The 144,179-nt window shown below is 42.0% G+C and overlaps 2 protein-coding genes and 2 long non-coding RNA genes across 9 annotated transcripts in view; 1 reads left to right on the forward strand and 3 right to left on the reverse strand.

Moving 5' to 3' along the window:
* Positions 1-14,611: 14,611 nt before the first annotated feature.
* LOC121703910 lies at positions 14,612-15,066 on the reverse strand. The gene is made up of 2 exons (XR_006030179.1): positions 15,004-15,066; positions 14,612-14,893 (listed from the first exon to the last, which is right to left on the reverse strand). It is a non-coding gene; the product is annotated as an uncharacterized LOC121703910 (long non-coding RNA).
* Positions 15,067-32,797: 17,731 nt separating this feature from the next.
* On the forward strand, positions 32,798-38,509 carry LOC121703903. 3 transcript variants are annotated; one of them, XR_006030171.1, is made up of 4 exons: positions 32,798-32,836; positions 33,358-33,510; positions 35,049-35,065; positions 38,418-38,509. It is a non-coding gene; the product is annotated as an uncharacterized LOC121703903 (long non-coding RNA). The 3 variants fall into 3 exon arrangements; XR_006030170.1 differs by lacking the exon at positions 32,798-32,836 and adding an exon at positions 32,866-32,978; XR_006030169.1 differs by lacking the exon at positions 32,798-32,836 and having other exon boundaries at positions 33,306-33,510.
* Positions 38,510-41,575: 3,066 nt separating this feature from the next.
* Positions 41,576-85,241, reverse strand: LOC121703889 (butyrophilin-like protein 10). Of its 3 annotated transcripts, none has more exons than XM_042084369.1 (9): positions 85,084-85,241; positions 66,488-66,571; positions 65,184-65,522; positions 52,985-53,257; positions 51,393-51,458; positions 47,107-47,190; positions 45,559-45,594; positions 44,963-45,140; positions 41,576-41,804 (listed from the first exon to the last, which is right to left on the reverse strand). In XM_042084369.1, the coding sequence occupies exons 2-9, from the start codon at positions 66,540-66,542 to the stop codon at positions 41,798-41,800; spliced, it is 1,038 nt and encodes a 345-aa protein (XP_041940303.1). In that variant the 5' UTR covers positions 66,543-66,571; positions 85,084-85,241; the 3' UTR covers positions 41,576-41,797. The 3 variants fall into 3 exon arrangements, with proteins under 3 accessions (XP_041940303.1, XP_041940301.1, XP_041940302.1); XM_042084367.1 differs by having other exon boundaries at positions 41,577-41,804; positions 85,088-85,240; XM_042084368.1 differs by lacking the exon at positions 51,393-51,458 and having other exon boundaries at positions 41,579-41,804; positions 85,088-85,239.
* Positions 85,242-115,240: 29,999 nt separating this feature from the next.
* LOC121703695 (serine/threonine-protein kinase Nek5) overlaps positions 115,241-144,179 on the reverse strand; it is a 50,965-nt gene continuing 22,026 nt past the window's right edge. Inside the window, exons 14-23 of one of the 2 annotated variants that reach the window (XM_042084280.1) lie at positions 136,253-136,339; positions 136,058-136,141; positions 133,426-133,509; positions 130,500-130,556; positions 128,552-128,698; positions 126,302-126,512; positions 125,976-126,110; positions 125,513-125,660; positions 117,454-117,477; positions 115,241-115,445 (exon numbers count right to left, since the gene is read on the reverse strand). In XM_042084280.1, coding sequence (XP_041940214.1) covers positions 115,265-115,445; positions 117,454-117,477; positions 125,513-125,660; positions 125,976-126,110; positions 126,302-126,512; positions 128,552-128,698; positions 130,500-130,556; positions 133,426-133,509; positions 136,058-136,141; positions 136,253-136,339 — 1,158 coding nt within the window. In that variant the 3' untranslated portion in view covers positions 115,241-115,264. The remainder of the gene's footprint in view (positions 115,446-117,453; positions 117,478-125,512; positions 125,661-125,975; positions 126,111-126,301; positions 126,513-128,551; positions 128,699-130,499; positions 130,557-133,425; positions 133,510-136,057; positions 136,142-136,252; positions 136,340-144,179) is intronic. The other variant, XM_042084281.1, reaches the window with a different exon arrangement.

The following is a 144,179-nucleotide window of genomic DNA, read 5'->3' on the forward strand; positions in this document are numbered from 1 at the left end:
CAACAGTATAGGCACTAAAAAGAACTTATCGATTCACACACAACAGGCTGTTTTAGACCTGATGCTACTGTCGAAATCATCATCAGTACTGTAAACAAAGCACAATGTTCAGGGCCACACAATTTGTTTATTGTACAGTATACAGCCTACAATGCACTGTATTACAGTATCTAATATAAGTCGAATTGATGATCTCGATATAATATATCGAGATCATCAAAGACCCTCTTTAATGGGATGCCGTCCAGCGGATTCCTGTGCCCCAGGACTTGTGTGCTCAGCTTGACAGACCTTCCATGGAGGATGCTGTTGCTGAACATGTCACGGTTCAGTCGAAAAGGGGTCTGAATCCAACGTACTGCCCTGAAGTATCCGGAAGCTCCCTCCATATGCGTAGCACCACACACAAGGGGATCATGACACGGACGCTTCTTCTAAGGAAACTCCTGCTCCTACTCACAAAAGACCTGTAGGCCAAGTCACTTCATTGCCTGCAACGAGAAAAAGCACATTTTTTGTACTATTTATTTTTTTATATTATACAGTATCACTGGGCGATTGTTGGAAAAAAAAAATAAGGTTTATCATTTTGTGATGTTGATCAAACTGTTTTTGTTAATTTAACACAACACTTGTATCAGATTGTCCTCACCTTTCCATCCCTCTGATTCTCAAACGGCCATGGTCAGCTCTGTAAATATTAATTGCATTTTGCAAAGAATATAGAGGCATAACGGATCGAGGCCATGATGGTCATTCAGGTCAGCTTCTCAGGAACCTGGGTCATTCTTTTATTATACTGTAAAAACAAACATAATTTCCCTGCTGTTATTTCGTAATTTTTAATGAGCAGGTAGCACAAAGTAGCAAATGTCTCCAGTATTAGTTACCAGAGTTGTAAGAACACATATTAGGCTACTACATGGAAAGAAGGTAATAATCTCAATCAGATGTCAGCAGGATAGTTACAAGATTACATTAGACCTACTGACTGTACCTACTGTATTTTAAACAGTGATATTTATATGATTTTTGATTATTGTACTCTACTCCATGGAACTATGTAAATTGCCCCTTGGGGATAAATAACGTGTTTTTGAATTGACACAAACGAGAGTAGGCCTAGTAATATTTTCGTTGACCTCGTTTCACTTTAGCCATAGGCTACAAACTGCACAGAGCTCCTGCCCAGCTAACTGGACGTCCCGTTGTAAGATCATACATTACTACATGGAAAGAAGGTAAAAATCTCGATAATCAGATGACTTAATCAGCAGGATAGTAGTAACAAGAGTACATTAGACCTACTGACACAAACGTAATATTTTCATTGACGCGAGCAGTAGGCTACTCGTTTCACTTCAGGCATATGAACTGCACAGAGATCCTGCCCAGCTAACTGGACGTCCTGTTGTAAGATCGCATATTACCACTACAACAATGTATGTAACTCCTAATCAGTGTTGGGGAAGTTACTTTTAAAAAGTAGTGTTAGCTCGTTACTTCTCAAAAAAGTAACCCGTTACTTTACTTAGTTACCCTCTATGGAAAGTAACTTATTACGTTACTCGTTACTTTTGTTGCTCGACTTTGGGCAGAACCCAATATCTGTTCCTAAATGTGTAGGCCTACATAAAGTTCTACTATGGAGGACATAACAGGTATTTATTTTGTGCTCTTTATTATAAAAAATGCCACAAACAGAGCACATGACAAGAAACATTGGGCTTATAGGCTTCAACACCACCACTAAAGCCCTATGAAACAATATCAAATAATATAACCTCGCTACATCTTGGCATATAGGTGAACACAAAATATATGAGGGCTTATTTTTATAGCCTTATACTCTTTTATTAAACAGGCGCTCCTCCGAAATTTGGTGCAAAGCTTGTGCAAATCGTATCAATAGGCTGGCAGTTGAGTTAACGGCAGTAGACAAAATTACTGACTAAAATGAGTACTTTCCTTGCAAGTAGCACTTCTCTCACACTACAGCATAGCCTGGACTGGCTACAAACTTTTCAGCTAGCTTCTAACTGGACATCATGACAAAAATTGCACAAGGGTACAAGTTGTAAAACATTTGTTTGTGTGCAAATTAATAACTTATGTTGCGTACAACACTAAAAACGAACCTAATACAATGTTTAGCTTAGTCTACGACACTAACGTGCGAGTATTACAGCTAGCTAACTGGGCTACGTGTGGCAAACTCAAGTAAATGACAAAACTTACCACTCTGAAGTAGTCATTTCCAATCTATGGGCGACTGGTTGCTCCTCTATTTCAGATTCTTCCTCTGATTCAGGCTCAAATATGCTGTTCAACACCTACTGTATGTCTCCGTATGTCACCTTGGCTGTTTCAGTGAGTGGTGTCAGTTCATCTAAATATTCATGAGCATACCATAAAAGGGAGAAAACCTCTCATTCATTCTAGGGCCTATTTCCAAGGCTTGCCTTAGGGCGCATAGAACAGCACACGGGCCATTTTCAGCCCAACCAATGTTACATACTCTATTCAGAAACCTTAAGGAACAGCATGAAATACTCTATATAATCATTCTATGACCCCTTTAACGTTATGGTTAAACGCCTGAAAAATATTAAGCTGCTGCTGTTTTCTTTTCATAACTGAATGATTTAGGCTATTATCCTATAATTGAATGGAACGTTGTGTTTTTAAGCGTCAGAATTGACCCATGCTAAGCCACGCCACACAGGCCAAGGCATGACAATGCGTTTTCATATTTTATAGTCTATGGTTTCCATGCACACCATATTCCGGTTTAATTCGGAATAATGCCAATATTCAGATTGCACATGAGTAAATAAGTATAGGCTAGTTGTCACAAGGTTTTTTTTTATTGTTGTAGGCTAATATTGAATGATTTTATAAATAAAGCTGTGAAAAATTTGTACGCACAGTGCTTACAGGATTACGCCTGCCGGCGCCACTGAGTGGGGTTGATGGTCTGACCCAAACATTGGGGTATTGTAACAAAACTGTTTTTTCTACATAATTTCTACATAATTGTTGGGTAGGCTATCTTTGAGTTATTCTAAATATATTATTTTCCTCCTTTAACCAATCTCTATTCATTCAAAATAATAACAATAAATGTTTGCAAATTATGAATGTAGCAATATAATGTTTTAAAATCAATCCAATAGGCAACAACAGCCATGCAATGACATAAAACAGTTCGACATAATTATTTATTTGGCAGTTTATTTTTTGAACAGATAGCCTAGACTAGTCTAAAAAGCATGTGATACTTCCATGAAGGCAGGCAGATTTCACGGTCCGTTTGGGAGATCAGCCCTGTCAATCAAAGAAAAAAAAGAGTGCATTAATCACCGTTACTTACAGAACTTTACATCGAGACTTTGATGTTGACAAACATTAAAAATCGACCAAGAGACAAAATATTAGCGCAACACACTCGGAAACCATGACCACCTATGGAGTTTTAAACATATTGTGTAGTGCTAACTGGTAAGTAAGAAGCTACCGATAACGTTAGCTAAATGACTGACCACCAAGAAACAAAAAACACCCAGTAACGTTAAGTTGCATGGCTATAATATGAAGCTACCCTGAATGAATTAATATACGATGTGAAGACACTAGCATTACTTCGACTGTGTTAGCTAATATTAGCTGACAAAAACGTTAGCTGCACCCATAGGATGCACCACCACGAAGCATATTTAATTAACATGGTCTGCTAACCTGCTGTTGGTAGATAGCTATATATGCTAATTATAGTTAGTTGTAAAAGTTTGTTTTGTTTCTGTTCAGCAGTTCATACGCAGTGAACACAGAACTATGTTTTTATGAGTCTGTCTTTGTGTATATTTAACATCAACATTAGTAGTAATTGTAAGTTAATGTTAGCTAACGTTAGTTAGCATGAATGACACAATTGGTAACCTGCTTGAGGCTGAACGAAATTGGCAGGCAGAATATCAATTCATATCACGTAAGATATGTCTCTGGGTGGACTTGTTAAAAAAAGGTTAAAAGCAGATACATACCTTCCGAAATCGCCTGATTTCCATTGCCTGTTGATAGCTGCTGGACTGGATGGTTGGAAGAATAAAGATTTTTTTTTGAAATCTCAAATAACTATGCAGCTGTGTTAAAGTCACCCAGGTGCTGGGTAGTGTACTCCACGTCAGGTGGGGGAGAGGAGGGGCACTATCAACCCAACAAGCTGGGTTACAGAAAATAACCCAACATGAGTAAAAAAACAACCCCACAAAATCACCTAACTGCCTCAACCCAGTGTTTGGGTTGAGAAAATAACCCAGTATTTTTTAGAGTGTAGTGTTAATGTTCAATGTAATCATTATTGTTTAATATTTTTCTTTGAAATAGTACAGATATAAAAGAAAAATGAACCTGTAGCTCTTGGTAGCTGTTAATTTCCACCCTGTGGCACAATAAATCAGACAGTTGGTCCTTCATGCCACAGGGTGGCACTGATGAATTGCACTAACAGGAGGAGTGGAGGATAGATAGAGAGAGGAGACTGATGAATTGCACTAACAGCAGATTTCCTGACCAACATGCTAGTGAGGTCGGCTGTCAGGCCACCCTTCGCCCAGGCAGCCTGGACCGCCTTGCATACCTGTCTTGTGTCCATTTTCCCCCTGTCCAGGACAGAACAAGCTCCGCATCCTGAACGTCGAGCTGTGGCCGCACGTGTGTCATAAATGACTGGAGGTTTCAGAATAGTGCCTCAGAAACTACTAATCTTCGCAGGTCCTAGGTAGGACCAGGTTTTGTGTCTCCTCACAGACAGTATTCGCACAACCTTCCATTTGACGAGCGGCCAACATCTCTCCTGTTGTGAGGTTAGCCACATTTCCCTGAGCGGCTTGCACTGCACAGAATATTGGTGATCATTAGGTGGTCCCTCATACACACATACTGCCCTTGACTGACTGGTTGTGTGGTAGGGCTGTCTGTATATAGACCCTTTCAACAATAAAAACAAAAACAATGCTTGAATGTTCTATTTGGTTCCCAATCTACTTCCTCTGCATTAAGATAACATATGGAATGTTAAAACGTATGCCTTGTGGGGCCAACTATGATGCTGATAATGGAACTCTTGAAAGGGTCTATAATTGAATAGCCTCTAGCGTTATGAGACTCAACTGCCAGCAGGGCTGTCTGTGTATAATGGAACAGCCTCTGGCGTTATGAGACTATAGCCTTTATTGAACAGCCTCTGTAACGCCAGAGGCTGTTCAATAGAGGCTATAGTCTCATAAGACAACCTATATCGAAGTCCCCTTCTCCAGTTTCCTCCTATTGGACTCCTTACGGAAAGAGGCCATCCACCGCCCCACTGCAGCAATCATCTCCTGCACCTGCACATTACACATCCACCGCCCCACTGCAGCAATCATCTCCTGCACCTGCACATTACACATACACCGCCCCACTGCAGCAATCATCTCCTGCACCTGCACATTACACATACACCGCCCCACTGCAGCAATCGTCTCCTGCACCTGCACCTTCTCCTCTTGGCCTCTAGGTGCAGCTGGTCCTGGAGCCAGTGTTTTACACTTCCCACATTACACATTACACACACACACACACACACACACAGGTGCAGCTGGTACTGGACTCAGTGTTGTACACTTCCCAGGTAGGATTGTATCGTGCCAGGGAGGAATTTCCTTGTTTTGCAATATTTCTCGAAAAATTCGGTCCTAAAAATATGTTTTTCGAGTAATTTTTGAGGGACTTTGTTTGCAGGATCAATTACCCTCACCATCTGTTCCACCTGTCTCCTGTGCTGCCGAGCACTTTTAATGTTTTTAAGGCCACCGTCAGCCGACATGAGCCACCTGTGTCCTGTGCTGCCGAGCACTTTTAATGTTTTTAAGGCCACCATGAGCCACCTTGGAACTCTGATTGTGTGTCACTAGAACTAGATACTTCTGCGGCCTGAATCAGAGGATTTATAATCTTTCGAATTTGGATTCAATTTGTGGACCTTTTTCAAGTGTTGTGACAGCTGTTTAACTGTCGCCTCAACATTCTTGCACTGGACACTTTCTAGGGGTGATGGCAGTCCCTACAAACTTTAGTTTCCTGCCTACCAGAGGCTTTTCTGAGGCTGACTGCCTTTGCCTTCTCAGCTCCCCATTAATGTGCTTGCCTCATGTGCCTGGGCAGGTGCACCACATTTGCCCCACATCCAGGCATGGGGCACTTGCTTTCTTGCCCTTGTGGTGCCTTTTTCTTCTGAGGTGGAGCAGAGGGGAGCTCCTTATTTGGATGCCGTGGGCATATCCAGCTTTTGCCCCACACCCAGAAATGGCCTTTGATGTGGCAGCTTGAGGTGGGACGTCCTCATCGGAGGATGTAAGATCAGAATTCTCCGATGGAGAGTAGAGCTCTTCGCTGCCATCCAGGCTTTCATCTTCATAGGCCGAGTATTTTCTCCAATCAGACATTTGGAGAATTAATAGGGTGGATTTGGGTTAGATTTCATTAAACTTTCCAACTTTATATACAAAGTAGTCAACGGTGAAACAGTTGTCATGGATAGCCTATGTGAGGAATATCTACATACTTCGAGCTTACAGTATTTACATATATTCATTGAAAATCAATACACAAATATTGCATTTACAGAATTTGCATTTGCTGAGTTTTTTTTAGGTAATGGCTGTAGTTCATGTGTGGTACAACTAGATTGAGGGGAAGTTGAATTTCAATAACAGGGGATTTTTAGTCTTTTTAATTGACTTATTGATGACAGCAATTTGGACATAATTGATTGATAACTAGGATAACTTTCGAGATCAAGTAGTTTATTGTCATGTAAGAAATTAATAAAGAAGAAACCAATAGTAGTAATTAAAAATGTATAGTGTGTGTGTGTGTGTTTTATTTGTATTACAGTACAGAATTGCAATGGTTGTTGGGAAAGGCCTACAGTGCATACAGAAAGTTATTCACAGTGCTTTTTCCACATTTTGTTGTTTCAGAATCATCTTAAAAATGGACTAATGTATTTATTTATTTTTTCTCATCAATCTACACACAATCAAGTTGTAGAAGCATCTCAAAGACCACTGATAGAAGTAGGATGCTCAATGGGAAGTGTAGTGTTAATTTCGTCAGACGAGACGAGAGGAAATATGTTCGTCAACGACCTTTTTTTTTCATGACCAAGACGAGACGATGACGAGACGGCAGTAATGTCCTGAAACACTGACTAAGATCTTAAGATGCATTATTGTTGACGAAAAAAGACGAGACTAAAATGTTTTGCATGAAATAAAAACTAAGATAAAATCTCCCTTCATGTTCGTCTACAAAATGAGAAGACAGAATTAGTAAGATCAAAATATTCCAAATGAGTTCATACGGAACAGCTTTCCTGTAGGCTAGTCTACGTGCTGCTGCTGCAACCCTGTGGCTGCAACACGAAACTACATGGAACAAGAACACAGGAGATTTCTGCCAGAGTTAGCAAGCTAACTACCTAAGCTTTATGCCACAATGCTACATACCCAGAAGTTGAAGCTTCTCTCATACAAATTAGCATCCCCCAGAATGTCCATACGAAAATGTTCAGCATGTAATGTCAACTATTCATCTAGTTAGACTGATGATGCAAAGTTTGCTAGCAAGTTAGCTACGGCTAAGATGGAGAGTCTGTTTGGGGAATGTGTTGTGTTTGGGCGCATATCGCCATCTAGCGAGGCGGAGTAAAAAATTAATAGTTTGGCCTACGACAGTGTTTCTCAAACTTTTTCAGTTTCAGGACCACTAACCCTAGCTAAAAAAAAAATAAAAAAAAGATTAGACCTACTTCAACAGTAGCCTATAATTAGTCTACACAATAGGCCTACTCACTGAACCACCTTGCTTATTGTCTTTGCACTTTGCTTATTGTGTCAGAGGATTCATACTGTATGATTTAAACTGGCATATCTTACATAGACAGTGTTGCAGAACTGTTTGGATTTACATACAAGTTATATTGCAAACAACTCATCTATATTATATTTTACCACGTCTGGACCACCAGTGATCCCGGACCACACTTTGAGAAACACTGGTCTACGAATATGACAGTGGTCCAGTCAAATCTTTTACTGTCTATGGTCAAATCCCAGCCGAGCTATAACTGTAGCTCGACTTATCTGTGCATGTAAACATACTGACTGACAAAAAATCAGAATGAGTAATTATAACAGAGTAGCCCTGTGGACACACAATATTGTTAGAAAATTGAGATGTGTGAAACACTATTTGACTCAAATGGTAATCAGAAATATTTTGTTATAAAAAAAAGACTAAAATGTGTTGACTAAAACTGACTAAGACTAAGATACCTTTAGTTTTCTTTTGACTAAAACTAGACTAAAATGACGAGACTAAAACTTGACTAACAAAAATGATATTTGAATGACTAAATATGACAAAGACTAAAAAGGACATTTCGTCACAAGACTAAGACTAAATTAACACTAGAAGTGTCATAACAAAAAGTGTGACTACTTATGTAAATGTGATATTTTGATTTTTTTTTTTACATTGACAAAACACTCCAAACACTAGCTTTCTTGTGGGGTGTTGGAGTATTGTGTGTAGATTGATGAGAAAAAATAAATAATTGAATCTATTTTAAGATGAGTGAAACAAGTACTAAAATGTGGAAAAACTGAAGCGCTGTGAATGCTGTCTGTATGTATAGGCTACTGCTGTCCAATGTAAAGCCTCTGTTTAATCATGTGACGGTTCAAATTTTAAGACAAGCTGAGCTGAGCTGTTTATCACTCACATGAGTGGCCTGAAGAAGCATTTTTTATTGGAGTTTTGTCATCCATCATCAAAATGTAAGATGAAAGAAAATAATACTTACTAGGCTGAACTTTCACAGTGAAGCGGAACGTCACACCATCAAGAATGTGGGCTACATGACCTTTGCACCGGAAAATGGGTGCGCACAATGTAGGCCTAGCCTAGCCTAGGTAGCGCACAATGTAGGCCTAGCCTAGCCGGCAGCCAAAGTGGAAAATGTGTGTGCACAATGTAAGCCTAGCCTAGCCGGCAGCCCAAGTGGAAAATGGGTGCGCACTATGTCGGCCTAGCCTAGGTAGCCGGCAGGCCAAGTGGTGGCTGTGAGCGCTCAGCTACAGTTGGCAGTTTTATGTTGGAAACCGATTATAATGCCGTTAGTCGGCTGGCCGATCATGGATATTAAAATGGATATGGACTACATGGATATTACACTGACTTTCTCTTCTAATGGTGAGTGACTCCACATGTTCTTAAAGTAGCCTAGTGACGTTATCAAAGCAATGGTTTTAGTTTAAAATCAAACAAACGTGTAGCCTCATGTTACGCAATGCGTAAAGCACCGTGTAAAAAGAAAAAGAAGTTTGAAATAGTGTAAGCCTGTTTTCATTATTTGTAATTACTGACTACATAGCCTAATTCTGTTGTACAGGTTTCCTTAATGGTTTGAGTCATTTGGAAAGATCGTAGCCTAACTGATTTTTTAAGATTGAAAGATCCATAGAATTTAAGGATTTTTATCGGTCACATAGCTAATATAGACCTACTAAAATAGGTGTTGGTGAAATAGCATTTTGCTGTTCAAGTTGTCAGTACATAGGCATCTTTTTTTTAGGATAAACACAGAAAGAAAGTAGCCTTTTAAATTCCAAGTCGATCCCTTGTCTAGTTTAAAACGGAGAGGCGAACAGCAGTGCCTCTTAAATAGGCAATATACATAATTGTCACGATTAAAGGAGAATTCCGGTGTGATATTGACCTAAAGTGTATCGAAACATGATACCGAGTGTGAACGTATGTCTCATAGCCCATCTCGGCTTGTCCCCTGCACTCCAAAATCTGGCGCTAGTTAGCCGATGCTACCAACATCTTTTTCAATAGTGGTGCTTCGGCATCGGGCTAGCCATGCAAATAAATCACTGTTTTACACCCATTTACGAGGCTCAATGTATCTCCACACTTCATTGGTAGACTTCCGAGGGCCCTGACATTTAAAACGAGACATTGAGAACTTTGAAAAAGCACTGGTAGTTTACTTACAAGACGATTTATACAGACAGTATCTTCACGAAGTTTAGCGTTTGCAGCCATCTTGAATTTAGTCACGATAAGTCGAGCAACGAGTAAGAATGAACAGCTATGATAAGGGATCAGATTCCAAAAATAATTCAGTGGAAATGCATGGATTCCAGTTTCTTCCAGTAGCAGCAACTGGAATCCAGATTTTGGAGTGCAGGGGACAAGCCGAGATGGGCTATGAGACATACGTTCACACTCGGTATCATGTTTCGATACACTTTAGGTCAATATCACACCGGAATTCTCCTTTAATATTACTACGCTAGGTCGAAGTACTCCCAAGTGCTATTGCGCCACACATTGTAATTCTCCTGTTTATTCGCTTGGAAAATCGCCACGTTTCATGTTGTGTGACCTTACAAATTTTTATCAACTACTCGTGCAACTGTATTTAGGGAAAACTTGGATGTTTTTGATTACTGCTATCTTCCTCCCTCTATGGCTACGTCTGAGCCCGCTAGCATAGCAACATGCTAACACATTTACGCCGCGCACCTGAGCGTTTGAGTGCACGTACCGACACTGGAGAGGTATGACTCAACTCGTGAAAGTTAAGGTAAGAACATATATTACTACTGACATTGGGAGGCGTGTTCCTTTAAAGGTTATGAAAGCAGAAATACACCTACCTTCTTTCCCAACAAAGAAAAATAATCTTCTGTCACTTTTTATAACTTCACCTGGAGTCATTCATTGGCCAAGAATGATGCTGAATATGACGAGCTGATTGGCTGCTACACACTCCAGGAGATAACAGCTGATTGGCTGCTACACACTCCAGGAGATAACAGCTGATAGGCTACACATTCCAGGAGATAAACTGATAGCTAGCCAACAGGGGGTCTTGTAACCCAGCGTTTCTCAAACTGAACATTTGAACATTTATTGACGAAGCTGGCCTATCTTAGCGATATATTTGATATATCTTAGCGATACATTTGAGTTAAATGTCCAGTTACAAGTAGAGATGCACCGATATGGAATTTTAGGGCCGATAACGATAACCGATATTTATTGGTTTGTTTTGACCGATACGATAACCGATAATATTACTTTTGAAAAAAAATTGTGAAAAGTGATTTGGGGAAAGCATTTAATAAGCATAATTTTATTGCAGTAATTTTACCTACCACCAAATGATGGACAGAACTCATAATAGTCCTCAATAGTGCGGCAGTCAACAACATAACAGTAGCCTAGCCCTACAGTATGTGTGGCTCCTTTAAGTGAACCTGACGTCAGTGAATTGCGAGTGAGTGGCTAGAGAGTATGAATCGTTTTAATTTAGGACTAAACACTCATAAACGGCTCAGCTGGGAATAAGCTACAGTATAGTGACCAAATCAGAGTTTGTGTGGGAAACTTAGGTTTAGTTTCAACTGCGGGTAACTGAATAAAGCTGCAACTCCTCAGACTGTATCTTATGTCCGTCTACTCTGTTGCGCACAACCTGCTGCAGCAGAAATGAAAGGGGTTAGCCCCGAAGGTTTTAATAACTTATTATGATGACCTGTCTGGAACTGAAGCAGGAATGGTTCGCATATTTCTAGGTAGTAATACAAAACCCAAGCTAACGTAATGCAAATATAATACTAAAACACAACTTAGAACTAGGCCTACTTATGTACTCATCCCACTAACGAGTTTGCTTATTTGTTTCCCCGATCAGCGCGGTAAAGTGTAAACACACCAGCACAAGACGGCTCTAGATAGGGCTGAGCTCCGCTCTGGTAAGGTTAAATGGCGGATCATTCACGAGACGATTTTGAGATGCACAGATTCCCAAATGAACGCATATCCACAGATTTTGTTAGAGTGGTGAAATACATTCACACCGCTGACATTATATTGAGGAAAAAGTATAGCCAACCAAGCTCAAGTAGCTCAAGTGTAGCCAGACGGACCTTACATAGGCCTAAATTAGGACTTAGGCGCAAATTATCGGCCAGAATTCTGTTATCGGACCGATAATAATATTTTCATTTTTTCACTTATCGGCCAATAATATATCGGCCGCCGATATATCGTGCATCCCTAGTTACAAGGCAAAGACAAGCACCTACCTCACCTAGCAAATAAGATTACTGCATTCACCAAAAAAACTTGAGGTATGGGACAGGCGCCTCGATCGCGACAGTATTATGGCTTTGAGATTTCTGAGCGAAATCGCTGAAACGTCTGATTCGGGAGCCACTCTTGTGATCCCATGTGTTAAACAGTGGGCCTACATTACATCCCTGCAAAGTTTATTTCAAAAATATTTCCCAACCGGCAGTGTTCAGTATGACTGGATTATGGATCCATTTAATGCAGCATGTGGGTATTTCATTGAATATATTGTACAATGCTGTAAAATGGCCTATGCTTCCTTATATGTTGCTGGAAAACAGAAATATGTGTGTTATTATGTATTTATTTATTATTATATCTGCAGCACCAGCTGATTTTAACTCTATTGAAGAGGATATATTTAGAACTTCATTATTTCAATAAATTTGACCATTTTAAGCTTGACCTACCACTTTCTTAGAGCGATGAGGGACAGGTGGGGCTCGAGAATGCCCCCTTGATCAAAGTGGGGAATGAAAGAAAACGTTTGAGAACCACTGCTCTAAGGAATAACTCAGAAAGTCACGCGGACAACTGTCTCACTCTCAGGATACTAACTTACAGTCGTCTCACTCTCAGGAGTGACTCAGAAAGTCACGCAGACAACTGTCTCACTCTCAAGACACTAACTTATAGCTGTCTCACTCCTAGGGTACTAAGCTACACAATAACATAATGGGAAGTTGTCTAGCTCATTGGTTCCCAAAGACCAGGTTGCGACCCACAGGTGGGTCGTAGGAGATTTTATTTGGGTCGCAAGCATAGCATAGTGACAATTTATGTTGTGTAATACCCCTAGCTTATACCTTATATAGCTTAGGAAAGCTTTCTATTAGGATCTAGTTTGTTAACTACCACAGTCACGAGTTGGGTCGCGATAGTCTGTCATTTTTAAAAAGTGGGTCCCCAGAAAAAAAGTTTGAGAAACACTGTTGTAACCAAAGATGATTCGCAACAGTTAGGAGAGAAGTTATGAATGCATAGGTAGCCAACAGGGGGTCTTGTAACCAAAGATTATTTGCAACAGTTAGGAGATATGTAGCCTAAACCATATATCTTTAAAATGCTTGTTGTCTGTAGATAATTTCAGACTCAGAGATGTGTCTGGTATTATTGGAAGGGTGACACTCTCAGGATTTCTACTCTTAGGATTATGTCTGTGTAATTCTGTGACTTACTGACCCAGAGCTGCATAGGTTAGAATTATGGGGTTGTTTAGATTAGATTCAACTTGTCATTGTGCAGAGTAAGTACAAAGACAACAAAATGCAGTTTGCGTATAACCAGAAGTACAAAAAAAGCAGAAAAGTGGAATGTGATATTATACAAAGTATAGACAGGTGGTGCATAGACAGGACAAGAAATATTGTACCTTGTAGACAGTAGAATACAGTTGATTTACAGAAGGTGGTTTAAAGTAAATTAAATATAAATGTGTAGTGTATTAGCAGTTACCTTATAAGAGCAGAATATGGCTATATAATATGAACAATACAGGCTTTCCCGCAGAAAATTTGTTATGACAAGTTAAATTCAAAGAGATGGCGGACCACAAGTAGCACGCCACCGGCGACATAGCGGTCCGCTATCTGCCAATCAGATTTTATAGCAAGGTCTTGTTCCTGGGAGGAGACTAGTAGGCCTAGGCTACTGAAAATATGTTTCAATGTTCAGCACACTTCTGAGAGGTCCACCGCATCAGGACGCGTGCGCCCTCCGACCGGGACGTGGAGGGGGTGGTGAGAGGAAGGGCACGCGAGAGACGCAGATAGCCGCCGACGGAACAACGGTACCCGGCAGGTAGGTAGATAGACTATTCAGGACTACCAGGGGAAAGAAAAAGTTGTTTAAAAAGACGTTTCATTTAACAGCGTTGGCTAAAAAGTATATATATATATATATATATAAAGCTACTGTCCTCTCTCTCTCTCTAGGTTACTCTGAATGTGTGTGTGTGTAATTTCCTTAAATGATTTGAAAGGTTATGTTAAAACCATAGAACATGAGTCATGCACTTGAGTAGTATTTATAAAATTATTATAACAATTATTTATCAAAATAACAGTTGATATGTGCAATTTTAATTTAATATGTGTTTAAAAAGTGCTAAACAACATAACTGAAACAACAACGGTGAATTAATGTGTGCAAGTTTAACAAACACTAGGCTATACAAACTATACAACACTCAAGTGCAAAACAACAATTACTGTGCACTCTTTTACAAGTGCGGACCATTTATGCTTATTTTCATGCAGGCTGTCAGAATGTTGCCCTGCAGCCTGTTCTGCAAGTCTAGGGCTCTACACTAACATTTTTTTCCAGGTGTCACAGACAGAAGACGACCCAAGAGCGCAAGTTCAAATTCAGAGTCTTTTTATTGAAGGGTTCAGGGGGGAAGAGGAGTGAGAGAATCGTGAGGTCTTGGAGGTTCCGGTTCCAGGGGTGCTAGGAGTGCCAGGGGTTCTCAGGGCTCTGGGGTTTTTCAGGGTCCTGTGGGTTACCTGGGCTCCGGGGGTCACCAAGTTTACCGGGGGGTTCCAGTCCAAGGTGCTGAGTGTGTGTGTCCCCCAGTGATCGAGCGGCGTCTCGGGCTGAGGGTGGTGACGCGTCTGGGCTCGCTCGTCTGGTGGTCGGAGGCCTGGGGGAACACACACACACACACACAACAGCAAGATGAACAGCAGGCAGTAGTACAGACCAGGGCTAGGCACTAAACGTGGTGAGAGACAGAAGGCAGATTCGAGTTACCGGGGGGGCTGAAGATCGGAGAGTAATCGAGAAGATCCGGAAGGCAGGTCGGGATAACCGGGGCAGTAGAACAGGGAGGCAGTCAAGAAAGGATCCGAATCACAGGTAGGAGTCAGAGAGTAGGCAGGCAGGCAGGTTACTGGTCCAGGTTTGAAGACGATCTGACAGGGTTTGGCTGAAAAACAGGGCTTTATATACTGGGAGAGGTTAGTGGAGAAATGCAGTGCAGCTGGCAGAGTAATTAGAGCAGAGTGGGGCAAGGTGAGGATGGTGAGTGGGAAATGCAGCGCAGCTGGCCAGGTAATAAGAGCAGAGCAGGGCGGAGCCAGGTGGAGCTCGTTAGGCAGAGTAGAGAGAGCGTGAGCAGAGTGGCAGAGAATTGAATTCAATTAAGGTTGTTACCAGGGAGAGAGAATGCTCATTACACCAGGAGCACTTGTGCGCCCAAGTTAAAAAATTTAGGAGCACAGACAAAAATTTGGGCGCACAGTCAGTTCTGTACTTAACTTACACATAATCTAACATTACACTCCAGCTAGCAGTTAAACATGCCAGTGCACCAATTGCGAATATTAAGAATGACTGACAACATTTAGGCTACAGGAAACAGGATTTTAAAGATCAGTGCCTATTCTCAGTCTGTTCTATTTTCCTACATTTTGTTAATGTAAAATAATATAATACATTGCCATATTTGCATTTAGCCTGTATATCAAGTATCCTGCCAAATGTAGGCTAATTTATTTATTTGTGAATCCATCTGTAGCTAATCCAAATATGCCCATGGTGACCTACAGAGGGTCCCCGTTAAAAATTGACACTTCATTCACGATAATGGTGATTCACGCAGCTGGGTGACATGTAAGTACAACTGCAGCCGCTTGGGGGCAGCATAGTCCGCTGTGGCGTTCAACGGTCGAACTGGACGGCGCATTCGACAGCAAGGGCTGTGATTGGCCGAGTTTTCAGTGCGTTTCTCTGTTTTTAGCAGCCCCTGCAACATGCTAATCCACTGTAGCCTAAGCTTTGTACATAATGTTAAACATAGTTTTGGATTCAGTGGCAAGATTTCTTGATTGTATAGTGCCTGTCTCTCAGTAATGTTTTAAAATGAGAGCTTCGTCAGCTGGCAGTAGGCTACTTTGTCGGTAGTCATGAGAAGTTCGCTTGCTAACAGAACATAAAAATGCTGCCCAGAAACCTTGTGAATAGTTCTGACACTAACGAGGTTGAAATATAGCCTTTGCCTACAGCATCTCCTTAACAGTAAAGTTAACAAAATGACAGCATTCATATGACAAAGGAAAACGAATCCGGTCACTCAAGACTGCCGCAGCCGTGGGGCAGAAGACGCTTGGTGGCCGTCCACAACGTTATAAACTTAACCTAAATAGTCGGCTGCTGTAAGCTACAATCGGATTTTATTGTATACCCCTGTTGTCTCAATGATGATAACATCTCATTTCCGACTATATTTCAAAGTGTGCCGTTCATTTGCATTATTAACATAACATCGTATTTTGTCATTTTTGGCGAAGACATGCATTCCGTTAGGGATATTGAACATATTTAACATTCTCTAACCATCGTGATTTCGAATTGGTGCAGTTGTCAGCACAAAAACCCATTTTATTCTTTTGCTCTTTTGCATTGCTCTATGCTGTTCTATGGTGCTTTCTGCCTCTTGGTTGCGCACGCATGTTTTCGTGGCGTTTCATAGAAATCCATATATAATGAGCGCATAAAACGACTTGTTGACGTTTTGGGACATTAATCTACATGTAGGCTACGTTAAGCTTTAAGGATTGTATGTCCTTAATTTATTTATATAGGCCTATTTAGGCTACTTGCGCAAACCCTGGATACTTTTATTGCCACACAACAATATTGGTGGTATTTGTTACATTCGCTTCAAAAGGCACCGCTTCAGAAAGCTGCACTGCTTGTGAAAGAAGGGGGTGGGGGAGGGGAGCTTGCAGCCAAGTGTCGGAAAAATGCATAGCCTACAACACAGAACTCTCGCATTAGTCACTGACAGTAGACACGCTTCCAGCCTAATGACTTTCACAAATTTTGAATGATTTACAGCAGGGGTCTCAAACACCCGGCCCGCGTCCTGCCCAATTCCGGCCCGCGACGTATGACAAAATAATAATGTAATCCGGCCCTTGAGGCTATTAATTGCGACAAACAACGATACTGCTTAAAATAGACGATAGATCCAGGTACGGTGACAAATCTCATTTGTAGGCCTACTCTACTCTTCAAACCCAAAATCGCTGCGCAAAGTTTTCAGGAAATACTTGTATTACACGCGAGAAACACAAAGACGTGCATATGTAATGACGCGGAAGCGATGCAGGCCATAGTGTTGCAGAAATTGAAGCAGAAATTAAGCAGAAATAGGCCTACACCAAATGTTGAAAAACGTTCACGTGTGATGAAGTCTTAGGTAAGCTATGTTATTCACCTATTCTAATTCTGAAGAAGAATATCCTTTTGGAGATTATGATCGATCGTCTATGACAGTGATAGTCGCGGTGCGTCTCTGAATGGAGGTGCGTGTATACAACGGTGTCCACTAAGCATACCATGCTTGTTTCGACCCTCTGCCCAACATAGCTTGGAGGTTGCAGTGGTAATCGTGATAATAGTGTCCGTAATGGATGTGGTACAGACAGCAGGGCTAGTAGAAATAGGGCTCTAAAGAACTACAAAGTCACCCGCAATATGATGCGAACTTCTGGGTACTGCAGAAAATATTTCTTAACTTCAAAAACTCAGTGTCTAAAACTCGGTGTCATTCAGACTCAACCCTCTTGACGTTTGGTGATTAATTGACAGCTGTTTTGGGACACGTTAAACTTTCTTTATAATGAGCGCATAAAACGACTTGTTGTTTGGGACATTAAGCTACGTTAAGCTTTTTCACGTTAAGGATTGTATGTCCTTAATTTATTTATATATTTAGGCTACTTGCGCAAACCCTGGATACTTTTATTGCCACACAACAATATTGGTGGTATTTGTTACATTAGCTTCAAAAGGCACCGCTTCAGAAAGCTGCACTGCTTGTGAAAGAAGGGGGTGGGGGAGGGGAGCTTGCAGCCAAGTGTCGGAAAAATGCATAGCCTACAACACAGAACCCGCTTCTCGCATTAGTCACTGACAGTAGACACGCTTCCAGCCTAATGACTTTCACACATTTTGAATGTCTTTCTATAGGCTAAGCATATAATGGAGATAGAGTAGAAAACTGGATTTAACTAAACAAATGTAACTAAGTAAACTGATTGTTTACTCTACAGTAGGCTATGTTCCCCCTCTCAGGCTGTACAGTAGGCCTATTGAAAGTAGGCTAATGAGCTCAATAGACACGTTAGCGCTTCCATTAGGAAACTTTCGTTGCAGACTTTCACAACTGATTGTTTAGCCTACAGTAGCCTACTGTAGGCCTACTCTACAGTAGCCTAGGCTATAGGTTATGTTCCCCCTCTCAGGCTGTACAGTAGGCCTATTGAAAGTAGACTAATGAGCTTAGACACATTAGCGCTTCCAGCCTAATGACTTTCACACATGAATGATTTACAGTAGACACATTAGCGCTCCACGCAGTGGCGTAACTAGGCCTAGTAGGTGCAGCAAGTGCAGTCGCACCAGGGCCTATGACCTCCGTCGCTACCCCCGCAATGCAATTGCTGGAAAATTCTATACCGGTACTTTCTGACCAGGCCAAGGCTACAGCGCAGACACTCGCAAATAAATGGGGGTTCAGAGTACATTTGAAAATGTGAAGAGTGAAGCGTCACTTTGACGAACTATCAAACGAAGATATCATTATCGAAGATAAACGCTTAACCGATGCAGAGAGATACTTAAAAGTGCAGGTATTTAATGCAACTCTGGACATCATAATCAGTCAGCTCTCCCAAAGATGTGCAAGCATGCGGGAAACTTGTTATGTGTTTGAGTCTTTACGTCCTATGATCCTTCAACTCGCTGGTGATGATGCACTGCTTGAAAAGGCAGTACGTTTGTCAGACCATTATAGCATGGACATTGCACCGACATTCCCAACACAACTCCTCTCATTTAGGTCTTGCTTTAAAGCAGAGATTTCACAGAAGTCATCTATTTTTCAACTTGCCAAAAGGCTGGTGGTAGATTATGACAGTGTAACATCCACATTCGGGGAAGTGTGTACTGCTCTCATGTTGTTTCTACATTGCCTATGACTGTGGCAACAGCTGAGCGATCTTTTTCCAAATGTTCAACAATTGCTGGTGTACAGGCTATAATCAATTAGCTAAATCATTTGTCCAGCTGTTTAAACATTTTTTCGTGTTACATTCAAACGCAAAAGGTGCTTTGATATATTTTGTTTAAACGTCGGCAAACAGGCATGCTGCGGTTGCAATGAATGAGGATAATTGGTTTTATCTGCGGTGTTATTTTTTGCATTTTGAATATGACTCGCTCCAGCACGTCTACTTTTTTGCACGGTGCTTTCTTAAAGGAGCTGCACCATCTTACAACAATTGCATCTACATTTTCATATTAGAATGTTTTGTCAAGTGTAAGCTTAAACTACCGTGATCAAATTAAGTTTCCGTGCCCCTGCTGAAAGTCTCTTATGCTCTTATCGTTACACTATCAAATCTATAAGTAACCGTGACAAATAGGGTATAAGATATATAAACTCACGCTATTGTATTATCATATATGTTTGGTAATGGCTCAGCTTTCTCTGATTGTTCTACTGACTTGGAAACTGCATCATGGAAGCAGTAAGTCAAGTCGCATCAAAAATAGTAGTGGCAGAACTCCAAAGTGACACCTTGTGGTTGTTTGTGTCAACTGCCGTTTGTGCCATTTCTGCTGAGAAAATGGGGATCGTGATTCCTGAAGGAACCCGTCCAAACTTAACGGGGACCTACTGTATCTGACTACATACTGCCTAATATTACTACTAAAACAGTCCATTTTCTCTGCCACAAAATCCAACATAGGCTATCAAGGATATATTTTTTTATCCTTTTATTTTTTATTTGAAATATCTGCATTGATGTGGGCAAGGCAAGGCCTACTTTCGTTTTGCACTTCAGCTTGTATTCGGTGTAAACAAACAAGCATGCGTGGAAGCCTGGAGTTGTCAGTAGCGTTCTACCTTTGAATAAAATGGGAGTATTACGGGAGGCTACTTTTGTGCCTGTTCGCTACAGCTATATTGCATATTGCAGCCAATACGTCAACTGGGCTAAAAGGCATGTTAGGTTACCTTTCCTTCTCTCACTGCATTCTCAGAATCTCATCCTGTTCCTCCTATATCCGATGAATTCGGTGGATAGAAGAACTAATTTCTTCAATCTTTGCATCTTGGCTGGCTAGTCTAACTTTCCACTTTTTCTGTGCGCTCTTGGATTTGATAGAAGCGACTACTAGCGAGTCACAACGCGAAACTGCTAACGCTGATGGGAGGTGTAGTTTTTATGCTGCATTCGCGACATGATTCTATGGTTTGCACCAGTAATGTTTCTTGATGTTGCGGTGTATTTTGTAGACAAACATTGACATGGTTAGAAGTCATTCGCACCACTGCGCCTAAATATTTTTTTGCACTCGCACGCCATCATTTTTACTCGCATGTGCGAGTTAAATGTGCGCACTGTAGAGCCCTGAAGTCTGTCTTGATCTATACATGGAGAGTGAATGAAGTTGAGAGTATTTTATACTTTTGATTTACAATTTGGATTAGAATGTTTGGCGAACGATGATAGATAGCGCGATGGCATTCAACCAGCAGATGCTGCTGTTCGGACGCATCACACGATTCAGAGGCATATCCTACTCGTAAATCCTCAAATTATGGCCGGGATGATAATTGCCAGTAGCCTGGCTATCAGTCCACAAGCACTAAAAGACATTGTTTCGATTTAACTCAATGAAATTAAAGAGCTCATCTTAATATTTTATATTGTTGGTTGGTTTAATACTGTTGCCAATGAAAAGTCGTTGTCCTAATGGGTCTCATGGGCCTAATGGGCTGGAGCCACTACATTTAAACACAATTGTTGCCGCGAGGCACTCCAGCCTACAAATTTAATAAAATAAAAAAGTAGGCTAAATCATGCATAATTAAAAAAAAAAACTCAAATGAACTCAATTTAGGCTACAGGCCTACTTGGCTATACGCAGTAAAGTTGCTGCGAGGCATTCCATAACTCAATTTAGGCTATAGGCCTACTTGGCTATACGCAGCAAAGAACTCAATTTAGGCTACAGGCCTACTTGGCTATACGCAGTAAAGTTTCCTTTACAGCACAGCGCACGTTCAGTGACTGAATTAAAGTGACTGCCTGTCTCGCAAACACAGCGGGTGGAATTCCCGACACTCTTTCAACTATGAAACTTAATAGTGATCCATCAAATACCCCCCAGACTTCAGGGTCTGTCAGTCCCAACATTTAGCAATGTAATCAAACAGTAAATTAAATCCCAAACCAAACCGAAAATCGTGTGCTTTTGATAGCCTACCGCTGGTATGCCGCTCCAAACGAAATGCCTCACAATAAAACATAGAAATAAAGACCTGCCTCGATTAAGGCTTTGTGCAGCCTAAGTAAATAATAGAACCCGGTCATAATTTGAGGATTTATGGCATTTAAAAATGGTAAAAACTTCCAATTCATGGCACGTTTTTATTTTGTATGTGTTCTGAAGAGGGTCACAGTTTGAAATAAAAGGGAGAAAACAGTAGCCTAGCCTAGAGTAACACGGCGGACATCACTCATATAGGCCTACATATATACTGTGTACTGTGTATATATATATATATATATATATATATATATATATATATATTTATTACGACATAGGCTAGTTAAGGCGGCAGGCGTGCTTTGTTAAGGCGGCAGGCGTGCTTTGTTAAGGTGGCCGCCTTAACTGCAAAGTGCTGCGGGAAACCCTGTACAGTCTCAAGCACATCCCTACTGAAGTGAAGCGTAATGGTGTTACAACATTAAACGTCCCATTAAAGGTGCTCTAAGCCAGTGTTTCCCAAACTTTTTTTCTGGGGAACCACTTTTTAAAAATGACAGACCAGGGAGTCACGTGGGGCAGCCGAGGAAGATGGCAGCATAGTTTCGTTGGTCCCTAAACCCACTAACTTAATTACAATATCCGTACAAATTTACTCCTTACTCTAAGCAAAGTTGTTACCACACTTGAACATTATATATATAGCGCTTCCAATATTGCAAAGAAAGCTTCAGATGTCGTTATCTACATCGAAATATTTCCAAGGAAAATCCTCGGGCCGCATGGCTACAAGACAGACCTCGCCGACACCTGAACACTCCAAAATGGACAACGTGTTATCCGAAATGGGTAAAATTGCCACCACACTTCAAACGGTCGCCACAGATGTATCATTGATTAAAGAAACAGTCATGGATTTAAAGAACTCTGTGAGCTCACTTCAGGTGAGATTGGACGAAGCAGAGAACCGTACAGTGGGCAGTGCTTCGACTTGGCCAGCTTCACTCGCGGTCCGCGCGTGGGATCACGCGACTTTAATTTGTATTTTTCCAGTGAGACGCTGCAACAACCCAAACAACCGGTAGATGGCTCAAGTGAGCAGGGTGTCTCGTAAAAAGAAATGGAGCCTGGAAAACCCTACACAGACTTCACTACAGACTTTAGCAGACTGGTTTAGAAATAATGTAATAGCCAGAAATATGCCTGCCCTGCCCTAATAAAGAAATATTTGGTTAACTGCGAGTGAATCCCGTTTGCAGCCGTAGAGACGCAGGACAAATTAAACATTCTGGTTTTCTCCGAGTGCAACGATGATAGACAGACATCATTTGGACAAAATATAGAGTATTAACCTCCATTGCTCAGCCAAATGCCTTCCTGTTACATCCCGTTATCACGGAGTTACAGGCGATAAACGATTTTTGATGGTCACAAGTTTAGGCTACTTCATTAGGGACTGTTCGTTATTTATTTAAGGGGCTACCTGAGGAGTTTTGGGAGCATTAGTCCAAAAAGACGTGACCCTCCCTCGCCAGCAATACATTTTTCTATGACCCTCCAAAGTGATTATGAAAAAATCACTGTCAACTTTTTCCGGGTTTATCGCCTACTGTATTTTAACGTTTTCACATATTTGGCCATAAGCCGTTTATCATAGGCTATCACGAAACCAAACTACAAATGCGAACACTTTAACAGGGGGAATTAATTGGGCATGAATCATGCTGAACGATATTTCGCTACCTTAGAATAATAAGGTTCTATCTGCGTTTTGAGTAGGTACAACCGGGACGATTGAAACGGGGACGAATGAAACATTCTGGTTTTCTCCGAGTGCAACGATGATAGACAGTCATCATTTGGACAAAACATGGAGCATATTAACCTCCGTTGCTCAGCCAAATGCCTTCCTGTTACGTCCTGGTATCACGGAGTTACAAGCGATAAACGATTTTTGATGGTCACAAGTTTACTTCATTAGCGGTTTATTTTTTTGGATTATTAAAGAGTGTTTTTCATTTAAAGGTTTGACTTCGTGTTTATTCAGTAGAGCATTTAGTGCTCTCCCCAATCCCAGACGTTCACATTGCATGTTTGTTTGTAATGGATGCAACCGCGAGATAGGCTATGCGTTTGACAATGAGTTGTTAACAGAACCAAGACATATAGCCCAGCAGCAATCTAGGGACTGATCGTTATTTATTGAAGGGGCCACCGGAGGAATTTTGAGTGCTTCAGTTGGAAGTTGCATGACCCTCTCTTGCCTGTTAGAAATTGTTCAATGATCATCCGACAGAATTGTTAAAAAAGACATGACCCTCCCCTGCCAATTGTCTTCCTCCCGCGCCACAGCCACACACTTTGTGATAACATTCTTAAATCAATCTTTCCCGTGAGCTTGCATGCTACCAGTCCTTCCTTTTCAAATGTGTTGCGCCTGTTTGCACAGTTTCACAAATAATTATATGTGATTAATAGTATGACAAATAATCCCTGTGCACGGGACCGAAACAATACATGCCAACTTTTTCCGTGTTCATCACGTATTTTAACTTTCCCCGCTGTCTTGCCGTTTTGATGTTTTCCCGTAGAATATCCCATATTTTAATACTCTCATAACAGCCCTGCCATCGGGCCTGTCTCTGTGTTGCCCTGTTGCTACCCCTTGCCCTTCCAACGAAACAGATGTCTTCAAATCATCGTTTTCCTTGCTTGAAGGCGAACTTAGAGTGATGTTAACCTATTTAAGTTTAACGGCGCGATTGTCGTGAGAGCACGATTCATTGGCGCTTGCATGTTCGGCCTTATGTCTACGTGCGCACCTGAGGCTACTCAGCTGCAAGATAAATAATTTCCCCTGTTTGTATGTTCACTGCAAGTTGGCCTACCATAACTTACCAACTCTGCACTGTAGACTGGCTATTTATATTTTTCTGTGAAATAAGCAAATGTATTTGTTCAACTTTATGAAGCAGAATTACGCATAGGGTACTTGGAACATAATACATTTGACAAAGGACAGATGAATGTTGTTAGTGACAAAATATTATCTTTCAGTGTTTTACGATGTCTTTGTCATGGGGAAGTGTTTTCCCCCATGCATTTATTCTAGGTTACTGTCAGTGACTGCCGTGAGAGAAGCGGGTTCTGTGTTTCGTTCATGTCAGTGACTGACGCGAGAGAAGCGGGGTCTGTGTTGTGTTGTGTTGCGTTGCGTTAATTTATTTTCATTGGGCATGCCGTGCCGTGCCGTCCACAGCTCTTCAGTTCTGACAAAGCCAAAATTACTCCTTTTGAAACAATGAGTGCAGGAAGCGCGTTTGTATGGTTATATTGCTTGACACCCGACACTAATATTCAAAATGTTGAAAACTATTTCGGCATAGCCTATAAAGCAGTTTAATTAAATGGAATGTTAGTTGTAAACAAACGAGCTACTTGGTGAGGCTTGGCCTCACAGATGCGCTCGTGCCTTAGATGGCAGGAAAAATCTTCACGATAGGCCTATTAACTAACCACCCGATTCACGTTGGCTGGGGGGAAGGGGGGCCATCAGACAATTGTGCCCAGTTAATCCGGCCCATCCCCCAAAAAATCACACCTTCCCACCTCTGACAGCTTAAAAGAAGTCAAGAGGACTCCTTACTCACAGACCTATTCACAAACCTGCGGTTTTGAAATCCTATGCAGCTACAGGAGCTTCCAATCGCGAGGAAGCAATTTTGCATTGTAGGCATAACTAACATGCAATAACGCCGCCAACAACAACCAAAACTAGGCTAGTCATTGTCAACATGTAAATTAAATGTAACATTATTGTGAATCAAATTAAAATGTTCTCTTTTGCAAACGTAGGCATAGTAACAGAATAATTTAATAATGTTACAAGATACTACATCAATCCGTATGTTTCATTGGGCTACTAGGCTATTTGTTTTGCCTTGATTCATTTAGGCTAGGCCTTTTTATTCAGGGGCCATATTCACAAAGAATTTTAAGGCTAAAAGTAGCTCCTAACTGGCGAATTTAGGAGCAACTCCTAAAAATAATGGGCGTGTCACTCCTAACTTTAGGACTCCTAATTTTTTCACAAAAAGTAATTCACGAAGCATTTTAGACCTAAAAGTAGCACCTAAGTCTGGGACAGCTGAAGTCGAGAGGACTCCTAACTCACTAAGACCTATTCATAAACAGCTTTTTTGTGGCATTTTACGTTGCGATGTTTTGAAATAGCCTATGCGCAACAGGAGCTTCCAATTGCGAGGGAACAATGTTGCATTCATAAAAGGGATGCAATAACGCCACCAACAACAACCAAAACTACTCATTGTTAACATGTAAATGAAATGTAACGTTTCATTGTGAATCAAATTAAAATGTTCTCCTCTTTGCAAACGTAGCCTAGGGATATGGTGACAGATTAATTTAATAATGTTGCAAAGGTAGGCTACTGCATCAATCCATAGGCCTATGTTTCATTAGGCTACTAAGCTATTTGTTTTGCCTTACTCTTTATTCATTTAGGCTAGGCCTTTTTATTCAGTTATTAATCATCTTCCGTCCTTCGCACTACTTGTGTAGCGCACGCATTCTCAGACCTGTCACCTGTCAGTCATCATCGGAAGAGAGGTGTTTGGAATTCCCGCGTTACAATCGTCAGCCAATCAAGGTGGTCACTTCAGTCAAGCTCGTGCATGAGTAATGACGTCATCCATAGCCACGAAGACTCACTCCTAGTTTAGGAGTTGTCTGAAAGGCTTTGTGAATTACTTTTAAGAGAAAACTCCAATCTAAAATCTTTAAGTGCGATTTAGGAGTAGCCTACTCCTAGTAGTAAGATAAAAGCCTTTGTGAATAGCCTCTTCCGTCCTTGTGTAGCGCACACATTCTGAGACCTGTCACTCATCATCGTAAGGGAGGTGTTTGGAATCATGCCCGCGTTACAATCATCAACCAATCAGCCAATCAAGGTGGTCACGCTTGCCCATTTACCCAAATTAATGGTCGAATATTACTGATGATCATTGTTATTTAAGAACATGCAGTGTGCGTAGGGTACCAAAAACATCTTGCTCGTAAAAAAGCATCATAACGCACATTCTGGCGGGTCTGTTATTTACTGTAGGCTGCGCAAACCACATGCCTTTATTTTGGACAAGCCTGCATTCATTCATTCATTCAACCTTTATTTATTCTCGGAGGGTCATTGAGGGAAGCCCTCATTTTCAATGAAGCCGAAATTACAGAAGCGAAGCAAAGCGCTCCACAAACAAGACAACATTCGAGGCCTTCTGTTGAAGAATTTTATATAAAGCCTGCGCTGACAGTAATCCTCCTGCCCCTGATAGGCCTACCACAGCTGTGGATAGTGTGGAATGTTCAAGTAATAACACAATCCAATGTGTGTCTCAATTGTCCCCCGCTGACCACCTCACACATTTCTCTAGATTTTGCAACGAACTTACATGACACAATGCCATAAAATATGCCAGTTTTAGGACACAGAATAATGTTTGTAATGATACCAGGTAGGCCAGGTATTGTCGAAGGTGCATGGTGAAGTGAAATTCTTACTTTGGAAAACAAACATTTGCCGATATCATCGCCGATCATCAGAATATTGCAATAGATTCTGTGTTCTGGACTGCAGGTAACTTGTTAAGCCAGTGGTTATCAAACTTTTATTTCATTCCCCACTTTGATCAAGGGGCATGACTGATGATAGTGGAGATAACGTGTTATCCCGAGGCTTTTGCAAGTCAGCATCTTCGACGGTAGTCTATTAAAAATATAAGTTTTCGATGTCCCAAACGGAGAGCTATACTTTATTGTTTTTAACGATCTCTATGCTACTCACAAAAATGTAGGCATGGGGACATGATGAAGTAGGTTATCCAACTGTCGTGTGTTAAATTATTGTGATTACGAGCCAGTGGTTTTCAAACATTATGCGTGACTCGGACATCTAACTAAATGCAACAGGCTCATATCGTCCTCGCATTCGCAAAATGAGGACCAGTGTTTTGTCAAATTGCAAATAGCTATTCGTTTTAACTATTTTTTTTATGATAGTAGCCTATACAAAAAGCACTTCATACTATCTTAATCTTGGAATATGGGGAGGGAAGTGGCGCGTCTGCAGTCAGCCAAATATGAATGTAATTCTGCGGCATAAAGCAGATGTAATTGTTTATTGTACAGAAAAATAAAAATGACATGTCAAGCAGTCAATTGACTACATTGCAGTCAAGAAGTAGGGCAAATTAATTTACGAAACCAAAACGTGGGTCATAGTTGTCTAAGCCTCTATTGCGTAGCCTGTTAAAAACGTCGCCAGATAGTATTAAATCGGCAACAACATTGTTTTCTGCAGAAGCCTACCCAAGGCTACAGATTAATTCTGAACAGTTATTTCTCTACTGGCTCAATTATCACACCACTGTTTTGATTTGCGTAGTTGCGTTAACCCCAACACTGACAATAATGTAGACAGCAAATTTCGATTTCGATTTTCGTGTAGTCAAGCCTTAAGCCATACCCAAGTAGCCTAAATCGAGGTAATGTTTAATTATGCATGATTTATTTTGTTATTGAATTCGTAGGCTGGGATTACTCTCGGCAACAATTATGTAAGGGACAGCAGGCAGAGTGATGTACAGTGGCAGAGTGACGCACAGTGGCTGAAAGTGGTACTAAAGCTTCACGCAGCTTCACGCCGCGTAATGCGCGAATGAAGTGGTCATTTGAAAGCGATGCCCACTGTATATCAACGGTTGAGGATACTACATCAAGGCTAACTGAAGACAGCCAGAGAGCAGATGAAGAGAAAGGGTCTATCGAATGGAGGGAGTGCAGAGTGTCTTTCTTTCCCCGACATGTCGAGGGACCTGGCCAAGAAGCGAAGAGAATTCACTGCGTCAAGGAAGATGCTGCGTAAACTCGACGTGAGGTTTACACTTGCGTTTCCAGCATCCCTCCGTTTCACATGGAACGGGAAGGAGCAAAGTTTCACTTCCAGCAAGGAGGCTGAGAAGTTCATTCGAGAGCGCTGTGGTGGGTCAACTGAATAATGATGTGAGCACTCATTTTACGTTAGCTTAGATGGGGAGCTGGTGATGTGGGTGTTGGTGGGTGGGAGTACTAGCTAATTGTGCTGCTGTTCAGGCTACCGGCACGCCACTTTAACCAGGTTATGGATGGTGTTCTGGACAAGAGTAAATATCAGGGAACATCCAAAGGACAGGGCTGCCCTTCATATGCTAGTGGAGGATTTAGGTCTAAATGACAGATGGAGATTAGTGGAGGATTTAGGTCTAAATGACATTAGTGGAGATGAGTTAATCCAGAGGAAAGGAAATACACTTCCCAATTCATTTTTCTTACTGTCACAAGATATTATTAATAAGGTCATAAACTGTAAAATCGGACCAATTGCAGATTGTCAGCTCATGCTACGGTTGAACTGGGGTATCATTCTAAACCCAGATATAGGTAGAAAAGGAAAATGGAGATTAAATACTTCATTATTACAGGACGAAACATTTAGCACAATGCTGGCCGAGGATCTTATCTCCTTTTTTTGACTTAAACATAAGAAGCACAGAGAGATTATCCTCAGTTTGGGACGCGTCTAAGGCCTACAGTGGGTCCCCGTTAAGTTTGGACGGGTTCCTTCAGGAATCACGCACCCCATTTTCTCAGCAGAAATGGCACAAACTGCAGTTGACACAAACAACCACAAGGTGTCACTTGGGTGCCACTCCTATTTTTGATACGACTGACTTACTGCTTCCATGACGCAGCGGGGGCACGGGAACTTAAATTGATCACGGTAGTTTAAGCTTACACTTGACAAAACATTCTAATATGAAAATGTAGATGAAATTGTTGTAAAATGGTGCAGCTCCTTTAAGAAAGCACCGTGTGCAGGGATGGAGAGAGAGAAAGCGAGAGGGGATAGGCCTACAGTAGGCTATGTGTGTTAGAACTTAGCGTGTGGACAAAGTACGTGCTGTTGAGACTGGAGCGAGTCATATTCAAAATAATGCAAAAAAAAGCAATTATCCTCATTCATTGCAACCAAAGCATACCTGCTTGCCGACGTTCAAACGAAAAATATATCAAAGCACCTTTTGCGTTTGAATGTAGCACGAAAAATTTTTTAAACAGCTGGACAAATGATTTAGCTAATTGATTATATAACCTGTACACCAGCAATTGTTGAACATTTACCTGTACAAGTACATTGACAGTAGCCCAGCCTAACAGCATGTTGTAGGCCTACTGTAGAAATTTCACTTAAATTGCAACCGCAACATGCCTGCTTGCCAACGTTCAAACGACGAAAAAGATAATAAAACAACAAGAGGGTTGAGTCTGAATGACACTGAGTTTTTAGACACTGAGTTTTTGTAGTTAAATATTAGTTAAATATTAAAAAATGGTCAATCTCCTTCACTGACGCCTAATGAAAAGGCTTAACGTCCCAAAACAACGATCAATGATCATCAAATTTCTCTCTCACATTGCTCCTCATAACCATCTATAAAAGTGTTTTTTCTTTTCTTTTTGAGCACATCCGAATCCCAGGACATAACACACTGGACCTTATAATAGGCTCGAGATATAATTCCAAAGGGGGCAGATAGGGGCCACTGCACTTAAAACTTAAAAAGATGAAGCTTTCCGAACTTTGAAATTGCGATCAGTGACTGGCATCGGGTGAACGAAGCTTTTCGAAGTTGAACAGGCTATTAAAAACTATTTGCGCACCTCCATGTCACAGGAGAGACTGGGCTCTCCCTTCTATGAAAAAGACGTTAGGCTACCTGCAAACTGGCCTATGATTTCATTGCTGAGTTTGCGGCAAAGCAAGAAAATGTTTTTTTTCCTGAGTCAGGATATGGCGAGTCAGTGTCATTTATTTGTCCAATGTTAGCCTATAGATACAGACCAGTACATCTTATCAATAGTTTGAATGTCGTGTGTGTTTCTGCTCATTGACAAATACCGTTCAGCACAATGATTCATGCCCAATTAATTCCCCCTGTTAAAGTGTTCGCCTTTGTTACACTATTTGGTTTCGTGATGTAGCCTATGATAAACACCATATGGCCAAATATGTGACTCAGCTAATGTTATAGGCTATACAATTGAATTTCCCCTCTTAAAGGCAAGCTGGTGTAGCTTATTAGACTAGGCTACTATTAAAATACACCGACGATAGCCTTGGCTATGTGTAAAGTAATAAATAATGTAATCTGCATCGCTTTATTTAACAAACTGCAAGCAACAAGAGCATTGAGTTCGCTGTAAGGCCAAACCCAAGAGCAAAGCCTATCTGTTAAGGCAGTCGATAGGTTATATAACGAGCTGTGTGCCTAGAAAGACGATAGATGACGGCTCTGGTCATCCCATACCCTCCCCCCACTTCCTGTAGCCTACCATTATGAAGGCCTGTAGCCTAAAACGACTCGTTGCCGTTTTGTGACATTAAGCTTTTTCACGTTAAGCCCCCCTCCCCCATCCCCTTCTTTCACAAGCAGTGGGGGAGCGCGGGGCACAAAGTAACACTTTTTGGTAGACAAAGGAGGGTTCTCCGCGCTTCTGTCGTTTGGCCACAATCCGGTGCAACCAGGCCAGGACAGATATTTTAGAGAGGAGAGACGCCGGTGCAGCTCAGATGTCTTCTTAATTTTCTTTATTCTTCAGTAAAAGGTGCAGAACATTATTAAACTTTGACTAACATTTCGATGTGTCGATGTTTTTGACTAACGAACATCGAAACGTTAGTCAAAGTTTAATAATGTTCTGCACCTTTTACTAAAGAATAAAGAAAATTAAGAAGACATCTGAGCTGCACCGGCGTCTCTCCTTCTCTCTAACAGTTTTTGGCTTTGGCTAAATATTTCTAAAATCATTTGAGTTTCACTAGTCACATGTTTTAACAAGCAACACTTGTTATTGACTAACAGACGTGTGTCGAAAATTGACTTTATTTTTCATACAGAGAAATAACATATGCAGAGTCTAACCAAGGTCAATCTTGCCAAAAAAGCCCTCAAACCTGAAAACACATGAGGCAAAAGTGCAAAACATCACAAAACTAACTAAACTAACACGCGCATATTTTTGTATTGCAATCATTGTAGCCTACAGTTGTAACAGCGGGTAACAGTCGTTTTACTCCCCGGATGCGCTCATTATAAAGAACGTTTAACGTGTCCCAAAAACAGCTATCAATTAATCACCAAACGTCTTATAAACAAGTATTGCCAGGAGCAACACCTTGCAAAAAATGATAACAATAGGCCTAGGCCTTTATATGGCTCTGCTCCTGCCTAGATTCGAACTCAGAACTACCTGAAAGTTGCAGACCTGTTCTGGAAATACGTGCATTAACCCACTCGACCGTCAGACAACGCTATCTGCTTCGAGTAGGCCTATTGGGTAGGACTGTAGCCTACACTGGTTGCTGTGGCACAGTCTTGAGTGATCGAATTCGTTTTTCTTTGTCATATGAATGCTGTCATTTTGTTAACATTACTGTTAAGGAGATGCTGTAGGCAAAGTCTATAGTTCAACCTCGTTAGTGTAGTAAAAGAAAAATCAGAACTATTCACAAGGTTTCTGGGCAGCATATTTATGTTCTGTTAGCAAGTGAACTTCTCATGACTACCGACAAAGTAGCCTACTGCCAGCTGACGAAGCTCTCATTTTAAAACATTACTGAGAGACAGACTGTACAATCAAGAAATCTTGCCACTGAATCCAAAACTATGTTTAACATTATGTACAAGGCTTAGGCTACAGTGGACTAGCATGTTGCAGGGGCTGCTAAAAACACAGAGAAACGCACTGAAAACTCGGCCAATCACAGCCCTTGCTGTCGAATGCGCCGTCTGGTTCGACCGTGGAACTCCACAGCGGACTATGCTGCCCCCAAGCGGCTGCAGTTGTACTTACATTTCACCATTCACCATGATCGTGAATGAAGTGTCAATTTTTAACTGGGACCCACTGTATATCCGAGGAAAACTAATTGCACGTGCATCTAAAATGAAAAAGGAACGAAGAGAAATTCTCAGTGACCTAGAAATGAAAATATGTACTCTGGAGAAGAACCTAGCCAGGCAGTATTCAGACGAGCTATACCAGGAGATTTGTAAATACAAATACCAGTTACATGGCATCGTGATACCTTTTTAGTATCGATACACCGTGCAACACTAACACACACACACACACACACACACAGTGTTATATTGCTCACTCTGCCCCCTGCACAAGCAATACGGTGAGACACACACTCACACACACAGTGTTATATTGCTCACTCTGCCCCCTGCACAAGCAATACGGTGAGACACACACACACACACACACACACACACACACAGTGTTATATTGCTCACTCTGCCCCCTGCACAAGCAATACGGTGAGACACACACACACGCACACATACACACACACATATACACATGCAACACACACACACATGCGCACACACATACACACACACACACACATACTGTATATACTGTACACATGCTCACAAACACAGTTGGACAAACACACACAGAGTCAGTCAGCTATACAAACACACACACACACACATATATACATGTACCACTTGTTTTGTGTCTGTTTCTCATTTCTCTAGTTCTCTCATCTCTTCTCTCTCTCACTCCATCTCTCTCTCCCTCCCTCTCTCTCTCTCCTCTATCTATCCCTCCCTCTCTCTCTCCCTCTCACTCCATCTCTCTCTCTATCCCTCTCCCTCTCTCTTCTTCCCTCTCTCTCTCTCTCTCCCCTAGATGGTAAGCTTTATGATGCGTATGTTAGTTACCCAAGTGGGAACAGCGTTTCCATGGCAATGACCTTTGCTCTTAGGGTTCTCCCCGAGGTTCTGGAGCGTAACTATGGTTACAAACTCTTCATCAGAGGCAGAGATGACCTCCCAGGTGAAGGTGCGTTCATGCGCTCTCACACACACACGCACAGAGTAAACATACACACACAATCACACACACAGAGTAAACACACACAGAGTAAACACACATATATGCAGGCACGCACGCACGCACACACACAGACACACACATATGCACGCACGCACGCACACACACACACACACATACATATGCATGCATGCACGCACACACACACACATACAGAGTAAACACAAGCACACACACAAACATGCACACACACATACACACACAGAGTAAACACACACACACATATGCACGCACACACACACACAGAGAGTAAACACACACACATATGCACGCACACACACAGAGTAAACACACACACACACACAGAGTAAACACACACACACACACACACAGAGTAAACACACACACACAGACACACACATATGCACGCATGCACACACACACACACTTATTTAGACATACTCATTTACGAATGACATACTAAATAAAACATAAATTGTCAAAACAGGTTTTGACTTTCTTTTGGTTTGATACTCCCTTCTGGGATTTGATATAGCACCCACATCTAATGATTTGATATACACCCACATCTAAAGACTTGATATAGCACCCACATCTAAAGATTTGATATACACCCACATCTAAAGATAGTCCCATATTTTGAAGTCAGATTACACAGACTATGATTTAGCAACAGCTAGGAACCTTGTATGGTTGCTATACATCACTGCAACTAGGTTTCTTTATATGATTTTCCCATCATGCACCAGCTATCAGCAGGAACTGCATAATCGACCCTTTGTATCTTACCCATAGGGCCTCGCCTACTAATTTCAAAGTCAAATTGCATACTGCAGCATTGTTACATGTGTGACCTCCCCAACCAGCAGTGCTATGTAGCTATAACCACATCAGATTAGACCAGCAGTGCTGTGTAGCTATAATCACATCAGATTAGACCAGCAGTTCTGTGTAGCTATGATCACATCAGATTAGATCAGCAGTGCTATGTATAGTAGGTTATAACCACATCAGATTAGACCAGCAGTATAGACCAGCAGTGCTATGTATCTATAACCAGACCAGATTAGACCAGCAGTGCTATGTAGCTCTAATCACATCAGATTAGACCAGCAGTGCTATGTAGCTCTAATCACATCAGATTAGACCAGCAGTTCTGTGTAGCTCTGATCACATCAGATTAGACCAGCAGTGCTGTGTAGCTATAATCACATCAGATTAGACCAGCAGTGCTGTGTAGCTCTGATCACATCAGATTAGACCAGCAGTGCTGTGTAGCTCTGATCACATCAGATTAGACCAGCAGTGCTGTGTAGCTCTGATCACATCAGATTAGACCAGCAGTGCTGTGTAGCTCTGATCACATCAGATTAGACCAGCAGTGCTGTGTACAGTAGGCTATGCTGGTGCTGTAGTGTAGTTTAGTGTAGTGCAGGGTTCCTCTCTGCCTGTAGATGGCGCTGTAGTGCAGTGCAGGGTTCCCCTCTGCCTGTAGATGCACTCACATTCATGTCATGTCATTTCAGATAGACCAGCATTTGAGGTTTGTGGTTTTTCCTTTTGATCCTTGATTCTATCGTCTATCCATCCTGCTGATTGGCTGGTGCACCTGAACAGATGGAGTTGCTGATTGGCTGGTTACATAAACTAACAGATGGAACTAATCTCACAGAATCCAGCATTGACCCCTTAGATGCTGAACATGACTAATCATCTAATGATGCTGAACATGACTAATCTACGGTGTTCATTTTAGGACATCCTCAGACTCAGGTGTCAGACTCAGAAAAACATCGGTCATCTTCAGACAAAACTGCATCAGCGTCAGAAAAACCTCTGTCATCTTCAGACAAAACTGCCTCAGCGTCAGAAAAACCAGACTCAGGTGTCAGACTCAGAAAAACATCTGTCATTTTCAGACAAAACTGCCTCAGCTTCAGAAAAACTTCTGTCATCTTCAGACAAAACTGCCTCAGCGTAAGAAAAACCTCTGTCATCCTCAGATAAAACTGCTTCAAACCAAACTGCCTCAGAGTCAGGTCTCAGAAAATCAGGTCTCAGAAAAGTATTAAGTATTAAATAAAGACAAATGTGCTATGCCATGATGTAATACCAAATAATACCATTATAAAACGTTAGCAGTTGTCATTGTCATTGCACAACAATAATAGACAGACATAAAGATAGACAGGTACTTGAAATGTAATCCCCAGGGGACAATAACTGCAGCGTTGTTGAATTCATTTGATATGAGATGTTAACTTATTTAGAGAAATGTGCCTTGTTGTTGGTACCTGCTATTTCATGTATTATCATAATGGTATTATATGGTATTACATCATGACATAGCACATTTGTCTTTATGGGGGTTTGGGAATAATGATGTGATGATAATGATGCAGGTTTCTTACTGGTAGGTAGTGTACAACTGGGAAACGGTTAGCAAAAGTAAGAAATAATGGTCCAGGTGTCGTTCTGGACTTTCGTGGTGGAAAAATGTTTAACCCACTTTTCCCTAGCTCATTGAATGTACCGTAATCCTACGAAAAACAAATTATTTTGCTGTATGTAGTACGTAGCTTACTCCGGTATGTGCCTTACAGCAGCTGCTAATGTTACTAGCGAAGTGAGGTTAGCTAAGTTACATCCATGGATTTCCTACAATGTGTATACCATTGGATCACTTTCTACCTTTACTTATAATTTCTACATCTAACCAAGCACCAAATATAACATGCCAGTGACCAGGCTTGGAATTTCACCATTCTGGGGGCAAGGCCACTTGGCCTTCAGTTGGGCATATTTGGTGGGGGGCACAAAGGCCACATGGGCACCAAGGCCAAAGTTAACTATACAGTAGTAGGCTATAAAAATTATCAAAGTTGTATTTAGCCTATTCACTGCAGTAGACCTGCATCATTGTATGAAACATTACAAAAACATGAAACATGACATATTACATATAACTGTAAATCATCTGATCATCTAATAAAAACAGATATCTAGGCTATATATAACATTTATTTTATATTTGGCCTGCTATGAAATCATGTATTGAACAATTTAAATTTAAGCACAGCTCATCTTTAAGAAACTCAAGCCTAGATGCATGCTTAGCATTTTGTGATCAGGCTACTTTCATAAACTCTTAGTCAGCCGTCCTCTGATTTACCAATATCTAGGCGATATTTGTAACATTTATTTTGTATTTGGCCCGTTATGAAATCATGTGGAACAATTTAAACACATTGTAAAACTTAAAGCCCAAATTTGGAGACATCAATGCATGTCGAAATTTACTGCAAATTCAAAACTGGAACGGCTAACTGTACAGGGGACTGCTTTACACCTTTATGTTCGGTAAGGTCTGCTGTTTATTCTGATATGTGGTTTGTCATGTGTTAAAAGAAGGGTTCGTAAAGTATTCCACCGAGATGAATGGGTAGGGAGATCATGGACGCAAAACCTTCAGTAGAATGTATGATTAAATTGAATTATATTATTTACTTTTCTCGCGAACCGTTCAACACAGCAATTATCGGCTAACATCGTTTAAAAGCTGAGAAAAAGCTCTTTCATGTGACATCACTTGTGATGTCTGTGTGATGAATAGGCTACTTCGCGAGTAGTTCAACTGAGAAGAATGGGTGAATTTGGACGCACTTTCTTGCGATGTCACTTTCTCCACTGTGTAAAAGACTAAATTAATTTGCGCTGTGAATGCTAAGATTATTTTGACAGGCCGCAGGCTAAATAAAAATCGCTATTAGTAGGACACAAAGCAGAATATTGAAAGAAGGGGGCACCAAGGCCACCGTGGCCTGTAAACCTATGATTTTCAAAGGGGGCTACCACGGCCGTCGTCGCCGCCGTGAAATTCCTACCCTGCCAGTGACAGAATAACTTATTAAGCATAATATTAAACTCACCGTTCTGTATCCGTCGTCTTCTTCTGTCCCCACAATAACTTTTCATTTGAGACTTTTTCATCTGACTCTGTTTTTTCTGAGACCTGATTTTCTGAGACCTGACTCCACTTTTTCTGACAGCGTTTTTTCTGAGACCTGACTCCACTTTTTCTGAGGCAGTTTGGTTTGAAGCAGTTTTATCTGAGGATGACAGAGGTTTTTCTTACGCTGAGGCAGTTTTGTCTGAAGATGACAGAAGTTTTTCTGAAGCTGAGGCAGTTTTGTCTGAAAATGACCGATGTTTTTCTGAGTCTGACACCTGAGTCTGAGGATGTCCTAAAATGAACACCGTATTAATCATCTAATGATGCAACAGCTAGTGTGCATGTGTTGGGTATTATAGAGGAACAGCTAGTGTGCATGTGTTGGGTATTAGAGAGGAACAGCTAGTGTGCATGTGTTGGTATATTAGAGGAACAGCTAGTGTGCATGTGTTGAGTATGTTAGGAACAGCTAGTGTGCATGTGTTGGGTATGTTAGGAACAGCTAGTGTGCATGTGTTGGGTATTATAAAAGAACAGCTAGTGTGCGTGTGTTTGGTATGTAAGGAACAGCTAGTGTGCGTGTGTTGGGTATGTAAGGAACAGCTAGTGTGCATGTGTTGGGTATTATAGAGGAACAGCTAGTGTGCATGTGTTGGGTATGTTAGAGGAACAGCTAGTGTGCATGTGTTGGGTATGTTAGGAACAGCTAGTGTGCATGTGTTGGGTATTATAGAGGAACAGCTAGTGTGCATGTGTTGGGCATGTTAGAGTTAGCATCTGTCTGTGTCTCTGCAGCTATGAAGCTTGAAGCATGCAGCCCCTGAATTGAAACACAGTCTTCAGCTAGTCTGCATGGCAGAGCTACAGTCTGTTGGCCCACAGCGGGCCTTGAAGTGTGGAAGTGTTTTAACTAACTTCCTGTTTTTCCCATGATCCTTTGCAGTTGTGTTTGACGTCGTCGATAAGGCTCTGGCGAAGAGTCGCCGACTCCTCATTGTGCTGGATGGAACAAAGATGGACACACACAAGCAGACACACACACCTGCACACATGGACACACACACACACCTGCACACATGGAAACACACACGCAGACACACACACACACCTGCACACATGGAAACACACACGCAGACACACACACCTGCACACATGGACACACACACGCAGACACACACACCTGCACACATGGACACACACACACACCTGCACACATGGAAACACACACGCAGACACACACACACACACCTGCACAGGCGGAAACAATCCCACTTGCCCTTACAGACGCTCAAACACAAGCTCACACACTGACAGATACACATTCAGACACACACAGGGAATTACACACAGACTCTCTCACACACACAGACTCGTACACACACAAAGACACAGACATACACCCAGAGCAGGTGTGTGTTGAGCTGCACCCAGAGCAGGTGTGTTTTGAGCGCACGTTGGGTCAGTATGAGGCTCTGGTGAGCTCTGGGCTGAAGGTGGTCATCATCCAGACGGGAGGGGGGGGGGTCCAGCTTGCCCCCCCCACTGAAGCTCCTCACACGCTCCACACGCCCACTCCGCTGGCACACACACACACACACACACGCTCGCCACCTCAGCAACGCTTCTGGAAGGAACTGAGATACCGCATGCCAGCACCTTGAAGAACAGTTTCTGAAAACACACACACACCACTGCTGTCTGACACACACACACACACACACACACACACACACACACCACTGCCGTCTGACTGACACACACACACACAGTTGACTTGACTTGACTATTACAGTGCATAAAAAAAATGTCGTCTTCTTTGTATTAAAAAGGACACTTAAGCAATTTCTTTTTCTTTTTTCAAAACAAATACTTTTTGAGATATTAAGGCGAGACCCGTTTTGACAAACCGATTGCATATTCACTTGCAACTGTATTAAACTAGGCTATTCAGAGAATTTCGCTAGTTTTGACAAGATATTTTTGAAAATATCCGTAAAAGTTTGGCCATATGAGAGAGAGGGGCTGCTGCTGCAGGTTTTGCGGCTTCCTTTGCATGATGTCAGCCCCCCACAAAGGAAGTAGGTCAACAAAATGCGTTAATCATTTTTAAAGCATTATGTATTTTAAAATTAATCGTGATGATTAACGTGTTCATTTTGACAGCCCTAGTTAGAATGTTAAATAAACACCTAAATGTAAATCTGACTTTTTTGTTGCAGTAGTATGAAAGAATACATGTTTAGGTAGTAAATTAGCCCAAAATCTCGAAATAGGCCAGCGAATGAAAAAACTGTTACCACTCCAAAAATTATTTTTGACGAAGCTAATAGAACTCTATGTAAAAGACAATTTGCGAATGACAGAGCGGAAATTTCACCGTGAACATTACTTCCTAATAGCTAATTGGATCATAAACTTAAGTCAGATGGACAGTTGTGCGCTGTGTGCGAGGCTGCTGTAAACTGTAAGTGAAAACAAGTGCTGTGCTGTCCTGGTTCAGATTGACCCCCAGTGCTGTGCTGTCTCATTCCTGGGGCCTTATAAAAATCATTTTTTATTCATTTGATCTTAGATATTTTCTGAAATGATTGTGAGATTCAGAGAAAACGAACGTATACGCACAAAAAACATACGTACACCACCCTTCCAGATGTGCCCATTATAAATCACAAATGCATGTGCACAGCCGGGTGGTTTTAGGTCTTCACCTTGTAAACACCCTTTGTAAAAACCTCCTTGTGACAATATCATTAGCATATGCTTTACTGAAATCAATTGGCGTAACTAAGCTGTATTTTAAAATATATATTTACAATATTATATTTTAAAATACAGCTTAGTAGGCCTAACCTATTAGCCTGGGTTTCCCCATGCTGCCTTACGTGTGCGATTTTATTCACGCTGCTAGGCAACCTGGATTCCATGGACTTTGTTTTCACTTCAACGAAGGAACCAATCACAGAATGGAGGGGGGGCGATCAAGACGATGACGACACACCGAAGCGGTTATGAGCTATGAACAGACGCATTTGATAGACATTCGTAGCTCCCAATAAACGGCTCTGGGAATTCATAAACCATGTTTCAAATACGAAAAAATGAATGTGTAGTTCCCAGACCCCAGACCTGGTTAGTTGGCCAGGCTACTAACCTATGCTATGTGGTGTACAATTTAGCATTCACAGCGCAAAAAAATAAAGTGCGTCCAAATTCACCCATTCTTCTCAGCTGAACTACTTGGGAAGTAGCCTACTCATCACACAGACATCATATGTATCACATCACATGAAAGAGTTTTTTCTCAGCTTTTAAATGATGTTAGCCGCTAGTTGCTGTTGTAAACAGTTCACAAAAAAGCAACTTTAATTTAATCATATTATTCTACATTCTGCGCCCTCTTCCCTCAACACAAGACAAGCCATATATCAGAATAAACAGCAGACTGAACACAAAAGCATTCCCCTTATGCATGTATATTGATAACCCAATGTAACTGCCATGTTAAGTTGGTGCATCTTCATTATGTAGTGAGCTACTTTTGCAGTGTTTGTGTAACTTACAGTAGCTTGCTACATTTAACTGGGTGGTAGCTTCTCCGTAGTGAAGCTTCATTTATGGCAGAGTAACTGGTAGCTTAGCTCATTACATTTTCCAAGTAGCTTGCCTAACACTGGCTTCCAAACTTCCAAAACTAGTACATCGTGCTTGCAGTGGGTGTGGGTGTGTGTGTGGGGGGTTAATAAGATGATGCCGGTGAACGTATGCAGCCTCGGCCCCGTCTGATGCACCACTTGATTCAAGACAAAACAACAGTTTTAGAGAAATGTATTTTATAAGGAAAATATGAAATCCAATTAAAAAACAACAGCATTTTTTGGTTTAGTGTCTTATTCCTGATCGACACAATAAATAGAACAATTGAACAGGTGTAAAACGATGTCTTCCCTGCTAAAAAAAACCCCGCTAGAAACCAGCTAGTGGTCTTTGCTGGTGTGGCTGGTTGGGACACCAGCTGGATATGCTGGCGTGAACATCTGAGGAAGCTGGTCGTGCAGCAGTGAGGGGTTAGGTGCCTTGCTTGAGGGCACTTCAGCCGTGCCTACTGGTCGGGGTTCGAATCAAATGTATTTTCTTAAATATATATACACAATATATACATATACACATTCTTTAAAAATATATACATCTACATATACACATTCTTTAAAAATATATACATATACATATTCTTTTAAAACAAGAACTTGGGGGAATCCACAGGGGATTCTTTGATGGCTGAATCTATGAAGTCTTCATAGGCCGTTGGTTCCATTGTTTGTCTGTTCATGATCTGAAGAAATAAACGAGCAGAACAGTTACATTTTTGCTACTGACAGAAATTAGAGGAAAATGTGAAATATGCAACAGGTGGAGTTCAGAAATGACCAAAATACCAATAAAATGTTTTATGTCAAAGAATAAAATGAAAAAGAATTTCATTAATATCAAACAAAATGGCAACACTACAATTCTCACATCTGTGACATCACCTCAGAAACCTCAATAAGATCACCTTTTTGATTCTTGAAATGTATTTTGTATTATTCTTCAAATTACAGGCTACTACACTAGGAACTGTATGCAGTTACCCAATCAAAATTAGCATTCTGTTTGTTGCTACATTTTAACACAAGGTGAATCATTTTACCTCGAGCAGTACCATACTTCCTGCATCACTGACACAAGCTGAGGGTTCAGATCATGATTTTTTACTGCATTAAAATAAAATATAAGTATATAAGTATAAGTATGTATACTCTTTTGATCCCGTGAGGGAAATTTGGTCTCTGCATTTATCCCAATCCGTGAATTAGTGAAACACACTCAGCACACAGTGAACACACAGTGAGATGAAGCACACACTAATCCCGGCGCAGTGAGCTGCCTGCAACAACAGCGGCGCTCGGGGAGCAGTGAAGGGTTAGGTGCCTTGCTCAAGGGCACTTCAGCCGTGCCTACTGGTCGGGGTTCGAGCCGGCAACCCTCCGGTCACAAGTCCGAAGCGCTAACCAGTAGGCCACGGCTGCCCCCAAAGGCTGATGTGGTTGATGGGACTTGTTTGAAGAAGCATCCAGAATTTGAGAGCTCTCTTTTGCACGTTGATGGCCGACATGCATTGATTGGTGTTTTCTTTTGATTTTTAAGATGAGTCGGCATAATTTTACATGCAGGGTCTCTAAGTCTGACGTCACAGGTGTTTACTAGCACAATTAGCCAGTTTTCGCCACTTGTAAACCTTTAGATCAGATTCAACTTCTGTCATTGTTATTAACATGATGCTTGGATTGCTGCTGTCAAGTCAGATGGTTGGATACCAACAAGCAACTCAACAATTTGCAGCACCCATTTGTAATAGGGTTGTCATTACCTACACAGTAAAGCTTATTTTTATACAGTCCTCATATTGTAATCAAATAAAACTCGCCGATGCGGTCATAATCAAGCCAAGGTAAGGGTACTAAATCACCGCTCTAGGGCGGTGCTGCCTGGATTTCTGACACCTGAGGGGTATTTCACAAAGGCAGAATTAAGACATCCAAGATAAGTGATAAAGCGAGGTTTGACATAGCGTTGTCTGGTCATCCTAGCTCAACTCGTTTGACTAATGCCAATCCAGGATGAGTAGGAGCGACTAGGTCAAGCCAGGTGTAAGTAATTCAGGATGTGTACGCGTTCTCGTTTCTGCTCCAAAGTGCCCACGGTTGGAATAAAAAAGACGCGGAAAATAGCGTCATTCACACAAAGTGAACAACGGCTTTTGACATAGACTAACAATTAAGTAAAGTTGTCCTTTTTGGAATGGGGAATCATGGCTATTTCTGTAAAACAGCAGGAGTAGGCGTGGTAGACCAACTGAATGCAAATTTACGTATGCACCCACGTGTGAGTGCTTCCTTGTCTCGGAACGCAATGTCAATAAGAAAGCGCTTGCCACTGCAAATATGCACATATATGATATACCAATATTAATATTGTAGTTGAAAATACCTTCAAAAACTTGCCCCTCCACTCCCAATCAACTACAGTAGGCCCTAGGCTATTCATCAAACGTCTATCAATAAAATAAGCAAACAATGAGTACCTATAACCTATGTTAATAATTATAAGGCTATCACAATTAAAATAATAACCATATGGTAGTAGGCAGACAATCTGTTTTGTTTTGCGAGCAAATACATTTAGCAAATAGTTTATAAATGGAATAAAGCTCCTTAAAAAATAGCATGGAGGTCTGATGTGAATGACAGCTAGCAGAACCAATAAGACGACATAATTACCATTAGAATCAACTTGCTAATTAACCAGCTTGGCTGTTAGCCTGGTCGGGACCAGGCTAGGTGCAGAGAATAAATCCCCATGGTAACTTATGTGCCATCTCTTTTGTGAAACCAAGTCAAGGCTAAATTCATCCAGGATAACCTAAAAATCCCAGCTTAATCCCTTATCTAGGTTTTGTGAAATACCCCTCTGGGCTTATTTTGGAATATCATAATATTTGTCTTTTTTAGATCTACTTTCAGGATTCAGTATTGCTCTAGGTGCTGCTGTAGCCCCTATGCAGTGGGAGACATCAGCACCAGGGGCCTCATGTACAAAATTGTTGCGCAACAACTTTATTTACAACACAGTATTAGATTAGGTGACCGGAATTGGCTGATCTTCACGTATATAAGTATACGTATATTGATCCTGTGAGGGAAATTTGGACTCTGCATTTATCCCAATCCGTGAATTAGTGAAACACACTCAGCACACAGTGAACACAGTGAGGTGAAGCACACACTAATCCCGACGCAGTGAGCTGCCTGCATCAACAGTGGCGCTCGGGGAGCAGTGAGGGGTTAGGTGCCTTGCTCAAGGGCACTTCAGCCGTGCTTATTGGTCGGGGTTCGAACCGGCAACCCTCCGGTTAGAAGTCCGAAGTGCTTAAACTTATACTTAGAACTTATACATGTATACTTTATATACACACCAATTCTGCATGGAAATATATTTGTATTAATGTATTTTGGCAAGTATATTTTAAACTACTACAACACAATTCCCTGATATCCCATGCCCCAAATATGATAAAATTCCCTGACTTTCCATATCTGGAATAGACTTAATCAAAATTATATGATATTCCTGAAATGCCATGACCCGTGGGAATCCTGTACAAATCTAGGCATGCACCCATCAACAAACCATAGTAAAAATTATTTTGAACTTGACACATATAAGGTATTGATGAAACTTAGAGAATATTTAAAATCATGCCCCCAGAGTGTAGCACTGTAGCTGCCTGGCTGCTATACAGTAGCTGTTGGCTGCAGCAGCTCAAGCTAGGTGGCACAAAGAGTTTTAATGTTTTATTTCGTACAACAGTACTTGGTGGCACAAAGAGTTTTAATGTTTTATTTCGTACAACAGTACTTGGTGGTTTAACAAAAAAGAAAACCCACTTACTGCCCACTTCTGCTCAGTCTCAGTCTCACAGAGATTTCTCCCTCCTGCAGATCACTCACTGTGCCGCTCCTCTCGATCACATGACCATTCTTATACAGGTAGACGCGGGCTTCTTCATTGTTCCACTTGATCTTCATGTTATCAGCGCTCGTTTCAGGAGAGGGCTGAGAGAGTAGCTCTGTGAAAGTGATTTTATATTTAGAGAGTATTTACCTTGCTGGAACTTAGATTTACCCACATATCCTGCATCATTCATAATGTGATTTCTGATGGACTCTGCATTGTTGTAGGTGATAAATGCCTTGTTAAGGCAATATTAACAGGTACAGTTAACTGCTGAAAACGTTTGGTTGAAAATGACCAATACCAGAGTCAGCAGGGTGAACCAGATAGATAGATACTGTATTGATCCCCAAGGGGAAATTGAAGGTCAACCAACGTCCCCTTGAGCACTCTTACAATCATCATTATAAACTGAATAACACGCCATCACCCTCACTGACTGGGAATTTAAACAGTTTCTGTGGGTTCTCTTAGCTTCATCCCTTTCTGAAGATTCAGCCTAAAGTCAGTCAGCTACTCCATCTCCAGCTTACCTTGGGACATGCCAGATATCACACGGCTTTGACATCCTGTAAGAAAAGAGAATAAAGGGTTAACCCAAATGTAGAGATTATTTATAGATTGATGATGATATACACTCCACACTGTGCTGCCTTGTTTAGCTAATAATCATTTAGAGATTGATGATGATATACACTCCACACTGTGCTGCCTTGTTTAGCTAATAATCATTTATAGATTGATGATGATATACACTCCACACTGTGCTGCCTTGTTTAGCTAATAATCATTTAGAGATTGATGATGATATACACTCCACACTGTTCTGCCTTGTTTAGCTAATAATCATTTCACTTCTATGATGCCTGTGGAACTTGCAGCATATTGATCAATATTTTGAGGACATTCAGTTGCGCTGCGACATTAGCAGATAAATCTCATCAAAGTTCCTTTATTAGCTCTCTCAAGGGAGAAATAAGTATCCCGTGAGGGAAATTAGGTCTCTGCATTTATCCCAATCTGTGAATTAGTGAAACACACTCAGCACACAGTGAACACACAGTGAGGTGAAGCACACACTAATCCCGGCGCAGTGAGCTGCCTGCTACAGCGGCGCTCGGGGAGCAGTGAGGGGTTAGGTGCCTTGCTCAAGGGCACTTCAGCCGTGCCTACTGGTCGGGGTTCAAACCGGCAACCCTCCGGTTACAAGTCCGAAGTCCTGACCAGTGGGCCACGGTGTGCACTCACACACTTCTTACATGCACAATAAATAGCCCACCCAGTCCCAGTCCCAGTCAATAGTAGCTTTACATGCACAGTTCATCTATAATACTGAAAAAAATGTAGGCATGTCAGAATTAGTTATGTCGCTTACATAATGTAGCCTATAGTGATTTTTTGTCCCGCATCTATCTATCTATCTATCTATCTATCTATCTATCTATCTATCTATCTGGAGCGTTATTAACCGGTTCGGGAACTTTATTGTTATGTTCTAACCGGTTTAGGAACGTCAATTTTAGGGTTGAACCGATAACCAGAAACGTTAATATAATGTTTCTGTTCAGAACGAACCAATTGGGAAATAAGTCTGGTTCAAAGCCCTGTTCATTTTAAATGAATGGCAAATATTATGGATGAGTGTAGGAAACCGAAAGAAAATGGCGCAAATACAAACTTCAGATCCACTATGAAATCCATAAAGAGATGCTCCACATGTCTAATTCTAAAACATGCAAAGCAAGACAGTCTTTCTTCTCAAATATCATCAGTAGAAGTACAAATCACTTTTGTGTGCTATTTTCAACTGTGGAGAAGTTAACAAACCTCAGGCATGTTTTGTCTTAAAGTTTGAAACATATTTTTGAATTGCTCATCTTACCAACCCCTTATCTGTCACTGACCCATACGGCTGTTCAATTGCAATAACAGCAGAATTCACCACCCCTCTTATTACGATTAAAATTCTAATCGGATCAGCAGTTTTATTCCGTTCAAGGTGTTTATATGTGTCATTTTTATTCCAATTCTAATGGGATTAAAAGTGGCCATGTTCCCACCTTGTGATTCTCACTACTTACCAATTATAATTAGTAGAATGAGTATTAACAGCCCAAATGGAGCCATTATCCAATAATAGTGCCTCGTATGATCAAACTGGGGTCCTGAAAAAACAAAAAAAAACAAACACAAAATATGGCTTTTACCATTTGTTTCATTTTAAAAAGGTCAACCTGGGACTACGTACATTTACATTTACTTATTTGGCAGACACGTTTATCCAAAGCAACTTACAGCAATATTGGCCCGAATATAAGACAACCCTGAATATAAGACGACCCACCTTTTCAGCACAATTTTTTGTGAGGAAATTGGAGGAAATGGATAAAATAGCCTAAACAGAAACAGCTTTTTGTAGACCAAATGTTGTTTGATAAAGTTTTTTTTTTTTAATGCTGGTGATGAAACAATGAATTCCAGGGCTGCCAACTTTTCAAAAAACCTTGGAGTGAGATTTGGTGGGGCCAACCAAAATTTTGCTGCGGAAATTTTTGTTTGGCTCATTCAGCATTATACCGTACAGTAAAAAAAAAACGTACATCAGTGGTTCTCAGGTGTAGGGAGCAGGCATGGACAGATTATGAACTTTCGGGCCCCTGGGCCCACATGTATTAAGGGCTCCCCACTAATTGTCGCACATGTGGAAGGGGGGTTTGGGGGTCCTCCCCCAGAATTTTCTTCATTTGTTTGATGTGATTTCCTGTATTCTGGTGCATTTTGGTAGCTTAGAAATCTAGACACACCCTAGCGGCAGCAAATTACATTTGCTTCCAGGGCTAGTCTAGCAACTCTCCATTGGCTTGTGAGCTCGAAAAATTAAACTTCTATCAGGCCAATCAAATCGTCTATAGAGTCGTTAGGGGGGCATAACATAATGATTGATGGCAGAGTTGCAACGGTTTGGCTTAAATTCCCTGCTACTTGAAAACAAAGAAGATGGATATTGCTGTTGGCCAACAGTGTGACACGAGTTATGCTTGTTTTGAGATGGCAAAAGTTTGAACTAGCCAACTAGCTCTGCTGGTGGGAAAACGCATGGGACTCAGCGCTGTCCTATTGCGTGCAGAGGGAATTTGAAAGACAACCGATTATCCCACCCCTCGGACTGAGCACTGCGAACGGTGAGTGCTCAGACCCTACATTTTAATGTGGGTCTGGCTCGTCAGGCTAGCATTTTGGGGATGGCCAATACTAAATTCAATCAGATTCATAGCCTACATCCTGATGTGTTGATATTGAGGCAATGATTCCATGCAAAGGCTTGGGCTTCAGGGCACCCTGACACCTTGGGCCCCTGGGTCTGGGCCCAGAATGCCCGTGCAGTAATCCATCCCTGGGACCAGGGTCCCAGAGTTAAATGAACATTGGTATCAAAAGGATCTAGCCTACTACTAGGACCATGGGCGTCGGAGGCATTGTGAAAGTGGGTGGGACATTTCAGAGGGGGGGTATGGGGGTCCTCCCCCAGAAAACATTTTTTGGACTAGATGCAATTTCCTGAATTCTGGTACATTTTAACAGGTTATTTAGATACTTCTATATAACAAAATAAAGCCAGCGAAATTAATAAAAAGTAAATCATGCATAATTTAAAAATAACTCAATAGGCTACTTGGCTACGCAATAAGGTTTCCATTACAGCACCGCAGACGTTCAATGAACGCATGAAAGCGGATGGTTTGTTTGAAATCCCGACACTCTTTCAACTACATGGAACGTAATAGTGATCATCAAATACCTCCCCAGATTTCAGTGCCCATCAGTCCGAACATTTAACAATATAATCAAACAGTCCAAAAGTAAATTAAATATCAAACTAAACCGAAAATGTCATGCTTTTGAAGGCCTACCAGTATGCCGCTCCAAGAAACGCATGTCTCAAAATAAAACTTGCATAAGAAATAAAGGGCTGTCTCGAATACAATCCTGCCCCTAAAGGCCTGTACTTTGTCTTAAGACCCCGGCCATAATTTGAGGATTTACAGTATCTAAGTAGACAAACTGGCTTCAGATATCCAACAGAGTGAATAGAGATTGTGCAGTCTTAGCTGTGGTTAGTGACGTGATGCTGTTAATGGGGAGTTTTACATAGCCTAGCGTAAACCTATAGGTTATTATTTGGCGTACCTATAAGGCTTTTTACCTTATCAAAAGTGAGGGGATGACTGATCTCTTCAACACTGCGGGGGATTTGGCGCTTGTCACTGTGTGTGTGACAGAAGCGGAATGGGAGAATGCGTGTAACAAAAAAAAAAAAAAAGTTTATGAGTGATTTACGCGCAAATGGGAGAATCCAATGAAAATGACAATGAAGCACTAAACAGATGCTGAAAACAGCACTGGTATTTCGCACGGCAAAAGTGTGTGTGTGTGTGTGTGTGTTAAAACGTGGGTGGGTGTTTTGTAAGAATTTAAGAAATGTTTGTATATTTTAACTTTTAAATGCATCAATCAGGTGCACTTTCAAAATAAATTCAGAGGTCAAAAACTTGCTTATTTTTATGGAAATATTTGTGCTGTAGCCTAAGCTATTTTGCACTTCAGAATTATAACCATGCACACACAGGTGGAATAGTTATGGTGATATTGCAATAAGTTCACAACCACAAAAACATATGCTACATTTCACAGTTCAGAAATGTTCAAAAATGTGTGTACATTTCAGCACTCAATGAAATTATGCAGAAGTGGTCACCTGTGTTATTCAGCTGGTTTATTTAAGATAATATATTGGTCATTGTAATGGCCATAGCCTATAGCCTACATGCTATTCCTTTTTCAGGATGTACCCATATCTGCATGATGTGAATGTTTGCATATGGCTTATGTCAGGCTTTATATCAATATTTGTGTCTCGTTATTTGATTTTCTTCATATTTTTGCATTAATGTCACTAGGAAGCATGCCAATATAAATATATTCATTTATCTGTAATGGGATTGGCTGGAACCTGACAATATAAGAACCATGATGGTGGGATAATCTATGGCTGAGCAATTTACAAAAATGTATGTAGGCCTACTGACAAATAGTTTACATTAGAATACATTATAATTTCGCCCCAATGAGGCTATGTAGAAATGTGTTGCAATTTCAAAACCGGATTACTCAGGAACCACTTATTGCACAGAGGCATGCTTTATATCCTCGTATTCGGTACGGTTTGCTGTTTATTGTGATATTGGGTTTGCCACGTGTTGTGTGAAGGGTTAGTGAAATATTAAACCGAGAGTAATCCAAATATGATTAGCCTAAATTGCACGTCGGTTCAATGTTAATTTTCTCGCGAACCATTTATCACAGCAACTTGGCGCTAATATCATTGGAAAGCTTAGATTCTGCACGTTCACCTGATGTGTGATATCATATGTATAGGTTTAGTTTAGTTGAACCTCATCTGCCAGGTATTTGACCTACCAGGTTGACACTTCAGCGTGAAAAATACTCAATAATACTCAAAGCATACCTGAAGCCGGGGAAATGCGGGGGGAATGCGCCTGGGACGGCTTCTGAAGTTGCATCGCAAATGAGAGAAAATTTAGAAAATTCCACAGACAGGGGGTGCTCTTGAACCCTCTCACCGTCTCTGAAAGCATAACCGTGGCTCAACAGGTAGATCTATAGATAGGCTAAACTCATTTTTCAGGCATCTGACCGACCGGGTTGACACTTCAGCGTGAGAAATCGGGGGTGTGGCGTGTGAGTGTGTGAAACTAATCAAATGCGTGTGTCTCACGGCCAATGCGTGAGAGTTGGCACCTATGGAATTCATTTATAGGCCGTTTAACACCATTTAAATTAAATCATGAGATCAATTTCATTCATGCATTGGTCAAATTTAAATGAAATAAACACATAACTACATTAATGAATGACTTGGTATTTTTATAATGCCATAAAGGTGCAATTGGTAGTATTTCTACCAATTATGAATGAAAAGAACCATAGCCTCAATAACTTTCAATAACTGCATCAACAAAAGGCCTAGACGTCTAACTGTACAGTCTTGAAACAAACGGTTTCAACAACACTGACAGATGTTGGTATCGCAAAAAAACCTTTGATCAGCATTGCCCATCAGACCCAGGGGGTGTGAATGAGTTTTACTTAAATTGATCACATAGCCAACCGCTGAAAAGCCAATTAGCTTCTCCAAGTCTGATGGGCACGACTTCTCCGACGCAATTACAGTCCACTAAACCAATGCCCTGTGAGGTAGGATTCAAACCAGGAATGTGCTTTGCCTGAAATTGCCCATGTTTGAGAGTATGGATAGTAGGATGTAGTGAACTAAAATGGAACTTACTATCAGGCCAAAGGCAGCGGCCACTGCTGCAATCGGCATAACAGCCCCATCTTGAGGTACCTTCAACTACGAAAAAGAAAAAAAAAATGATTTAGGCTATGTCCACTCTATAGTGTTTTTGTTTGAATCCTAACTTCTGTTACGATTCACCTGTCCACATTAGACCATTGTATCCGAGCTCCTGAAACAGAATGATTGTTCATTTTAAGCCGGAGCCAAGCGGTTTCGTATTAGTCTTGACGATTGAATCACGGAACCATCCGAAACAGATGACCCACAAGTCTGTGTTCGTTGATTTGTTGTGCTTATACCACGTGACAATGGCCATATGTTTCATAAGTAAACCTTCCTCTCCATGACTACAGTCACAGTCAGTGAATGGTAAGGAAACTTGCAACTTACTTCAAAGACATACTGTAACTGTATGTGACAAATAAATCCCTCTTGATCATTAGAAGCACTGTTCTAAAATGTCCACCAGTGTTTGTTCACTTAGCAGACAAAGCCTGCTAAAATGCTAATGGCAATTCCTATAGGTTAAGAGCTGTCTATTGCACCCAGGCAGTAACTTGGCAGACATTGCCCATTTTCTCCCAGTTTGCAGATTTTGTTTATATATATCCCGTGTTGTGATTTTCAAGAGAATTCTGAACTTTAATTTTGAAGATTTTATTATTTATCTTTAGCTGGAAAAGTTAACTGTGTTGATGAATGAATGTGTTGCCTCGATTTTTATACTTATTTTAAAGTCTTCCAGTTTTCCTTCAAAGGCTCTCTTCCAAGGAACAGATAAGTTTCAAGTTTTTTATGGGGAGGTAAAACTTCAAAGCTATGTAAACATTTAATTGAAAAACCAAGACAGAGGGCCTTCCAAAATGTAATTATTTGTTATTGGGCTGCAAATTGTTTGCTAGTTTCAATCTCCTGAAACAGACTGGTGCTGTGCAGAGGCGTCACTTGCTGCACTGATTCAACCCCCCCCCCCCCCCCCCCCCATCATGTATCTCCAGCCCAGTAGTAAGTGCAACGCTTAGGATTTGGATACAATTTAGGCAAACGTTCCATTTCTCTGATCTTTCCAGTCAGTCCTGTTTGTACTAATCAACGTTTTCCGGCTGCTAAAAGAGATGACACTTTCAAACAGTGGGACATTACTACATGTTAACATTTTTTCATAAATAACGTCTTTCCCTGTTTCATCTTCAGGTTCATCATTTTATTCAAACACACGCATGGCTTTCTGATATTATGTTTCTAAAAGATTCTTTTTAATTTGTTTTTCTTGTTTGCCCCCCCCTCCCCTTTTTGTTTTGTTTCTTTGTTTCCTTTCCTTAGCACAAGGGTTTGAATAGTGGAATGGTGACACAAGACACCAATAGAATGGTGTCTTGTTATAAATCGACAATGTAATGCTGCATTGTATATTGTACATTCTTTAAAACAATACAAATATATATATTTTTTTTTTTTAAACTTGAATTTAGTTTATTGAATTAAATTTTAACTATACATCTACTGCAATGCTTAATATTATTCTAATGTTGTAAGTCACTTAAAAGAATTTGCTGAGTACCAGCATAACAGATACTCACGTGGGACTTCCACCCGCGTTTCTCTGGTCTGTCCTGGGCTTGTCACTCTGCAGAGGAAGTTGCTGCCGTCACTCTGCTCCACAGTGACTGAGCTCTTCACTCTGAGCCCCTCAGGGAACCTTTGGATACATGGGGGATCAACTGGGAGAGTCCGGCCCTCACTGTCCACCCACTCCACCTGGGGCTCAGAAGACCAGCCTGAGGATTCACACTGCAGACGCGCACTGCCGTTCCCCAGACCCTCAGCAGAGATGACCGGAGTGGAGCCCACAGCTGGAGAAGAAACCATCAAATGAGTTGCAGTGAGTATAGAGAAGGCAAGACGATCAGAAACCATCAAATGAGTTGCAGTGAGTATAGAGGCCAAAATGAGTAGAAGGGACAGAGTGATTGATATGACTTTAAGACTCTTGTTGGGTTACGTCACTGATCAACATTTTTTAACCATTCTCTTTCATTTTATAGAAATTTAGTTTAGTTGCAAAAGTGCTAAATTTGTATGTAACCTAGAAATCTAGACGCACCCTAGCGGCAGCAAATGTAATTGGCTAGTCTAGCAACACTCCTTGTTGGCTTGCGAGCTGGAAAAATGAAACTTCGATTGGCCCAATCACATTGTGTATAGAGACGTTAGGCGGGCTTAACATAATGATTGATGGCAGAGTTGCAACTGTTTGGCTTGAATTCCCTGCTACTTGAAAACAAGGAAGATGGATGTTGCTGTTGGCGAACAGCGTGACACGAGTTAAGCTTTATTTTAAGTTTGAACTAGCCAACTAGCTCCGCTGGTGGTAAAACGCATGGGACTCATGAGTTGTAGCGCTGTCCTATTTTGGACCTCAGATGGCTCTGCATTAAAACCAGACCTGTTTCTGCAAAGAAAATCATTGTATGGGAAAACTTGATAAAAAAAAAAAGTGGAGATGATATTAACGCCTCAGTAAAATCGATCAAGCTCAGTGGAGATCATATCTTTGCTCTTCTGGAGGCAACAGTTCTAGAAACAAATTTGGTTTTGGGCATTTTCAGGGTTTTGTGTGATTTTACAAAGGGGGGAAACAATTTTGATCTTAACAATAAAAGTACTTTCAATGACCTATGTACATTTATGTCTATTTTCAAAAACTTTCTAGAAATTATTTTTTATTTTTTCATTTATTCATTTATTATTTTTTCAAATTCACAAATTGTCAAGGATTTCAAAGACCTGTAGGAACCTAAAGAAACCATATTTACATGTGATCTGGCCCCAAGCTCATTTAAGATGGACCAAGCCAAAGTGGAAAACTGTCCCATTGGACCAATCAAAATTGTATTTCTGTTAGGAAATCATGGACTCATGGGCCGTACAATGTTGCCACTGGTCATAAAAATACTCTCTCTCACACTGGTGACCAAGCTGGTACCCCACACCCTGATGCATACTCTCTTCAGAAGAAATGAAGTCCTTAGGGCATTGCATGCCATTGACCCTAGGAGCACCACTTGAGCGGACAAGTTAGACCCTTTTCTCCTGAAGTTATCTGTTCCTCTCATAACAGAGCAACTAACCCATATTTTTAACCTTGCTATCACTTCTGGCACGATCCCTCAAGTCTGGAAAATGGCCTATGTAACCCCTTTACACAAAAGTGGTGACAAGGATAATTTAAATAATTAAATCGCCCAATTTACAAATTACCCTGGTTAGCAAAATAACTGGAATCCTTAGTAAACAGCCAACTGAAATCATTTCTTAGAAGACATTCACTATTAAATCCCTGCCAATCTGGCAAAGCAAAACACAACACAATCTCAACTGCTACCTTGGTCACAAATAATATAATATCTGCCCTTGACAGTAGTACAGTTTGTAGATTTGTCAAAAGTATTCAATACCGTCGGTCATACTTTACTTAGCATCTGGTTTCAAAACTATTTCTCAGATTTCAATGTGTTAAATCAGTGATGTAAAGTCTGACTTTCTATAAGAAAGGGTGTCTCTCAAGGCTCTGTTTTAGGTCCGGTCCTTTTTACCATTTACATTAATGAAATAGCTTCCTCTCTGAAAAGTTGTCATGTCCATCTCTATGCCGATGATACCATAATATACTGTATTGCTGACTCTATCTGTAAGGGTCCGGTGCCACGTGCTCCTTTGTTTGTTCCCCATGTGCTTTGTGTTTACCTGCCTGTCACCTGTCTTTGTCTCCGCCCCATCTCCTTATTTGGTCTGTGCTTCCTGTCTTGTTAGTTTTCCCTCCATTTCTGTTCCCACACCTGTTCCCCGTTATTGTCTTGTTGGTCTCGTCCAGTCCTCTGTCTTTCTGCTAATTAGTCGGTTAGTTTAATATTGGTTTCCACCGGTCTCTTGTTTTTACCTTGATCATTGTCCACCTGTGCCCTGTTACCCATGTGTATGTAAACCCTCTGTCTCCTCTCCGTCTTTGTCGGTTATTAGTCTTATTGTTTCGTGGTTTGCTGTAGTGTGCCTTCGTATTAAAGATTCCTGTTTTCACTAAGTGTGCCTCGATCTCAACTTTCCCTGCGCCTCGTCCAGTTCTCCATACTGCAAACGTAACACCATCAAACTTGCCATGAAAAATCTGCAACAATCCTTTACTGCTCTACAGGAAGCCCTGACTGATTTTAAATTAGTTTTAAATGACAAAAATTGTTTTATGTTGTTCTCCAGAGCCAGAAGAACTGACCCAAATGACTTGCGTCTTTTTACTCTTAATGGTCATGATATTGAACAGGTCTCTGAATATAAGTATCTGGGAAGTTGTCTTTCCATATTAACTATCTCACTAAACAGCTGAGGCAAAAGATTGGTCTTCTGTACAGAAACAAATCAAGCCTCTCCATGTCTTGCAGAAAAAGGATTGTTGAAGCCGTTTTTATGCCCGTGCTGGATTATGGGGATGTAATCTATAGGAACGCTGCCCCATCCTCCCTTAAAGCTCTAGACACAGTCTATCACTCTGCTATCAGGTTTGTGGCGGGGGCCAAATTTAATACACACCACTGTATCTTTTATGACAGTATTGGTTGGGCATCTGTGGCCTACTGGTTAGCGCTTCGGACTTGTAACCGGAGAGTTGCCAGTTCGAACCCCCACTAGTAGGCACGGCTGAAGTGCCCTTGAGCAAGGCACCTAACCCCTCACTGCTCCCCGAGTGCCGCTGTTGTAGCAGGCAGCTCACTGCGCCAAATTTCCCTTACGGGATCAAAAGAGTATACTTATATCTATACTTAACAGAAAGACGGTCCAGACACTGGATACTGTTCATTTACAAATCCCTTATTGGGGAACTTTTACATATCTTCTCTGTTAAACTGGCACTCAGGTCCTCATCTGACTCGGTCCAATAACTATCTTCAGCTTAAAGTCCCCAGTGTTCGTTCTGAGTTGGGAAAGTCAGCTTTTTGTTTTGATGCCCCCACCACTTGGAACTCAATTCAACACACATTTAACCTAAATCATTTAGCTTCTTATGGTCAATTCAAATAATTAGTAACAAGCCTCCCTGTCCCAGTCTGTAGCTGTTTTACCTGATTGTCTGTATTTTATTTGATCTATTCTTATTTTATTTGATCTATTTTAAGGCTGTGATCTCAGTGGTTGCTGTTATTATATTATTGTTTCATGTTGTATCTCGGCTACACTGAAAATGAGGGCTGCCCTCAATTGTCGACCCGAGAAGGAAAAAAAAGGCTTAAAGAATGAGTAGCAGACAAAAATGGTTTATTTCACTTTCTATGGGAAAAGACGAACGACTGTGGGACCAGTTGATATAAAGAAAGAATTATCTGCACATTATAATAGGTTATTACACGGCTCATTATAATGCTGCATAATGTTCCATTTACTTAAATGGGCCTTCTTAGCCTGGAAAATCCAGACCCTGTTAATAAAGAAAGATTAAGGGTCTGGCCACGAATAATGAAAATGGCCCAACTTGAGGGACGGCACCAAGCAAGCATTTGAAAATCTCACTGCATGCAATTGGATAACACTATGACCAATGTTTACTGACTGATTCGTTGCAGCGCAGTCATCATATGCTTAGCTCGCCTCATGGCCCACCTATATCAGATACACCGATGTGATTGGTTCCTCGCGATGCAAGGGGTAAAAGTAACATGCATCATTACTCATTGCCAGAGTGTCTCGCAGAGACAATTCAAATTGTGCTTTTCGCGAGAACTCCAGGGTAGGGCCTCAGCCTCAACGTTCAGTGATCTGATATTTCTCGACAACAGACCATTGCTAAATATAACAGACCGCTGTCAAGGAAAACAGGTTTTGTGTTTCTTATTTACGTCCTTCATATCACTCCGCAAGTAGTCCGGTCACTTCTTGCGATGGAACTAAAAAGTGAAAGCTAGCGCTTCTTCTCTAATGTGTTCACCTGCCAGGCCTCACTTCCTGTCTCCATATATAGGAGTTCCTGGTGGTGTCATAAAGCCAGTAAAAGTGCCAGCAGGGGGAGGTAAATTTCAATAAAATAAACTTAAGCTTAAATTGGCCCTAACATACCGGCCCCTAATTGTGAGCCAACATGGAGAACAATTATCAAAAGGAAGGAGCCAATTAAAGTTCAAAGTCTAATGTCCAGATACATTAGTCTAAATTTAAGTAAAGTTATTTTGGTGCAAGTCTCAATAGACTCATTTTATTTGTGATCTTCTGCTTCCATAAGTAGGCATAGTTTGCTCACTGGCCTTTCAAGGATGTTCGCTTTGGTCTTCACTAAAACACTTCGCACTAGACCTTTTGATCCAGGTAGAGATTTGACCACTCTGCCCAGCTGCCAGGAGTTCCTAGGGGCAGTTTCATCCACAATCACGACCAGGTCTCCGGTGGTTAAGTTTCTCCTGGGTCTGTTCCATTTGATTCTCTCCTGCATGAGAGGTCAGTATTCCTTTACCCATCTCTGCCAGAAAAGGTCTGATATGTCTCCATCTTCGCTGGGAGTACAAATCTCCTTTCTGGAAGAGTCCTGGTGGCATGACTGGTTTTGATTACAACTGGAGAAGATGGTTCGGGGTAAGAGGTTCCAGATCGTTTGGGTCACTAGTCACTGTGGTGATGGGTCAGTCATTCATGATGGCCTCGACTTCACACAGTGCTGTTTGGAGAGCCTCGTCATCCAAGCGCTGCTCTTTCAGAATAGAATAAAGAATCTTTTTGACGAGACGAATCAACCTTTCCCATACTCCTCCATGATGTGCTCCTGAGGGGGGATTGAAAGTCCACTTCACTCCTTCCTTGAGTAGTGCATGTTGGATTTTGGAGTGATCAATTTCCTTCAAGGCCTCTTGTAACTCTCTGTTTGCACCAATGAAGTTATTGCCGCAATCGGATCTGATGCTTGACACAGGTCCTCTGCGGCAAATGAATCTGCGTAAAGCATTGATGCACGAGTCAGTGTTCAGTAACTCGCCACTTCAAGGTGCACTGCACGGCAAACAAGACAGGTAAAGATCACCCCATAGCGTTTTACCTGCGACCGGCCCCGCTTTACCTCAATAGGCCCGAAGTAATCTACCCCCACATGGGTGAATGGTGGTTCATCTGGGGTTATGCGGTCCTGTGGCAAATCTGCCATCTTCTGCTGTTCCACCTTGGCTTGATATCTTCGGCAGAAGATGCACCCTTTTATGGTTTTCCTAGCCATGGCATGAGCCAAAATCTTTCTCGCAGTTTGGCTAGCATGTGACTTCGTCCTGAGTGGCCTACTTGCAGATGGATTTGCTGTAGGATCAGTCTCGAGATGTGAGTTCTTTGGAAGAATTACTGGGTTCTTCATTTCACTAGGTAAGGCTGTTTTGTTGAGCCTACCTCCTACTCTCAAGATACCCTGGTCCAGAGTTGGGTCCAGCTTGCGGAGAGTGCTTGTTTTGGCACATGGCTGCCCTCGCTTGAGTGAGTTAATCTCCTGCTGGAAAGCTTTTCTTTATTCAAAGTGGATAATACAATCTTCCGCCTCCTGCAGGTCTTCTACAGTAAGTCCTACTTTTGCTTTGGACTTTAGGTCAGTCTGAGCGGTTCTAGTGACTATGTAGTTTCTGTTCTTGCAGAAGTGCCCGAAACTTCAGCATCCATGCTACAGCTCTTTTGAGTCTGTTCCAGTGTGAGTAGTACTCAATTAGCTTGCTTAGTGGGCTCTTCATTTCTACAAGCAGACAATTAACTATCATTTCTTTTTTCTTTTAGCGCATTTGGCCATTCAGTGTCTGGTTTAGCAAGAAACTGGTCCTTGGAAACATCTTTTGGACTTCAGGAAACCTTCAATGTTCAAACCACGTGAAACGTCATCAGCCGGATTTTCTTTAGAGCCAATGTGCCACCACTGGTCTTTGTCTGAAAGTTCACAGATGTCTGAAATCCTACTGGCCACGAAGGTTTTGAATCTTCTGTTCTCATTTCTGATGTATTTTAGCACAGATTCGCTGTCGGTCCAAAAGACTGAGGGCTCCAACTCCAATTCCAGTTCTGACCCCAGCAGTCGATCCATCTTGGCTGCAAGTGTTGCTGAGGCTAGCTCTAATCTTGGGATAGTTACTTGCTTCAGCGGTGTCACTCTGGATTTCCCCAGAACAAGTGTCACATGGATTTCACCTGCTCTGTTGGTCAGTTTTAGGTAGCTTACACTGCCGTAGACATTTTCGCTTTCATCACAAAAGTGATGCATCTGCGCCTTTTCAACTTGGCCAAAGTTCTTGGGCTTTATGCATCTGTTGATTTGAACATTGGACAGTTGCTCCAGTTCAGCAACCCACTTCTTCCAAGGTGTGAGGTAAGTCTCTGATATGCCATCATCCCATCCGCACTTCAGTTTGCAGAGGCCTTGGAGGATCTGCTTTGCTTTTAGGATGAATGGTGCCAGGAATCCTAAGGGATCATAAATAGAGCTGACGACTGATAGGATACCCCGACGTGTCAGGGGTCTGTCCTGGAGAGTGACACGAAAAATGAAGGTGTCCTTTTCAATATTCCATTGAACTCCTAGAGCTCTCTCTAGTGGCAGCTTCTCTCTGTCCAGATCCAGTTCTTTGATCTGCTTCGCCTTGTACTCATCGGGAATGGAAGCAAGCACAGAGCGGCTGTTGCAAATCCACTTTGTGAGCTTGAATCAACCCCGCGAGCAGAGGTCTCTGAGGTCTTTGCAGAGGGAAATGGCCTGGTCTTCTGTTGCCACAGACTTAAGACAGTCATCGACATAAAAGTTGCGTTTGATGGTCCTGCTCACCTCTTCAGCATAGCCGTGACATTGGTCATCTGCAGTCTTGCGCAGTGCAAAGTTGGCACATGTTGGAGAGGATATTGCTCCGAATAGGTGGACGGTCATCCGATACTCCTCGAGGTTCCTTGATGTGTCGCCGTCTGGCCACCACAGGAATCTCAACAGGTCTCGGTCATCATCATGGACACAGACTTGGTGAAACATTCCTTCTATGTCTGCCATCATAGCAATGGGTTCTTGGCGGAACCTTAGCAGAACGGCGAGGAGAGGGTTAGCCAGGTCAGGTCCTTGAAGTAGTTTATCGTTGAGGGATGTTTGTTGGAATGTTGACGAACAAACGAATACCACTCTAAGGGTTTTCTTCCTTTTGTGATACACTGCATGATGTGGGATGTACCACACTTTACCATTTTGCCTCTGAAGCCTGTCCTTTGGCACCATCTTTGGCACCATCTCGGCATAGTCAGTCATGAAGTTCCTGTAATCCAGAGCATAAGTTGGATCTGATTTGAACTTTCTGATCAGGTTCAGGGCTCGTTGCTTGGCAACGTCATGGTTGTTCGGCATCATAATATCTCGGTCACGCAGTGGAAGTGACATATAGTAATGTCCGTTCTTGAGCATTACTGAGCTTTTGGCACTCTGCATGAACTTGAGATCTTCAGCAGACATCTCTTTCTTTTCATCATATTTCCTCTCGGGAAAATCATGATTGTACTGCTGTACCAGTAGATCCTTCAACTCGGTCACAGAGATGTGGTTTGCAGTTAAAGTTGGCAATCTTGAAGACTCCTCAGCAGTGCAAGAGTTGAGTGGTCCATTGATCACCCATCACTTCACTGGGTGAAGGTCACTGGGATGGCATCTTGTGTGTAGACTTTAGGGAGTTCCAAAAAGGTGTTCCCATCCAGGTTGCCTACTTCCAGTCCAGAAAGCTCGTATCTTGAGACAGTCTTGATCTGCCCCATCGTCCGTAGGAGAATCTCAGTCTTACGGCCTCTGACGTTCAACTGTCTTCTCAGTGTCTCCGTACAGAACGTTCCTGAACTTCCTGGATCCAGAAAGGCGTAGGTCAGCACAGCCTTGCTTCCCTTAGTGACTTTTACTTGCACCGGCACAATTGACCGAGCACAGTCTTTGCCTGCCCCGGTTACTTCACCAGCTTTGAGGGTGACATGACCGCTGTTGATGGAGGTCTCCTTCTGTTTTACTGGCTCAGTCGGCTTCACTTTGTCTAAATGCAAGATGGTGGGGTGCCTACCTTGACATTTCTCACAGGTCATCCTGCTCTTGCAGTCTTTACTCATGTGTCCTCTCAGAAGACATCCAAAACAGAAGCCTTTGGTTTTCAGAAACTCTACTGTGGCCACATGTGGCTGTGTCTTAAACTTCTGGCAATCCTTCAGCTGATGTTTGCCTTCACAGAATGCACAGGAGTCAGAGATGTTTTGATATTTGAATGTTTGGTCTTTTGCACATGTTCTGATGTCGCAGTCACCAGTCAACACTGCTACTGTTGTAGCAAAGCTACTGCCCTTGCTCCTTATTGAGTTTGGCTGTTTGGAAATGGCTGCTGCTTGGTCTTGTTGAGGTCTTGAATGTCACCGAACAGAGGGTCCAGCAGGATCTTGGCCTGCTTCTCCATAAAGGCTACGAGGTTATGGAAACGGGCTCTGCGACCTGTTCTTTCCAGGATATCACATGCAGTCGATCTCCACTTCTCTCTCAGTTTGTAGGGCAGTTTGGTAATAATCAGTTTCATGTTGGAGGATAAATCCAGCTCTTCCATGATCTTTAGGTCTTGCATTGTGTTACAACAGCCTCTAAGATACAGTGCATATCTCTGTAGTTCCTTTCCATCGTCGGACTTGATATTTGTCCATTTCAGGGCCTTATCCATGTATGCCATTGTAACTTTCAGGTCATCTCCAAAGTTCTCCTGTAGGAGTCTTTTAGCTTCGCGGTATCCTCTTGATGGATCCACATGGAAGCAGCTTGACTCTGGATTTAATGCACCCTCTTGCTGCTCTGATACAGTCACTGGTTCAACAGACTCCTGATCTTCTGCAAGAAATTCCTGTTCATCTGAGTCCTCTTGCTCTGCCATTAATTCCTCCCAATCCTGTACCTCTTCCAAGAAAATCTTCAAATGGTTTATACCATTCAACTTTGTCTATTTGTTTTTCCTGTTCAGGTAATACATTTTGCACAGCATCATGGGCATTCTTAAATTCTTCACAAACTGATTGGAAAATGAGAAAATGTTTCACAGCATCAATATCCTTTTCTTGCATTGTCCTTTTAATGTCATTCATTTTGCGTGTACATTTTGCTAATTTGCCTTTTCTGACTTTTTTCAGTTCCTTAATATGCTTGTCCATTTCAGCAGAATGAGTATCATCCATAGTGGCCATTAACATTTTTAGGCTTGAAGGACACGTTCAATAGGCCTTTAAATGCAGCGTGATTCACGCAATTTAAACAAACAATCAAAAGTTCCACTAATGAAACCCAAAACCGTATGCTATCAAATCAATTATTTCTAAATCAATGAACACTTATGTTTCATTCACGCTGGCATGCGTGAGCTTCAAAGTTTATATTTTAAAGTACAGCCAAGCACTTCACATGTAGCAGACGAGGTGACTAAAACACAATGTTACAACGTTGCAGTCTCAACGTTGAAATGTTTCAATTCAAAGCACGCTACACTGTATCAAACTTTCCCGACGTTTATCAAGCACTCAATCAAAGAGTCAACGTTATGCTTGTCCACATAAAACAATCAGAGTTCGGGTGGTTTATCGCGTTACTCACGACCCGACGAAAGTTTTCACCATCAGCAGCTTTCTCCAATGCACCAGGTGTCCTGATAACAGCGTTGAATGCGCGTGGTTTATCCTCCGGTGTCGGTAATCCAAGACGGAATGCTTTCCTAATCCTTGACGAAGTTTTTTTTTACTTTATTTTGGCAACTTGTCTCACCTTCTTATCAAGCCGCCGCGCGAGCCAGGCCGGGGGGATTTCGGACGCACGTTCAAACAAACTTAAATATTCAAATTCCAACAAAAATAGGATCTTCTATCCTTCTAAATACAACCTAAATATATTCCAAAGATGTATGCGTGTATCAATGTAAATGTAAACGAAAAGCTTCAATGTTGTTTTGTAAGTTGTTACTGTTCGTGAGTTTGTGTGTTCGTGGTCAAAAAACTATATCGCTCCCCACTGTGGCTAGCGCTTCTTCTCTAATGCGTTCACCTGCCAGGCCTCACTTCCTGTCTCCATATATAGGAGTTCCTGGTGGTGTCATAAAGCAAGTAAAAGTGCCAGCAGGGGGAGGTAAATTTCAATAAAATAAACTTAAGCTTAAATTGGCCCTAACACAGACGGTTGATCAGTTGTGCTCTAAAGAATGTTTTTATTTTTTAAGTTAAGCCTGTGTTGTGAACTATTTGTTTCTCAGCAAAAGCCATGATGAAACGGTAGCAAATAAATGTAAAGAGTCATATCATGTGGAGTTAATTTTTCCGTTCTGGTGCGTCAGGGTCTGTTCGCCCTCTCGGGACCTTTCTGATAATGACCGGCGTTTTATACATTATTCCATCGTTGGATAGTTCTGATGTTGCAAGTCAGTTCATATAAAGAAACTAATGCTATTCAGTAATCAAGTAACCTTGGATAAACTCTAAGCTCAGACCAAATTATTTTGTGTAAAAGTTAAAATACTAGTTATAACCAGCAGGGGGCACAACAATCTTTCTATTTACTTTGATGAATATTTGAACACTTAATTTTTTAGCAGATTTTCAAGAAGCTACACCACAGTATGTCTAGAGCAGAGATGGGCAACTTTGATGACAGAGAGGGCCACAGAATTTTCTTGTCGCTGTCAGAGGGCCAGATGTGATCAGGAGTATTAAAAATATATACACTAGCTTGTCTGCTGTATGTCTGCACGGTTTATTAAACCAACATCCATTAATTTAATATTTTCTATACTCAAATGCATTTTTAATATTGCTTCTATTCACCAATGAACTTGAAATAAACTAAAAAATATTACACCTTCACAATAAACCTTTTTCCCAGTGCAATGGGTAATAGTGACTCTTGTAAAAAGGCTCTGTTGTTAGTGTATCTTCTTAACCAGGGTTCCTACTCCAAGTCAAATGTAAAACTCCATGACTTCCCTGACAAAAATCCTGAATTTCAATGACCAATCCGGAAATTAAAAAATGGCCATTGAAAAAAACAGGTGGGGGTAACTACAACCACTCATGGAAAAAGCTACTGTAATAACTCAATAAACACCAATGCTGAATATAAATTAGGCCTAATGTATTTTGGCAAGACAATTTTAAACTCCTACACCAAAATTCCCTGATATTCCATGACTTTGCCCCCCAAAGATATAATTCTCTGACATTCCATGTCTGGAATAGACTTTATTAAAATGTTGATGGTATTTTTGAAATTCCATGACCTGTGCTTTGAGGTCGGCTACGACAGCGGCTCAAGCAGCTCCGGTGTAGCCTACTTTTAGTTATCTTGAGTGTTACGACTGATTTCGTTTCTAAGCATAGCTTTCCAAACACATAAGTTGACTGTGAATTGTTGAATTATGTGTTAAGATCAGCTGTTTCCCACCTTGTCTACGATTCTGAGTTTTCTGTTTAAACCATTCTCTGTATCTCTTCCTCGCTCGCTGGCTGTAGTGAAGAAAGCTCGACTCCGCTGGATTTTTTATATAGGAAGCGCCCCTATCGGTGGACCGTATCATTACAATAAGGATCCTGATCAGATGTGGTAAAAACACGTGAAACGAACATTTTAATGACATTTCAAAATTGATCCGAGGGCCGCACTGAGTGAGGAGGAGGGCCGCATGTGGCCCGCGGGCAGCCAGTTGCCCATCCCTGGTCTAGAGTCATGGAACAGAAAGTGAGATTCACATCAGTACTTACTCTCCACTGTGACAGACACTGTCGCCTCAGCAGGCATAGTGTCAGTTGCGATGTAACACCGGTATGTGTTTGCGTCTGAGAGTGTGACATTTCTGATCTTCAGTGAGAGGTTTCCTCTCTGCAGTTCCTCTGTGAACAGACTGGTCCTCCCTCTGTAGGCTGGGAGCTGCTGGTCGGTCCAGTCCTGGCGATTTTTGTGATGATGCACAATTTTAGTCCCAATCAGCCACGTCATCTCATCATCCACTGCACTGGTGCTGGAATTTAGGGAGCAAGGCAGGATCAGGTCTTCACCAACCACAGCGACTACAGGACCATCAGGACCCACCACCTCCACACCTACAGGACAGAAACAACACAACATGATCCATGACCTTCCCTACTGGAAAGAAACAACACACCAGGACAACACATCAGGACCAACCCACCTCCACACCTACAGGACAGAAACAACACACCAGGACAACACATCAGGACAACACACCATGACAACACACCAGGGGCCTGTTGCACAAAAGCAGAATTAAGACATCCGGGATAAGTTACTGAGCTGCGCTCAATGAATCCAAAACAAGAGCATACAGGCTTAATTGGTTGCACAACGAGCAAGCCAGGATGAGCAGACACGGATTCATCAAGCCAGGTGAAACCTATCCTGGATAAGTGCGCGCTCAGCCTCCCTCAAATAGACCCCACCACCGATCACAGATTTACTGATTCACCATGGCAACTAGACATAACTAGAGCGGCTTCATTGCTTCTTCTACGGTGTGAAGTAGGTAGATAGCCTTCTCACAACAGCAACACCTCTGTTAAGGAGAATATTGCAGCTAGTGCCGTGACCACCACGCGTGAAATGGTTAGGCACTCCCGTGACGTCACGTTGTTGCATGACCGGTCGGGAATGGCGAGTATGTAAAAGTTAATTAATGATCACAAACATTTAAATAATGACAGTGGGTCTAGGTATATGTGATAACAATGTGTAGTGGGCAGTGGAATAACTATTGGTTTCCGTTTGTGGTGACTGCTGACTGAGATAAGGGATGAGATTAAATAGATCCTAGAATTTAGCCTGGTCTGGAGCAGGCTAGCTCCACAGAATAAATCGTCATGGTGATTTATACCATAACATATCCTGCTGCCCCCTATCCTGCTTTTATGCAACTGGATCACAAATAAATTGAGCCAGGATATCCAAGATATCCCGGCTTAATCCCTTATCCTAGTTTTGTGCAATAGGCCCCAGGACAACACACCATGACAACACATCAGGACAACACACACACACACGTTCTCTGTACCTGCTGCGGTCGATATGATGCAGAGAACCAAGAGACTCCAGTATAAATCCTTCATCTTGGCAAGATGGCAGACAACCCAACGACCTGAAAAGCAAACACACACAGTACCTTCCATGAATATTACCATGTACTAGATCTGCAAATTACAAAATGCAGCAGTTATTACATAATGTGGTGTTGTTCCCTGATGCAGTGTAACAAGGTTCAATCATCTTTTCCAGTGTCATGTGAACACATTCCTAACTTTGGGGCCTTGCCCAACAACTCATATGGGAAAAGATAATGGAAAGGTGTTTACATGTGTGGTTTCAAATTTACAAACAAGAAAATCATGGAAGCCTGGAAATCTTAACATGATCCATCTATCTGTTGGCCCTTTTCTACATAATGTCTTCATGTAACTTCACACTGACCACATAGTGGGCTACCCTACACTACACTAGCGTCTCATCTACACACTACACTCCACTACACTACACCAGTGGTGGAATGTAACGAAGTACAAATACTTCGTTACTATACTTAAGTAAATATTCCACGTATTTGTACTTTACTTAAGTAGAATTTATAGTGCATACTTTTGACTTTTACTTCGTTACGTTTTACAGCAATTATCTGTACTTTTACTCCGCTACATTTTTACAACACCATCGTTCCTTTTTACGATACATTTTATGATCAGATTTTTTTTCTCTCTGACAAACACGTTTGTTTTACCAGGCGGCGGGGTTGCTACCACAGGTTCTGCAGCGCTACGTGCCCAGCTTCTAAATCTTTGAAACATAAGCTTCTAATCTAGACCAGGCAAAGCGTGAGCTTGTAGCCATCTGCATTCGGTAGGCTATATTCACCAGACCCATGGCTACACTGGACATGCAACTGTGTTCTGTGCCTTTCTCTGTCTGTTATCTGCAGCGTTAGGGCCTCCTCTCCGATGAGATTGCTCTCCGCGGATCAGCGAAGTTACAGGCTATGCCCATGCTTCTGTCACACGTCTGATCATTTGCGGCACAAATGAATGGTAGACTATTATAGAACCGCTGGCCGGAAAAAAACGTAGCATTTTCCAGATTAGAAAATATTGTCTTAATTGTGTGTGATCAAATAAAGATGCATAGCCTACAATTGGGGGGGGGGGTAGAAATGTGAGCGCTCATTCAATGTCTATGTGCGTCTGCGCAAGTGAAACTGAACCTAATCATAAAGACACCCTTCTCAGCAACTTTTCTGTTCAATCAGCAGAATTGGCATTACGATCCACCCGACGTTTCCCTGGTCTACCCCGTTAAACTTCAGGCTCTCGTGTTTTGCTGAATGATATACTCAGCAGATCACCAGAATTACAGTCTCTAGAATTGTAGGTCAGAATGTAAACTGGGCCACAGATGGTAAGCACAATTGCATTAGCTTAAAACTATCTGTCGAATATAGCCTAACCTAAAACTAGCTTAATTAAAATGCCACAGCCCATACTATTTTTTTTTTTAGAATATAGATATTAAGAGAATAAATCATTATGCAAATACTTTTACTTTTAATACTTAAAGTACATTTAAAAGCAGGTACTTTTTACTTTTACTTAAGTAGGGTTGTCATTGTGGTACTTTTACTTTTACTAAAGTAAATATTTCTCTGTGTATTTGTACTTTTACTTAAGTACTGAGATTCAGTACTTCCTCCACCACTGCACTACACTAACACATTGACCACACAGTGGGCTACCCTACACTACACTACACTAGCGTCTGACTAACACACTGACCACATAGTGGGCTACCCTACACTAGCGTCTCATCAACACACTAAACTACACTACACTAGCGTCTGACTAAGGCCATCCTTAAAAATATGTTCGTTTGCCGTAACCCGACCGACCCTGTCAATTTAGAACCGACCCAAATATTTATTTTTTTCCCCTTTTAGTCCGACCGACTTGCCGGTTGTAAACTTGCGTTAATACCGACCGATTGTTTTTTTTACTCTAAACAACCAATACAAATGCAATAAAATAATATTTCTTTTAGTAGGCCCAAGTATTGTGAATATAAATTGCCTACATGCAAACGTGTCTCAAGAAACCGCGGATCGACGAAAAAAGAAAACAAACGTTTCTGCTATCGATGTCATTAAACATGGAGCCCTACAATTAAGTGGTGGTATGAGCATTCATACCATATAGAGAAAATGAAACTAATCGATAACGTTGGTATCAAAGCTCCGCTTCAACCTGTTGGAAGGCTATTTATTTATTTAACGAAACTTAATAGAACGACGTTGTTTTTTGGAACTTCCTTAGAAACAGAGCAGAGACTGTATAATACACTGTATAGCATTGAGTATTGTATAGTCAAATTTCAATATAACGTGGCCAAGAGCTATTGTAGCCTTCTTTCTGGGTACATGTAGATGAGCCCTATGACCCAAAAGTCTGCCATGACCGGGCCTCAGGTCAAAGAAGTTTGAGAAAGGCTGGTCTATATAACCTGCATCAGAATGAGGTTTGCAATGGTGCGCCTGAAGGCACGGGTTGAAGACCCAGTCAGTTACGTCACGATATGCACATTTGTGTAAATTCATTCCTACGTAATCACCATGACCAAAATTGTACTTTTTTTTTTTTACTTTGAATCTTGAAAAAAAAAAAAAATATTGACCTACCTACCGACCCATTTTTAATTTTTTTTGGCTGTTACTGCAAACAAAAATATTTTTAAGGATGGCCTAACACACTGACCACACAGTGGGCTACCCTACACTACACTACACTACACTACCGTCTGACTAACACACTGACCACAGTGGGCTACCCTACACTACACTAGCGTCTCATCAACACACTACACTACACTCGCGTCTGACTAACACACTGACCACACAGTGGGCTACCCTACACTACACTACACTCCACTAGCGTCTGACTAACACACTGACCACACAGTGGGCTACCCTACACTACACTACACTAGCGTCTGACTAACACACTGACCACATAGTGGGCTTACCCTACACTACACTAGCGTCTCATCAACACACTACACTACACTACACTACACTAGCGTCTGACTAACACACTGACCACACAGTGGGCTACCCTACACTACACTACACTCCACTCCACTCCACTCCACTACACTAGCGTCTGACTAACACACTGACCACATAGTGGGCTACCCTACACTACACTAGCGTCTGAATCTAACACACTGACCACATAATGAAGCTGAAGTTGGCGGTGGAGTTGAGTTTAGATTCCACCTTAAACATTGTAGTTTTCTACCACCAGGGGGCAGTGTTTACCACATTTCCGAGAGGACACAGTAGCAGGCACTCTTCACAGACTTACAGTATCATCATTTCTCCTTTGATAAATCATGTCTTTTAGTCAATAAATCAGTAGATATCGCACATGTCTTTTATTCAATAAATCAGTAGATATCTTATTAAATAAATCAGTAGATATCGCACTTGTCTTTTATTAAATAAATCAGTTTTTATTAAATAAATCAGTAGATATTGCACTTTTATTAAATAAATCAGTAGATATCGCACTTTTATTAAATAAATCAGTAGATATCGCACTAGGACTACGAGTGCTGCTCGCTCTCTCCTGTTAGGCCGGGAGCCAGGTCCACTCCTCAGAATGTTTTTTTTTCTACCTTTTTTTCACTATTTTTTCCTATTATCTTATACCTTGGGCCATCACAAGTTGATAATGACCACCCACAACTCGGCCCCGTTTGGTCTCAGGGTCCAAAAAACACCCTTTTTGTGAAAAGCTTTTGGCGGAATGATGTAAGGTACTACAGCTACATATACAGTCGTATGCAAAAGTTTGGGCACCCCTTACGAAAACCACTGCATCAGTTTGTCACTTGCTGAGCTTTTGAAGCAGCAACTTCATTTTAACATTATGTTATACCTTAAGGTAACAGAAACATCTCAGTAGTAAAATAACTTTTATTGGTCCAACAGAAACATATTTATGTGCATTTAAAGAAAAATAGGCATGTGTGTAAATTTGGGCACCCCTAAGAAATAATTCCATTAATATTTAGTATTGCCTCCTTTTGCTGCAATAACGGCCTGTAGACGCCTCCTGTAGCCAAGGACAAGTCCCTTAAGTCTGGCAGGTGGTATTTTGGCCCATTCCTCCACACAAAACGCCTCCAGTTCAGTCAGGTTTCTTGGCCTCCGTGCGTGGACAGCCTTCTTCAAATACATCCATACATTTTCAATCTTGTTAAGGTCTGGGGACTGGGATGGCCATTCCAGAACATTGAACTTGTGCTTCTGCAGGAATTCCTTGGTGGATTTTGAACGGTGCTTAGGATCATTGTCCTGCTGAAAGATCCAACCCCGGCGTAGCTTCAACTTTGTGACTGACTCTTGAACATTCTTGTCAAGAATCTCCTGATACTGTAACGAATTCATGTGGCCCTCAACTTTAACAAGTTTTCCAGTACCTGTGCTAGCCACACAGCCCCATAACATGATGGATCCTCCACCAAACTTTACAGCGGGCAACAAGTTATTTTCATGGAATGCAGTGTGTTTTTTCCGCCATGCATACCTGTTCGTGTTATGACCAAATAACTCAATCTTGGTCTCATCTGACCACAGTATTTTGTTCCAAAATGCTTCTGGCTTGTCCAGATGTGCTTTTGCATACCTCATGCGACTCTTCTTGTGACGAACACTCAGGAAAGGCTTTTTGCGCATCACCCTTCCAATTAGCTCTTCCTGGTGCAAAGTACGCTGGATTGTGGAACGGTGAACAACTACACCATCAGCAGCCAGATGTTGTTGTAGTTCTCTGGAGTTGGTCTGTGGTTTCTCTGTGACTATTTTAACCATCCTTCGCCTGTGCCTTTCCCCTATTTTTCTCGGCCTACCACATCTTTCCTTCACACGGACTGTTCCTGTGGCCTTCCATTTCACAACTACATTTCTGACTGTGGAGACAGACAGTCTAAACCTGTCAGATAATTTTTTGTACCCTTCTCCTAATTACAGTGCATGAAAATGCACAGTACTGTTCTTCCTAGGCAACTTCTTCTTATTATTATTATTCCGCTTACCACTTTTTCCGTACGCTATTTCTCTTGAACAGTTTAACTTAGAAACTTCATTCAAACTTTGTTACGTAGGTCTTCAAACAGATCGGGTTGGTATGACTTTGAAACTTTTATACTTTTTAAACTATTAAAGAAAAACTTTTTAAAAATCCCCATAGACTTAAAATTGCCGATTGTGACATCATAATACGGCCGTTAAGCAATTAGAATCCTATGGCAGGTGTTCAGGCCACCTGCAGCCTCAGGCTTTAAGCATACAATCTGGGTCAATTAAGACTACACATCCTATTCAACTGTTTCCTCTGCCCAAAAGTTTCAAAATAAAAGTCCTCACTACAATAATCCACTGTTAAACAATGTAACCCATTAAACTACTGAACTTTTTACATTCAACTTTTAAATGGTCTACTTTTAAACTATCATTAAACTATCTATCTATCTATCTATCTATCTATCTATCTATCTATCTAACTAGCTGTCTATCAACAACTTTTAAACTATCTACATTCAACTTTTAAACTATATACATTCACTAGCTGTCTATCAACAACTTTTAACTTGTCATCAACTATGTCAACACTTTTCATCAACTATGACTCCTACCCACTGTAGCTAGTTAGCATGGTTAGCAAAGTTAACATGTTAGCATTGCTAACATTTTTAACAAAACTGCTAAAAATGATTAGCTAGGTTAGCTAAAGTAACATGGTTAACATAGTTAACATGCTAGCATGTTAGCATGCTAGTTAGCATAGTTAGCATAACTGCTAAAAATGATTAGCTAAGTAACATGGTTAGCATAGTTAGCATGCTAGCATGTTAGTTAGCATTTTTAGCAAAACTGCTAAAAATGATTAGCTCGGTTAGCTAAGTAACATGGTTAACATAATTAGCATGCTAGCATTGTTAGCATGCTAATTAACATAGTTAGCATAGCTACTAAAATGATAAGCTTAGTTAGCTAAGTCACATGGTTAACATAGTTAGCATGTTAGCATTGCTAGCATGTTTAGCAAAACTGCTAGAAAATGTTAGTTAAGTTAGCTAAGTAGCATGGTTAGCATGTTAGCATTGCTAGCACTGCTATAAAACATTAGCTAAGTAGCATGGTTAGCAGAATTAAAAATCTTAGCATAACTGCTAGTAAACATTAGAGCCATTCCAACTTTCAGTTATCACCATTAAATTATTTGAATATCAACATTCATTAAACTGCTAGAAAACGTTAGCTAAGTAGCATGGTTAACAGGTTAGCATTGCTAGCACTGCTATAAAACATTAGCTAAGTAACATGGTTAGCATAGTTAAAAATCTTAGCATAACTGCTAGCAAACATTAGAGCCATTCCAACTTTCAGTTATCGTCAAATATCTACCTATACACAGCCATTAAACTATTTGAATATCAACATTCATGCAACTTCCAGTCTGTCAACAACTTTTAAACTATTTACCTTCAACTTTTAAACGGTCTACTTTTAAACTATCATTAAACTATCTATTAAACTAGCTGTCTATCAACAACTTTTAAACTATCTACTGTCTATCAACAACTTTTAAACTATCTACATTCAGCTTTTAAACAGTCTACTTTTAAACTATCAACTTTTATTAAGCTATGCAACCACCATGTCTATCCTAGCATCACCGTAGTAACCATCTCTGTATTATCTGTTTTAACTATACATGATATTTTACATCACAACTTTAGCATTTTCATGCACTGGTAATTCCTTGGAATTGCATTTCTAGTTCATAATGTTGGATTATCTTAGCTTTCAGGTCAGTGGCGAGTTGTTTTGCGGTCCCCATGTTGCCACTCTCTAAGAAAGAACCTAGGACAAGCACAGCCAGCTATTACCTATGTTAAATAGCCTTTTTCCACCTGTCTTTGTAATTGAAGGTCTAACGAGCTAATCAAAGCAGTTTTGTGCTGCAACCTCTCAGCTATAAATCCGTACAGGTCTTGAAATGAATGCTATTAAAAGGGTGCCCAAACTTTTGCACATCCCATTTTTTGCATTTTATTTTATTATAATAAAACTATGTAATGCTACTCTAAGAATTTTGGTCTGGAAAACACTCAAACGTCTACATCTTTGTAGGAAAACAAATCTTGTTGCTGTGATCTTCTATTATAAAGGAAGAGCAAATTGTCATGAAATCTCAGAGGGGTGCCCAAACTTTTGCATACGACTGTATGGTCATATAACCCTAAAATTGTGCATGGTGTATCCTGACACATAGGGGGAAACTGGCAGAAAAGATTCTGGGGATTGCTGCCTTTTTGCTGTTGTTTGCACCCTCAACATACCCCAAAAGACAAAAAAATGTCTGTCCGCCTGACAAATTGTCATCAAAAGTGATCACTTTCAAGCATTTTATTGTATGCATCACTGCCTCAAAGGCACATGAAAAACTTCCCAAGTTTATAAGCTTCAATTTAAGTCCAAGATGACCTTTCTATCTAGAGGATTACAGCTGGTATAACCAAAGTTCTCCACTGTACCTCAAATCGGAGAAAACAGAATTTCCAAGTCTATAGAGGAGCCCTGTGGTCAGAAGGCAGCCTGGACATTTTCTGGAGTGAAACGCTTGGGGTGGAGAGAGTGGTGAGGGTGGGTGTCTGCATGCTGCCCAGGGCCTACAGTATGAGATATCTACAGGGCGGCCCTGTGGTCAGAAGGCAGCCTGGTCATATGTTAGGCCTGCTCGATTATGGCAAAAATCACAATCACGATTATTTTGGACAAAACCGTAATCACAAAATCGTAATGATTAACGAGTATTCATGGGGTTGGGGAGGGATACCTTAGCCTTACCTGTTATTTCCACCACCCCAGAAAAATATCTAATAGGCTATAATAAGGAAAATACGGTCGGAAACCAAGTGAAATTAAATAAAATAAGTCTTCTAGATGAGAGAAATCTAAAGGTCACCAAGCCCAGTCGCAGACAAGGCCCCACAAACTACCATTCACTCTGCTGCCAGGAAAGACACCCACCCCCTCACATTCCAGAAGGTCTCTAGGGCCTGTGCACTAGGGGCTGACTACCATTAAGACATCCTCACCGAGCTTGTCATAAAGCTCGTTTAAATGGTCATAAGACACCTCCTTGCCAGTTTGTTTGGTCTGTGCATAGTCAATGGTAGAGTAGGCTGCAGGGTGACTCCCTTGGCCTGTGCACTATGGCGCAGCTCTTGGCACTGTGGATTACCACATATTTAAACTTTCTGAGAGCAGAACAGAGCCCCAATGTTTACACAAAGCCTGGAAAAATACACAAAAATCAAGCCCAAACATAGTTGGGGTAAAGACAGCTCCGAAATCTATTAAAGGTCAATGGGTCATCCAGAAACATAATCACTCCTGAACTCATTTGTATCTACAAACAACCCTCATGATAATGACGGCATTAGCTTGGCCATACCTATCTACATAATTTCCTCAGGCTCTTTTCCTGATTTTTTTTCTGCATTCAGAATCAGTCCAATGGTCTGATTTACTTTTGTTTTCAATTGTGGGTGACTTAAAAATCTAAGCCACATGGTGGAATGTACTGTATTGTGAAGCTAAGTCCGCTCTCGCCCGAGTTCTGTTCCTTGATTTTAGTTCAACGTTTAACATGATCACTCCTCCCAGGCTGTACAACTAACTTCGTATTGGCTATGGTGGCTAATGTTTTACTGTGTCAATGGATCTCCAACTTCCTATAGGAAACGTTGTTAAAAGCTGTAATCGTGTCTCATTATGGATCTCCAACTTCCTATAGGAAACGTTGTTAAAATCTGTAATCACGTCTCATTGAATGGCTTGTGGTGCAGACGGGACCATTAGCATCTCGCCTGCTAGCATCACGTTTAAAAGTGACTTGAGATTTCCGGTAATTTTCCTATTTAAAACTTGTCTCCTCTCAAGTTAGAAAGTGTAATATAGAGGGAGAGCAGATAGCTAACAAACGTTCAGAAAAAAGTCCTGTTGGCAAATTTGAGGAAAAGTCGGTATAGGGGCTATTTCACACAATTTGAGGGTGCTGAATTCAAATATTCTGTTTACCAAGCTCAATTTTGAGTTTTAAGATGGCTAATTAGCATAATTCACATACTTTTTGGTTTTGCCATCAGATATCATAGGAATTGCAAAAAATAAGGCATTAATATACTCTTTATGTGTCAGATATGTTGTTGGAGAAGACAGGAATTACCCCAATGACCCTCAAGTAGCAAATGAAAATAAGCTAAAATTAAAATATAAATTGAAATAATAGCTAAAATTCTGTATGACGTTTAGAAACTAAATAGATTCCTTGATAATAAATTTATAGAATAGTAGGTGACTGCTCATTTTTCTGTAGAAAGTCTTTTGTCACTATTATGAACAGTTGTCAGCCTTTACAGAGGATTTACACTGTATTTTTTTTTACTGTAATGGCGACTGTGCTTGCCTAGTTAAAACATCTCACTGGTGCTCTTTCCTATCATTCAAATTCCAGCCATGCAGAAACATGGAAGAGTGTGCATGTTTTAGGAGTGCTGCGAGTGCTATGGAGATTGCATCATTTGCAAAAAATGTAGACAATATATCCTTTATAGTGCAACAAAAAGAAACATTTTCCAGTGCATCATTACTGCATATGATGCTGAAAGGGAAGTGGACCTATGACAAATCCTCAGCTAATAACTGATTAGTCAAGTCAAGTCAAGTTTATTTATACATTTCATACACAGAGGTCATTCAATGTGCTTTACATAAACAAAACCAAATAAAAGCATAGAGGGGCAATATAGTCAAAGAATAGTTAAAAGGTAAAGATCATAATAAAAAGAAAACATAAAACACAAGGTAAAATCATTTAAAAATAAAGAATAATTAATAAGCAAAAACAAAGGCAAAAGTAGTAAAAAAAGTAATAAAAGACAAAGTAGAATAATTATCAAGGCAGATTCAGAATTTGTAACTCGGCACAGTTAGCAGAAAGCATCTGAGAACAGTTTGGTCTTATGTCTAGATTTAAAACTGGCTACAGTTGGGGCCTTTTTAATGTCATCCGAAAGTTGGTTCCACAGCTGAGCCGCATAGCAGCTAAAAGCTGCTTCACCATGTTTAGTTCTAACTGTAGGTTTTACTAGCAGGTTTTTCACCTGGGACCTGAGAGGACGAGAAGGTGTGTACTGCTGAAGCATGTCTGACAAGTATTTAGGTCCTGCTCCATTTACTGATTTATAAACAAGCAATAGTGCTTTAAAGTCAATTCTGTGACTCACTGGAAGCCAGTGCAAGGACTTAAGAATTGGAGTAATGTGGTCAGTTCTTTTAGTTTTTGTTAGAGTCCTAGCTGCTGCATTTTGTATCACCTGAAGCATTGCAGTAATCAACCCTGCTGGAGATAAATGCATGAATGAGTTTTTCTAAGTCATGTTTTGACATCAGCCCTCTGAGTTTGGCAATATTTTTGAGGTGGTAAAAAGCTGATTTATTTATCGCTTTCTCGCTGTACTGTAGCTATTGCAGATAGCTATAGTTATTGTTGAAGTGGAAATAAGTCTATCCTCACTCAAGTGCTGTCTAGCAATGTGGAATGTCCAGTAGTGATCACTGCAAAAACTGCTCATTCAACACTGGTAAAATAGATGCTCAAGATCTAGTTATGTCTTTAGGACACCCATCTGACTGCAGCACATTTAAGAAGCATGCAGGGAAGTTTGTAAGAAACTTTAGTATTGTTATTTGATATTTGTTATGTGGTAGCAAATGATGTTAACTATCAAAGAAATAGACCTAATGTAGGAATGCACACAGATATTGCAACAGATAATGGACCTGAGTGGTTGAAACATACTTATTAAATTACACTGGGAAGAAGTAGTGTAGAAGACTATCTTCAATTTTTTCCCTTTGCAACTGTCAAAGAAATCCCATAAACACAGGAAGGCCTAGGGTAGCCTACATCAGATGGCCTAAATATTAGGCTCTTCTGCATAGCATTAAGTGATTTGCATGCAGTAATTTGAACACTGACCTTGATCTAGTCTACTTTGGCTATTTAAAGGTAATTTATTGCCAAAACACCACACAATATAAATGAGCTATAACAAACAATAAAGGACTTATCACACACAAACTACTATTTTACTGATTACAAAAATAATAATTATGTAGGATGTTTAGAAGTTTAAAACCCAGAATTGACCAAAAGTGCACCAAATTCAACACAAATGTCTCAATACACTTGGAGTAGGCCTGCGTCCTTTCTTTTCCAGATATTTTTGAGGATTTGGATATCGTTTCAGTATCAAGTATCAAGATATTTATGGCAGGTATTGTATCGAAGTCATCATTTTGGTATGGTGACAACACTATGCCAGAGCCACTGTTTTCTAGATGTCGAGGATCGGAGGCTCGACCACCAACAAGTGATGCTGCTCAATGGCATATTAGAAGAGCACATTATCAAGCTCTAGTATGGAGGCAAGCACACATAGCAAATCCAGTGTTACTAGAAGTAAAATGTTTTTTTCTTGTCGGTTGTTGCTGACGGTAGATGCATTTCTGCATTAGGCTTATGCCCGCTAAGTACTGTAGGACATATTCTGAGTTGAAGGTTATCTGTGTAACTTGTTTTTGTGATGAAATGCATTAAACACCACATGAGTGACTCACTATGTTAGCAATAAAAATACGGTTGTGTTTTAATTAGAATTTCCGAGTTTATTACATGTTAACTGTAATCATGTTCCCATTGTTATGTTAATAAACTATAGTATGACTTATTTAATGCTTAAACATGTATTTAGCGAACACTTTTATTTGGTTTTAGTGATTACTTTTGAAATCAACCCAATTTAGGGAAAAATAAGCCAAAAAAAAAAATTAAAATAATTCGCTATTTTATGTTAAAATGCTGATTATGCGGCTTAGAACTTAGAATGGGCTACTCGCACGAAAGGCTCTAATGCGCTCGTTTCTTTTCCGGTGAAGCCAGGTGTGTTGGAACCTGCCGCTATTGTTAATGTAATTAGTGTCTCTACACGGACCCCATTGGATGTTGCACCTAGTAAATCAGCATGTTACGATAAAGAAGGATTTATGCAAGTTAAAATTTGTATTATTGGGTACACAAGATATTCAGTGTCGCAGTGAAGATGTAAGGAGCAGAATATAACAGAACATGCCGATACAACACAGTTAACGCTCCACCGGAAACAAAGCGGCCGTATTAACAGCCTTTCGTGCAAGTAACCCATTGAACTTGGTAAACAAAATATTCAGAATCAGCACCCTCAAATTAGGTAAGGAGGGTGGTTTACCAACTTTTCCTCAAATTTGCCGTCAGAAGTTCTCTTCTGTGAAGCTGCTCTCCCTCTAATAAGACCTACGGAATATCAAATGTAGCGATGTTCTAGGCTGATGACATGGAACCATACGCTCATTCCGGCGGTATAATCTTCACTAACCAATTCGTCTGATGCAGCTCAACCTTGTTGCTGGAAGTTCGCCTACAGCATGATATTGCGCTGCTGTGCTCATGGTGTTCCTAGATTATAACGCTGGAATGAGAGTAGAGTTCCATGTCAAATCAGCCTAGAAAAATCGCTGTTTCATTTTCCGTTCCGGCTGAGTGCTGTAGAGGAGCTGAGGACAGAGAGGGCTATGAGTGCTGTAGAGGAGCTGAGGACAGAGAGGACTATGAGTGCTGTAGAGGAGCTGAGGACAGAGAGGGCTATGAGTGCTGTAGAGGAGCTGAGGACAGAGAGGACTATGAGTGCTGTAGAGGAGCTGAGGACAGAGAGGACTATGAGTGCTGTAGAGGAGCTGAGGACAGAGAGGGCTATGAGTGCTGTAGAGGAGCTGAGGACAGAGAAGACTATGAGTGCTGTAGAGGAGCTGAGGACAGAGAGGGCTATGAGTGCTGTAGAGGAGCTGCAGCAGGACAGAGAGGACTATGAGTGCTGTAGAGGAGCTGCAGCAGGACAGAGAGGGCTATGAGTGCTGTAGAGGAGCTGAGGACAGAGAGGGCTATGAGTGCTGTAGAGGAGCTGAGGACAGAGAGGGCTATGAGTGCTGTAGAGGAGCTGAGGACAGAGAGGGCTATGAGTGCTGTAGAGGAGCTGAGGACAGAGAGGGCTATGAGTGCTGTAGAGGAGCTGAGGACAGAGAGGGCTATGAGTGCTGTAGAGGAGCTGCAGCAGGACAGAGAGGGCTATGAGTGCTGTAGAGGAGCTGAGGACAGAGAGGGCTATGAGTGCTGTAGAGGAGCTGCAGCAGGACAGAGAGGGCTATGAGTGCTGTAGAGGAGCTGAGGACAGAGAGGGCTATGAGTGCTGTAGAGGAGCTGAGGACAGAGAGGGCTATGAGTGCTGTAGAGGAGCTGAGGACAGAGAGGGCTATGAGTGCTGTAGAGGAGCTGAGGACAGAGAGGGCTATGAGTGCTGTAACAGTAGATTAGAGTGTGACATGGATGCAGATTCCCTAAGAATAAATGGGCCAGAGGGAAGCAGGTTGGTCTTTTGGTATGTGTGTGTGTGGGTTGTGAGTTGTGCAGGTCAGTAAAGCACTGCATTATGATGACCTCAATGACAAGTATGCTGCATTATGATGACCTCAATGACAAGTATGCTGCATTATGATGACCTCAATGACAAGTATGCTGCATTATGATGACCTCAATGACAAGTATGCTGCATTATGATGACCTCAATGACAAGTAAGTCGAGCAACGAGTAAGAATGAACAGCTATGATAAGGGATCAGATTCCAAAAATAATTCAGTGGAAATGCATGGATTCCAGTTGCTGCTACTGGAAGAAACTGGAATCCATGCATTTCCACTGAATTATTTTTGGAATCTGATCCCTTATCATAGCTGTTCATTCTTACTCGTTGCTCGACTTATCGTGACTAAATTCAAGATGGCTGCAAACGTTAAACTTTGTGAAGATACTGTCTGTATAAATCGTCTTGTAAGTAAACTACCAGTGCTTTTTCAAAGTTCTCAATGTCTCGTTTTAAATGTCAGGGCCCTCGGAAGTCTACCAATGAAGTGTGGAGATCATAGACTGTATATATAGAACTGGACAGTGTGCCGTCTGTTAAGAGTGATGCGAGCGTTAGTCCAGAGCCCCCTGGTGGCTGGCTGCAGTACAATGTGTAACTCCGCCCATCCCCATGTATTTCAATGGCCAAGTAGCCAACTTTCCGTGTCACTTTTCTCACCTAAAACTATTTTTGTATCAACAACTTTTTATTCGAAAACATAGTTTTCAAGATGCTTCAATACACACAATTTTTCTTTTCTCGCTGAAATTATTTTTTTTAATGTTATATTAACAAATCTAAAAAGGGCGTGTTTACACCTATGATTGACAGCTGGCTGGCTGCAGACACGACGCTTTGTCCATTATGTTTTACCGTCTAGGCTGCAGACACTACCACGCCATCGCTCACTTATTTTAACGACACCTGATTTCGACACATAATCTAACCTAAATAAGTGTTGCTGTCATTATCATTAGGCTATATCTTATCAGTCTGACTAAATACATATTGATAGTCATACATTGTGTAGTTACAGATTCTTTGTGAAAAAAGATATGTGCTGTTCTTTCGTAGATGCTACGTATATTAGCTCATAGCATGCTACATCATGCTAGCATTAGCCAGTTGATAGGTAAAGTAAGAGGGCTCTGCTATATTGATCCGAAGTGACGTTAGCCATAGTCCCCATAATTTAGTCCTACTTGTTTCAAATGGTTTAACGTAACCAGTGATTGCCGCCATCATCGTTGCAACTTCATTTGAATACACTTTGTCACTGGAGAAGGCGATGTTAAGTTTCATTAACGTTAACTCTTGCTTAGTTTTGCGAATGGCAATAAACGCCACCTAGCCTGCTAGGTCGACAACCTCGGTATGCCCATTTATGAATCACCCCGACAAATAACTTTACTTGTGTTTTAGTGAACACATTATTGGACCATAGCTTAACGTGAGGTAGGATTCAAAGTTACAAATGGACAATTTGCTTAGTATGCTCATAACAGCGGTATCTGAAAATAATGTAATCGTATGCCTCTACCACAGGCTTGCTAGTCTTTCACCAGAGAGGGTGCTCCATTATAAATAAAAAATGTAATGCTGCAGTCTTCATGTCAGCTGTAAAAATATGAGAACATGGACCTACTACATCAGGATACTCTGTAAACATTTTACACATAATCAGGAAGCTACTTTGCTGTTCAGTGTGTGATGTGTTTAAAGTGGTACTACGTTTAAAGAAACATTTTTATTCTTTGTTTCAAGTGCATAAGAAAATACCACATTATGATGATGATGGTTATGGTTACCCTTAACAAATACAAAACAATATAATACTTAAAACAGGGATCAATCAATAGCCTAATGAAATAAACAATGAGGGGTGAAAGCAATAATAAATAATAATGCCCATTCAATCAATAATATCAAAAACATGGTAAGACTACATTAAAGAGAATATCAATAATACATTTTTGTAAAATTAATCAACAGCCTATAATGAAAATAAAACAGTACTACTGCATACAAACCATAATGTATAAGAAGTGCTTAAAAGACCAAAAACTATCACAAGAACGAAGAGCACTGGGCAACTCATTCCACCAACATGGAACCACTGAGGAAAAGAGTCTTGAATTTGACCTAGCGTTTAAGACTGAAGCTCATCAGAAGACCGCAGTGGGCGGTTGGGGATGTATATCTTGATCATTGAATTAAAATAACAAGGAGCAGATCCAGTCAGTGTCCTATAGGCCAAAGTGAGAGATTTAAATTAAATTCTGGGTACTGTAGGGAGCCAATGGAGAGTAACTAGGAGAGGAGTTACGATGTGTCCTCTTTGGCTGATTGAAGACCAGTCATGTTACAGCATTCTGAATGATATATCACACAAAAGAAATAAAAAAAAAACATTCAATATTGATTTAGTATCAACAAATAATTATTATTTTAGTAACGTCTACATCTTTGTGTAGGCTACAGTTAAATACTAAGCAATGGCCTCTGACTTAAATACCAAGGCAGTTAAATGACCGTGGTATGGTATAGTCTACGTGATACACAGGACTACACAGTAAACCCATTTAAAAAGCATAATCATCTCAGTATACCCATTTAAAATAGGCAAGGATACGTATTTAATAACATTTGGGGTTGCTCACAGTATACCCACCACTACAACTAACTAACTAGACTACACCACTGGTTAAATGGCGCATTGCAATTTACAATTTGTGTGAGTTCAGGGGCATACAGAAAGTTGAAGTTTGGGTGACATCAATAAAGAAAATAGAAACAAAGGGATGTGTACAGACTCAAGTATGAATGATGTCACATTAACAGAAGGTTCAGAGCAGCGGCAGACTTTTCTTGGTGCCACGCAAGTTATTGAAAGTCATGTGTTTTCAGAACGTAGTGGTGCTGTGCCATGTCCCATGTATAAGGGGCTTCATGTTGATCCAGTGACGGTGGGTGATGTCAGGGAGATGGATGTCAGGGGACTTGGAGAAAGGGGGAGGACATGCCACCTCAGACCACTCCAGCCAAACCACTTCACGTAGGCATTCCCTTGCTTGCAGACTAATGTAGATCATGGAGACCACCTTGCCGCCACCTCCAGTACATTTAGCCATCACCCATATCTTACCTGCAAAAAGAAAAGTTACAATAAAGTTAGTCAGACAATTTTACAACATTACAAAGCATCTAATCAGGCACTCAACACCACTAGTAATACCAATTAATTAAATATGTGTGTGTGCAAAAAACTTTACAGCCTACCTAATGTTAACTACACATTTAAATATGCGGTGTGAATGTTATTAACTTGCGTCAGCTTGAAAAATAACGTTATCAGTATGACTGATCATGGACGTTAGATGACAAACTAAGGTCTTTCTCAAATGTTCACCGATATCCCTGGGAAGTGACTGGTTCTTGGCGTAGTGTTTAATGCAGGCGTTTCATTTATCGATCATTCACTTATACGGTCTACAACTACCGACCTACCGATCTATTTTTTTTACAGTCTATGCTACCGACCTACCATCACAGAAGTAGCTCTAACAGGTGTCTGTCGTTAACGTTAGAAAAAATGCAACGCTGGCAAACTGGCTAGTAGTTACATTAACATGACGGGTTGATGAGGTCCATGCTTCACATTACGTTAACGTTAACTTGCGTTGCTTTATCACATCATATACTGTACTGACTGTCTAGTGTTATTAATCCCCATGTACAGTCAATGGTTACTCCATGTTGAGATGGCATACATCAAGATTGAGATATTTGAAAACAGCAACAACTAATAAAACCAAGTATATCATGCATCGACTGTTACGGGAGCTGTGTGCTAATCTTCACTTCAACGACTAACTTAGCCTCCCGTTAACGGTAACGTTAATGTAGCTGCTAACGTTAGCATCTAATTCGCTGTCCGTATTTCTGTTGTTAGCTCATTAGTATTCACCATACTAAATTGTCACAGTCTATAATCAACATAATAAGCTCTCTTAGACGTATTTAAGAACACCAATAGACAAAAAAAAAACTTTTCAATTGATACGCAACACTTACCAGACAAGAACAAACCGATTGTTGTTTGTACTGTTTAGCTAACTCACAGCCGCAAAATTCATCCAGCCAGCTAGCCTTCTGCGCCGAGTCGACCTGCGTTGTGGAAAGGAGAAGGGGGCGGGTTTCACTTGACAAGGGGCGTGTTTAACTCGCTGAGTGGCAACTGAGTGGGCGTGCCTGACCGCGACTCCTCTTCACTGCGCATGCTTCAACTTTTGCTGCGCAGCCGCACTTCAAATTGGCTCCAAATTTTCCAAGATGGCGTCGCCTCGGCGGCTTCAATTCCATAGAACACTGTAGAATGCAGCCACACTGTCCAGTTCTATATATACAGTCTATGGTGGAGATACATTGAGCCTCGTAAATGGGTGTAAAACAGTGATTTATTTGCATGGCTAGCCCGATGCCGAAGCACCACTACTGAAAACGTTGTTGGTAGCATCGGCTAACTAGCGCCAGATTTTGGAGTGCAGGGGACAAGTCGAGATGGGCTATGAGACATACGTTCACACTCGGTATCATGTTTAGATACACTTTAGGTCAATATCACACCGGAATTCTCCTTTAAGAAGTCCGAATGGCTGTGTATGTAACCTAACGTTGTGTCGGTCGCAAAACTTTCGACAGGGAGTTAAGCATAGACAGTATCTACTGAAACTTTCCCTTCTTCTTCTTCTTCTTCTTGTTTTATTGGCAAGAAGACATTCAAAGTACAGTATTTAACACAGGCATTCTGTCACCTCGTTAATTAACGATTCATCATGTCAAATCTCTCTGGCCAGCCACTCTGACAACAATAACACAGCTAAGCTAGCTGTCGGCTAACTTCATGTCTAGCTCTACCATGCTTAGCAAAAACATACATTTCTAAATCAAAGAACAATTAGCAGCTCTAAAGGCCACTGACTTACTCACAGGTCAGGAAGATCTTGAACTCAACGTTAAGAAGTCCAAATGGCACGAGCAGTTGTAGGATAGTATGTGCGTGTATGTGTGAAGTATTGTCGGTCGCAAACTTTCTCTTCATCGAAGAGAAGTAACTTCTGAAAACTTCCGGTTTTAGAGGCAGGAAGACGGCAGCCAGCGAGCCGGATCACTCTCTATTCACCCCTTGCAGACCATAGACTGTATATGAAGAGTTCAGATGCAAAACCCTCTAAATCCGTCTGACCACTTTTCTTTTAAATGAGCATTTAAATTCAGGCTCCTATAGGTTTTTGCCTATAAATCGATATTTCAGACCAGGAAGAGAGTGGTATTTAGTGGGTTTAGAAGTTAAATTATTTGATTAGCGTATACTATGTGTGGAGAGCATCCCCTCACCATCTTTATCTCATTTTTGACATAGGTGGCATTTAGAGGCTTTTGCATCTGAACCCTTCATATATAGAACTGGACAGTGTGGTTGCATTCAGCAGTGTTCTATGGAATTGAAGCAAAGATTGTTAAGGCGGAGCAAGATGTTTCATCAGGAGCCACTTCCGGGAACCCGGATCGCACGAGGGGGGGTCAAAATCCCCCTTTATGCAGAGCAGAGGCAGCGACTGCTCCATTGAAGTCTATGGGCATAGCTCAGAATTTCACCACATATGCTAAGGTCTTGGTTCTATAGAGTTAGGAATGTGAATTTCGGGCACGTTTTCATGATCCTCAATCCCTTCCCAGTGGGCATTTGATGTCAATTCAACATCAATATGATATCAAACATTGACGTCAAAATTATGTCAAAAAACAGGTCTAGAATGAAAGTTGTATTGACGTCAATGTACTGATGTCAATTTGATGTCAATATTTTGACCGCCGCGATGTCGTTTTGATGTTATTTTGATGTCATACTTTGTTGCCATTTGATGTCAATTCAACATTTATTTGACGTCAAGATGTCATGATGTTGATGTCGTTTTGATGCTATTCTGATATCATTCAATGTCAAGCTTTGATGTCAATTCGACATTTATTTGACATCAAGATGTCATGATGTTGATGTCGTTTTGATGCTATTCTGATATCATTCAATGTCAAGCTTTGATGTCAATTCAACATTTATTCTACATCAAGATGTCATTTCCATGTCAAGTTTTGTTGGCATTTGATGTCAATTCTACATCTATTTGATGTCAAGATGTTGATGTCATTTTGATATCATTCAATATCAAGCTTCAATGTCAAATAAACATAAATGCGATAAACATTGATGTCAAAATTACATCAGAATTTATTGACATATATTTTCATTATTTGTGCAGAATACAAGTACAAAGACAACAAAATGCAAAAAAGCAGAAAAGTGATATGCAAAGTATAGACAGGTGGTGCATAGACAGGACAAGACAGACAGTAGTATACAGTTGGTTTATAGAAGGTGGTTTAGAGTAATATAAATGAAATATGTGCAGTGTATTAGTAGTTATCTTATAAGGGCAGAATAAATATGGCTAAATATGAACAATGTATGACAACATGTACAATGTAGTAACAAGTAATGGAATGTTGGAGAACATTGAGAACATTGAGAGATCCAGTTGAATGGAGAGAGACAGAGAAAAGGTTTCTTTTAACAGGGTTCCTACACAATTTCTATTTCAAAATCCCATACCTTTTCCATCCTTTAATTTACAAACTTCTTGGTAGATTTTTCTGACCATTCTCGACAATGCTACTCCAAAAACAAACGTTTGTCTCAGCATCCAGTAATCGTTGAGCACCTACATTTGTGCTTTAACATTGATGGTGTGCCACTTTTTAAATCCTCCAACTTCCAAATGTGTCCCATACTCTGCAACTTTCACAACTTTGCTCCTTTAATTGTGGCCATCTACTGTGGAGTTGCTAAACCAAATTCAGCGGAAGAGTACTTAAGTGACTTTCTCCAGGAGTTGCAGCAGTTACAGCAAGATGGCATTGTTCATGGAGGCAAAGCACTTCAACTGTCTGTGAAAGCATTCATATGTGATGCTCCTGCCAGGGCATTCTTTAAGTGCATTCTTGTTACCATTCTTGTGAGTGATGCACTATCAGAGGCACCTATGACGGAAGGTTTGTTCTTTGGGCCAAAGAGCCAGGTGCGGTTCCAAGGACTGAAGACTGTTTTGTTTAGGCCAGCTCTGCTGCCACTCTGCCTTCACCGCACTGCTGCCACCTGTGGACAAGGAGGAGTGAGAGTTATACAACAAAATTAGTTATTAGTTGTTAGGAGCAGCACTAGTATAAAACCTCTAAAAAAACAATCACAAATAGGGCAGTTCATCACAGTTCAACAATTGTGGTTTGGAACTAGGCCTTCTGCAACTGGATTGATAAAAATTAATGTAGTTGCAAACATCTCACCTGGCTACTTGTATTTGGGAAGAGCAAAAGCTATCAGCCATCAGCATGATCATGTTATTTGGTTGTTGTTGTAGAACAAGGAAAAGAATATCCAGTGTTTCCTCTACATTTATTTAAGCATGGCGGTCCGCCACGGTTTAAATCCTATCCCTCTCAAGCCCTCTGAAGTCACATTAAATGGGATAGGATTCAGGAACTAATTAATTTAAACCTCACTGACCAGAAAATGTAATGTCTCTGTTTCATAGCAGAGTTATTGCTAATCACACCATTTAACATGACGTTGAGCAACTAGAATTGTTTTTAATATCCCGGGAGTGACACCCCCAAGTTTTTTTTTCCGGGGGGCGGATGGGTAGGTGGGTGGGTGGACTAGGGGGTAGCTCAAGGACTAGAGTGCCTTAGCCTGGGTTTCCCCATGCTGCCTTACGCACCCGATTTTATTCACCCATGCTGCCTTACGCACGTGATTTTATTCACGCTGCTAGGCAGCCTGGATTCTATGGACTTCGCTGAGTATAGAACGTGCTGGCAGCGACAGATAACATGTAAACGCGCCATAGCAGTGACGGGACGCACACACCATACAATCGGCCTGACATTTTGAGTGAACTTAAATGAACTACCTAGCAACAATTCCAACACCCACAAGTTGAAATAGACGGGCAGCGTGACTATTTTGGTAAAGGCTACAATCTTTGATAGGTGTAATCTCAAAAGAAAGTTCACTTTCTCCATCATCGAACTCTTGAATACAGTGATGGTACAAACCAATATCTGTAATGCAGTGGGTAAATTAACGTTACGTTAGCAGTAGTTTTTACGTTTTATGCAAAAAATATATGGTTTATGTAACAAACCCTTCAAATTTGAGAGAGACTGAACAAATATATGAGTTTATTGTATAGTTTTTGATGGGGAATTCAGAGGAACCCATGTAAAAAAAAAAAAATAAATAAAAAAACGAAAAACTGATGCATTTAGTCCAAATTAACTGTGCTAAAAAAGTAAAGTGAATGGGTGTCCAACTCTTGAAATAGCATACATCTCCTTCCATGCAATCCCCGCCCCACCCCCACCTCCACCTTTTTCCCACGCTTAACGGTAGTGTTATATGTAGATAAATTGAGGATAAATTACAATACTTACAGTATTTGAAGTAGCTGCACAACTATGCTAAATAGTATAGTTTTGGCACACGGTACACAAAGACACTTCTGCCATCATATCGTAATGTAAACTATACTCGTAAACATGCTAATTACCAACCATTTCGTTCGAAAATTCTAAAACAACAATGTTTTTTATGTCTTTACCTGGTGAGTGAACTCTCTTGCGAGCTTGGACGTGGCACACATTTGGAATATTCCAGAATGCACTCAGTGTTCTTAGGGCAGCAGTCCTCACAACACACCACCTGCAAACAGAAGGAACAGAGGGAGACTAAGATTAATACGTTGCAAAACACACAGAACATGAAAAGACCATCACTGAAGCACTACTACACTCACATGCATCTTAACACATGCCTCAGAGCAAGTCAGGTACATCAAACAAGGGGCAAATAAGGGCTATGAAATGAAGAACATGTAGCCTAACACTAACGTTACCGAAGCTGACAACAGTGTTCCGTACACAGTGCTCCCTGCCATAGGGAAACGTTCATTTCGTGGGTAACAGTAATCCGTACAGTTGCTCAAATGCAATTAATTATTTCCAGGTCAATAAAAACTATAAATACCTCTGATAACTTTGTCTTGTCCTCTTTGATCTCTGACCGTGGAGAGTATCTGTTGACCAGCGAAACATTGCAACTACCGAGTAAGTATGTCAACACACACAGCATATTTTAGCGATACCAGAAGAATATTTAAAAATGGTGCCGGGGGAGGGTTTAACCTTCGCCCTAAATGACGTAGGGGAAGACGTTAAACAAGATTTGTGAAAATATGTGGTAAAATGTATATGTGTAACGTATTACATATTGAAGTAAACATGTTGAAAAAGTTATTTTGTTTGAATATAGATTGTTAGTATAACATTAGCGGTCATTTTATCAGACCTTTTCATGGCGTAATTAGTGACATTCAAATACGCCGGGAAATGGCGGCAGATTAAAAAAAAAATAAATAAAGCGCGTTAGCTTGATGCCTAGATATGCAATAGTCATACAGAAGGAATTCGCCATCTCCATGAATAAATGTGATGGTCAGATTGTAATTACATACTTTATCATCGTGTAATGTTTTGGATTCGTAGATTTATATAATTAATTGTCCTGAAGTTTAACCTGGACAATCAGTGCAAGTTAGACACCCCTGCACGATGAGGCAGGAGGTGTCGATACTCACGGTAAGTAAGTAAAGCTAACGTTATTGATAACAAGGTCAGACAATTTAGAGTCGTGTTGGTTTGGATTCATAGATTTATATAATTGCTCATTTTTGAAGTTTAAACCTTTTCATGGCGTTATTAGTGACATTGGCAAAACGCGGGGAAAATGCGGCACGTTAGAAAGAAAAAAAAAGCGCGCGTTAGCGTGATGCCCAGATATGCAATAGTTATACAGAAGGAATCCACCATTTCCATGAATAAATGTGATGGCCAGATTGTAATTACATACTTTATCATCGTGTAATGTTTTGGATTCGTAGATTTATATAATTAATTGTCCTGAAGTTTAACCTGGGCAATCAGTGCAAGTTAGACACCCCTGCACGATGAGGCAGGAGGTTGTCGATACTCACAGTAAGTATAACGACCACTGAGGCGATTTTTATTCACATAATTACCACTAGGTTGCTGCCTTTTCTATCCAGTAGGTGGCAGTCCAGGATAAGATACCGCAGAGCCATATATATATATATATATATATATATATATATATATATAGTCATGGCTCTGCTATTCCTTATCCTGGACTGCCACCTACTGGATAGAAAAGGCAGCAACCTAGTGGTAATTATACAAGAATAGTACATTACATTACATTACATTACATTACATTTGGCTGACGCTTTTTAACCAAAGCGACTAACAACATGGTAAACAGTAAGTTTTAGAACAATTCTCACAATTTTAGGACAGTTTAAAAAAAAAACACATTAGAGTACAGTAAGAATAAGTGCGTCGGTGAGTGCTGTATTTTAACAGTTACTTGTCAGTTTAAAACGGCTGGTGAGTGCTAGGATCAGTAAGACTTGTTGTAAGTGTTGCTATGAGAGTAGATGTTCTCTAAAGAGCTGGGTCTTCAGGAGTTTTTTGAACGTGGAAAAGGATGTCCCTGCCCTTGTAGGAACTGGCAGTGTGTTCCACCAACGAGGAACAACAGATGAGAAAAGTTTGGATTGGCTTGAGCGTACCGGTGGTAGAGCTAGACGTCGTTCGTCAGAGGAGCGCAGCGGTCTGGAGGTAGTGTAAGTCTGTATGAGGGCATTCAAGTAGGTGGGAGCAGAACCGGAGACTACTTTGTAGGCAAGCGTTAGAGACTTGAATTTGATGCGGGCCGCCATAGGTAGCCAGTGTAGCTGGATGAGCAGCGGGGTAACATGTGCCCTTTTGGGTTGGTTGTAGACCAGGCGCGCCGCTGCGTTCTGGATCATCTGAAGTGGTTTCACTGCGCAGGCTGGGAGACCTGTCAGGAGGGCATTGCAGTAGTCGAGTCGTGAGATGACTATTGCCTGAACCAGAAGTTGGGTAGCATCTTGAGTCAAGTAAGTCCTGATTTTCCGTATGTTGTAGAGTGCGAAACGGCATGACCGGGCGACTGAGGCAACATGATCTGAGAAGTTTAGTTGGTTGTCGAGAACAACTCCTAGATTTCTTGCAGTCCTGGTCGGTGAAACAGACAGGGAGTCAAATTTGATGTTGATGTCGTGGTGTATGGTAGGTTTAGCTGGGATGACCAGCAGTTCAGTCTTTGAGAGGTTCAGCTGGAGGTGGTGTGCCTTCATCCATGTAGCTATGTCTGAAAGGCAATCCGAGATCCGTGCTGAAACCAGGGGGTCGTCAGGTGGAAAGGACAGATAGAGCTGTGTGTCGTCTGCATAGCAGTGGTATGAGAAGCCGTGCGAACGGATAATCTGTCCCAAGGAGGTGGTGTAGATAGCAAAGAGGAGGGGGCCCAGCACTGAGCCCTGGGGGACCCCTGTGGTGAGATGGTGAGGTGCAGATAGCTGACCAAGCCATGATACGTTAAACGAGCGTCCTGTGAGGTAGGATTCAAACCAGGAGAGAGCAGCTCCGGAGATTCCCATGTCAGCGAGTATAGAGAGAAGGATACGGTGATTAACCGTGTCAAAGGCAGCCGATAAGTCAAGCAGAATGAGTACTGATGACCGAGCGGTCGCCCTGGCTTCTTTTAAGGCTTCTGTTACAGACAGCAGAGCCGTTTCGGTAGAGTGGCCGCTTTTGAACCCAGACTGATTTGGATCCAGAAGGTTGTTCTGTGAAAGGAAGTCAGAGACCTGTTTGGAGACTGCTCGTTCAATGCCTTTGGATAGGAAAGGCAGTAGTGAGACAGGGCGGTAGTTCTCGACTTGAGCAGGGTTGAGAGAAGCTTTCTTAAGTAACGGTGTTACCCGGGCCATTTTGAACGCTGTTGGAAATGTGCCGGAGGTTAGCGAGGCATTGATCACATGTGTGATAGCTGGAGCGATGGTCGGGCTGATGGACTGAAGTAGGCTCGTAGGTATAGGGTCCAGCGAGCATGTGGTAGGACGGCTGCATGTCAGGAGTCTGGACACTTCACTCTCGGAGAGAGGCGTGAATGCTGAAAAAGATGTTCCAGCAGTCCCTAGAGGTTGTAGGAGTGCGGTATGTGAGTCAGATGCGTTGAGTGGGCATGTAGAGAATTGACTGCTGATTGCCGCCACTTTGTTTGTAAAAAATGAGGCGAGGGTATCTGCAGTAAGGCTGGATGGAGGAGGAGGCAGCTGAGGGTTGAGTAGCGATTTGAAGGTTGAGAAAAGTTTTCGAGTGTCTGTAGCGCTGTTGATTTTGTCATTGTAGAAAGCAGTCTTAGCAGCAGTGATGCTGGCTGAGAAGGAGGTCAGGAGTGTCTGGTAGTTTTTGAGGTCGTCAGCTAGTTTGGATTTGTGCCATTTCCTCTCCGCGGCTCTGAGTTTGGTGCGCTGCGATCGGAGGGTATCATTTAGCCATGGATGAGAATGTTTAGATCGAGCTGGCCTTGTGGTAAGAGGGCACAGCTCGTCTAGACACGAGGTCAGTGTGGAGCAGAGCGAGTCAGTGGCTTCATTAACCTCCAGAGAGGAGAAGGTGTTGAGTGGAGGTAGACCGGAGGTAACCACAGAGGAGAAGTGCGTTGGAGACAGGTTCCGGATGTTGCGGCGGAACGTGACCATCGGCTGAGGAGCCGGAGGCTGTTCTGACAGGCTGACGTTGAACTGGATGAAGAAGTGGTCAGAAAGATGGAGAGGCGTCACCATGAGGGTGTCTGTGCTGCAGTTCCGAGTGAAGATCAAGTCAAGCTCTTTGCCAGCTTTGTGAGTCGGTGGGCTTTGAACCAGTTCGAGGTCAAAGGAGTGGACCAGGGCCAAAAAGTCCGCTGAGCCTGGGGCATCTAAGTGGATGTTCATATCACCGAGAACAAGAAGCGGACAGTCATGCTCAGGGATGGAGGATAGCAGAGTGTCAAGTTCGTCAATAAAGTCGCCTAGTTGGCCTGGAGGGCGGTAGATGACCAGCACGTACAGTTTTGCTGGGGCGATCACTGTGATGGCATGGAATTCGAATGAGACATATTTGTTTGAAGGCAGTAGCGGGGTGAATTTCCATTTGTTGGAGATCAGCAGGCCCGTCCCGCCTCCTCGTCCAGATGGGCGAGGGGTGTGGGATAGTGTAAGGTTAGTGGAGAGTGCAGCCGGGGTGGCAGTGTTCTCTGGTTTGATCCAAGTCTCAGTGAGAGCAAGGAGTTCCAATGAAAGGTGGTTGGCATAGCCAGCTATGAAGTCCGTTTTGTTGACTGCGGATTGACAGTTCCACAAGCCCATGGAGAAGGAGGTTTCTGTCGGTGAGGATCGTTTAAGTTGCTGGAGGTTAAGGCGATTTCTGCCCCTTTTGGCATGATGCCGTTTTCTGCAATGGCCGGTGATAACAGATATGGTGGAACGGCACATTTTGCCTTTGTCGGTGCCTGTGCTCGGTCAACTTGCACAGGTCAACTTGCACAGGTCAACTTGCACAGGTCAACTTGCTCGTCTTGACCGCGTCCGTCTTACACGAGGCTGGCTGAAACGAGGGCTGCCGCTTATGCTGACGCTTCAGCAGCCGCCACTAATTTTATGCTGCTAGGAATTGCATGCAGCTGTCCTCCTATCTCGCTAATGATGCATCAGCGTAGACCGCCCTCTGACGTTCGCACAGCTTAGATTGTTCAAAAGGGTGTTAATTACTGTCAACTGAAAGTCCGCTCGCTCACACCGACCGAAACTCACAGTTTCAAGTAGCCTCCTCCCTCAGCTGTTCCCAAACGCCCAGAGTCCAATTCTAACAATTGGAGAGGATTTGGCCAGTAGTAGCCTATGTGTTCTTGCTTTCTCTCTCCCAACTCACTGCAGTTGTTGTCAGTAGCGATACAAAAAAAAAAAAAACATGAATCCAACCACATAATAACCATTGAAAATAATGCTTTTGCAGAGGCACATTCCAACAACATAATCATCAATAAAGTATCTATCTGTCTGTCTAGTCTAGTTTTAATACATTTTATGTATTTTTATTTTTTCAGGAAAATGCCTAGAAAATACAGCCGGGAAGATGTGGCTAAGGCCCTGCAGGAGTTGGAGGAGGGTGGGAGCCTCCGCAAGGTTCCCCCACACCACCCTCCAGGACTGGAGGAGGGGGAAGTATGGGCACTTGCCCCATACAAACCGGGCCCTCATGCCGGAGGAGGAGGAGGCGTTGGTGGGCTACATTTTTTGGATGGCAGCCCACGGGTTCCCCATCACCCGCTCAGTGGCCTTGTTATTGGCCACTGAGATCTGCAAGGCGTTGGGACGGACTTCACCACTGGTGAACATGGAGAAGGGCCTGAGCAAGATGTGGTGGACTCGCTTCCGAGCTCGCCACCCCACCGTGGCCTCGTGGAGGCCTGATTCCCTGTATAGGGAGAGGGTCCATGGGGCCACGGTGGTGCGGGTGGACGAGCTCTTCCGCATCTGCCAGGCCCTGTACCAGCAGCATGGGTTCGGCGGGACCCCAGCCCAGATATATAACTGCGACGAGACGGGCTTTGGAGACAAGGGCCACTCCAGGCAGCATGTCCTCTGCCGTAAAGGGCAGAGGCACGTGTACGCGCAGCAGGTGACCACCAGGGACCACGTCACCGTCCACTGCTGCGCGAACGCCGCTGGGGAGAGCATACCCCCGTTCATCATTTTTCAGGGGTGCCTCCCCAGCACGGCCTACAGCCTGGAGGGGCCCACCAACGCACTCTACGGCGTGTCGGAGAGAGGCTATATGGACAGCGACTTGTTCGTGAAGTGGCTGGGGCACTTCGTAAAGCATGCCCGGCAGGAGCGGCCCCTCCTCCTCTTCATGGACCAGCATGAGGGCCATGTTGGGAAGGGGGTGGTCGACTTCTGTCGGGCCAACAGGATCGAGGTGGTGTGCCTGCCAGCGCACACCACCCATGTGCTCCAGCCACTGGACGTGGCGGTGTACGGCTCCTTGAAGGCGGCTGGCACGGGAGATGGGGTTGGTGCGAGGAGACCTGGTGCTGGGCAAGCGGCACTTTTCAGCGGTGCTGAAGTATGCGGTGGAGCTGGCCTGTACGCCTGACACCATCAAGAGCGGGTTCCGCTCTACAGGCCTGTTCCCACTTGACAGGACAGCGGTGGACGACTCAAAGGTGAGTTAGCAGAAAAAAAACAGTTTGACATTATGTGAAGTACAATTCATTGGATTAACATCTTTTTCTAAACCCCTACTAACAGCTCGTCAAAGGCCTCCGGGACCCAAACCATCTCCCGTCTGATACAGACGAGGCCCCGGAGGACCTCCCTGACGTCGCTGACGTCTCCACCGCTGGCACCGCTGACGCCGCTGCCCACACCAGGTCTGCCACCACCTCCACCATGATGTACGGAATACTGTTAAGGGACAAATTTGGCGAAATCAGAGAAGATCACCCATAAATCACCCATAGGATTGGTCACAATGTTTGGAGATAACCCAATCAGGGCTTATTTTGTAGACAAGAACCTCCTCTTTCAAATGAGGTATACAGGAAGTCTATTGGACATCGTATTGCTAAATCATCCGATCGTAAGTGCAATACCGTGCAATACCGCGCCAAACCAGAGGCGGCAGACTGTACGGAATATTGTGGCGACTTTGCTATATATATATATATTACTTAATTCATACTGGACCTCTTTGCAGTTATAGCAACACTACATGTATATTATGTATCAACACTAGCACTACATGTATTAAGTTTAATAATGTGACCTACCTATGTCCCATGGAAGTTCGCAAGGTAGAGCTAGCTTCTAACGTTAACCGTTATTAATTCTAACGTTAACAACTTTCATCTGTGTCTGCTAGCCTGCATGGTAACAGCCACTTTAAATGTAGCTAACGTTACTTTAAATGTATAGCTAACTTACTTGCGCCTGATATTTCATTCTAAAACTAACAACAGACAAACAGGCAAACAAACAGATATTCTACATAATAGTGAAGTTAGTCTGCTACTGGAAAAGTTAACATTAACAGCTAACATCGCTAGCGTTAGCTCACTAGCTAATTCTAAACATGACTAACGGCTTTGATTAACATTCCATTATGAAAACAATATATTTCGAATAAATTCACGTTTTCAATTGGCATACAAAAGTACTGTAATTCTTACCTGGGATATGATGACGGCAGAGTTTGTACAGCTTACACATTCAGTCAGAGGCATGACAGAAAAGTGACGGTTGAAGTCACTGGTGACTGCAGTTGAAAAGGAGCAAATTCAGCAAAGATTCTAGAGTGCTACGCAAATTTGAATTTGATCAGGGGTGGGGGATGGGAATTGCTGTGTGTGCGCATGCGCTTATCAAGTGGTGATAAGCATCCGTTAAAAACAATCGTGAAAATGATTACTGTTGGCATTTTAGTCTGTTATATTACCAGACTGATTGGTAGAAGTGTCAAAACAATAGTAACATTAGCCTAGTGGGCTATTATTACTACTATTATGATTATTAACATTATTGGTTCTCATATGGTGGTCAATTCAATCAGGGCTGCCAACTTTTCAAAAAACCTTGGAGTGAGATTTGGTGGGGCCAACCAAAATTTTGCTGCGGAAATGTTTGTTTGGCTCGTTCAGCATTATACCGTACAGTAAAAAAAAAGTACATTGGTTTTCAGGTGTAGGGACCAGGGTCCCAGAGTTAAATTAACATTGGTATCAAAGGGATCTAGCCTAATGCTAGGACCATGGGCGATGGAGGCATTCTGAAAGTGGGTGGGACATTTCAGTGGGGGGTATGGGGGTCCTCCCCCAGAATTTTTTTTTTGGACTAGATGCAATTTCCTGAATTCTGGTACATTTTACCAGGTTATTTAGATACTTCTACATTGAAAAAAGTGTTTCTGAGCATGTGTAGATATAACATAAATGAAATCTGTGAAATTAACAATAAAAAATTCAGTTTGTATCTTTACATGAAAATGTATTGTTTGAAATTAATCTGCATTTGTTCAAATTACAATAAAATTGTGTGTTTTTTCATTTACATACATTATTAAGTTATCCCAGTCGATCTTCTCAAGTATAAACACTCAACAAACAAAAAGCTTGTTTCATTTACGCTGTTTCGTACTCCCGCCAACTGGCACGCATCTGTTGAAAAGAGCAGAAGACCACCGCATTTCCAGAGGCTGGGTTTATGATTGAGTCCACTGAACGTTAAGGTAAGAATAAAGTTTGCCAAGTATCGATACCTGGTTATATTTATTTTACTGTCTATGGTTAGATTAGCTTCCATCTTCAAGTTAAACTAAAATACTCTAGAACAGTAGAACTAGCTAGTCGAGTCTTTTTGTTTAATTTGAAAATGAATGTTAACGTTAGCAAGTGGCCTTACTCAACTAGTGGACCTAGCACTACTAGTCGTGTGTGACGTTAAAGCAAAACCCTCGCCAAAATGCATTTGTGTAAATACTTAGGCAAACGTTAGGTTAAAAGGATATTGACAAAGGCTGCACTTAAGATTGACGATGGTTTAGTTTTCTGGTCAAACGACTTCTTGAATTAGCCAAATTAGAACTACATTTGCTGCCGCTAGGGTGCGTCTGGATTTCTACGCTATTACGGAGAGTTAATGAATGACTACCAGGTAAAGAAGATATTAGGCTACTATGCATGAAGGACACAAAGTATAATCAAGAATAAAAAAAACACAAAGTTCAGGACTTTTTTCCATTGTGGTACTGATAATATTTTAGTATTTAATTATTAAAACTGCTGTAGTGAAACATGGGAAATCCTCACAGATATCTAGTGACATGTACACGAATATCCTACTGTAGGGTTTGTTGATAACACTGATGTATAACCATTTGTATAATTATGTAGTTAACAGAACCAAATATATGATACTCTTTATACTGTATAAAGCTGCATTGCTTAATTACTCCAACAAATTGAATTAAAATGGCCTTAAATGGCATTTGATTGAACTCTGTGATACCTGTAGACACCCTTGTTAAAGGAGAATTCCGGTGTGATATTGACCTAAAGTGTATTGAAACATGATACCGAGTGTGAACGTATGTCTCATAGCCCATCTCGTATGTCTCATAGCCCATCAGATTCCAAAAATAATTCAGTGGAAATGCATGGATTCCAGTTGCTGCTACTGGAAGAAACTGGAATCCATGCATTTCCACTGAATTATTTTTGGAATCTGATCCCTTATCATACCTGTTCATTCTTACTCGTTGCTCGACTTATCGTGACTAAATTCAAGATGGCTGCAAACGTTAAACTTTGTGAAGATACTGTCTGTATAAATCGTCTTGTAAGTAAACTACCAGTGCTTTTTCAAAGTTCTCAATGTCTCGTTTTAAATGTCAGGGCCCTCGGAAGTCTACCAATGAAGTGTGGAGATACATTGAGCCTCGTAAATGGGTGTAAAACAGTGATTTATTTGCATGGCTAGCCCGATGCCGAAGCACCACTACTGAAAACGTTGTTGGTAGCATCGGCTAACTAGCGCCAGATTTTGGAGTGCAGGGGACAAGTCGAGATGGGCTATGAGACATACGTTCACACTCGGTATCATGTTTCGATACACTTTAGGTCAATATCACACCGGAATTCTCCTTTAAGCTACAATACTACTCAAAAGCACCACATAACAATCTGATCATCTGTTTGGAGAGGGGAACAAAGAGTTATGCATCCTTCACATTACTATACAATAAATAAGTGTTATTGTATTTCACAGGTTATTAATGACGACGATGCTGCGACCATCCAATAAGCTATTACTACATTTGCCCTCGGCATCTTTCTTGTCAGCAAAGCCAGGGATGGTCTCCCCAAGCAAGCTGGAATAGCCATCGAGGGACCTTTTTGGTATCCCAGATGTGGCACATGCTTGCATCTATCTGATGGGCCTTATCTATGCCTTGGAACTGAGGTACCCTAATAAACTGAAATACACGTTTGAGGTCTTTCAGAAGATCTTCTTAGAGCTAGAGGATGCAAACCAAAAACTGTCCTCCAAAGTCCATGATCTCAAGGTCTGTTTGCAAGCTTAAAATCTATACAGATGGTGTATACAGTAGAATGTATTTTGATTTGTTTGTAATAGAATGTATTTTGATTTGTTTTTTTGGCTTTTGTCAAATAAATTTATTTATTTGAGCTAAATGACTTCCAAGTCTTGTTTTGGGTTAAGATGCATAATTATATCTGAGATTGTTTGACTCATGTGGGTTGCTAAGTTTCCAGTGTTGGGCTGCAACCAATTAATTAATCTCTCGATAGTCTTGATAAATTGATTTGTGGATTCGTCCATACAATGTAAGGAAATGGTGAAAAATCGATCACTCTTTCCCAAAGCCCAAGCTGCAACCTAAAATGTCTTGTTTTGTCCTGATCACCAGTTCTCAATTTAAAACATTCACATCAGAGAATCTGGGATTCTTCTTAAAAAAAATTACTCAAAGAAAATTCTAATTACTGACAAATTATTTAGTTGTTAGCAACTAAATTGATCAATCAACTAATCGTTGCAGCTCCTGTCTTTTTATCAGTATGGTCTACACTTGGCTCCACGGCAGCATATCTTGACATGTGATAAGAGGATTGTCTTTTCGAACACATAGATGACACATACTTAAGTTTTTAAGTAGACCAAACATGATACAAAATATTGTGCCTGATCTACTTAAAAAAGGTAAGGCAACTTTTTGCATCAGATGATTATGTATATAATGCAAGGCTAGTCTTTGTATAGGCTACTTAATTTCTTGAATGTACTGTATGTAAGACATGAGTTTTGGAAGTAAAGTCTACTTAACTTTGCAAGTAAAGTCAACTTAGTTTAATTAAGTAGAATTTACTTATAAAATAAGGTTCAGTCATTTACAAAACTAAGTTGACTTTACTTGAAAGATTAAGTTGAATTTACTTGATAAATTAATATTGACTTTACTTACAAAACTCATTTCTTACTCACAAGAAATTAAGTAGCCTATACAAAGGCCAGCCTTGCTTTAACTACATATTAATCTGATGCAAAAAGTTGCCTTACCTTTTTTAAGTAGATCAGGCTCAATATTTTTATCAGTGTATATAACAAAATAAAGCCAGCCTACGAAATTAATAAAAAGTAAATCATGCATAATTTAAAAATAACTCAATATATAGGCTACTTGGCTACGCAATAAGGTTTCCATTACAGCACTGCGGACGTTCAATGAACGCATGAAAGCGGATACAGTAAATTAAATATCAAACTAAAGCGAAAATGTCATGCTTTTGAAGGCCTACCATTGTGCAGTCTAGCTGTGGTTAGTGACGTGATGCTGTTAATGGGGAGTTTTACATAAACCTATAGGTTATTATTTATTTGGCGTACAAACAGCACTGGTATTTCGCACGGCAATAGTGGGGGGGGGGGGGGGGGGGTCCAAACTAACACTTTTAAAAAGTGGGTGGGTGTTTTGTAAGAATTTAAGAAATGTTTGTATATTTTAACTTTTAAATGCATCAATCTGGTGCACTTTTAAAAATAAATTCAGAGGTCAGACTTGCTTATTTTTATGGAAATATTTGTGCTGTAGCCTAAGCTATTTTGCACTTCAGAATTATAACCATGCATGCACAGGTGGAATAGTTATGGTGATATTGCAATAAGTTCACAACCACAAAAACATATGGTCCATTTCACAGTTCAGAAATGTTCAGCACTCCATGAAATTATGCAGAAGTGGTCACCTGTGTTTTTCAGCTAGTTCATTTAAGATAATATATTGGTCATTGTAATGGCCATAGCCTACAGGCTATTCCTTTTTCAGGATGTACCCATATCTGCATGATGTGAATGTTTGCATATGGCTTATGTCAGGCTTTATATCAATATTTGTGTCTCCTTATTTGATTTTCTTTATATTTTTGCATTAATGTCACTAGAAAGCATGGCAATATAAATATCATTTATCTGTGTAAGTGGGATTGGCTGGAACCTGACAATATAAGAACCATGATAGTGGGATAATCTACTGAGCAATTTACAAAAATGTATGTAGGCCTACTGACAAATAGTTTACATTAGAATACATTATAATTTCGCCCCAATGAGGCTATGTAGAAATGTGTTGCAATTTCAAAAACAGAGGCATGCTTTATATCCTCGTATTCGGTACGGTTTGCTGTTTATTGTGATATTAGGTTTGCCACATGTTGTGTGAAGGGTTAGTGAGATATTACAACCGAGAGTAATGGGTGTGCACTGTGTGCAAAATGCAAATATGATTAGCCTAAATTGCACGTCGGTTCAATGATAATTTTCTCGCGAACCATTTATCACAGCAACTTGGCGCTAATATCATTGGAAAGCTTAGATTCCGCTCGTTCACATGATGTGTGATATCATGTATAGGTTTAGTTTAGTTGAACCTCATCTGCCAGGTATTTGACCTACCACGTTGACACTTCAGCGTGAAAAATACTCAAAGCATAGGCCTACCTGAAGCCGGGGGAATGCGCCTGGGATGGCTTTTGAAGTAGCATCGCAAATGAGAGAAAATTTAGAAAATTCCACAGACAGGGGGTGCTCTTGAACCCTCTCACCGTCTCTGAAAGCATAACCGTGGCTCAACAGGTACAGTAGATCTATAGGCTAAACTCATTTTTCAGGCACCTGACCGACCGGGTTGACACTTCAGCGTGAGAAATCGTGGGTGTGGCGTGTGAGTGTGTGAAACTAATCAAATGCGTGTGTCTCACGGTCAATGCGTGAGAGTTGGCAGCTATGATTCAATGACGTCAATTTCATATCATTTTGACGCCCTTTTTCTTGATATCAAATCAACGTTGATTTAACATCAAAGTTTTATAGACCAGTGACTACATGTTAGATTGATCCCTTGTTGAACCTCTTTACAACCACAAGCAAGCCATAGCTTGTAATGCTAAAATAGTATGAAATTATAGATGCTCAACATGATGGTCAAAACCTTGACTAATTCTTGACATCAAATTGACATCACGGTGCCCGCTGGGTTCTGAACATTTCAGGTACATTTTTAGCATTTTTGAGCATTCCAGTCTGGAGAAAATCAACCTTATATCAGGTGTGCGCCGGTTATTTATGCAGCTGCTGTTGGCCGGTTGCAACGTACGCTCGTCAATACGTCATCGACACGCCTCTTTATGCAGACAGGATTTGATCCCCATTTCGCGCCCATAAACATGAACTACGACAAAGTATCTTGCTCCGCCTTAACAATCTTTGATTGAAGCCGCCGAGGCGACGCCATCTTGGAAAATTTGCAACCAATTTGAAGTGCGGCTGCGCAGCAGAAGTTGAAGCATGCGCAGTGAAGAGGAGTCGCGGTCAGGCACGCCCACTGAGTGAGTTAAACACGCCCCTTGTCGAGTGAAACCCGCCCCCTTCTCCTTTCCACAACACAGGTCGATAATGAGGTCGACTCGGCGCCGAAGGCTAGCTGGCTGAATGAATTTAGCGGCTGTGAGTTAGCTAAACAGCTCAAACAACAGTCTTCAGTTTGTTCTTGTCTGGTAAGTTTTGTGTATCAACTGAAATTTTTTTTTGTCTATTGTTGTTCTTAAATACGTCTAAGAGACGTAAATGTATCATTGCTGTCTGGCACTTTTCCTAAGTCACTGAAAACAGCTGTTGTAAAGCCACTTCTCAAGAAGAATAACCTGGATGCCTCCATGCTAAACAATTACAGGCCCATATCCAATCTACCTTTTATTGGCAAAATTATTGAAAAAGTAGTCTTTAATCAATTAACCACCTTCCTAACATCAAATGGGTATTTTGATTACTTTCAGTCTGGTTTTCGGGCAAATCACAGCACTGAAACAGCTCTCTTTAAAGTTTCCAATGACATACGCCTCAACACAGATTCAGGTAAAACATCAGTCCTAGTGCTACTGGACCTTAGTGCAGCATTTGACACTGTTGATCACAATATTTTACTACACAGACTAGAACACTGGGTTGGATTTACAGGCATAGTTATCAGCTGGCTAAAATCATATCTACAAGAAAGGAGCTTCTTTGTTGCCATCGGAAACTGTACCTCAACACCAACGTCCTTGACCTGTGGTGTTCCCCAGGGGTCGATCTTGGGGCCACTATTATTCAACCTCTATATGCTCCCACTTGGACAAATCATTCAAAATAATTTGATTTCATATCATAGCTATGCAGATGACACACAAATTTACTTAGCTCTATCACCAAACAACTATGGTCCTCTTGAATCTATGTGTCAGTGTATAGAACAAATCAACACCTGGATGTCTCAAAATTTTCTTCAGCTGAACAAAGAAAAAACTGAAGTAATTATATTTGGTAAAAATGAGGAAAGACTTAGGGTTGCCACTCTCCTTGACACAAAAGGGTTGAAGGCAAAGGATACTGTTAAAAACCTTGGTGTATTAATTGACAGTGATCTAAATTTCAACAGCCACATGAAAGCGATAACTAAATCAGCTTTTTACCACCTCAAAAATATTGTCAAACTCAGAGGGCTGATGTCAAAACATGACTTAGAAAAACTCATTCATGCATTTATCTCCAGCAGGGTTGATTACTGCAATGGACTGTTCACAGGCCTTCCTAAAAAGACTATTAAACAGCTTCAGGACTCTAACAAAAACTAAAAGAACTGACCACATTACTCCAATTCTTAAGTCCTTGCACTGGCTTCCAGTAAGTCACAGAATTGACTTTAAAGCACTATTGCTTGTTTATAAATCAGTAAATGGAGCAGGACCTAAATACTTGTCAGACATGCTTCAGCAGTACACACCTTCTCGTCCTCTCAGGTCCCAGGTGAAAAACCTGCTAGTAAAACCTACAGTTAGAACTAAACATGGTGAAGCAGCTTTTAGCTGCTATGCGGCTCAGCTGTGGAACCAACTTTCGGATTACATTAAAAAGGCCCCAACTGCGAATTACATGCTAACGTTAGCAGCTACATTAACGTTACTGTAAACGGTAGGCTAAGTTGGTCATTGAGGTGAAGATTAGCAAACAGCTCCCGTAAGAGTCAATGCATGTTTAGTCGGTTTTATTCGTTTTTGCTGTTTTCAAATATCTTAATCTGAATGTATGCCATCTCAACATGGAGTAACCATTGACTGTACATGGAGATTACACAGTCAGTACAGTTTATGATGTGATAAAGCAACAGTTATATGAAGCATGGACCTCATCAACTTGTCATATTAATGTAACTACTAGCCAGTTTACCAACGTTGCATTTTTTCTAATGTTAACGACAAAGACACCCCCGTTAGAGCTACACCTGTGGCGGTAGGTCGGTAGTTGTAGACCGCATAAGTGAATGATCGATAAATGAAACGCCTGCATTAAACACTACGCCAAGTACCAGTCACAAATTCCCAGGGATATCGGTGAAAGTAACACCTCAATTTGTCATCTAACGTCCATGATCAGTCATACTGATAACGTTATTTTTCAAGCTGACGCAAGTTGATAATTCACATATTTAAATATAGAATTTAATATTAAAATCGCATGTTTAAACGTGTAGTTAACATTAGGTAGGCAGTGACATTTATTGCACACATATATTTAATTAATTGGTATTACTAGTGTTGTTGAGTGCCTCATTATATGCTTTGTAATATTGTAAAATTGTCTGAATAACTTTATTGTAACTTTCCTTTTTGCAGATAAGGTATGGGTGATGGCTGAATGTACTGGAGGTGGCGGCAAGGAGGTCTCCATTAGTCTGCAAGGGAATGCCTACGTGAAGTGGTTTGGCTGGGGTGGTCTGAGGTGGCATGTCCTCCCCCTTTCTCCAAGTTTCCAGACATTCATCTCCCTGACACCACCCACTGTCACTGGATCAACCTGAAGCCCCTTATACATGGGACATGGCACAGCACCACTACGAAACACATGACTTTCAATAACTTGCATGGCACCAAGATAGGTCTGCCGCTGCTCTGAACCTTCTGTTAACTTGACATCATTCATACTTGAGGCTGTACACATCACTTTGTTTCTATTTTCTTTATTGATGCCACCCAAACTTCAACTTTCTGTATGCCCCTGAACTCACACAAATTGTAAATTGCAATGCGCCATTTAACCAGTGGTGTAGTCTAGTTAGCTGTAGTGGTGGGTATACTGTGAGCAATCCTTGCCTATTTTAAATGGGTATACTGAGATGGTGATGCTTTTTAAGTGGGTTTACTGTGTAGTCCTGTGTATCACATAGACTATACCACTGCATTTAACTGCCTTGGTATTTAACAGTAGCCTACACACAGATGTAGAAGTTAGAAGAGCATTAATATCAGAATAATTATTGGTTGATACTAAATCAATTTTGAATGTTTTTATTTATTTTGTTTGAAGTATCATTCAGAATGCCGCAGCACGCCTGGTCTTCAATCAGCCTAAGAGGACACATGTAACCCCTCTCTTAGTTACTCTCCGTTGGCTCCCTATAGTAGCCAGAATTAAATTTAAATCTCACACTTTGGCCTATAGGACACTGACTGGATCTGCTTCTTGTTATTTTGATTCAACGATCAAGATGTACATCCCCAACCGCCCACTGCAGTCTTCTGTTGAGCGTCTGTTATGTCGACCAGTCTTAAACGCTAGGTCAAATTCAAGACTCTTTCCCTCAGTGGTTCCATGTTGGTGGAATGAGTTGCCCAGTGCTCTTCATTCCTGTGATAGTTTTTGGTCTTTTAAGAGGGGTCTAAAGGCATATCTGTTCAACATGCACTTAGTTCATTAAGCGCTTCTTAAGTGTTATGGTTTGTATAGTACTGTGTTATTTTCATTTATGACATTGTTTTTTTATTGATATTCTCCTTAATGTAGTGTTACCATGTTATTGTTATATTATTGATTGAATGGGCATTGTTATTTATTATTGCCCCCCCCCCCCCCCCCCCCTCATTTTCATTGTTTATATTTAATTACTATTGATTGATCCCTGTTAAATTTAAGTATTATATTGTTTTGTATTTGTATATGGCTTTGGACAAAAGTGTAACCTAGACATCATAATGTGGTATTTTCTTATGCACTTGAAGCAAAAAATATGTTTCTTTAAATGTAGTACCACTTTAAACACATGACTCACTGAACAGCAAAGTAGCTTCCTGATTATGTGTAAAATGTCTACAGTATCCTGATGTAGTAGGTCCATGTTCTCATATTTTTACAGCTAACATGAAGGCTGCAATATTAAATTTTTGATTTATAATGGAGCACCCTCTCTGGTGAAAGACTAGTACTAGCAACCCTGTGGTAGAGTCATACGATTACAGACATATTGAGAGAGCCTATGATGAGTTGTCACAGTTTTCAATTTAGACGTATTGAAATGGGGTACGTCTACGGGAGGATTTACACATCACTGGCAAGACCTGATCAAATCATACCAATGCAAAATGCTTCTCCAGCAGTGCAATCGCAGGTAACAACAATACCTTAACTCAGCATTTTCAGATACCGCTGTTATGAGCATACTAAGCAAATTGTCCATTTGTAACTTTGAATCCCTCCTCACGTTAAGCTATGGTCCAATATGTGTTCACTAAAAAACAAGTAACGTTATTTGTCTGGCTTATTAATAAATGGTCATACCGAGGTTGTCGACCTAGCAGGCTAGGTGACGTTTATTGCCATTCGTGCAAAACTAAGCAAGAGTTAACGTTAATGAACCTTCTCCCAGTGACTTAAGTGTATTCAAATGAAGTTGCAACGGTGGTGGCGGCAATCACTGGTCACATTAAACCATTTGAAACAAGTAGGACTGTAAATGATCGTGACTATGGCTAATGTTACTTTGGATCAATATAGCAGAGCCCTTTTACTTTACCTCTCAACTGGCTAATGCTAGCATGATTTAGAATGCTATAAGCTAATATACTTAGCATCTACGAAAGAACTGCACATATATTTTTTAACTAAGAATCTGTCACAACTAACAACGATGTCTCTTACAAACAATCACACAATGTATGACTATCAATATGTATTTAATCCGACTGTGATAAGATATAGCCTAATGATAATAACAGCAACACTTATTTTGGTGTCGATATCAGGTGTCGTTAAAATGAGGTAGCGACAAAGCGTCGAGTCTGCTGCCAGCCAGCTGTCAATCATAGATGTAAACACGCCCTTTTTAGATTTGTTAAAATAACATTAAAAAAAATAATTTCAGCGAGAAAAGAAAAATAGTGTGTATTGAAGCATCTTAAAAACTATTTTTTCGAATAAAAAGTTGTAGATGCAAAAATAGTTTTAGGTGAGAAAAGTGACACGGAAAGTTGGCTACTTGCCCATTGAAATACATGGAGATGGGCGGAGTTACGCATTGTACTGCAACCAGCCACCAGGGGGCTCTGGACTAGCGCTTGCATCACTCTTAACAGACGGCACACTGTCCAGTTCTATATATACAGTCTATGTTGCGGACACGTGACGGCTCCATGCTGGATGGCAAAAAGATAGGAGACTGACTGCAAATTACATTATGTCATAAAGATTATGATGAACTGAACTACTATAACATCTTTGTAGTTCAATGTATTGCTGTTTGGGGTCTGATAGTCAAAGAAGATGCCAGTGGTGTTGTTAGATGAAATGGGTCATGATCGCAAATGTAAAGTTATTAAAACTGGTGGTAACAGCAAGGGGAGATAACGTTACGTTAGGCTACTGTAATTAACATTATGGTAAATGAACACCCATAAGTATTTCTGGACTAAAATATTGCAAAGCGATTTGGTTACTTTATTTGTCTTGCTTTTATCAGTTGTAACATAGTCAAAACGTTAAGAATGTCATATCAGAACGCTGGAGCGTTGTAATATGTCTGTATCCATAGGATAGAATAAAAACACTCCTCAAAGTGTGTAATCCAAAAAGTTGCGAAGTAAAAAGTAAACAAAAAGTAGACAAAAGACGTAGAAATAAACACTAAGACACGGAGCTGCTGAGTAGGCTGCCACACCTGACGGCGCCGGAACCGTCATTATGTATCAAGAAGAATGTGTGTAAATAGCAGACAGAGCTGTAACACATTTTTCTCATTTCTCTCCTTGATTCTGAAAATTCAATAGGAGTGCATGTACTGTAGGCCTACTGTAGCCAGGGCACAGACAGATAGGTCTTTTCAGTTTTCATTAGGCTATTGTCTACACAGAGATCATAGGCTAAAAGGCTACATCTTATTGATTAAATTCAAAGCTAATTTTAATAGCCTAGAAATCTAGACGCACCCTAGCGGCAGAAAATATGTTATTGCCTAGTCTGGCTTGTCAGGCTATAATTTTAATGTTTATCACAGTGAACTACCACCAGCTGGTGTCTTGCAGATTCACGTGCTGTGCGTGTGGCCACTGAGTGAAATGACGCATAATGTAGCCTACTGTAAACAGAGAACGACGTGTGGAGTTGGGTTAGTTAAACAACTACAGTAGCCTATGTCGTCGGCTTATGACGATTTAGAAAAGGTTTGCCTACTCTGTTTTATGAACTAGGTCTACTAACCTAAGCTACTGTAGCATTTAATATGAGAACAGCTTTGATTATCAGTTACCATGGTAATGACAAGTTTGGGGGGGTGTTGAAGTTCCGGTGTGAGAGATCTCGTTGTTGTAAGTTGTGGTGAGCCGCCATTAAACGGAGAGCCATTGTCTCATCCAAAGATTTACGTATCAGTGTGCATGTTCTTAAGTGAGCCTTACCTCGGACACAACAAAAAGTACGTGGCCCTATTAAACACTACATCCGCACTGGCGACCATCCACCAGTTAAACAACATGCCTACCGTACAGCTCCTGAGAAAAGGCGGGAAATTGACAGGCAAGTGCAGCTTCTTTTGGAGGATGGGGTGATAGAGGAGAGCTGTAGTCCCTGGTCATCTCCTATAATTCTTGTAAAGAAAAAGAACAATTCATGGAGGTTTTGCGTTGACTACAGAAAGCTTAACTCTGTCACCATAAAAGACTCTCACCCTCTGCCGCGCATTGATGATACCTTGGATGCGTTGTCAGGAGCTACATGGTTTAGTACGCTTGATTTTTCGGATGGCTACTGGCAAGTGGAGGTAGCAGAAGAAGATTGTGAAAAGACGGCCTTCACAACTGGCCGTGGATTGTACCAGTTCTGTTCTATGCCCATGGGCCTTACCAACGCTCCTGCCATGTTCCAGCGTTTTATGGAACTGGTGTTGAAAGGCCTCCCCTGGAACATCTGCATGGTCTATTTGGACGATATACTTCTATACAGCCGCTCTTTTAATGACCATCTCGCACACCTGGATGAGGTTCTTAAGAGGATAGAAGAAGCTGGACTGAGGCTGAATGCAAGGAAGTGCCACCTGGCCCGGGATCATGTTGTGTTCCTGGGCCATGTGATCTCACATGAAGGGCTACGACCTGACCCACGCAACATCAAAAAGGTACAGTCATGGCCTGTCCCACGGTCAGCAACAGAGGTACGTGCATTTCTCGGACTGAGCTCATATTACAGAAGGTTCATTCAGGGTTTTGCACAACAAGCTGCCCCACTTAACCATTTGATGGGTAAAGACGTGCCTTTTCAGTGGACGTCAGAGTGCCAGGCCTCATTTGACTTTTTGCGTGATGCCCTTTGTTCAGAACCAGTGATGGCTCATCCAGACTTCTCACTGCCATTCACATTATATACAGATGCATCCCAGATTGCAGTGGGCGCTGTGTTGGCTCAGAAGTCAGATGGCGTTGAGAGAGTGGTGGGCTTTGCTAGTCACTCCCTCACAGCAGCAGAGGGGAAATGGTCTACGTTTGGTAGGGAAATGTGGGCCATTGTGTGGGCTGTGCGTCACTTCAGACATTACCTGGGGCTCCAGGCATTTACTATTGTCACTGACCATAAGCCCCTGCTTGGACTACGACATCTCTCCCTGGCTAATGACAGGACAGGACGGCGCACCAGGTGGTCCCTGGAGCTCGACCCTTATGACTGGGTCATAGTTCATAAGGAGGGCTCACGACATGTGAATGCAGACGCTCTGTCTCGCCGGCGACCTTCGGATGATTACTGTGATACTGCCAGCCAGGCCCCTCCCATGAACGTTCATGCAGCAACACAAACAGACGTTGGCAGCGATTTTCCTGTTGCGTGTATAATGGTCACCCCACCTCAGGTTCCTGTCAATCCACTGGCAGGTGAGCAGCATTCCCAGCCAGAGACTGACACCACACCAGACCTGCCTATGTTGTACTCTTTGTCTCAGGATGGTACTTCAATCAAGGACATGCAGAGGAACGACACTGATATCAGCTTAGTGATGTCATGGGTGGAAAGTGGCCAGAGGTCCCTGAGGTGGAAGGTGAAAAAGGCCCCTCTAACTGTGAGGCGGTTGTGGAGTGAGTTCCCAGCCCTTACCTTGGTCGATGGACTGTTATGCCGCATGCTGGAGCAACCTGGAATTGGTCAGATAGCACAGTCATTCCAGCTGCATTGGTCCCAGAGCTCTTGAGCCAGCTGCATAGCGGTCCACTTGTAGGTCATCTGGCCTTCGAAAAGGTCCTGGCACGAGCACGCCAGCTGCATGGCGGTCCACTTGTAGGTCATCTGGCCTTCGAAAAGGTCCTGGCACGAGCACGCCGCATGTGCTTTTGGCCCAGCATGCACCGTGACATACGGAAGTGGTGTGAGGAGTGCTATGCTTGCCAGAGGAGGAAGTCACCTGTTCCTAAGTACCAGGCACCTTTGATGAGCTCGCAGGCGGTAAGACCTTTCCAGCGGGTGGCTGCTGACATTTTAGAGCTGCCTGTGACATCTCGGGGAAACAGATAAGTGCTGGCTGTAGAAGACTATTATACCAAATATGTGAACTTGTATGCCATACCTGACCAGACAGCAATGACAGTTGCCTCTTGTCTGTTTAATGAGTATGTAATGGAACATGGGGTAATGGAGACATTGCATACAGATATGGGGAGGCAGTTTGAGTCTGAACTAGTCAGGAACATGTGTCAACTGCTAGGTATAAAAAAGACTCGTACTACACCATACAACCCTCGCTCAGGTGGCATGGTCGAAAGGCTGAATCGAACTTTAATTGACCAATTGGCGAAGACCCTTCTCTCCTGTGAAGGAGAGTGGGACTCTTTTCTGAAACAGGTCGCTTTTGCCTACAACACTAGTGTGCATGCCAGCTCTGGATTCACCCCTTTCTACCTCACCCATGGCAGAGAAGCGAGGATCCCAGCCGATGTGCTCCTTGGTCCTCAGACAGCGACAAGTTGGGGAAATACTTGCCCGAGGAGTTTTGCTGCCTCCCTCAGGGCAGGTTTAGAAACAGCGTTCAAGAGAGCCACAGACAATCAGACTGTGGCACAAGAGCGTCAGAAAGCCCACTATGACGTTCACATGAGACACCGTCCGTATGAGGTCCTACAGAGAGCCGTCTCAAGTTGGCACCTCATTGGAAGGGGCCTTACAGAGTGCAAGGACGTTTGGATGTCTCGGGTGAGGTTGGTGTCACCTATGAACTGACCAGTCCATTAGAGGGTAACTCTCCCCTCGTGCGAGCTCATTATAACAGACTGCGCACTTTACTGTGGCCTGTCTCTCCCAGAGGCCTACCTGTGACTGCCGGACCCCCAGCACCTCCTGTGGATGACCCGGGGAGCACCAGCACGGCCCTCCAGGAGCATGGGGAGGATCTGGATGGTGACCAGCCTGCTGTGAGTGCCGGATTTCTCGCCCACATCCATAGATGGGAGGACCTCACAGGCTGGAAGAGTAGTCCAGCTCCCGAAGAGATTGAGGGACTTTGTCATGGACTGACATCACATCGACACGCGTGCATGCACATTTTCTCTCTCTCTCTATCTCTCTCTCTCTTCCCCCTGTCTGTTCGGTTACACAATACTCAGGGCAGGATGTTCTGATCTGCTTTATTGTAGCCTTAAGGGGAGGGAGTTTAGTGTGGTATATAATTACTTTGAAGTTATTGTATAATGGATGTGAGTTGCTGGCAGGATGTGTTTTTTTTATTTTGATTTGCGTTTCTCAAGAAACGAGGACGTTCCTTCTTGATGGGGGGGAAGAATGTAGCATTTAATATGAGAACAGCTTTGATTATCAGTTACCATGGTAATGACAAGTTTGGGGGGGGTGTTGAAGTTCCGGTGTGAGAGAGATCTCGTTGTTGTAAGTTGTGGTGAGCCGCCATTAAACGGAGAGCCATTGTCTCATCCAAAGATTTACGTATCAGTGTGCATGTTCTTAAGTGAGCCTTACCTCGGACACTACACTACTATAACATAGTAACCTAAACAGAATATGTGATGAACGTTCAGCCTTAAATTTTCGAAGCTGCCAGGTTATTGAAATGGATGGACCATGACATGGTTAAAACGGACTTGATAGCCTACTTCATTAAACATGAAACAACTTTAAGCATTTTATTCTCTATCTCTAAGCTGAATACTATTGCATGTTCAGATAGGCTAACTGCCAAGTGACCTTACCGTGCTCCCAAACGTCTCCTGCAGCACTGTGCCTGCGTGCACCTTCTGAGAGTTCACTGAATGTATGACGTCACGGAATGGTGGCCGCAAGGCATTTCAATTAACACAGAAAATTATTATTTTTGTAAATTTCTAATTTCACAAACTATTAATGAGACAAATTTTAGCGAATATTCACGTTGTGCTAGCGGAAGTATTACAAATTTTAAAAAGTAAAAAACGGGTCTTGTCAAAAGGGCACTTGGACATCAAAGGGGCAAAAGGGCAGGTGCTAGAGCCCCTGTAGCCCCCCTTCTCTGCACGTGCCTGCTAAGCCTATATAACATCAGTGAAACATATGGAAACATAAAAAGAGCCAAGTAGCCTAGGCTAAATAGTACATGCATTGAATTTGTTTTTAATTGGTTAGTAGGCCTATTGTTTTTAGATTCTATTATTTCATATTTTTAGTTCAATAAATGTAGTTTCATCTGAGAACCCTGATACTATCTTAATGAAACTAGGATTTTATTTTATTCACAGAGACACTATGAGGAAAAGGAAAAGTGTGTGTGTGCATGTGTATGTGTGACTCATTTGTACAGTAGGATACTGTAGTGTTGATGATACCCAGCTTCTTCTGGTTATCGGATTCTTGTAGGTTACCGCTCACTTCTGTGGTAGTATGTTTTTTCATAGTAGGCTATGATCCTTAATCACATTAAAGATTGCTCAGGTTTCACATATCTCTAAGCAATTGTGTTGATTTGACACTGACTACCATAGACTATAATAGAAAATTGGTTTCTATTTATACAGTATATGAGAGGGTTGGGTCTTACCTCCAGGTCTTATGAAATGTAAAAATAAACCAAATCAATATTTCATGAAATAGGCAATAGGCTTCTTGTAAAGGTATTACTTTTACTATTAGAATGGTATTTCAGTGCACTTAACTTCTAACTTTTGAGAGCTGATCAAAACTGTTCTCTTTTGGATATTTAATAACAATGAGATATTCTGTAGCCTACTGATTATCAGTTTGTCGCATGTTTAGACCTTGTATGTGTGTTGCACAACACATGTTGCACTTGGCGATCACGGTGGGGATCGCAGACAGTTTGTCCAACGACCCACATGCACTGAATTCAAGCCACAGTACACTGAAGACAGTAGAGCATGGTGGTGCCCAAGTCATGTTATGGGGATGTTTCTCATACTGTGGTGTTGGACCTATTAATCTGACGAGACATCTAGCCTTTATTATATATATCTTTGATCTGTGACACCATGCAATCTTGACCTTTGACCCCAATGTGTTTGAGCAGTATGTCATCTGTGACACCATACAGGCTTGACCTTTGACCCCCAAAGACTTTGAGCACCTGATCAGTCCATGAAGCTGTTATAGTGAATTAGTTTAATGAAGAGCCTTAAACATAAAAGACATTAGTTTAACCCATTTACTCCTAAAATGCCTGCTAAAAACGCCTATAGAATCCTATGGCATTCTAGACTAAATAACCTTATTTCCTGAGCGTTTTCTGAAAACATAGATTGTCAACGTCTACCAAAATTTAATATCTAAGCCTCTGTAGCACCTAGAAACATGAAATAAAAAGCATGCTGCGCTACGCAGCATCCAGCGGGAGGGTCAATGTTGCGCTACGCAGCATCCAGCAGGAGGGTCAATGTTGCATCATGCAATGAAGGTTAATGAAGAGCCTTAAACATAAAGGACATTAGTTTAATGAAGAGCCTTAAACATAAAGGACATTAGTTTAATGAAGAGCTTTAAACATAAAGGACATTAGTTTAATGAAGAGCCTTAAACATAAAGGACATTAGTTTAATGAAGAGCCTTAAACATAAAGGACACAAGCATGTAGAGCTGCACTCACAGACTGACGGATGGATAACCAGCAATCAGTTCAGTCACCATGGCAGCCAGAGGCATAACAAACAGCAAACATCTTTCAAATTCTACATGAGCGTAAGTTACACGCATGACAGGTGAGTCATAAACATATGGATCTTTAGCATGACAGGTGAGTCATAAACATATGGATCTTTAGGATTGACAGGTGAGTCATAAACATATAGATCTTTAGGATTAACAGGTGAGTCATAAACAAATAGATCTTTAGCATGACACAGGTGAGTCATAAACATATGGATCTTAGGGATTGATACTGATACAATGCGCCCGTAACTGCATTGCTTGTAGCTGTACCAGAGGCTAGCATTCAGCCATTGTTAGCACAGCAGCTAACTGCAGAGGCCTAGAGCCTGGGGCTCGCCTGCCTGCTGCTGCCCAGTAGGGGCCTCTGGCCCTGGGGACGGACGATGGAAGTCGGGCCCCTCTGGTGGGGGTCCATGTGGAGGTGTCTGCTCAGTCCTCCTCCTCTCCCCACACGTCTGTCCTCCACCTGCAGCTCTCTTTCTCCTCCCTCTCTCTTCATCCTCCTCTCTCTCTCCTCCCTCTCTCCCTCTTCATCCTCCTCTCTCTCTCTTCATCCTCCAGCCTTTTAATCCTCCTCCTCTCCCTCTCTCCTCTCTCTCCCACCTTCTCTCTCCTCTCTCCTTCCTCCATCCTCCTCTCCCTCTCTCTCTCCCTCTCCGTCGCTCTGTCCATCATCAGGGGTGAAGAGGTTCATCATGGACTCTGCCACCTCCATATGCAGCTCATCCTCAGACTCCTCAAAATTACTGACAGAGAACACACACGCACGCACACACACACACACAGACACACACACACATATACACACACACAAACACACACACACAGACACACACACATACATACACACACGCATATGCATGCACACACACACACATACACACGCACGCACGCACACACACACATTATACACACAAACACACACACACACACATACACACACATTATACACACAAACACACACACAGACACATACACACACACACACACACACACATATTATACACACACACAGAGACACACACACACACACAGACACACACACATGCACAGACACAAAAGGAGACACACATACACACACTCACAGACACACACACACACACATACATACATACAAACATACACACACACGCACGCACACACACATGCACACACATACATACACACACACAATCACACACATGCACACACAAACGAACACAATAAACACAAGACACAAAAACATTAGTGTGTGTGTGTATACGCATATGTGTATCTCTGTGTGTGTGTGTGTGTGTGTATACGAATATATCTGTTTCTGTGTGTGTGTGTCTCTCTGTGTGTGTGTGTATATGTATACATATATATATATATATATATATATTAGGGGTGTGAATCTCTCATGTAAAAGACGATACGATTCGCATCTAGATACATGGGCACGATTCGTTACAAGAAAAGATACATGTTTATAAAAAACGATTCAGTACGATTGGATGCGATGCGATTCGATACAATTTAATGCAGTTCAAGAATGGAAAGCATTCTGAAAGATTTTTTATCATTTGCTCAAGGTGCACATTAATTTTATGTTATCAATTATCATGGTCATGGTTGTCAATTAGGCAAAAAAAAATGTGTGAATATGATTATCTAAACTGAGGTTTGTTTCATATACTGTATTGAAATGAAAAAAGAATAGTCTACATTTCAGTCAAACACAGCAGCCAAATACAACATAAAAATACATTTTTATAGACTTTATAGATCTTTCACAGATTTTATAGAGTTACAGTATATCTGATTGTTTTCATGGAGCTGTAGCCTTGTTGAGGTAAGACAATACCAAAATAAAAGTGCTTAAGAAACTCTTGGCCTTTTCTCATATAGCCTAGCCTACCCTACAAGAATAAAATAGGCCTACAAATCAATGAACTCTCTGGGCTTATTTTGTTCCAACAGTAGACCTAATGCAGAAACCTTTAATGCCACAAGTCTGAGTGAATATGAACAAAATCATTGGCTAATAATTTGTGCATCGTTTTAGCAGCAAGGGCCAAATTATTATTTAACATTAAGGAAATCCCTTCATCAAAGGTAAGGCTACTCTACAGACTATCGTTGCTGTTTAGGAATGCTATGTGTTTAATTTCATGTTGTCACATGCTTAAGTTGCAGTAGATGGGTAATGAGGTCATTTGACAACTTTGGGCAATGAATCGATATAACGACCGGTTCATTTCAGTTTTTTTCCGATACGGGGCTTCACGTATCGATGTAGCCGTATCTTACACGTTAAAAAACGGATACCGATACGTGTAGGAGCCATTTTGAGTTTATGTTCATTTAAATTAGTGTGCTATTGGAGCACTGGTATATTTGTTAGATTTGGGGTCCTTTATTTTGTAGGTACTTTTAGTTTGACAGGCGGTGAGAAGGTTTTGAAGTTAAAGATGGCCGCCTCTCACCTTTGACCCCAAAAAACCTAGAACAAAGAACAAGCTGTTGGAATGTATTGAGCATACAGTTCTTTACAATCGCTATAGGATTGCTATTGGATTACTATTGAATACCTTTTGGACATTATTTTTGATCTTAAGTTGTGCCTTTTTCAACCATCATTTTTCAGCCACTTACCAATCGTTTGTTGGATTACTGGAGTCCATGCTTTGTCTGCTACTACCAACCTGCTTGCCTGCCTATCTGCCTGCTACTACCAACCTCCTTACCTGCCTGCTGCCTGCCTTGCCCTGCTTACCTGCCCTGTTTACCTACCTGCTTGAATCCCATCTCATCCACCTGTATTAAGGTACAATTTTAAGTTTCTCTTTTTGGATAGCTTGTCAAAGAAGCAAAGCAATACATCCCAGCTAAGAGTGGCCCAGCACTACAAATGGTAAAGAACTTTGCAATCGCTTACGCTGCTTCACAACTGAATTGTTGTGGAATCCTTTGTTTGACTGAAACGTAAAAGTTTTTTTTTGATACTTTGGAGTTGACAAAGTTTTGGATCTTTTGAGTGTTTACCTTTTCAAATTCACTATTGGAGTGCATTATTGTTACTGGATTTGCTACTGGAGCGGACCATGATTTTGTTCATGCATATGTAAATGAAGCCATGAGAATGAACTGAGTTGAAGACAACTGTGCTGTGTTTAATTTTTTGAAAAGGAAAAAGAAAATATTTTTGTTGTTTATTAAGCTTAAATATGGCTGATGACAAACTTAAAGAGCTTTGCGCAACACGCAGAGGAAAACTTGGTGTGTGTACACGTAGAATGAATGAATTAAAGGAATTACTAAAAGGTGGAAATATTGAAGCCGTTGACACAGGCCTTGAACAGCTCCATGTGGCATTGGATGAATTTAAAGATGTGCACCAATCTGTGCAAGTGCTGTATGAGGAAGAGGAAAAGAAAAGTGACGATGATGAGTGGTACCAACCAAAGATGCAAACCTTTGAACATTTTTTGAATGAGGTAGAAATGTGGAAGAGTGCTCAAAGCCATGAACCCCAAACTGTGGTGTCTCCTCTGGACAGTGTATCCAATGTGGCAGCACGTGCCAGTGAAGCAGGACCCTCACGATCTGGTGCCAGTGCTGCCTCTAAATCTTCATCAGTGTCTTCCGCACGTTTAAAAGCTGAAGCAGAAAAGGCAGCTCTACTGCAACGTACTGAAGGACTGAAGAAAAAACATGCCTTGGAAATGTTAAGAATTGAAGTGCAAAATGCAATGGAAAGAGTTGAACTTGAAACAGAGTTGGCTGCAGCTAATGCAAAGGTGCGAGTGTTGCAGAGCATTGATGCTGAATCTATGAACTCTAAACTCATGTCGATAGAACTTTCAGAATCACCAGGAGATGGCATGAATGCGTATCTGAAGAGCAATTATGACAGAATTGAGGAACCTCTTCATCCAGAACCCTCACCAGTGGAATATGCCAGAATCTCTACTGTTCCCAAAACACCATTGCAAAAGGTTTTAACACAGGATACTAGGCCGCGGAGGCCACAAAGGCCTGTTCAGACCTTACAATTGAATCGAACCAGTCAAGCAACTACAGGAACTTCCTTTCCACATGCGCCTGTAAGCTCAGATACTAGCAACCTGGGTGTTGTTGCTGATCTTATTGCACAGCAACAGAAAATGACTTTACTTCCAACTAGGCACCTAACCATGTTTAACGGTGAAACTCTGAACTTCAGACCATTTATGCAGGCATTCGAACACTGTATTGAGAACACCAGCAGTAGCCAAGACAGACTGTATTATCTTGAACAATACACCTCTGGCCAACCTAAGGAGCTGGTCAGAAGTTGCCTTCATATGGATGCAGACAGAGGGTATGCAGAGGCAAAACGGCTATTGGAACTTCATTTTGGGGATGAATTTAAAATCACTAATGCTTATATGGATAAAGCCTTAAATTGGAACAATATCCCATCAGACATACGGCGAAGCTCTGCACAGTTACGCTCTTTTCCTCCGTGGATGCTGTAATGTAATGCGTACCTTAAGGTACATGGATGAACTGAACCTTCCATTAAACCTGAGGCTTCTAATCTCCAAGGTGCCTTACAAAGTAAAAGAAAAATGGAGATCACATGCTTTTGACATCAGGGAATGAACAGGAGCAAGAGCCACATTTGCCAACCTTGTCCTCTTCCTGGAAAGGCAGGCCAGGATTCTACAAGACCCGGTCTTTGGTAACCTTCAAGACAGCTCCTCAAACAGAAGATCACCAAAAGCAGCCGCTAACAGTAGCAAGCCAATGAGTTCCATGCAGAAGAGCAGAGGGAGCAGTTTCGTCACAACAGTGGCAGTTGTGCCAAAGGGCAGCACAGAGAGCACAATGCAAGTGTCCAATGTGCCCAAAAACAGTTCATCAAAACTCTGTCCAGTCTGTAATGGTGAGCATGAGATTGCGTCATGTCAAGAGCTGATGAAGAAGTCTCACAATGGACGAGTTGAGCTGCTAAAGACGAAAGGTGTTTGCTTTGGTTGTCTTGCTAAAGGACACATGAGTCGGACTTGCAAAAACAGACAAACCTGCTCAGTTTGTTCAAAGTTGCATCCCACCATCTTGCACATACCTCAAAATGTAATGAAAGAGCTGAGTAATGCAGGTCCTTTAGACAAAAGGGCAGTGAGCAGCGGGTTGGTTTCACTGAAAACAGAGGGACTTGACTGTAGTGACACATTGTACACTTGCAATAATACCAGTTCAAGTGAAATTAAATAATTCAAATCATGTAGTCCAGACATACGCTTTCCTTGACCCAGGGAGTTCCGCAACATTTTGCACAGAACAACTTAGGAGGAACCTGAATGCAAATGGAAAGCATCAGCAAATACTTCTGCGCACTATGGGGCAAAAGAAACCTGTTAACAGCCTGGTAGTCAAGGGCCTGGAAGTGTGTAGCCTGGAAGGAAAGGAATTCATAAAATTACCTGAAGTTTACACTCAGCAGGAAATTCCAGTCAACAAGGAACACATTCCTAGACGAGAAGATATTCGAAAATGGCCTTACCTTCAAGATGTTGATATACCCAACATTAACGCTGGGTTTGACCTTCTCATTGGGATAAATGCACCCAAATTGATGGAACCTTGGCTATTGATAATTCTCCAGGGTAATGGACCCTTTGCTGTTAAAACACTGCTAGGTTGGGTGGTGAATGGACTTCTCCACACTGAGGATGCATGCATCAACAAGCAAGGTCAGAAATATGTTCATGCACATCGGATTTCTGTTGATAACCTGAGTGAACTTTTGATTCAGCAATACGACCATGATTTCCCAGAAAAGAGTTTTGAGGAAAAGAAACAAATGTCAGTGGAGGACCACAAATTCATGCAGATAATGGACAGCTCTGTTGAAATAGTGGCTGGACATCATCAATTGCCTTTGCCATTCAAGAAGGATGATCCAATGATGTCAAACAACCATCACATGGCAGAGCAACGGGCGTTGGCTTTAAAAAGAAAGCTTCAAAGGAATGATGACTTTCACAAGGAGTACAGGGCATTTATGAAAATGGTCCTATCAAGTGGACATGCTGAACTTGTACCCCAAGACCAGTTGATACAGGAAAATGGTAAGGTGTGGTACATTCCACACACACCATGGTGTGTTTCATCCAAAGAAGGGGAGCTTGCGTGTAGTATTTGACTGCTCTGCAGCTTATCAGGGGGCCTCACTGAACACTGAACTCATTCAAGGTCCCAATCTTACGAACACCTTAATCGGGGTCTTAGTCCGTTTTCGTCTTGGCAACGTTGCCATCATGGCTGATGTGGAAAAAATGTACCATCAAGTAAAGGTCCCATCTCATCATGTGAACTTCCTGCGCTTCCTTTGGTGGCCAGATGGGGACGTCAGTCAACCACTGAAAGAGTACAGGATGGTCGTACATCTTTTTGGTGCAACGTCATCAGCTAACTGTGCAAGTTATGCTTTGAAGAGGACAGCTGAGGGTGCAAGTTATGCTTTGAAGAGGACAGCTGAGGATAACAAAGGGTGCTTCTCAGCTGATGCAACTAGCACAGTCAAGAACAACTTCTATGTGGACGATTTGTTGAAATCACAGAGGGCCATGCTATTAGACTTTGTAAGGAGCTAAAGTTACTCTGTGCAACTGGAGGCTTTAACCCTCTAGGCGCCACGGTCGAGTTTACTCGACAAGATGCGGTACTGAATAAAACGGCCGATTTAGTCAAATAGGGTGTCATATTTCGTTCGACCTCCACTCCACTAGATGGCAGACAAGTCATACGTCATCCCTGAGTCGAAAAAACGACATGCTTTAAACAAAACTTTCTAACTACAGCGCATTGAATCAGTGCGTGAAATACCGGAGCTAGTGTGCGTGTGAGCCACTTTGTCAGAGCGATATTGTCAACGTTAGCGAGTTTTTTGAGTGTTCATGTCCTTGTGATGTGTGTGTCTTTGTCAGCTAAGAAAAAAACAACAAAAAGAAAACAAATACTAACATTGTCTCTTGTCTTGTCTCGTCATCTCACTCCTGATCTGTGCCTTGCCATGGCAAGTGAGCTTTTGAACTAAACAGGTCTTGTCTACTTGTGTTTGTGTGTCATCTGAATAATATATATGTGCCCCATACATGGAATCAGAGTGCCTACTGTATGTAGTAAATGGAAAATCTCTACAGCAAAAGGCCAGCCTACCGCTACATGCATTTGGTTTGTTTCTGCCATTTATTAGTAATGATTTATACAGTTTGTTTACTACTTACTATTTACCTGAGCATTCAGTATTGTCCAATATAGCATACAGAAGGTGAGGGACATTTTGGGGGAAAAGAAGTGGTGCATTTTATCATTCAAACATGCGACTTTTCATGAAAATTGAACCTTAATGTACATTTAATCTCTACATAAACTTTGGGTCATCCTTAATATTTCTCTAATTTACAGAAAGTCTCTATCTCATCACTTTTAAGATATAGCCTTTTGAAATGAAGATGTCAAAATCGAACGTTTAAAAAAAAAACCTCTGGCGCCTAAAGGGTTAAGTTGAACAAATGGATTAGTAACAACAGAGCTGTTTTGGTCTCTATTCCAGAGCCTGAGAGGGCCAAAGACATAAAGAATCTTGACCTTGACATAGAAGACTTGCCAGTTGAAAGAGCTCTGGGTGTGCAATGGTGTGTTGAGGAAGACACTTTCACATTCCAGGTGACCAGACGTGGGATTCTGTCCATGGTCAGTTCTATATATGATCCACTTGGATTCCTTGCACCTCTCACCTTTCCGGCAAAACACATCTTGCAAGAGTTATGCAAGCAGAACATTGGATGGGATGAAGAATTGCCAGAGGTCCATGCTCAAGCCTGGAAGCAATGGTGGCAAGATCTTCCAAGAGTGAGGGAGTTCAAGGTCAACCGATGTCTTGTACCAGACAACTTTGGAGATGTCAAAACAGCACAGATGCACCACTTCTGTGATGCGAGTGACCTCGGGTATGGCACAGTTACCTACCTTAGACTGACCAGCAGCAACAAGGTCCACGTCACCTTTATAATGGGAAAGGCCCGAGTTGCTCCCTTAAAACTGATGACCACACCACGGATGGAGCTTACTGCTGCAGTTCTGGCCGTACGCATGGATAAGATGCTATCTGAGGAGTTGCATATGGAATTGGAAAGGTCTCTGTTTTGGACAGATAGCATGACTGTTCTGAGGTACATCCGGAATGAAAGCGGAAGATTCCTAACCTTTGTGGCAAACCGTGTTAATGTCTCCCAATGGAAGTGCATAGGCACGAAACTCAATCCCGCTGATTACGCCTCCCGGGGGCTTCATGTCAACACCTTCTTGAAAAGAGCAACATGGATCAGTGACCCTGAATTAAGAAAAGGAGTTATCACTGTCAATGTTGCTGTGAAGGAAAACTGTGACGCTACTACTTACCTCATGAATTATTTCTCGACATGGATGAGGCTCAAGAAAGCTGTGGCATGGTTCCTGAGGTTCAAGTCTGTTCTGCTGGAATTGTCTAAGAATGGCAAGAAAGATTTAAACAGACATATCATGACTGAAAGGAAAGCATGAAAAGACAGGTCCATATGTCCTATCAATCAGTGATGTAGAGAATGCTGAAGTCACAATCTTAGTTTTGCCAAAGGCAGGGATTCCCACAAGAAATAGCCTGTTGGCAGAAAGGCATGCAAAATGTAAGCAGAAACAGCTCCATCTATAGGTTAGATCCTCTTCTGGCCAATGGCATCTTGAGGGTTGGTGGGCGTCTGAGTAAAATGGCAATGCCCACTGAGCAGAAACACCCTGCTATCCTCCCTAAAGACCATCACGTTTCCAAACTCTTACTTCAGCACATCCATCAAGAAGTTGGACACAGTGGAAGAAACTTCATGCTCTCCAAACTCGGAGAAAGATATTGGATTCCTTGCGCCAACTCTCTGGCCAGAAAGGTAGTTTATGAATGCACCATGTGCAGAAGAGTCAAGTTGAATGCAGGTGAACAGAAAATGGCGGACTTGCCAGTTGACCGGTTGACCCCTGACCTTCCGCCCTTCACGCATGTAGGGGTTGATCATTTTGGGCCACTAGAGGTAAAACGAGGCCGCAGCATTGTAAAACATTTACGGTGTGATTTTCACATGTCTTACCAGCCGTGCTGTACACTTGGAGGTTGCACATTCACTTGATACTGACTCTTGCATTCATGCATTCAGACGTTTCATTGCCAGAAGGGAAGCAGTGTCTGAGTTGCGGTCAGATAATGGAACGAACTTTGTTGCAACTGAAAAGGAACTAAAGGAGTCTTTGAAATCTTGGAACATGCAACAAATTGAAAAGAGTCTTCTCCAGAAGGGGGTGAAATGGACATTTAACCCTCCCCATGGTGCCCATTATGGAGGGATATGGGAGAGGCTGATTCGCATGATCCTCTCCCATATCCTTACGGTCAGTCACCAGCCAGCAGTATCTGGATGATGAAGGCCTTCAGACAGTAATGTGTGAGGTTGAGGCCATTCTCAATAGCCGTCCACTCACAACTATTTCTGACAACCCCAATGACTTGGAGCCGTTAACGCCTAATCATATACTGCAGCTTAAGGTGCAGCCTGTTCTACCTCCAGGTTTGTTCGTGAAGGAAGATCTTTATGCCAGACGTCGCTGGAGGCAGATCCAGTACATTGCCGATTTATTTTGGAAACGCTGGGTCCGAGAGTACCTCCCTCTTCTGCAAACACGGCAAAAGTGGTCTCGTGTCAGACGCAACTTCTGTCCAGGAGACATCGTACTAGTAGCCGATAGCACGGCGCCAAGAGGATCGTGGATGTTGGCTAGAGTCACTGAAGCCTTCCCTGACTCCAAAGGCTTGGTCCGCAGTGTACGGCTTCAAACCAAAACAAGCCAGCTTGAAAGACCTGTCAGCAAGATCTGCTTGCTAGTAGAAGGCCAGCAACCTAAAGCTGAGTGAGACCTGAATGAACTTGCGCACGTGCACACACTGTCATACAGATGCATACACTGAATCTTTGCACTCAGTTATTCTTGGGAATAATGTATACTGAGTTTAAGTGGATAATTTATGGCTCCTTGGAAAATTACATTTAGTTAGTTATAGCTTGCTTCCTGCAGTAGCTATAAGGGGCCGGCTATGTAGGAGCCATTTTGAGTTTATGTTCATTTAAATTAGTGTGCTATTGGAGCACTGGTATATTTGTTAGATTTGGGGTCCTTTATTTTGTAGGTACTTTTAGTTTGACAGGCGGTGAGAAGGTTTTGAAGTTAAAGATGGCCGCCTCTCACCTTTGACCCCAAAAAACCTAAAACAGAGAACAAGCTGTTGGAATGTATTGAGCATACAGTTCTTTACAATCGCTATTGGATCGCTATAGGATTGCTATTGGATTACTATTGAATACCTTTTGGACATTATTTTTGATCTTAAGTTGTGCTTTTTTCAACCATCATTTTTCAACCACTTACCAATCGTTTGTTGGATTACTGGAGTCCATGCTTTGTCTGCTACTACCAACCTGCTTGCCTGCCTATCTGCCTGCTACTACCAACCTCCTTACCTGCCTGCTGCCTGCCTTGCCCTGCTTACCTGCCCTGTTCACCTACCTGCTTGAATCCCATCTCCTCCACCTGTATTAAGGTACAATTTTAAGTTTCTCTTTTTGGATAGCTTGTCAAAGAAGCAAAGCAATACATCCCAGCTAAGAGTGGCCCGCCACTACAATACGTATCGGTTAATCTTTACACCCCTAAAATATACATATATATATGCGCGCCTGTGTGTGTGTATCTGTGTGTGTGTGTGGCTCCGTAGACTCACGTGTCGTCGTCATCATCATCATCATCATCAGTTGTGGGCTCCAAACGATCTTCATCCAGGTCAGAGTCATCTTCATCCCAGACACCCTCCTCTTCCTCCTCCTCCCCTCCCCTCTCATCCTCTTCCTCAGCTCTATCCCCCACTCTCACTGACACACACAGATGGAGGGAGGGAGAGAAAAGAGGGAGAGAGAGAGGGAGGGAGGGAGAGAGAGAGAAGGAGGCAAAGAGAAAGGGAGAGTGTGAATATTTGTCTTTTATTCTGTTTAACTGTGAAGGCTTTGGTGAGTGGCATGTGTGTATGTGTGTGTGTGCATGTGTGTGAGTGCGTTTGTGTTTGTGTGCGTGTGTTTGTGCGTATGCGTGAGTGTGAGTGTGTGTGTGTGAGTGATGTATGTGTGTGTGTGTGAGTGATGCGTGAGTGTGTGTGTGTGTGTGTGTGCGTGAGCGTGAGTGTGACCTACTTGTGCAGTCTGACCCCAGGGTGGAGGAGTGTGTGAGGGGTGCGTGGGCCAGGGCCTGTAAGAGTGTGTGTGGGGGTCCATCTCGCCAGTGTCTTCTCTCAAACACACACTCCTCCTCTCCTTCCAAGAGCTCATCTGCAACACACACACATACAGACAGTGTGACTGTGTGAGAGTGTGTGTGTGTGACTGTGTGAGAGTGTGTGTGTGACTGTGTGAGAGTGTGTGTGTGACAGTCAGTGTGAGAGTGTGTGTGACAGTGTGTGAGAGTGTGTGCGTGTGTGAGAGTGTGTGCGTGTGTGTGTGTGTGTGTGTGTGTAACTCACCTGTCGTGTTGCTGGAGCAGGTAGTCAGGTCTTTGAGGGCGAGAGCATTAAGCAAAGTGTGTGGAACTTCTTTGGGCCAAACACACCTTTCTCTCTCTCTCTTCTCCTCTCTCTCTCCCCCTCTCTCCTCCCTTTCTCCATCCAGACCACATATCTTCTGTCTCAGGTTCTCTCCAGCATGAAACATCAGAGTCTGATTCAAGGGATCCACCTGCACACACACACACAACACACACACACACACACACACACAATGTTGATAAATGACAAGAAAAGTAGAAACAGTTGAACAATAAAACAGGTACAGGCTATTGGGGTAGAGAAATGTGTGTGTGTGTGTGTGTGTGTGTGCAGGGGCGCAACTAACCATTTTCTGAAGGGTATGCAATAACAAAATTACCCCCTCCCCCCAAATATATATTACATGCATACAAATACTGTTTTAGTTATGATTGTGATTAAACTTACAATTATATAGGCTAACATTTATTTAAATGATAACAAAAATGTAACACAAACAATTAAAAGAAAATGTCAATGATTGACACTATTAGTGTGTGTTTTTACCTTGAAGTGTTTATACTTGGTGTGTGTTTGGACTTTCTGGCCAAATTTCACAGCTTTTCAAGGCTAACGTCTTTGTGTCAAATGGAATGTTGGAACATTGCGCTTCCCAACACAAACACAAAAGGTCGGGTTTGCTTCATCTATTGATAAGTTTTGAAGTTTTGTTTTGAAAACCTTGAATCCATGTCTTAAGATGGTTCCTCACATTACACATCATGATATTACGCACTATGTGCAGGCCGATAAGATGGTTCCTCACATTACACATCATGATATTACACACTATGTGCAGGCCGATGTTTCACATATTTTTTTTTTTGTGGTGATGGCAGTGACGAGGCGGTAGGCGTCATGTGACCGCGGTATTACGGTAATGCGGTTACCATCCCAGCCCTAATGCTACGCAAACACACCATCTCCTAGCTTTTATGTAGAATAGCAATGCTACGCAAACATACCATCTACTAGCTTTCATGTAGAATAGCAATGCTACGCAAACATACCATCTCCTAACTTTTATGTAGAATAATGCTACGCAAACATACCATCTCCTAGCTTTTATGTAGAATAGGAATGCTACGCAAACATACCATCTCCTAGCTTTTATGTAGAATAATGCTATGCAAACATACCATCTCCTAGCTTTAATGTAGAATAGCAATGCTACGCAAACATACCATCTCCTAGCTTTTATGTAGAATAGCAATGCTACGCAAACATACCGTCTCCTAGCTTTTATGTAGAATAGCAATGCTACGCAAACATACCGTCTCCTAGCTTTTATGTAGAATAGCAATGCTACGCAAACATACCATCTACTAGCTTTGAATAGCAATGCTACACAAACACACCATCTCCTAGCTTTTATGTAGAATAGCAATGCTACGCAAACATACCATCTCCTAGCTTTTATGTAGAATAATGCTATGCAAACACACCATCTACTAGCTTTTATGTAGAATAATGCTACGCAAACATACCGTCTACTAGCTTTCATGTAGAATAGCAATGCTACGCAAACATACCATCTACTAGCTTTTATGTAGAATAGCAATGCTACACAATATATCACATGTATCTGCAAACAATGGTTTAGCTTTTAGATAGATTCAACACATAATCAATTCAGAAGATGCAGTTACAACACACTGCTCCACCTGACACCCACAACGCTCCACCTGACACCCAGTTACAACACAACGCTCCACCTGACACCCACAACGCTCCACCTGACACCCAGTTACAACACAACGCTCCACCTGACACCCAGTTACAACACAACGCTCCACCTGACACAAATGAGCTAAAGAGCCTCCGTGCATAAAGTCCACTGCTTGGCTCTGGAGTCCTGGAGCAAAATGTTCCTATTTTGCGCTCATTGGTTATATATACGTTATATATACGTTATACATTATTGGCCTATACGTTATAGATGTTCAACTTTTAAAGGACGTCAGCGATTGTGCAGCGCAGAGGTTGGGTTTGTTTGTGTATATGTTGTTTGTGTTTGTTTGTGAGGTCATGTTTGTTTGTGTTTGTTTGTATATAAAATGCTGCTTTCACTGACATTAAAGAGTTTTTTTTTGTAAATGATAAAATACAAAATCCAAATTTCTGAAATATTTGTCCATATCCTCTTTTCTTTCCCACACTGCGCAGGAACCCTGAGTGCTGTTTCTTTACCTCCTCTCTCTCTCTATCGCTCCTCTCCTTCATCTCTTTCTCTCCATCCCGCTTTCTCTCCTTCATCTCTCTCCTGTCTTCCTCCTCTCTCTCTCCTGGATGATCTTCAGTTTCGTCATTCAGGAAAATCTCAAACTTGATTCCTTTCTGGGAAAACACACAGGTTTGCATATTAGTGTGTGTGTGTGTGTGTGTGTGTGTGTGTTTGTATGTGTGTGTATTGTGTCTGATGTTTATACTCAGCAGCTGAGGATGCAAGCCTGGGAAAGCTCCGGGTCCAGACGGCATCCTTGCCCGGGTGCTAAGGGACTGCGCAGCTGAGCTCTCCCCCATCATCTATTCACTGTTTGCCGAGTCATACAAAACCGCTACTGTACCAGTGCTATGGAAAACATCTACTATTATACCAATACCCAAGAAACAACGCCCCTCCCAACTCAACCACTACCGGCCAGTTGCACTCACCTCAATAATCATGAAATGTCTGGAAAAACTGATCCTCAGAACCCTCCTCCCAGTTGTCAGCCCACAGCTGGACAGCCACCAGTTTGCCTACAAGGAGAGGGACGGAGGATGCTGTGGCATGTCTCCTCCACTCCCTCCACCAACATCTTGAAACACCTACAAACTTCGCCAGATTACTCTTCATTGACTTCAGTTCTGCCTTCAACACCATCCAACGCCACCTGATGATCAACAAACTCCACCACCTGCACGTCCCCCCGACCCTCATCCACTGGACCCACAACTTCCTCAGTGACAGACCACAAGCCATCAAGATTAGTACAGTTACATCACCACTCACCACAATTAACACCGGCGCCCCGCAGGGGTGTGTCCTAAGCCCCTTCCTCTTCACCCTCTACACCAATGACTGCGTCAGTCCCACACCCATCACCACATACTTCAGATACTCTGATGACACTGCTGTACTTGCACTTCTCAATGACAATAACTCCATATCTGCATACCAAGACTCCATTTCTCACCTCACACAATGGTGCACTGACAACTACCTTCAGCTCAACATCAGTAAAACCAAGGAACTTGTAATCACCAACACCAGAACACCATCTGACACAATCTACAACCCCACCTGCATCAACAACGACACCGTAGAAATAGTGGACTGTTTCAAATACCTTGGACTCACCCTGGACAATAAACTCAGCTTTGAGAAACACACCACTGACATACAAAAACGCAGACTCTATGCTATCCGTAAGCTCAGATCACTTTCTGTTGCCCCCTGTCACCTGCTCCTCCTGTACAAAAGCATAGTCCAGCCCATACTCCTCTACTGCCTTCCCTGCTTTTTCAACATGCTAACTGCTGCCAACAGAAACAGACTCACACGCATCACCCATACGGCAGCCAAAGCAATAGGCCTCCCCACTCCTAATTTATCAGACCTCAACAGAACACTCACCAAGAACAGAGCACAGGCCATCGCTCATGACCCCACCCACCCCCTCAATCCCTTCTTCATTCTGCTTCCATCTAGACGCAGATACAGGGCTATGGGGTGGAAGCGAGTACACTTTGGGAAAAGCTTTGTGCCCTCTGCAATAGCAGCACTGAACGACAGGCCACAGCGGTGATGGATCACTGTGCCGCCCTCATTCCTCTGTAATGCCAACTGGTGATGCTTTTCCTGTTTGTATCTGTGTAATGTGCTGTATATGTGCTGTTGTGATATATGTGCTGTACATGTGCTGTTAACATCTATGTGGGTGGGGTATGTGGTAACAGGGTGGTGGGTGAAGAACCGTAACTGTGTGTATCTATGTATTTCATGTCTGTGAGGCTTGTATGGTATGTGAAAACAAATTTTCTTATGTAAGGACAAATAAACTAACTAACTAACTACTTGTGGGTCGCTTGACGTGTGTGTGTGTGTGTGTTTGTCTATGTGTGTGTATGTCTATGTGTGTGTGTGTGTGTGTACCTTATGACTCCTCTTCTGTCTGTGTTGTTGTATTTCTCTTAAAGCTCCTTCCACATCCTGGAACAGACACACACACACACACATACAAGGACAGACACAAACACACACACACACACACACACACACACATACAAGGACAGACACAAACACACACACACACACACTGTAACAACATATTATGTAATAACACCGCATTGTGTAATAACTCGACAAAATGTAATACATTTTCATGTCATTATGTAATAACTGCCGCATTATGTAATAAACTGCATGAACGCAATATGTAATACATTTTGCCGCATTATGTAGTAAGTTATTACATATTAAGGTTGTTATTATAAAATGCGGGTGTTGCGATTTTTTTTTAATTTTTATCGAAATGTAACAATATGGTGCATTATGTAATAACCAACCGAAATGTGACAATATGGTGCATCATGTAATAACCAACCGAAATCAACCTCTTCATCGATAACAGCATAATGAGTATTTTACTCAAAAATAATATTTAAGAGGACAGTATGTCAAACTATTGCTCAGCTTTTGTAACAATCCACCTTTTAACTTCGCTTGTGTTCATTTAAACGTGCAAGGGGTTCTTTTCGATGAATAAAGACATTTGCAATAAACACAGTCAGATCAGGTAATCAGTCAAATTTGATAGTCAAATTATAGAATTGACAACTTAATGTCTGTCTGCTCAATCAGCAGAAGAAAAGACATGCAGCACCAAATAATTAAACACGCGTGCGTGTGTGTGTGTGTGTGTGTGTGTGTGTGTACCAGTGTACCAGTACCAGTGCTGGCGTGTGTGTGCGTGCGTGTGTGTGTTTGTGTGTGTTTGTGTGTGTGTGTGTGTACCAGTGTACCAGTACCAGTGCTGGCGTGTGTGTGTTTGTGTGTGTGTGTGTACCAGTGTACCAGTACCAGTGCTGGCGTGTGTGTGCGTGCGTGTGTGTGTTTGTGTGTGTGTGTGTACCAGTGCTGGCGTGTGTGTATGTATGTGTGTGTATGTGTACCAGTGCTGTCGTGCGTGTGCGTATGTGTGTACCAGTGCTGGCGTGTGTGTGCGTGCGTGTGTTTGTGTGTGTGTGTGTACCAGTGTACCAGTACCAGTGCTGGCGTGTGTGTGTGTTTGTGTGTGTGTGTGTGTACCAGTGTACCAGTACCAGTGCTGGCGTGTGTGTGCGTGCGTTTGTGTGTGTGTGTGTGTGTGTGTGTACCAGTGCTGGCGTGTGTGTATGTATGTATGTGTGTGTATGTGTACCAGTGCTGTCGTGCGTGTGCGTATGTGTGTACCAGTGCTGGCTTGTGTGTGTGTGTGTGTGTGTGTGTGTGTGTGTGTGTGTGTGTGTGTGTGTGTGTGTACCAGTGCTGGCGTGTGTGTATGTGTGTACCAGTGCTGGAGTGTGTGTGTGTACCTGTGCGTGCGTGCGTGCGTGTGTGCGTAAGCGCTTTCAGACATACGTGTAAGACCGGAGGTTCTGCCGATGTTAAACGGTGGGGCCGTATATCTGAACGACATAACCGGTCATATGGAAGTCCGAATTTAGCCGGTTGTTCTACTACTCCCCCCCTAGTATTTCCTGTGGACATTATGTAAATGTGCTGTGTCTGAACGAGGCGTAGAACATGCGGTTAAAATTCACACCTAGTGAGAGGGCGTGTTGGTGACGTTTCTTTTGTGCGTCCATGTGGTTAGATCTGACTTAAATGCCAGTGTTATGATGGAGTGGCATAGTGCTGTCCAGAAAATCTCCAACCTGGAAAGATGCAGACATCACGGAGCTACTGTCCATGAGGGCAGACAGCATTGTGATGGAACACATGAAGGGAACGGCAAGAGACACGTTGATGTAGCCTAGAACTGCATCGCAAGGACAAACGAATTCAGAAGACTGAATCATCATAAGCAAAAGGCGCTGAAAAGGCAGTAGCCTACAGCGACGTCGTTGACGACAATAACAGGAGTATTTAATAAATTGTTAGCCAACACTGTTTTCTGTTCATTGATAGCCTTCATGACCTGCTGAGCTCGCTGATATTTGCTGAGCATATATGCCTAGAGAAAATGAAAACGAAGAAAACCCAACTTTGTTCCAAGCTCCTTACGTAAATGCAATAGACATATGGGGAGAGGATGCTTTTGGAAAAAATAAACCATGAAAAAACAAACAACTTCACTGTTATTAATGTTAGTATTTTGTTTGTTGCTTAAAAACGTTGTATGATCTTGAAGTCTTGAGTTAGCCTACTGAATTGGCTGGTAGCCTACCATAAAGTTTGTGCATGCTCTCTCTCTCCAACGCAAACCAGATTTGGGGTTCTATAGCTAATTCTGGTAGCTATAATTCTGGTACATAACGTTGAAAACAGATAAATGTGTTTATTTGAAGCACACATACAAATACTGTAGGCTAGGTCAGTTTCAAGTGCGCACTTACGTGACTAGCCTACTTCAAGTATTAGCCTATGCACAATAGATTTCTCTTCTTTAGCCTACATAATGCATAGGCTACACTTTACAAAAAGCAGCTGTGACAGGCAGCGGCCGCATATATTCTGCGTCATATCTCGCATCTTGTGAACTCTACAAGCCCCCACCCCTCACTCGACAACCACACGGAGATTCTGTAATGTGCGTGTATGTCGTTCACACATACGTCCGTATAAGGTCAGTATTAGGTCCGCAGGTTAGCATCATATCTGAATCATCCGAAGGGTAGGACCTCCGTTTGACAAACCTCCTCATATACTCCGGAGGTTATATCTGAAAGCGCTTTGTGTGTGTGCGTGCGTGCGTGCATGCATGTGTGTACCATGCTGGCGTGTGTGTGTGCGTTTGTGTGTAATGTGTGTGTGTGTGTGTGTGTGTGTGTGTGTGTGTGTGTGTGTGTGTATATATAATGTGTGTGTGTACCAGTACCAGTGCTGGCGTGCGTGTCTTGCTGGCAGCTGGTTCTCTCCTGCACTCCACAGTGTAAGTGTCTGGTCTCACCTGAGGCTTCTGCTGGACAACAATCACGTCACAAGAGGTCAGCTGTGTGTGTGTGTGTGTGTATAATGTGTATGTGTGTGTATAATGTGTGTGTGTATAATGTGTGTGTGTGTGTATGTGTGTATAATGTGTGTGTGTGTGTATAATGTGTGTGTGTGTGTGTGTATGTGTGTATAATGTGTGTGTGTGTGTGTGTGTGTGTGTGTGTATGTGTGAGTGTGTAATGTGTGTGTGTGTGTGTAATGTGTGTCTGTGTGAATGTGTGTGTGTGTGTGATGTGTAGGGTTGGGCACCGAAACACGGTTCTAATATGGCACCGGTGCCGACGCAAACAGTAGTAACTGCATCGAATAACAACGTGGATTTCGGTGCCTCATTTCGGTGCTTAAATAGCGTTTTTTTTATATTATTTTTATTTTTGCAGGCATCACTGCATGTCATGCGCCATCTCTAACTGCTCTGATAGCAACACATCCAGATACAGTTAGCTAACATAAACATTGGATGTATAAACCAGAGGGGTGCACCACATAGGCGAGTGGACAGTGTTTGACAGCTTGCGTGAGCCCAAGTGCTTAGGCTTACTTTAAAGCGATATCACGAGCTCCTGTCAAAATCTAGCAGTGGGCCCAACTACACACAAGCAAAAGGCTATGAAACAACATCAATAGTAGCCTATATGTTACACAATATCCTTGCTAATGCGCTAACTGGCATTTATTTGAAATGTTATCAGCAAAGTTAAGGTGAAAACTTTATTTCACGGTGTGTTCTAAACAACATAATGGCATGATATCCATGTGCATGAGGCCCATATAGCATCACAATGAATATGAAGATCGTCAAGTCAAGTCAGTTTTATTTAGTATAGCGCATTTAACATGCACAAAGTGCAACCCAAAGCGCTCTACATACAATACATTGACAAAAAACAAAAGACAATAAGACAAAAAATGCCAGACGGAGCGGCGTAGTCGCCAGCGTTGACACCAGATGACAAAAACATTTTTTTTAAAATAACAAACACAAAAGATGCTGGACGGAGCGGCGTAGTCGCCAGCGTTCCCGTGACACTAAGACATACAAGACAGACAACACAGAAAATTGAAAATAAATAAATAAAATAATAATAATCATGTTAAAATTAGTCCAATTTCCAACCGGCTGAAAAAGTCCAAGGGCAATGATGACCCGCGTGAAACTGCCAATCCAAGACCAACAAAGATCTTTCACTGACCAACTCAGATTTAGCACTACTGGCAGTCTGGAGAGCAGAGCACCGGAAGAACAACAGTCTGAAGTCATGATGGGCGATCTTCCTGCTGATCAGCAGCTCGGTGGCTTTAGCAAGACGTTTGTTGCTTCTCCCGACGTCGCCATCAGAGCTCCCCACGTCAGCACTCAATCCAGACTGCAGGCACCCAGCGTCAGAGGCTATACGTTAATGTTAACGTTATGGCAGCTCGCAGGTCAGCCGCAGCTCGGTGGTCGTGGCTGCTGCAGATCTCTCGCAGAGTAGGCCCATTGCCCTGAGCAATCTTTCCGTCCAGACAGAGGATGTGCAGCGTCAGATGGAAGAGGGACGGCTAGCTTCTAGTCAAGGCAAGCTCATCAGCCCAGTCGAATAGAAACTAACGTTACCGTTAGTTATCAGCCAGAAAAAAGGACCAAGAATAACACAACAACTATCGAAAATAACGTAAATAAAAGGTGAAAACATTTAACTTGACAAATAAATACAAAAAAATAACAGAACATTACATAAAATTACGAACATTACATAAAAACAAACAAAAACATGATGCCAGACGGAGCGGCGTGTCTCGCCAGCGTCCCCGTAACCTATCATGTTAAAAGTTCGCTGGTAAAAACATAAATATGTAGGTTACATACCAGATGTCACTGAGCTGTCAAAGAGGCTACGAAACCATCTCCGTACGTTATTGCTAATTAAACTCAGCAGACTGGTGTTAGCGCATAGCCATAGTTGCTGTTAAAATGCTGCCTACTAGGCTTGCGCTGGGAATCTAAACACTTCAACACCGACATGTAGTCTCTAACATGTTCAAAAATATTGTGTGTTATGGGTTAAGACATGAAATTTCTTGAAGCATTTGGGAACACACTGAATTAACTGGAAAGTAGAGTCCCTGTTAGATTAGCTTGCTTGCAAATGCCGTTGTCCATGACCTGGCATTTCTATGGCAAGCGGTTTTACCATACCTTATGGCAAACCGCCTACGCTGGGTAAACTTGAAAGCAGAGCTTACCATTGTGTGTGCATGCATGGCAAGCTGTTTTAAGATTTAAATGTATTATTCGTAGGAGCAATTATATTGATAGTAAATTGAATATAACAGTTCAATTGCATATCAATAAAAAAAAGCAATTCATGCTTTAGACCATTTTAATTTAAAACATTTTAAAAACAAAATTTCGGCACCGGCACCGTTTAAAAAGTATCGATTTAGCACCGGTATTGGATAAAACCCAAACGATACCCAACCCTAGAAATGTGTGTGTGTGTGTGTGTGTGTGTGTGTGTGTGTGTGTGTATCACCTTCTCTGCTGCTGCTCTCCTCCTGAACTCTCGAATCTCATCCTGGTACTGCTGTCTGATCATCTGTAGCTGCATGAGGTAGTCCTACACACACACACATACGCACACACACACACAACACACACACATTACACACACACACACACACACACACACACACACACACACACACACACATTACACACACACACACACCTGCTGTGGTCTCCTGTGTGCTGGGAGCTGCTGAGGTGGCGGGGCAACCACAGGCCTGTTATCATCTGCAGTGCTGGGACGCAGACCCTAATACACACACACACACACACACACACACAATTGTTTTTTTTCCAAGAGTAATATTATCGCTTATCACATCGGTACTGGCCACAACAAACCGCTAAATATCGCTTATCGTATCAGCCACAACAAACCGCTAAATATCGCTTATCGTATCAGTATCGGCCACAACAAACCGCTAAATATCGCTTATCGTATCGGTACCGGCCACAACAAACCGTTAAATATCGCTTTACATTACATTACATTACATTTGGCTAACACATTTTTAACCAAAGCGACTAACAACATGGTAACATATTAAGTTTTAAAGTAATTCTCAACCATTTTAGGACAATTTAAAAAACAGTAGAGTACAGTAAGAATAAGTGCATCAGTGAGTGCTGTTTTTAACAGTTGAGTGTCAGTTCAAGACGGCTGGTAAGTGCTGGTATCAGCAAGATTTGTTGTAAGTGGTGCTATGAGAGGAGATGTTCTCTAAAGAGCTGGGTCTTCAGGAGGTTTTTGAAGATGAAGAGGGATGACCCTGCCCTTGTAGGAACTGGCAGTGTGTTCCACCAATGAGGAACAACAGATGAGAAAAGTTTGGATTGGCCTGAGCGTACCGGTGGTAGAGCTAGCCGTCGTTCGTCTGAGGAACGCAACGGTCTGGAGGCAGCATATGTCTATAAGGGCATTCAAGTAGGTGGGAGCAGAACCGGAGACTACTTTGTAGGCAAGCGTTAGAGCCTTGAATTTGATGCGGGCCACCATACAGTGGGTCCCAGTTAAGTTTGGACGGGTTCCTTCAGGAATCACGCACCCCATTTTCTCAGCAGAAATGGCACAAACTGCAGTTGACACAAACAACCACAAGGTGTCACTTTGGAGTTCTGCCACTACTATTTTTGATTCGATCTGACTTACTGCTTCTATGATGCAGTTTCCAAGTCAGTAGAACAATCAGAGAAAGCTGAGCCATTACCAAACATATATGATAATACAATAGCGTGAGTTTATATATCTTATACCCTATTTGTCACGGTTACTTATAGATTTGATAGTGTAACGATAAGCGCATGAGACTTTCAGCGGGGGCACGGGAACTTAAATTGATCACGGTAGTTTAAGCTTACACTTGGCAAAACATTCTAATATGAAAATGTAGATGCAATTGTTGTAAGATGGTGCAGCTTAAGAAAGCACCGTGTGCAGGGATGGAGAGAGAGAAAGCGAGAGGGGATAGGCCTATGTGTGTTAGAACTTAGATGCGTGTGGAAAAAGTAGCTGTGCTGTTGAGACTGGAGCGAGTCATATTCAAAATAATGCAAAAAATAAATCCGCAGATAAAACCAATTATCCTCATTCATTGCAACCGCAGCATGCCTGCTTGCCGACGTTCAAACGAATAAGATATCAAAGCACCTTTTGCGTTTGAATGTAGCACGATTTGTTTTAAACAGCTAGACAAATGATTTAGCTAATTGATTATAGCCTGTACACCAGCAATTGTTGAACATTTACCTGTACAAGTACATTGACAGTAGCCCAGCCTAACAAGCATGTTGCATGTTGTAGGCCTACTGTAGAAATTTCACTTAAATTGCAACCGCAACATGCCTGCTTGCCGACGTTCAAACGACAACGAAAAAGATATCAAAGCAACAAGTGTTTTTTCTTTTCTTTTTGAGCACGTCCGAATCCCAGGACATAACGCACTGGACCTTATAATAGGCTCTAGATATAATTCCAAAGGGGGCAGATAGGGGCCTACTGCACTTAACACTTAAAAAGATGACTGAAAAACGAAGCTTCCCGAAATTTGAAATTGCGATCAGTGACTGGCATCGGGTGAACGAAGCTTTTCGAAGTTGAACAGGCTATTAAAAACTATTTGCGCACCTCAATGTCACACGAAAGACTGGGCTCTCCCTTCTATGAATTGAAAAAGACGTTATGCTACCTGCAAACTGGCCAAAAGGAAGGAGTCGTAGCATGCAAGCTCCCAAATTGACCCAGTAGCCTACAGAAGGCATCAATAGCCTAAATTGTTGGGACTAGGGAGGGTCATGCGTTTTTTCTCAATCACTTTTGAGGGTCATAGAAAAATTTCTTGCTGGCGAGGGAGGGTCACGTCTTTTTTGACTAACGCTCCCAAAACTCCTCCAGTAGCCCCTTAAATAAATAATGAACAGTCCCTAATTGATTATAGCCTGTAGGCCTACACCAGCAATTGTTGAACATTTACCTGTACAGGACATTGACAGTAGCCCAGCCTAACAAGCAGATGTTGCAAAAGACGCAATTAATCAGAAATAAATAATGTAATCTGCATCGCTTTATTGAACAAACTGCAAGCAACAAGAGGGTTGAGTTCGCTGTGAGGCCAAACCCAAGAGCAGAGCCTATCTGTTAAGGCACTCGATAGGCTATAACGAGCTGTGTGCGCCTGGAAAGATAATAGAAGATGCTTTCTGAATAGCACAGCGAAGACGGCTCTGGGCCCACTTCCCCGATAACGACGGAGACACGCTCTTAAGAGGGTTTTCTACGATTCATCTTACGATCGTTCGTTTGGTTTTTCCGACTGTTTCCCGAACATGCTTGTAGCGTGAACGCGCATGCACTGCTCTTAAGATGCTCTTAAGGGGAGCTGTCCACGTTAATAGTTCTGAAATATCCTCTGATTTGACGGTGATGTCAGGTGACTGCACGTCACAGCTATAGGCCTACCATTTAAACTTCGGATCTACACATTAATTCACATCAATACAAAAATAGAAACACTTTGACATCTGCATGTAAGGATCCCAAGTAGGTTATATACCACACAGAGACATAAATAATTGTAATTATTTTAAGATTAGATTGTTGCACCATGCAATAATTTTTCGCGGTGCCACTTAAGAACACGTTTGAAGATAAGAAAGAAGTCGAGTAAGAAAGAGAGGAAATGTGTAGGCTTAGATTTTGATGCAGTAGGCTACAGACTAAACCACATGTTGCTTTCTCTGCTTTTTACCTCATAGGCCTAATAAAATATTCACTTAGCAAAGATAATGTCAAACTATTCTGGCAACGTCTCGTTTCATAACTTGATTGCATTTTTGTCCGCTTTTCATCACATTATTATGACCATTAAATGTAGGCTATGCTATTTTGCACGCTAAAATCTGATTCATCACAAGTAAACACAATAAAGAATGGGAACGTAAATTGGATTATGTATTCTAAATTGTAATTCCTCTGTATGTCCTGTTGGTGACCTCAGTGAGAAGTACTGTTAAGACGCTCTTAGCCGGTAACAAGTACTCTGGAGCACTCGTAGATCTACGAGTGTTTTCACGATGCTCTTAAGCTACGATGGTTTCGGGAAACAGTCGGCAAATCTTAAGACGTTCGTAAGAGGGACTTTACGACGCTCTTAGGCTTAAGATGCTTTCGGGGAAGCGGGCCCAGGTCATCCCATACCCTCCCCCCACTTCCTGTAGCCTACCATTATGACTTTGCCGTTTTGGGACATTAAGCTTTTTCACGTTAAGCCCCCCTCCCCCACCCCCTTCTTTCACAAGCAGTGGGGAGCGTGGGGCACAAAGTAACACTTTTTGGTAGACAAAGGAGGGTTCTCCGCGCTTCTGTCGTTTGGCCACAATCCGTTGCAACCAGGCCAGGACAGATATTTTAGAGCAGGGGTGTCAAACTCATTTTCATAGAGGGCCACATCATTGAATTTATAGGTTACTGAGGGCCACATAATCGGCGAACATGTGCATGGTGCAACCATGAAATCGGTAGGCTATTGCAGTATGGCTTATTCAAAATTGCTGTGAAATAATGGTCCTAACCACTTTAAAACAGTGTGGCTGAAATAAAAAAAAAACAGCCTACAACAGTAACATTTTCAAATGCAACTTCTATGCCTACAGTATTAGTTAACAACTGATCAATATGCATTCGTTTGACATCCCTGTTTTAGAGAGAAGGAGAGACGCCGGTGCAGCTCAGATGTCTTCTTAATTTTCTTTATTCTTTAGTAAAAGGTGCAGAACATTATTAAACTTTGACTAACGTTTCGATGTGTCGATGTTTTTGACTAACGAACATCGAAACGTTAGTCAAAGTTTAATAATGTTCTGCACCTTTTACTAAAGAGCTGCATCGGCGTCTCTCCTTCTCTCTAACATTTTTTGGCTTTTGGCTAAAATCATTTGAGTTTCACTAGTCACATGTTTTAACAAGCAACACTTGTTATTGAACTAATAACAGACGTGTGTCGAAAATTGACTTTATTTTCCATACGGATAAATAACAAATAATATGCAGAGTCTAACCAAGGTCAATCTTGCCAAAAAAGCCCTCAAACCTGAAAACACATGAGGCAAAAGTGCAAAACATCACAAAACTAACTAAACTAACACGCGCATATTTTTGTAACAGCGCGTAACAGTCGTTTTACTCCCCGTATGCGCTCATTATAAAGAATGTTTAACGTGTCCCAAAAACAGCTATCAATGAATCACCAAACGTCTTATAAACAAGTATTGCCAGGAGCAACACCTTGCAAAAAATGATAACAATAGGCCTAGGCCTTTATATGGCTCTGCTCCTGCCTAGATTCGAACTCAGAACTGCCTGAAAGTTGCAGACCTGTTCTGGAAATACGTGCATTAACCCACTCGACCGTCAGACAACGCTATCTGCTTCGAGTAGGCCTATTGGGTAGGACTGTAGCCTACACTGGTTGCTGTGGCATAGTCTTGAGTGACCGAATTCGTTTTTCTTTGTCATATGAATGCTGTCATTTTGTTAACATTACTGTTAAGGAGATGCTGTAGGCAAAGTCTATATTTCAACCTCGTTAGTGTAGTAAAAAAAAATCTGAACTATTCACAAGGTTTCTGGGCAGCATATTTACGTTCTGTTAGCAAGCGAACTTCTCATGACTACCGACAAAGTAGCCTACTGCCAGCTGACGAAGCTCTCATTTTAAAACATTACTGAGAGACAGGCACTGTACAATCAAGAAATCTTGCCACTGAATCCAAAACTATGTTTAACATTATGTACAAAGCTTATGCTACAGTGGACTAGCATGTTGCAGGGGCTGCTAAAAACACAGAGAAACGCACTGAAAACTCGGCCAATCACAGCCCTTGCTGTCGAATGCACAGTCTGGTTCGACCGTGGAACGCCACAGCGGACTATGCTGCCCCCAAGCGGCTGCAGTTGTACTTACATTTCACCCAGCTGCGTGAATCACCATGATCGTGAATGAAGTGTCAATTTTTAACTGGGACCCACTGTAGGTAGCCAGTGTAGCTGGATGAGCAGCGGGGCCCTCTTGGGTTGTAGACCAGGCGCGCCGCCGCTTATCGTATTAGCCACAACAAACCGCTAAATATCGCTTATCGTATCAGCCACAACAAACCGCTAAATATCGCTTATCGTATCGACCACAACAAACCGCTAAATAACGCTTATCGTATCGGTTCCGACCACAACAAACCGCTAAATATCGCTTATCGTATCGGCCCTAAAATTCCATCTCAGTGCATCTCTACTGAAGACTAGGAGTAGTGACTACAGAGGTGATAGTGTTCTGTACCCATGAAACAGTGTGTGTGTGTGTGTGTGTGTGTGTGTGTGTGTGTGTGTGTGTGTGTGTGTGCCTGTGTGTGTGTGTACCTCTGTGTGTGTGAGTAGTGACTACAGAGGTGATAGTGTTCTGTACCCATAAAACCCATGCACATTGTGCCCGAGTCCGACCCGGCCCGACACATTAACTGTAATTATGAGCCCGAGCCCGATTAAACCCGACATTTTTTAAATACGTGGGCCAAGTTGTTTGAGCAACAGAAATCCGTTTAGAATTATATTAATGAATAATGCAACGGAGGATGAAGAATGTAAACTATGTTTGTTTATTCAGAATGGAATGGATCGCAAATGAGTAAAATGATGTCCCTGCAGAAAAACTCAACTCTCTGTGAACAGGTGTACAGTGCCTCTGCTCTCAGGTGTACAGGGCCTCTGCTCTCAGGTGTACAGGGCCTCTGCTCTCAGGTGTACAGGGCCTCTGCTCTCAGGTGTACAGGGCCTCTGCTCTCAGGTGTACAGGGCCTCTGCCTCTGCTCTCAGGTGTACAGGGCCTCTGCTCTCAGGTGTACAGGGCCTCTGCTCTCAGGTGTACAGGGCCTCTGCTCTCAGGTGTACAGGGCCTCTGCTCTCAGGTGTACAGGGCCTCTGCTCTCAGGTGTACAGGGCCTCTGCTCTCAGGTGTACAGGGCCTCTGCCTCTGCTCTCAGGTGTACAGGGCCTCTGCTCTCAGGTGTACAGGGCCTCTGCTCTCAGGTGTACAGGGCCTCTGCTCTCAGGTGTACAGGGCCTCTGCTCTCAGGTGTACAGGGCCTCTGCTCTCAGGTGTACAGGGCCTCTGCTCTCAGGTGTACAGGGCCTCTGCCTCTGCTCTCAGGTGTACAGGGCCTCTGCTCTCAGGTGTACAGGGCCTCTGCTCTCAGGTGTACAGGGCCTCTGCCTCTGCTCTCAGGTGTACAGGGCCTCTGCTCTCAGGTGTACAGGGCCTCTGCTCTCAGGTGTACAGGGCCTCTGCTCTCAGGTGTACAGGGCCTCTGCTCTCAGGTGTACAGGGCCTCTGCTCTCAGGTGTACAGGGCCTCTGCTCTCAGGTGTACAGGGCCTCTGCTCTCAGGTGTACAGGGCCTCTGCCTCTGCTCTCAGGTGTACAGGGCCTCTGCTCTCAGGTGTACAGGGCCTCTGCTCTCAGGTGTACAGGGCCTCTGCTCTCAGGTGTACAGGGCCTCTGCTCTCAGGTGTACAGGGCCTCTGCTCTCAGGTGTACAGGGCCTCTGCTCTCAGGTGTACAGGGCCTCTGCCTCTGCTCTCAGGTGTACAGGGCCTCTGCTCTCAGGTGTACAGGGCCTCTGCTCTCAGGTGTACAGGGCCTCTGCCTCTGCTCTCAGGTGTACAGGGCCTCTGCTCTCAGGTGTACAGGGCCTCTGCTCTCAGGTGTACAGGGCCTCTGCCTCTGCTCTCAGGTGTACAGGGCCTCTGCTCTCAGGTGAACAGGGCCTCTGCCTCTGCTCTCAGGTGTACAGGGCCTCTGCCTCTGCTCTCAGGTGTACAGGGCCTCTGCTCTCAGGTGAACAGGGCCTCTGCCTCTGCTCTCAGGTGTACAGGGCCTCTGCCTCTGCTCTCAGGTGTACAGGGCCTCTGCTCTCAGGTGTACAGGGCCTCTGCCTCTGCTCTCAGGTGTACAGGGCCTCTGCCTCTGCTCTCAGGTGTACAGGGCCTCTGCTCTCAGGTGAACAGGGCCTCTGCCTCTGCTCTCAGGTGTACAGGGCCTCTGCCTCTGCTCTCAGGTGTACAGGGCCTCTGCTCTCAGGTGTACAGGGCCTCTGCCTCTGCTCTCAGGTGTACAGGGCCTCTGCCTCTGCTCTCAGGTGTACAGGGCCTCTGCTCTCAGGTGTACAGGGCCTCTGCCTCTGCTCTCAGGTGAACAGGGCCTCTGCCTCTGCTCTCAGGTGAACAGGGCCTCTGCCTCTGCTCTCAGGTGAACAGGGCCTCTGCCTCTGCTCTCAGGTGTACAGGGCCTCTGCCTCTGCTCTCAGGTGTACAGTGCCTCTGCTCTCAGGTGTACAGGGCCTCTGCCTCTGCTCTCAGGTGTACAGTGCCTCGCTCTCAGGTGTACAGGGCCTCGCTCTCAGGTGTACAGTGCCTCGCTCTCAGGTGTACAGTGCCTCTGCCTCTGCTCTCAGGTGTACAGTGCCTCGCTCTCAGGTGTACAGTGCCTCTGCCTCTGCTCTCAGGTGTACAGGGCCTCTGCCTCTGCTCTCAGGTGTACAGGGCCT

The sequence above is a fragment of the Alosa sapidissima genome, chromosome 2 (genome assembly GCF_018492685.1).
Source record: "Alosa sapidissima isolate fAloSap1 chromosome 2, fAloSap1.pri, whole genome shotgun sequence".
In the NCBI taxonomy this organism is placed as follows: domain Eukaryota; kingdom Metazoa; phylum Chordata; class Actinopteri; order Clupeiformes; family Clupeidae; genus Alosa; species Alosa sapidissima.

Excerpts from the sequence above, each read along its gene's own strand:
- LOC121703889 (XM_042084367.1), bottom strand. The coding sequence starts at position 85,199 with ATGAAGAGAAAGTTTGCGACCGACAATACTTCACACATACACGCACAT. Across the intron at positions 65,523-66,487 it reads CATCATATCGACCGCAGCAG|GTGTGGAGGTGGTGGGTCCT; the intron begins GTACAGAGAACG and ends TCTGTCCTGTAG. Across the intron at positions 53,258-65,183 it reads AGTGTCTGTCACAGTGGAGA|CTGTGGGCTCCACTCCGGTC; the intron begins GTAAGTACTGAT and ends TTTCTTCTCCAG.